Below are 135955 nucleotides of genomic sequence, written 5' to 3' on the forward strand. Positions count from 1 at the left end.
TCGCTCACTTTATGAAGGTAGCTTGGCCCATTAGGCCGAGTAGAAAAGGGCTTTGGGCCTCGTAAAGTAATAGAGAGAGAGAGAGAGAGAGAGAGAGAGAGAGAGAGAGAATCGTAGGTTGCTCCAAGAGGATTCCTAGTATACCTCCTTTATCTTATGCATTTCATCACTTACTATCCAAAACATGTTACATGTAGAACGAATTGGCGGTTACATATGTAGAAGGGGCAATGTTCTTGTGACAATTATTGTGATGTGCATGTGAGTAAGCCGGTTCTACAAAACACATACATTTTACAAGCTGAAAATTTACCGTCACTTGTTGAAATATTACCTTTCTCCCCGATTTGGATCACGAATCCCTACAGCCCTTCATTACGATATGTTAAGAGACACGATAATAAAAAAGGATGCTGCATTGGGCAGTTTTGTTTGAAAGAAATATTCTATGTGATAGTCCAAGTCCACAAAAATATCTAAGATAGATCGACGCATGTCTTAACCACTCAAGCCTATAGATCGAATCCATTTGAGAAGCAAGAGAGAACTGGCCTCCCCAAATTTGATCTTTCTAAAACATCTCGACAAAATGAATAGGAACTAAAGATTTTCTGACCAATTCTAACTCAAATTTGTATGTACTTCAACTTGCAAGAACCTTTGAACTTAAGTCTCTACTAACGAGTAAGAGTTGTTCTTAATGACAAAAAAGGGTTACATGTTATGCAGTTGTCATGACTCATGACAAAGCGGGTTAGTGTTTGCATGTTGGACAAAAAAGGGAAAGAGACAACAAAGACAAGGTAGATTTGTCTCTAACATAGTTGTCATGACATTCTCACAGGTGAATCACCAAGGAAAACTAATTAATTATTATGCAAATACTTAGCGGGGAATATCCCAAGTTCATATCGATTGCAACTTTGGAATTTCAATTAAATCATTGAAACATGCAATTTAATTCATTTTAGAGTTGTCAATAATCTATTATGAGTCGGTTAGAAATCTAAGTAAAATATAAAGAACATTTTACTTCTGCAAACTAGAGATTTCATGAATATGAGAACTTAATTATGCTAGACAAATCTAATGTCTTTTCGGTACATTTTCTCTTTATTTCAAAAATATTTTACAAACAATTTTGATTAATTTTAATCATAAACCACTTACATGCAAAGAGTGATCATGCGGTTGTGCAAACAAATATTTAACATTAAATAAATGAAAGCGATATATAAATTTCTTAGCTAGATAGAAAAATCTTTATGCCAACAAATCAAAAGCAAAGCTTTTTTATTGCCCAGCACATCAAATGTTCTGCAAAACGTTAACTAGAAGCCAAACAATATAAGCACGACCTAAACATAATTTCTAAATCCAATGACGAGTAATTCTTTCTGGGTTTTTTTCTTTTATTCAAAATAAACATGAATTAATTTAAATACTTTGACTATGTGAATCTAATCTAACATTCAGTAATGGACTGTGTAAGCTTCTAAATGACATGTCAACTATATTAATAACTTTATACAACTATATGCAATTCCTATGACATGAGTTAAGACTAACCATAAATTAACCCTGTTATTTAAACTGGGTGAGAACATTTTTTATTGTCCTTTCTATAAAAAGAAAAGACTAAACTTTAGAACACTAACATGAACTAATGACTTTTATTAAAAGATGACCTAACATACAATGCTATTTATTTTGGTATTTTCTTTTTATGATGTAAAGCAAGAACTGCCTAAAATGACTTTTAAACAATCAGGAAATAATATATTAAATCCTAATTTGCACTTATGCTTTTCCTAAATTACTACATGCTTCCTAATGCATCTAAGAAATGAACTTTAAATTAGAAAACTTGCATAAATGCAATCTACACTAAATGCGATGCAGCTTTTTTTTTTTTTTTTTTTACATATATATTATATCATGCATATGCCTAATCTAATAACATATAAAATCTAACACCCTACATTATTGACATCAATATTATCATGCACAAAAAGGGTCCAAATGTTCAGTCTCAAACATCATATCTCCAATTATCAAACATATCTATGAAACGACTCAAACAAGTTAACTGTATCTTCAGTAATTCTTAACAAATCAAATCAAATCGGGTTGGTTTGTGACAAGGTTCATTGGTGCAGTTCAATCGGTACAAGAAAGCTTTGCTTACTATTAACTAGAGACTCACTATTGTCCACAAAAGCAGTAGAAGAGTCAAAATTCCTCTCTTTGTGATTTACGTTGAAGTTTCATGAATGTGGTAAGAGAGTCAAAACAATACGCTTTTCAAAATCGCAAAGGTGAATGATGATGTTTTCTTTATTTTCCTAGATTTGACATTCACTAGCTGATCTATCTCATTAATGTTACTATAGCCAATTACATTCTTATCATAGTCAAACTTGTGGCTTTAGAATGCTTTAATGAGCTCATTTGCTATTTAAAACTTTAATTGCACAATAGTCATAAGTTGATTGATGGAGCTTATTTCTATTTATGTATTTGTAGTTTTTTTAGTAGTGAATCATAAGAGATTCTTATACATCTTTAGATTTTTTTTTTACACTAATATGTCCTTCATAACAAACAAATGACAAAATAGAGTTTGAAGATTCACCAAATAGTGGATGTGATATATGAAAGTCTTTAGATTCATATCTTATCCTATTCAATCATCTTCTAACTAAAAATTCAGACGACCAAATGTAATCTCATTATCTCCCTATATTTAAAATTCCCAAAGATAATAACTTTATTTCTTCCAATTTTGATGAGATATTGCAATTTTTCCTAAATTGGCGCTTCCTATGTACAATGCATGTGACTTTCATCCAACAAATATATTCAAGATGCGTTTGGTTCAGCTTTTTTAAGGGACTTTCAGCCTCCAAAATCCCTTGAGGGAATGGTGAGGGTGTTTGGCAACTCTTTTGAAGTAGTTTTCGAGTCAAATGTTAGCCTTGGGAATGCTGAAAGCCCAAAGCAAGTGAGGACCAACCTTCCAAAATAGTATTTGCGAGATGCTAAAACTAGTGTTAAATGTTATTCTTCCAAAACTACCTTCACAAATTCTTTAGTTTTTCGATTTTACCCCTCCTTGTTACTATACATATTCTTTGCACGAGAGCAACCGACAAAGGTCGAGGAGGCCAGCGTTGGTTGGTGAGGGTTGCGCGACCCTAGGCGATAATTGTTTGAAGTCATGAGACTAGAGGAGTAGAACCAAATCGGTCTTACCTGAGAACTAAACGAACCGCCCGAAAAATAGGCCTAGGAATCGATTCCCGTTTAGGAACAGGTTCCAAATTTTCGAAATTGGTCCAAGAATAGGTTCTGAGTGAATATCAACTCGGGAACTAGACCGACGATTTCGGCCACCGAACGACTAGTTTTGGAACTAATTTTATAACCTAAAAAGGCCAAAACCCTAATTTCTTTTTCCCCAAAATTCTAATTTCGGGACTCTTTTATCCTTGGTCCTTCCTTGAAACTCCTTGCCAATCTTTCCTCTTCCTCTAAATTTTTATGGATAAATGGGGAATGGAATTTTATAATTTATGGTTTATGTTATGTGTTTGAACTTTTTATCGTTTATAATTGTACATAACTATGTATTCATCTTATAAATTGTTGCTTTTGGCATATAAGAATCTATGTTGTTGATCTTTTACTTTGAATGGTTTTGTTATTTATAGCATCATATTTTTTTTCTGTAAAAATGATCCAAAACAAGGAACAAAAAAAGAAAACAAGTTCTCGTGTAGACCCTAGAATCGAACCGGAAAAACAAGGTAGGTTCCAAAATCGATTCCAAGCAAACATGGTAGGTTCAAAGACCCAAAAACTGGGAAGCAATTATAACAAAGTAGGTTCCAAGTTTCAATTCTAGTTTCCACCACCCTAAAACCAATCACCCATTCGCAAGACCCAAGCGACGGTTGCCTGAGGTCATGCGACCTCAGGCAGTAGTCACCTAGTCATGCAGCCCTTGTAGAGGGTCACTTGACTCAGCTGATGGCCGTGGGCTCCAGATTTGGCTCACCAATGGCCTAACCCCTTCTTTGGCTCTAGTGAAGTTTTTTTAAATAAAAATTATTAAAAAAATGGAATCAAAGTCTCTTGCAAAAGTTCTTTCACCAAACACTATTTAAACTCAAAGTTGTCTTGCAAAGAGTTTTAGCAATTTGCATTTCCCCGAAAAGTTTTAGCTTTTAACATTGTTATTACATCCAAAATTCGTTTCCAAAGTTGAATTAAACCCACCCTCAATGGGCTTTGCCAAATTTTATATTATCGCGGGCTCAGTTCAGATCATTTAATAAAGTTTAAAATTTCCCCGCTAAAACCCGTCAGCTCCCTTCTAATTAGAATGCATTTTATTTAGGCCCGTCATTATTAAGCTAATTTGCTTTTAATATGCAAATGGAAATTAATAATAATTTTGTTTCCCGATCGGGATATACTCCTCATTTTTATACAATAAAATAAAAGACTAAGTGAGGTCAACAAAATTAAGGTGTTAGCAGTAGTAATATCAAAAAATATCTATAGGAAATTTCTAACTCAAACACCTCTCAAGTGATATATGCAGATCAGATCAACCATTTGCTTGGAGACTCAAAAGTTAGCTCAAATTCAGTGCTTTGGTCCCAACAAGTTGGCTTGCAGCCTCATTAACAAGCATAGTCCATCAAGACAGGGTCGATTAAATTTATGGTGATGACTTAGTGCTCTCCCTTGCATTGCTCTGTCTATGCATCATAATTTATGATTAGTGCGTTCCACAAGGCTCATGATACCCTTGGCACGGTTCCGCGAAGACGACGTTTCCGCCTCACGGGAAGTCCTTAGCCCTGAAAAGAGATCGCACGTGAAGTAGAAAAACAAACATGAGATTGACTGTTTTGCCAGCTCTTCCGAAGCTGTCCCTTAATTATGGCTTGGGCCAATCAAGACCCCAACTTACTTTCCCGCAAGCTTCTGCCTATTCATGGATACATCACCCAGATTTGAATCCAAGACAATACCGCCAAGATCTCTTCATTAGTTGGGGGAAAGAACATGTGTAAATCGGTTTTTTTTGTCTGATTGGATTATTGTGAGTGGAGAATAGGGCTTGAAAATTAGAGACAAGACTTCTTCAGCCTTGTAGTTTCTTTGCATTTTAAGTTTAAGTAGACCTATGTCGGGTCGACAATAATCCAACTCAAATTAATACATTAACCCATTTTAACCATTTTTACATAACACAAATTTAATGACTTATACCCCAACCCGACCCATATTATTAAAATGCACCTATATTCACCCAATTTAAGAAAATTCATGCCGAAACTATAGCGAAAAAAACGGAGTGAAGGAGAGATGAACCCATTTAATACTTATATTAAATCCATTTATGACTCATATAATTGAGTTTAAATCCATTTTTGATTTTTTTACTGAATATAACTAACTAATATAATAACCAGAAACATCAAATACTGGACAAGGTAGATTTAAATAGGTTTTGGTTGGAAATGCTGGCCGTCGCATTCATAGCCTATCTTTTTCAAGCTGAGAATGTATTCAGGTCCCTCGGTGGACCAGTAATTGACAGATCAATACTAGAATCCATGACCTTAAAGCTTTGTGAGAAAAGGTTGTGAAAAGCTAAAAGCCTATCCTACGATGCTTCCCACTCACAGCCCGCCCTAACTGGCCAGGGAGGGGATGCTAATTACACTCCACGATTGAGAATAATCAGAGAAGAAAACAAAACTTGAGCAGATGCAACCACCCTTCATTTTCATTTCAGCGAAATGATGGACCAAGCATATCCCTCTGTATCTATCTAACATCTTGCTGATTCGTTTGTCAAAATTGCGTCATGAAAACATGACAGCAAACTATTTCACATCCATACAAGAAGTTCCTGTTTTGCACAATGACCCACGAGTGCCAGCGAGCAGTGAGTACCAGTTTATTCTCCAGGAACTCGTTTCAGAGTTTTAGCCTTGTACCGGGAATTTAACTATAGGAGTGATTGACCGTAAGAGAAGGATTAAAACTTCGGTTTCCTCGGACTAGTTCATATGCTGAAAGCACTCATCAATATCTACGCAAAAAACTCTATGCATCTTCCATTCTGCATCCTGAAATATGAATCAGGAGGACAACACCTGAACTGCTGCAGCAACTATGGCACTAGAGCAGGAGGCACAAAAACCTCGAAATCTCAGACACTAATTTCAAACTTGCCGGTTAACTTTGTTAGTAGAAGATTCAGGTAAATCTACATTTGCTGGGGAAGAGACAATACCAAAAGAAGATTCAGAAGCAGCGCTGGCTGCTTCCATGTTACCACCAGAAAAGCTACCAACTGCAGACATCCTAATACCAGAATGTTCCCTGAAACCTTGGAAAGATTCACCAGAAACGAGGGCTTGTATAAGCCTGGGCGGGGGCGGGACGGGTATTTCCACCACACCTTCCAGCATCTTCACCACCATTCCCATTGTTGGCCGCGCGTCCTCCTCGTCCTGTATGCACCACACAGCCACCATTGCCACCCGCTCTGCCTCTTCCATGTTGTACGCCCCACAAAGCCGGTTATCCATCACTCCCGCCACATTCCCCTCCACGATTTGGCGGCCTGCCCACGGTGGGAAGAACCATTTCTCGCCGGCCCCGCCCTCTCCACCTGCAGATGGCGGCACCTCCACATTGCGGCGGCCACCAATCAATTCCAACAGTGTCATCCCATAGCTGTAGACATCAGCCTTGGTCGTGATTCCCACGCCAGAGATCCACTCCGGCGCAACATAGCCCCATGTGCCTCTCATAGAAGCTAGGACTCGGCTGAAGTCCCGGCCAACCAGCTTAGCCAAGCCAAAATCTGACACCTTGGCTGAAAAATCGCCATCCAGTAGTATATTTTCTGGCTTGATATCGCAATGGAGGATACAGTCCCTACATTCTTCATGTAAATAAGCAATGCCTCTTGCAGTACCAATTGCCACACTATACCTAACCTCCCAGCTCAAATTTGGACCATCTCTGCGTAAATATGCACTCAAAGGACCATTTGGCATGTAATCATAGACCAGAAGCCTGTGAGAGTTTTCTGAACAGAAACCTCTAAGCCTTACCAGATTGACATGCTGAATGTTCCCTATGGTGCACACCTCAGCGCGGAATTCTTTCTCCCCACCACCTTGCCTTTCAAGGCGTTTGACTGCAACGGGAGTGGAATCGGGTAAAATTCCCTTAAAAACTCCACCAAAGCCACCATGTCCGAGTTTTTCGGAAAACCCTCTTGTGGCCATGTGAAGCTCTTTGTACGTAAAGACCCTCAAGTTCAATACCTGAAATTCTTCATCTCCTTCTTTCCCTTTTCCCTTCTCCCTCCTATTCCGAGCAATGGACAATATCAACACTGAGAAACCCAAAATCGCAATCGACCCAACAATGCTGGCCACCAAGACGATACTCTTTGATATGTTCTCCTTAACAATCCCTCCTCTCTGCACCCTCACATACAACAAGTCCTCGAAAGTGGCATCCGCACTCAAGTTCCTGAGATTCAGCAGAGACCCATAAATGTTCTTGCACAAATTGCTCTTTTCATTGTTAGACAAGCCAATGCAAGAACAATTGCCCAAACAAGACTTCTCACAGTCTCTCCGACTCCCAGAAATTGAAACCACAGCGCTTCCTTCAAAACCCATCAAACCTACCTCTTCAAAAACATCATCTTTCTCACATATGTGCTCACTCCCCCGGTGACAACCCGCAGAGTAATCCCCGGAGTCCCAACCCTCACCATCCACAGGCCTAAACCCAGAGAGACACTCACAGGACCTCAATGTCCTGCTACTACAGAACCCCAAATTGCCACACAGCCCGTAGACCCTGCACTGGTTCTCGGGCGCCGACCAGAATGTGTTCCAGCTCTCCGTCTGCGACGTCCATGTGTACTGCCGGAGCTGGCCGTTGATGTGCACCTGGAACCGGCTCAGTGGCGGACCGAGGGCGCCGTCCAGCGACCTCTCGGAGTACCCGAAAGAAGCTGTCGGCCTAAATGGGTCGGTGAAGTGGAACTGGTAAATGTACGGTATGGTCATCTCCGGCACGCCGGAGAATGCCTCGCCGGTCCAGTTCCCGGTGGACCAGTACACCTTGCCGAAGTCGTAGACCAGCTGGAACGCACCGTAATGATCTGGGTCGAGCCTCAGAGAGTAGTGACCCGGCGACGGATCCGACGAGCTCCTCCAAGAAACCAATACTCGGTCCTTGGTCAGGTTCATCCCCGGCAACCACGTGTCCGTCGGGTAATCGAAGCTCTGCCATGCGATCTTCCCTTCCCTCGACCACAGAATCAAGTTCCCACTGTCCGAAAACGTGACTTTCGACGACATTTCGGTGTTCCCGCTTTGCCACAAGACGAAATCGCCCGACTCTCTCACCGCCAATTGACCCGTGTCGGTGAGTTCCAGCGTCGACGACGTTAGATTCTTGGCGGGTCTGTCGCGATTCGCAACCCAAACGTAAGTCGGAGTTGGGGTTGAGGCGTACCAGATTCCCAAGTACCAAGCCGAATCCCCGTTCGTGCTGAAAAACCCGAGCCGGAACGTGCCGTTCTCGCTCTGCAGCGTCGAATTCCCCAGCAAAACGAATCGGGTCGTCTCTAATTTCTTCCCTCTGGGCAATGCATCTCGACTCGCTCCTGGTCCGACGGCGGCGATCTTCTTCATCTGATAACGGGCCTCCGCAGCCGAGCGGACTTCGAGAGTCCTCCGGAGAGCCGGTCCAGCCCGGAGCTCGGTTACCCAGTTCCCGCCGACGCTTGAGGTGGCGTTACCGGAGCTCGAAGGCGGCGGGCCATCTATGGCTAGGACCGGGAGCACCAGGAGGAGGGAGGCGAGAACGGCGACGGGAGCGATGGCGGGTGGCGACATTTCTCGCTCACTTGATTCCGCACATGCTTGGCCTGGGGCCGCGCGAGGACGGTTGCTTCTTCCGGGGCTGGCGAAAGGACCGACCGCGAGCGTGTCTCGATGGAGCCCTCTCTCGAGCGTGGGAAGTGATGCAGAAAGGAGCTCCGGAGAGGAAGAGGAAGAAGACGAAGTAGAGGAGCAGCTGGTCTCCCCCGAAAGCTCCCCCACTTCCGACCTCCACTGACGCTCACGGACAGCTCGAAGAAGACCTGCGAATTTTGTCCTGTCGTTTTCTGGCGAAAAGACGCGAATACCCTTGTTCGTTCCGGGAGCTAGCCGATCGACATGGATGTGAATTTTGAGCTCCTACTACTGAGCATAGATCAGAAAGAGGGAGCAATAGTTGAACGTATTTCGGGCTCACCAAAACCAACCATTTACTCTTACATCATGAAAGAGATTACAATGAAGAAGCTCAATGTATCTAATTGTAATTGTTAAAAATAAAAAGATGGTTCATGCCCTCAATGCTGTATAAATATTTCATAGAAAAAATGACACGAATAATCCGTGAACTTTAACTTAATATGTAACGTGGCAATTGGAATTTTAATTTATTTAATGTAATCTCTTAATTTAAGTTCAATGTGCCATGGACTTTTAATATATTTGATGTGATCTATGAACTTTTGCTTCGTATTCAATATAATCTCTAGGTTGTGTGAAAATGTATGTTTTCGTATAATTTAAGAACTATTTGAACATATTAAAAGTTTATGGATCACACTGCATATTAACCTTAAATTCAATGATTACGTTAAGCAAATTAAAATTTCGGAAATTACACTATATATCGAATTAAAGTTCGGAAATTATTTGTGTTGGTAACCTATCTCGTGCATTCATGAGACTATTATACGTGCACGTTGCATGACAATCCAGATTAATTTCACTTTTATATTAATCGCTTACCTAATAATTCTTCGTACACAGCATAAGCCCGTCGATATACCACATAACTTAGGTTATGAAATAATGGGTATGGGCTAATTATATGGTTCTAAGAGACAACGCAGGATACGGGACGATGGTAATGGTACGTATGGTCAAAGGTAGGACCGTCTAAGAATGAAAAAATTGCCCTGCTCAAAGTCCCATGAACATATGTGATCGCAATGGCGCCATTCGCGATTGTCATGCTTACTCCCATGCCGTCAACTGATGTCTCCTCTTTCCTATTGAAGCGCCTCCCTTGATGTTAATCTTATTTAATGTCATTATCACCCCTTCAATTTCTATTCTAGTCAATCAGCCGGCTCGTGTACTAATCAATCTAATGCATCGTGATTCATTAGTCAAGTGAATAGAAAAAAAAAATGGCTATATTTATAATGGGAGATGGTGATTATTAAGTAAAACATACCTAACCTTTGTTTTTTTCTCTCTCTTCTTTTGATGAGCATTCGTCAAAGGTATTAGGCAATCCAATGCAGAGTTGGGCAATATTTGTCAATTCAAAGCAATGACAAAAGAATAGGAATAAAGATAATACCATCGAGTTAAGTGCTTAATAGTGTTAACTTAACGTTGATAAAATCTTTTATTGAATTAATCAAAGACAACCGGTGACACTTTTTAAAAAGTAAAAGGATGATTTTTAACCGAAAAAAGGGAAGTGGAGGACAATTTTGAAATCCGAATAAAAGTAGAGGGACCATCAATAATGTTATTGCGGAAGAATAGACATTTATAAGAGTACGGGTGCTTGCTAATTATTAGACGCATTAACTTTACGCAATCTCATAAAGATAATATGTTTTCTCTGCTTGATCGAGATAAAATGGTGGAATCAGAGAATATTTTTGGATCTCTATTTGGGCTGCGCATGAAATTAGGCATGGTGAAAATTCGGATGAAAAATTCTGGCGCGAGGATGGAAAAAAATTCAGAAGTTTTGCACACTTCCCACCCACAATTTCTTTCACCCCCACAGCCATTTAGAAAAAGCTATGTTGGAGGCTTTTCAGATAGCGACGCGAGAGAGAGCGAGGGCATTTTCGTAAAATCCAGTGAGAATGGCCAGGACGGAAGGAGGGCGGGAGGGAGATTGAAAATGGCGGAAGTGGCAGACAACGGTGGTGAAGTCCAAAGTTGGCCACGAGGTCCATTTAACTTTCTGGGGAAGTTATCACAATATAAAAATATATACTTTCGAACGGAATTAAAAAAAAAGAAAAGGGAAATTAGATTTCCTCGCCTCGAAAGTCCAATTAATAATTAGAATATCTCCCCACGCACGAGATTTAAGATCATTTTTTCCGTCGCTTTTTTCTTTTCTTTTTTCCTTTCTTCTTGTCGGTTCATAACGTAACTGGGGCCCACGACGGACACCGATCGATGTGCATCAGATTTCAAAGACGCCGTCGTAGTCAAACCGCGGTCGGGACAGCGACCTCCGAGGCTCGGACAATTGGACCGCCCCTTGATCTTTGCTCTCCCCCCTCCGCCTCCATAAATAATTATAATTGATTAAAAAAATAGATCAGAAATGTTCATACAACTAGGGTTAAGCGGTTTCCGATTTCAAAATCTGAAACCTACTTTGGAATAGGTTCATTAATTTTTTATATTTGAAACTTAGTCATACATATCTAAGAACTTGAAATCTCTAAAGTCTACCTATATTCTACATCTATTTTTAATTGAACAATTTTAGTAAACCATCATTTCTAATGACTTATATTTGTCACAATTCACTGATCACGAGTCATAACAAAATATTAATATCAGTCATAAATATCACCAAAATAAAATTTTAGACTAGTGATTTTATATTACATACTTATCATTAAGCATCGTGGAATGCTACAATATCATGAACAAGAAAAACACAGCAAAACAAATTCTCAGTTCCCACGTTAAAAAACTTATCAATTGTTGTATAACCTAGAACTTGAAACCAATGAGAACTAGTCCGATTCTACTTTAAAACCATGTTCACCCCTATTAAATTATATAAATAGTTATTGTACTTTAACGCAATGCTTAATGTGGTTCCGTAAACCTTAAATTTGTTCAATACGCTATATATTTTCTAAATTTTTAATTTGTTAAATATGGTGTATATATTTTTTGTACATGTTCAATTTAGTCTCTAAATTATATAAAAATATTTTATGTTCAGGGATCGCAACAAAAAATTAATTTTAAAGATAATATCGCACATTAGGCTAAAATTTAAAGATTATATTAAAAATCATATTGCATGTTAAGTCAAAATTTATATATCATTCATGTCGTTATCTCATTTACCAGAGTCGATGCATCTTGTGATAATTTCCACTAGCTCTATTCGTTTTGGCTTCTAGAATTGAAGCATACCTAACCAACGGAAAACGACAATTTATTTATTTACATTATGAGCCTGGCGAATAAAAGACATGAAAAGATCGGGAAGCGGGGTCTCCCATACGGACGTTGACCCGATCACTACAGCCTTGGACTTTTCGCGCGCGATGAGAAGCATGATCTTTTCTTTAATCTAAATCACCTCCATCAAGTTTAATTAGTGATTTTGCATGCCGAGGAAGCAAAAATTATAATATACTTGGCTTGCGCTTGCCATGCTGTCTTGCGCAGCACAATGATTTGGATAGTTTAACAACTGCTTTGAAAATCACACTATGTATCTTTAATTATTGATTTAATCATACAAATAATTCATGAATTTTGACCCAATATATAATATTATCCATAAACTTTTAATTCATTTAATGTAGTCCTTGAATTTTAGCCTAATATGCAATATTGTTCATGACATTTTAATTTGTTCAATATAATTCATAAACTTCTGAAAAATATTTAATTTAATTCCTAAACTATATAAAAATATTTAACGTCATCCTTCCATTAATTGAAATTTAGGGACAACATTGGAAATTTTTGTGTAATTCATAGACTAAATTGAACATGTAAAAAAAAATTCAAAAGCCACATTAAACAAAAGTATTTTAAGAACAATATTGTACATTAAGTTAAAACTCAATATCTACTCGTGTCATTTTCCCTCAATTATTTAGTATAACAAGATTGGCCAGAATTACAAAGAACTTACTTAGCAAGAGATTATCAAATTGGTAAAATGAAATTTGCGATGAAGTAAAATTTGGGCCATTGGATTTGATAAGTCGATAAAGTCGTGGCAAAAAACTTGAGTTACGGAAAATAAATATATACACAGACGCAGAATTCGATTTGATGGAACTTGGTGTTAAATATAAAAAGGGTTCAGGTCCATAGTGCCTCCTCCAAAGCAAAACTCGGAGTTCTTTTACCGGTGCCTATTCAACAACAGCCGTCGGATGCTTGCCCGATGCCGCGCCCGCTCGATCCGCACCGTCCATTTCGAACGGCCGTTAGCCTTCGCGCCAACTAATTCGGCAGCCCCCTCCGAGCCTCAGACCCGCCGCGATGCCCCCGAAAACGGCGGCGCCGAGGCGGTCTCGTTTCCAGGCTCCCGGCTGACTCGCTCCGACGATTCTTGCTCCGACTCGACGCGCGCCTTTTGCTCCGGCGCCCTCAGGGTCTCGGCGAAGTCTCGGCGCCTTCGCGAGGGAAAGCAAGTGCATGCCCGGGTGGTGAAGTCCGGGCTGTGTGGCTTTCTGTCCTTGCAGAATCAGGTCTTGGATGTTTACGTCAAATGTGGGCAGCACTACGATGCCCGGACGTTGTTCGACGAAATCCCCACGAAGAATGTCGTCACGTGGAACACATTGATCTGCGGCTCCGCAGCTCGTGGCGCTGATGCTGGGCTGTTCTCTGACTTGGTTGTTTATTTCAGGAGGATGTTGATGGAGTTGGTGAATCCGGACTTCCTGACATTCAATGGTTTCCTTCGAGCTTGCATAGAGTCTGATGACATTCATCTTGGTAGGCAGTTGCATTGTTTTATAACGAAATATGGGGTCGGAATGAATTGTTTTGTCAGCAATGGTCTTATTAGTCTATACGGGAAATGTGGTCAAGTTGAAGAAGCGAGGTGGGCTTTTGATGAAGTAGCTTATAGGGATTTGGCTGTTTGGAACACGATGTTGTCTTGCTATGCTTCGACATTCTCAGCTGAAAAGGCTTTTGGGTTCTTCAATTTAATGCAGTTGGCTGGAGTGAAAGGCGATGAGTTTACGTTTTCTAGTTTGCTTTGCTGTTGTGCCACTTCAGGACGAGGGCGATTGGTTGAGCAGATTCATGGTCTTGTGATTAGACTTTCATTTGATGCAGATACTTTAGTGTCGAGTGCGCTTGTCGATGCATATGGAAAGAATGGGCGAATAGACAATGCTCGGAAGGCTTTTGACACGATGCCCTTTAAGAATGTCGTTTCTTGGACCACAATCATAGTAGGATATGGAAGGGTTGCAAATGGAACAATGGCCATGAAGCTTCTTCAAGAAATGCTCCAGAAAGACTTCTCCCCTGACGAATTGACTTTGGCTAGTGTTCTTAGCTCTTGCAGCAATACATCGTCCTCATCTGAAATAATGCAAATCCATGCTCATACTATTAAAAGGGGGTTTGAATCTTTCTTGTCGGTTTTAAATGCTCTGATAAATGCGTATTCCAGATGTGCACACATGGACAGTGCATCTAAATGTTTCAGCTCAGTAGATGAACCTGATCTTGTAACTTGGAGTACGATCATCCGTGGATATGGATTCCATGGTCTAGCTAAAGAAGCTACAGGGAATTTTGAGAAGATGTTATCTTGTGGCATACGGCCAGATAAAATCGCCTTTCTTGGGGTTATCTCTGCCTGTGCTCATGCCGGAATGGTAAGTGAGGGCCTTCGTTACTTTGATTTGATGATCAATACATATTGGCTTGTGCCAGATGTGGAGCAATACGCATCTCTAATCGATCTTGCTGCACGTGCTGGTCTTCTGGATGAGGCTTATGATTTGTTGACCAAACTGCCAGAGCTACGTGCAGATATGCTGGGGGCATTTGTAGGGGCATGCAAAGTACATGGCAATGAGAAGTTAGCGCATGAAGCTGCTGCAATGCTACTTTCCATGGAGCCGGATGAGACTGCCAATTACAGTCTTACATCGAATATCTATGCTTCAGAAGGAAGGTGGACAGACGTAGCAAGAATAAGGAAAAAGATGAGGGACAACAGTTGTGACAACAAAGTTGCTGGTTGTAGCTGGATTCATCTGTCGGGTCGCGTCCAGGCATTTGTTTCAAGTGACAAGTCCCTCCCACAAGCCTTTGAAGTATATGCTTTGCTCAGAACGTTGCTCAGGCAACTCAAGGAGGACAGTGACTTCCAATTCTGTTGTTGATTTGGATCAAAGAATGCACGCTTGATATATCAGATTGACCCATTTTTCAGAATGCGGTGGAGAATGAACTTGCAATCAGTGGTATCAACAGAGCTTTTGTAGAGCTTCACTGAACTATAGCTCAGAAGATGTGCACTTAAGGGGCCAATTGATGGAACTTTCCTCCTGGAGTGAGACCATAGCCACCACACTGGAAAAGCCGAGCGATTGCTTCTCTGGAGAAAAAGTGGGATGGTTATTGTGGACCACGATGGATGGCCAATAGCAAGGACCTAAAGTTTTGTCTCTCAAAAAGAAGTCAAGGTCATCCTAAAAGAAGGATGGTAAACGAAAAGAGCTCATTTCTTCCTCAATTGGATTTAATGGAACGCCTGTCCAATTGGAAATGGACAACGGAACGAATATGTCATTAAAAAGAATTCCTACAGGAAGTGATTATAGCAAAGCAATGTTTTCTCTTCCCCGAGAAGATAGATTACTTCATATAATATGAAACCAGATTGAGCCCGGGATTGGAGGCTAGATACAGAAGATAAGCGGGTGGAAGAGGAGTTAGGGGCGCAGAATGTGTAGTGTAGATATCGTGATTAAGAGAAGCATGTTGTTTCCCTTGAGAACATATTTCCCAGTAGCCTCGAGAGTAAAGTTGAGTGCTTTTCTCGTTTATTCTTCTAATACAGTCTGATTGACCATGATTGTGCAGTACAAAGTGAAAACCTTGGTTCCAGTTTCAAGGTGGCAAATGAAAATAATTTCATCAAGAAAGATAAGGTTTCCAGAGAAAGTAGTGACTATTGCTTGTGCGGAGAATCTTGTAGGCAAGTAAAATGTAGAACCCACATCAGAAAAAAATGGTCGAGTTTCTAGACAACGTAGATAAGTAGAAGATTGATCTGTACTATATTTGCATGATGACAACTCACAAGGCATACTCATGAACTATTTTTATCCCTTTATCATATAATTTTGTCTTCAGGAGATCTTACGCGCTCACCTTAATGCATGGTGAACCCTTTATTCATGTGGCTCACGGGTAAAGAAGGTACCGGCTAGACTTAAAAAGATCAAGATGACCATACTATATGATTAGGACGGCGGATCCACATGAAATCTCATAGATGGTAGCATGGACCACACAACTTTTTCCACATTCATACCATATTTGTCTTGCCACACCTACCAGCCACTGCACAACAAGCTTATCTTTGACTTTATGCCGAGAAAGAAGAAGAAAAGTCCATTCGTAATTTTTAGTTTGCGGGCAAGACACGATTACCCAAAAGGGTCATGGAGAACGATAAGAGAGAAGAAGTTTCCAACCTTGGAGGCTTGGCATGGTCTATGAAATGTCCAGCACATCTTCAGGTCTCCTTGTAGGCAGCCTAAGTTTCCGCGTCCGATTAGCATTGGGCTTAGCTTGTAATGGAACTGAAGATGTAACTGCCATGGGCAATAAAAGAAAATTTCAGCCTAAGCTTTCTAAATGACAGCTGCAGTTATCCCACGGGAAGTGCCTATATTTACACTGACAAGAACTGCACGTTCCCAACAACCCAGATTCGTCACTTGCCTTTTCCTCGTACCTCTGTCTCTTTCTCTGTCTCTGTCTCTCTCCATCCATTGTCCCTAAAACTGATAACCGGCCCTTGGCTCTGTACATAAAATTTTTGTTTCGGATTCGCTCTGCTCATCGCATCTGTACAGACAAAGGATGGCGCTTCAGATCCGCGCAGAGAAGATGGAGCTGCGTCAGCACTACAGGAATGTTTGGCACACGGATCTCACGGGCGCCATCAGCGCCGATTTCCCTTGTAATCATTCTTTTTTTCATCTTCTCCCCGTTTTGCTACCACTAGGTTCACTACTCAGAGATGTATCGATGTGTTGTAGCTTTTTCTGGATCATGAATTTTCTGTCATTGTTCGAAATGTTTTGATTTGATGAAATGAAATGACTGACCGGCTCCTTCTGTTTTATTGCGCAGATTGTTGCTTTGCAGGGTTGTGGTACGACTTCTCCATTATATCTTTTATTTTTTTGAAACTTAGATTTTTAATTGATATAATAGTGCTCATGTCACACTTTTTATCAAGTTCATGCATGTGACGTAATGTTTCAGGCTGTTTTTATGCGCCATTCTGCAATATAAGACCTGCAACAGGAGCCATTTCTGTTGATCAGCTGTGTCATAAATTTTTTTCATACGAAGAGCATGTGTATGCTCACATTGTACCTTTTGCATGATTATGATAGATAAACATGGATTAGTTGCATCTGATCAGTAAAGAGTCGTGATTAGGGAATGCGAAAATGGATCAATGTGATCTCAAAATCTCCACTTTGCAACTGGGGTGACGGTCATGATACCCTGGACAGTCAAATTGGAACTGAAATATAAAGGATGGTTCGAAAAGAAGATAATAAATTCACCAGCTTCTCATCATCAAGCAGCATAAGTCTGAAGTTAATTGTGAATGAGTAATGATAGGAGTACTAAGAAGGGTTACGATATTTAATATCCTGAATGATGCGCTACATATTTGAATGGAAAGCTTGTGGAGTGTGCGATGCAATTGTGGTACACAACTTGGTATGTCGAGTTAGGTTTGACAAATTAGGAAGTCATACGTGTTCTCTCAATTAAAACGCAATTGACTTCCTATTGATCTTATTGTCATGACAATGTTTTTACGACATTTATCGTGAATCGTCGATAGTATCTATCATGACCTACTCATCAAGAGATAGTTACGGTCAGAATTCTGTATAATCATCATTGCCACCATTTCTTCATTTCCCTGAGCAGTGGTCCGTGTGCTTCATATATGCTGCGCAAGCGAGCTCTTTACAATGATATGTCAAGGTAATTGATGGCACTAGAGCCTTTTTCTGGCAGAAAATCTTTTTTTATAGACACTGAGCTTCATTCCCAATTCAACTATATTACAGGTATACATGCTGTGCTGGCTTTATGCCATGCAGTGGTAGGTGTGGAGAAAGCCGGTGCCCTGAAATTTGTCTTTGCACTGAGGTATAAACTCGGTCTGATTTCAATCCACTCTTCCGGCTTCTTCCTTGATCTGTCTATGTACTTAGAAAGCTTCTGCTTGCTTTGTATATTACATGTCCGCTAAATTGTTTCTTAATTACTAATGCTATCAATGTCTTGTCTTTTTCACTTCTCGTGTTATTAAGGTTCTCTGTTGCTTTGCGAACTCAGTTGCCTCAACCCGGTTCCTTTTGCAAGATGAATTCAACATACAGACAACGCAGTGCGATAACTGCATTATTGTAATGCTTCATGCCCCCTCATCTTTCCATCACGCTGATTAAGCATGTCAACCTCCTCCATGACTGATCACCTTCTCATGCAGGCATTCATGTTCTGCCTCCAACAATTGGCGTGTATATGTTCCTTGGTTGCTTGTTTGACTGGAAGTGAGGAAATTGAAGATGCTTCGCAGTGCTTGTCTTGCTTATCTGACATGGTTTATTGCACGTAAGAGGCTTTCCCTTTACCCTTCTCACCAGCTTGAATGTGATGTATCCTGTATCGGGGTGTTGATTTTTTTATCTGCATCATCTTGCAGGGTGTGTGCTTGTATGCAGGTACAGTACTTATCTACCATCAATTACATACTAATGAATCAGGAAGTTATGCCATTCCCCTTCATATCTGTGTCGCTATAAATCAGATTATACTAAAGGAGGCTCTAGGAATGCTGTCTACCACCTCCTTTGTAATCTTTTTCCATTCCTATTCTGACAAACGGTAGCTGGATCATCGGAAAGCAGTCTAAACATCTTGGTTCCGAATGACTGTCATCTTTAGCGGCCATGTATTACCATTCAAGTACTTTAAACGTCAAGAACATTTCGCTAGAGAATTTGACTGCTTAGTTACTGACTTTTGGATTGTATCCAGACCCAACATAAGATTGAAATGGACAAGAGAGACGGTAAGTTTGGGCAACAAACTGGAATGGTTGTGCCTCCGGTGCAGCAGATGTCACGGATCAATCAGCCAGTTCCTCCTTCGGCTGGACACCCACCGCATCCAGCTTATGGGCCGCCACCTTATGGATATCCCCCTCCTCCACAAGTTCAAGGTCATCCACCTCCAGGACATCCACCTGCTGCTTATTATCCTCCTCCAGGACATCCACCTGCAGCTTATCCTGATCCAGGACATCCCAAATGAAGAACCAGTGCAACTTTCTGGTGAAATACTATTCAACATGTGCATCTCATTATTTCAAAGAAGTGATTGTACAACAACAGCATTAACCACACATTTCCTAACTTTTGGTGCTATAGATGGAAGACATTAGCCGATGGATAACTATATTACCCACGCGCGCACGTGTTTTCCCTGACATTAAGTGAATGCAGTAATAGACAAATAATCTTTTTATTATCTAGCTCATAATGACTTGAGTTTTCTTCTAGTTTTGCCTTGGTCAGGTGTTGTCATTACGTTATGTAAACTATGCATAATCAAAGTTGGGATGCATAATTTGGGTAGCTCCCAGGACACGCACAAGTTTTGCCAAGCTCAGCTGTTGGTCCAGTGTCCATGCTATGGAGACAATAATGCAACATACATCAAATGTCTAACAGTAAAGAAGACAGGATTAGTTTTTGACAACAAAGTTTCTCAATAACTTCCAGTGGGAGAACATTCCAATGGCAGGATGAGGGTTTTGGGTTAAAGATGTGAATCGTCATTGTGTGTGTCTTCTACAGAGATTTGATTGGGGTTGTCCTCTTCCAATACGCGGTGGTAAGGCGGCATGTCCGATAACTGCTGAGACTTCAGAGAAGTTCTTTGTCTTTTCATAACCCATTTCCGGGCATAAATAGCTAGTCCCAGTACAGCTCCTACAGAACATAGAACAAGAAAGAGCGGCACCAACCCCTGCTTGCAGAAACACAGAACAAAGCACATCATGACGTAATCGAAGTTAATGAAGAACATTGAACCAGAAAAATAAAACGAACAATACTCACACTCGTGTCATCATCCTTGCCCCACCGATCCGATCTGGTTGAAGATGTACTTTTAGAAGAACCTGCAATTTACGATATTTCGTTTGACCGCTGATCGTATGAAACTATTGAAGAGGAAATAATGGCAAATCTACACAATGAAATTGGGATAGACCTGTAGTGGAATTTGTTGGGTGTGAACAATCAGCACTTCCTCTCCAGCCAGAAGGACATTCGCAAGCCTCTCCCTCAACCAAGCATTCCGCCCCGTGGAAGCAGAAGATCCCGCCACAATGCACCCCGAATACTCGCAGCGCTCACCACTGTACCCTGGAGGGCACTTGCATCTATATTTTTCACCCTGCACAATCTCCTCGCATTTCCCCCCGTGCTCGCACCAAAAAGAGTTCGTTCCATCACACATCACCATCTCCTCATTGCAAAATTTTCCACTGTGATCCCGGCAGATAATGTCAAGAATGCTACTTCAGCAATTCAGCTAAGTACTATCAACATGGGAAACTGTGGCATGTCTTATTTGAAAAATCATTCCATTACATTGGAGATATGGTATGCGCAAATCTTATTGGCAGTGAAAAAGGGAACGGAACAACATTGAAGTGCAAAATGCAATGATAAATAATCACCCGAGAAAAAGCCGATCACCATCTAATATAGTTGAAGGATCAGGGAACTTGCAGATGCAATCTCCGTTGGTGTTGCAGGAACCTGTCCTGCACCGAGTGTCCTCGCACCAAAGAGAACTCGCATTGATTGATCCAAGAAACAGATAACATAGAACTATGCGCCACAGTATTCTTGGCCTTGCGGCCATCTTCAGTAATTCTCTTGAGTTATGCTGTGGAAAGAGGAGGAAGAGAGACATAGAAAGCAGTGAATTGTCTTTGCATCTACGGTGCACCCACAACTTTTCTTTTCCCAAGTTCGTGCATTTTACGAGTCTTGCCTTGAGATCAAACAAGAGTGTCTTAAGGCTAAAGCAAAGCTGTGAAAATGGCTGAAGCAAGCTCTTTGACTCTATTAAATTATTAAGCACCGAATACACATTAGATTTTGATTCTTCCCATCCATTTTCATGCAAGAATGCTCTTCTATTGGAGAACCAAATGATGGATTATTTAATCATGGAGTCTCGAAGTCCATGAAAGTCAACTCATGGAGTCCATGTAAAGGTTGATTTGCCTAGATTGTCCTAAATTTCTGAGAAAAAAAGGAAAACTCCCAAGACAAATCTCCATGTTCAGATCTGCCTACAAAAAGGCTGGTTTGCAAGACCAGCCCGGCCATGAAGGACCCAGCAACTCGAGTGCGTATCTTCAATAAACAAAAGCAGAAAAATCACTGAAGAAAAAGGCATGCGTGGTCCAAAGTTAGCAGCGCTTTATAGGACAGATACGATTTTATTCTTTGATGTGACCTATTTGAGTAGTCAGAACACACTATTGGAATTGGAAAGCGGAGAGTACTCAGGATATACTTCTCACGATAAATTCATTGTCGTGGAGAGGAAAGCGGATAGAAATCCATATTCCAACTAAAATTCCATTCATCTCTCTACAGATCAGTTAAAGGGAATGTCTTCTTTAGACTATAATAAATTCCATACCCAAATATCCAAATCAAATGGTTAATATCGGGTCGGGTAATTACTGTGTCAGGCTTGGGTGAAGGAAACTGCCTCAAGACGTTTGCTTCAGGCCAGTCTGGCATTGTGCCACAGCCGACCCAACCAGTTGACACCCCAAACTTTATGCTGTCTTGGCTGATTAAAGCATTGCAAATGCCATGGATTCAACATCAGCTGATGCGTGATACTCTTTTTCCCCCTTTTCTTGACAGTACTTCTGGCTAAATGAAGGTCATATATTAGGACCAACAAAGAACAATATGGGAAATTATTCTGTAAATCAAGTGCACACCTTCTAATGCATTACATGGGAAGGGATGCGGTGTCTGGACTTGTAATTCCATCAATTCCTCCTCATCCTACTTTTCCAGATTCTCAAATCATTCATGAGAGTGAGACCCGTTCTTTGGACAGACACTTGGGTCGGTGCAGGATAGATGGGATTAACTGCAGTTATTGATCATCTGAATTTCATATGAGTTCAACGAAATTTAAATAACGATCACATGTGATATATGGACCTTGGATTCAAGCAAGAAATTCTCAAATCTTTCGCAGCCTGGGAATGATGGTTCCCGCACGAAATTCTAGTTCAAATCCCAGGACACTGTCAATGTCTGTCAGCGTTTCTTTCTTAGTGTTCACAGGTACTAGTTTAGATGACTGCAATTGATTCGTTTAGCTAACGCGTGACGTTTACACAGACAGAGACAAAGGAGTCGGGACAGAATAGCAATTTTTCATACCCAATAAGAAAATTTGCAGCCCCCAGCGCCGAAGTCTTCTTTTTGTAGCCAAATGAGTGCTAACATTTCCCCAATTAAAGAAACAGAGAATCAATATTTAATGCTTGCGGGCCATCTCATATGGAAGCAGCAGAAGCTAAATTATTACAACATGGACGCCGGTCACGTATCGTTCGCATTACAATAGTTAAAGGAAACTCACGACTTTGTCGCCCTTCGGATCGATGACGACAAGATCCAAAAGACTAGTCTCGCTCTCCACATTGGCCGACGGTCTTTAACAACCCAACCCATTATCTTAAATCTAAGCTCATCGACTACTTTTTGGAATGTTCGGTTCTGAAAGAAAAGGAGGACCTTGAATAAAAGAGTTCAAGGGTGATATGGGATCCGTGGTAGGTAGGAATCGCTTGTCTGATCGAGCACTCTACCAAAAAAATTTCACCTCCGATTCTAGCGTGTGCTCCCGGAAGAGCTCGTTTGCAAGAAGGGAGCTTGAGCTCGACGCAAATAGCTAAAATATTCATCTGTTCATACCATTTTCAATCTCATAAAGATGAATGGTCATACCCATTTCTCCTCATATGTGAGAAGGCAGCGTGTGCTCGATGCAAATGGCTAAAATATTTGTTGCTTCACACTATTTTCTATCCGGTAAAGATGGAGGGTCAAACCCATTTCTCCTCATATGCAAGAGGGAAGCGTGTGCTTAATGTAAATGGTTAAAATATTTGTTCACTTCGACCGTTACGAGCAAATAACCCGTTCGTTTCCTATGCATTTGGGGCCTTTGGACCGGATCGGATTGGGGAGCTGATCACCCATTGTTTGGACATCTATTCATCAGATCGCTCGAGTATTTTATTTTTTTTTTTTTTTAGATTGCAATTGTAACACCTCCACACCTCCAAGGTTATTCATTTCCTCTGTGAATCAAAATCGATTCAGACATCCTCAATAACACAGACAAAGAAAGTGGAAGCCACGAAGGAAAGCGATTCTCTTGGAAACTCCAAAACCACGATTGATTCTGTATCAGATAATAGGCAACGAGCCATGACAGAAAGAGAGAAGATCTTCACACCGCAAAATCTCACAAAAAAAGAAGGGAGCCAAAAAGGCCTTATTGACATATCGAAACCAGTCATCGTTTTCGGTTCTTTGTGGGAGTAAACATCAAGAAAAAGCAGTCGCAAAAACCTTTCTTCTTCTTGTTTCGAGTCTTATTCTTGATTCCTGGATCTGAACTAACTTGCCCTTTATATATACAAGCTCGCGGAACCGCCACCCACAGCCTAAATCGAACTGTAATCGCCGTAGAGCTCAAGAACACCGCTCCCAGGATTAGCAGCAGCAGCGTCCCACAGCCACCCGTCATACTCTTCCTGCATTCCCTTGGGCAAGAACTGGGTCCTGCAAAGTGGACACGTCCGCTGGTCGCAGTCCATCCAGCGGTCCAGGCAGCCCCTGTGGAAGACGTGCTTGCAGTTCTTCAGCTCCCTGACCTCCTCCCCGGCCTCGAACTCGTACAAGCAGACCGTGCAGCTCTCGGGCGGGTCAGACGACTCCCGGTACTTCACCAGGGGCAGGAATTCTTGGATCAGGACGGCGGACACGGGCGGGCGGACGGGCGTTCGGCTCTCGGGGAGAGGAGGGTCGATCTCGAGGAAATCCGGGAAGCCCAGGAGGCGGAGGAGGGAGGAGACGAGGATCCTGATGAGGCGGAGGAAGGGGATGGTTTGGAACAGGAGCTTCGGTAAGGAAATCTCGGTGTAAGCAACTGGAAAGCCCATCGGTTCTTGTATCTAAAGCAAGATTGGAGTGTGCTTTCCTCTGCCTGTGCGTGTGCCACAGAGAGAGAGAGAGACAGAGAGAGACAGAGGAAGGCAGAGCAGGACCAGGAGGAGGTGATGGGCAGTTCGCAGATTGAGCGATGAACGAATGATGATATATAGTGGCGAAGTCGAGTGGGACGATGATATAATCCCAGGCTGTGAGCGAAAGATTCTGGATGGACCGATAGATGCCAGTGATCTGCAGCGAAGGAACTACCTGTGGATGCTTTTTTTTATTATTGCGTGGAAAAGTTGACCCTGAAGCTCCTGCGCATGTGCGCAGTTCCAAGATATGGAGAGCAAGGCAAGCAAGTGCCTCATCAATAATCCCCACATGACATGATTAAGCAATCTAATAGCATTTTTGCTCCAATGCATTAGCAGGCACGAGGCTAGGCTAGACCACTCAGCAACAGCCAAAACAATTAAGAACCAGACTATACAAAACTATGATTGGTCGTAGCCAAAAGGCGTAAGCTTGAGCTTTAAGGAAAAACCGAGATTTCGTGCATGGGGATTACCTCATCGGGTAGGTCGATGATGACCCGGTGGGCCGTGAAAATTGCTTGGACCGGCTGATTATTATCCGAATCTCATTCAGTCCTAGATGAGTCAGAATGCTGAAGGTGGGGACTAGGCATGGAGAAGGCTGAGTTCTGGTTGCAAGTTGCAGTGCCAAGATTGGATGTGCCATGGGAGGGCAGAGCACTCACGGCCCAAATGCGCCCCATGACCAATATCTCAACCCCATCAGCATCACTCTTCACTAGCTGATGTTGATCATATCGCCAAATGATAGTGCCTGTAGAATTGGTGGTAGAACAATCTAAAACAAATCTATCTCACTGGTGGGTGACTCACCCATCCATTTTGTGCTCGGCTGATCAAAGTAGTAGATTACATGGAATTGCGAAGTGTGTACGTTTCTACCCATGCAGCTATAGCTCTGTTTTACCACTTACAAAGAACAAAGTTCAAGTTGTGGTTTTCCTGTCTTGACTTGTAAAAGTGATGCAATTCGATGTATCAGAAGAACATAAAGCTAAAACAACTGAAACCAACCTATAAGAGGGCAATTTGTTCTAGCAGCAATTTGCTCCAAGCAAGTTCTACTTCTCATCCTGCTACGGTCAGAATGCTCGTGACCTCTTAATTCCTCGCTCCAAAGAAAATTGCATCACACAGATCACCAGACAAAACAACACATTTACAAACATTCGTCCACATTGGCAAAGCTAGCGAATTATCCTTTCTCGAGAGAAATTGACAATCAAGGACTTCTAAACGTTTGAATGAAGCAATCGCCTTTTTAGGTCAGCTGATGCTCATGATATGCTAACACACATGCGCAGAATTTCCCTTGCATAGGCTGCTAAAACTATCTGTAAGAAGAAGTAGCACTATAGATGCGTGCTATCAGTTCTTTCTTGCATCAATCATCAAGCATCTGCAAGTATACATTAAGACGCTATGTATCTGGACATAAACAAAACACAGGAAGACAGCTCCAACAATAGAGTTCATAAAGCTGACATAATAATAACAGAAAAACAGTATCAGAAAACTCCAAACTCCCAAGTTCCAACCGAATAAGAAGATTTTTCCCCCATCCCCTCCATTTCTCAGATAATTACCCCATACTTCTCCTCACTTCGAAAGACCCAAAACCCAGGTTGAGATTGTTTTCGTCTATGAACTAGGGGAATACGGTTATGGAATTCTGGAAACTAGTAATCGGACAGCCCTACTACAAACTTCCATAGGTTATGGACAAATAGAATAAAGTGCAGCAGGTTTAATCTTTTTGGCAAGTCCAGTATTCTCTGAGATCTAATCTAGATATTCTGGGAAGCAGAGACTAATCAATAAAGGCATACAGATAGGAACTCCTACAAAGAACCACCCAGCAAACATCTTTGGTGGTTGTCAGGATGAAGGAAACAACAGCAGCTTCCATTGATCGTTAAGTAACAGCATGTCATCAAAGAAAATAGAGAAAACTTGCTGGATAAGCAAGGTTTTAGCATACAGAAGCTAACATCTACAACATACAAGCACTTTCCACTCATAAACTTAACAAACTTCTATGTGATTAGTATTGCTTCATAGTGCTTCAAGATCAGATAAAATAATGACGATATTGTAATACCAACAGGAAACGGCATGTTATTTCTTTTTTCACATTGCAAGAAATACTACTGACAAAACTTACAGGATAATTACAACAAATACACTCCAAGCTTATAAACCCTCTCCCAGGCCCCAAACAACAACACAAAATAATATAAGCCATAGAAGCTGCTATGCGTCAACAGCACACTTTCACTAACTAGCAGCAACATTTTGATCCACCTGACCAATTCCAAGTACGTGTTACAAGTCATGATCTATCTGAACTGTTGCCTGGCTTGCTTCAGGCTTAATTCTGTCATGTCTGTTGGCAATTTGGTCCATGCCAAAGTTTGGCTTACCCCAGTTGTCCTCCAACGCATAACCACAGATATACTCAGCAGCAAACAAATTACAGCGGCCAAAGGAACCACAACACCCATGTTTCCTCTTGGCCAGCTCTTCAATATAAACCCACCACACACCTCTCCATCAAGGCTACCCATTGAGTTATTCAACTTCATGATCTCCACGCCATTAAGAATACCATCAATTGCATGCGCAAAGCTATAATTTGAAGGTCCAATGCTCACACTCAGAATCCCTGAATTATCTCCCTCGACTATGAAATCCGCATAAAATGGTGCTGCCAAAACCTCATTCGCAACACGTGAGAGATCGAAATCTTTAGACACCAAGAACCCATTGACGTACACGTTGAAGTATAACAACTCGAGAGAAATACTAGCAATGTCGCAGAAATGCAGCCGCACAAGATACTTATAATCTCCAGTCACTGGAAAAACCCACGTCATGTTAACATTAGGTACTGCTGCATTTGTGCTTTTAATCACTCTGGCAGAATTGTACATATTGTCAGGACCGACTTCACGGCTTGCACCTCCTTCTTGGTACTTAATCCTACCACCAAAGAGTACCCTTTCCGATCCATAAGTCGACTTCAGATAAGCATCATCAGGAACCCAAGTCCTCCACAGAGAATCATTAAAAGGAGTAACCTTCGGACCCCCGACACTAACCCTATATGACACTTCGAGCGCCTGCCGGTTCAATCCATTGAAATTCACTAGTTTGCCACCATCAACAAGCTGGGCAGTCTCCAAAATCAAATCTTTGGGCGCAGAAATCACTTCAATCGCATTGACAAATCCAAATTTCGACCTTCCAGCGGGCACAAACGTAAGAACAAGCTTTTCAGCATCGACCCAGATCAGATACTCCTTAATTACGGGCCTAGACGCGCTTTCGCCGCTAAAATTACTCAGCACCACATACCCATCCACCAAAACATGAAATCGAACGTCCCCCAACTCCACCCTCGAGGAATCGAACCTATGGAAATGAAGGCGTACCATGTGCGTCCCTCTCTCCCGGACTTCGAACACGTACTTGGAAGGCCTGGCGAAGGCCCTCGCCGTGTGGTAGATTTGGGGCGTGCCGAAGGCCGGGCTGGCGTCGTTGAGCGAGATCGTCCGGGTCGAGGCCAGGACCCGGGAGCCGCCGGAGCCGGGCGCGTCGCCGAGGAAGGCGCGGTTGTCGACGACGGCGTCGACGGAGGAGCCGCAGTTCAGGAGGTAATTGTCGAGGGGAGAGAAGGGAAAGGAGAGGGCAAGCGCGGGGAGAGCGCACGCGCAGAGCAGCAAGAAGGAGCGGGGATCGAGCTTCGGGAACGCCTCCATCTTCGCAGAGCAGGACGGGAGCAGAGACGATTTCACAACGACGTTCAAGCGGAGCGAGTTAAGATGGGGGAGTCGAGTCGAGTCAACGAGCGAGACGGCGGTGGATTGCCTTTCCTACGCGCTGTACAGCTGGTGCGAGTGGAGGAGGGCTTAAAGCGGTTTGTCCATCGATTCCCATTTCCCATCTCTCCTTCGTCCTTCGTTATCGTCTCGAGTCCCTTGACGGAGTCGGGCGGGGCTCGTTCGTCCGTTGTGCACGAAACGCGTCGTCGTCGTTGCCGGGGGCCCCACCCTCCACCGCCGAGATTTTTCGTTTTCTTTTGGGCCGCAGACTGGAGTTACTCATCTTTGGAAGGGTGGCCCGTAGAGGATGTGGGCCGTGATCTGAGCGCTCAGCGCTGACCCGGCCCGGAAGTGTCGCCTAGTTAGGTTGCAGATTAGGGGTAAGCAGTTCCGGAGTCGATCCGATGAAACTTGAAACTTACCATGTATATCTTAAACCTAGAACTTATCCTGACATGAATCTAAGATTGGTTCTAGAATTTATTCGAGTAGGGGTGAGCATCAGTCCGAAGTCCCTAGATCGACCCTGGACGAACGTGACCTGGCCGATCTTAAATCTATTTGTAAGGAGATTGGCCCGATCCTTAGTCCTGAGACTCCTAGACCTTACACTTTTGTTGGTCCTTGGTCTGGACTTTAGGGTTGGTTCAACCAAAACAGAACCCTTATAAGATATATAATGAATATAATGTATATATCAATATATCAATTCATTACATATAATATTATAATATCTTATATATTTTTGTTTACATTAAACTTTAGTGTCTCCACTTCTATTCTTTTTTATGCAGCTTTATTGTGCAAATTAGAAAGTAGAACCCAATCATGATTTGACCAAAAAAAGTAGAAGCCCTCTTCACTTGCATTGACCTTGCTTGCCGTTTGCCTCTCTTTGCTTGTCTCACTGCTTGACTCTAGTCCTCAAGTTTCTCCTCACTCGCCTCACAAGCACAACTCAATGAAATCACTTGCCTCTTTTGGCCCGCTTCACAAACGTAGCTCAATAATCACAAATTGAGATTTCTATTGTTACATTATCTTAGATTTATAGTTGATATGTATCGGTATTTGATAGTTTTGTTACTCATTTTCACATTATTGATGAATATGTGATTTGAAAGGATATGTTTATCTTTTCAAGAAATACAAAAAATGAAATAAAAAAAATCAGTTGGTCTTAGATTGACTTTGGAACCGGAGACCCATAGAGTCAATCCGGTCCTCAATCCTAAACTCAATTGGGTTGGTCACTGGTCCCCAGTCCCCAAAATTAGGGACCAATTTTGTCTAAGTTGGTTCCTAGTTAGGTATTGGATTGGCTAAACTCAGACTATGCTCACCCCTATATTTAAGAATCGGGCAATTTGTTTTTTTTTTCTCTATTTTGAATTAAACGAAATGAAAGTGAATGCAACAATAAAAACAAAAATTTCACATTTATCAATTACAACAATCCATAAAAAATGAACCTATAAAAAAAAATAATAATAACAAGTTCAAAACATGTAACATCCTAAATTATAGAATTTTAATCCTCAATCATCTATAAGAAATTGGCCGTTAACAAATCATTTACAATTCAAGAATAAATTCTTCAAATATACAAAGACGATCGAAGTCTTGGTAATCAAAGGAATTTGTACTTACAGTTTCTTTTCGTGGCAAAAAGCTCTCTCTACTTTTGCTTTTCACTATTACTGATTCTTTATAAGTATTTTTTTATTCAATTAAGTGAATGAGTTGCACTCCATAAATATATTTATTCAAATGTACTTTTAATGATTATCATTTATTTATGTGTTTTTAAAATTTAAATGAAATTGGAAATTATAGAGTCGTTTCCTTTTAATAAAGTGGTTAGAACTAGATGTGCACATGAAAATGAGTTGGGGGATTTGGTTTTTTGTTTGAATTACACAAGAAATTATTAGATGTGATTATATATACTTCTGCACGTGGAAATAAGCTTATAAATGAGAGCCAATCAATTGTCCTGTTCCTAGTTTGGTTCCTGATTTCCAATTTGTGGTCCAATTTTGCATAGTACAGGTTTCAAAAAATAGCGTACCGGAATATATTCCTTTAGAACCCATAATCAGATGTCTCACCGGTCAAATTTTCATTCTATTCTAAAATCATGTGGATCGACAACCCGGACATGCCTCTTCCTATTTCCTACGCTAACTAGAAGCTGCATGAGCAAGCGAGCTCGATGTTCTTTTTCTCATCGTGCGCTAAGCATGAAGCTTCGCATTAGCAGGGGACCCGTTGGATTGCCGAGAAACAGGCGGAGCAAGGAGCTGAAGATTCTGGCCATCGCGTAAAAGGTTCCGTCTCTTTACTTCCTCCGATTTTCGTCTGTCAAGGGACGCATCAGCGGTAGTAGAGTTTCTTCAATATCACTTTCGTCTCGTTCTTGGGAGTATGTTTTGATATGTCTGAGCGCTCTAGCTCTTCCCGCAGCTCATACAATCCCAGGTGCTGAAGATTTCAGACGATGGCTAAACTTGGCTTTCCCAGTTTAAAATCCATGCGCAAGTTCACCGTCCCTTGCTCAAAATGGCTGTCATGTACGTGTTTGAAGTATCCGACCCAAGTTCCCATAAGAGCGTCACCTCCTTCTCTTCTTGATGCCATCTACTGCTCCAAAGAGTCGAAGATCTCTTGACTCCGTGAAAACGAGTCAGAGAACGCTGGCTCCTGTATCATTCTCGGGTACTACCAGTTACCTGAGAAAACCCACCAACGGATTCTCTCCAAAACTACCCCGCACGCGCTGTGGAAGTAATTTCTCCCCCTTTTTAGCAAGCCCCCTATTGGATTCTCGGTCATTTGCATCATATTTCAGTGGCAAACGGAGTACACGTGAGGAATTGGAAGTATCGGGTGCTTCTGGGGCGGGCAAAGTGGGTGATGAGAATAATGCGGTTGTCTCGAGTGAGTGGCTCGATAAGATAAAGGATACTTGGCACGGCACCGTTGACGTGGCTGGTCACCCAGGGGAAAAGGTGAAGGAGGTATCCGATGAATTGGCTCCTTATGTGCAGCAGGTGCTCGATGGGCACCCTTATGTTAAGTACGTTTTTTTGCCAATTGGTCTTACTTTGACCGTTACTCTATTGGCATGGGTTGTGATGCCTAGAATATTAAGGAGATTTCACAAGTATGCAACACAAGGTCAGGCTGCTTTGCTCTCGGGAACCCCTTTGGGAGAAGAAACTCCTTATGACAAAAGCTTATGGGGGGCCCTGGAGGATCCTGTGAGATATCTCATCTCCTTCATGGCATTTTGGCAGATGTTAGTAAATGCAAGCTTGATCATCATCTCATGTGTACGTGTGTGTTTTGTTTTATGAACCTTAATGTGTACACTGTACGTCTTATTTGAATTTCAGCGCCACGATGGTTGCTCCTACAACTATAGCAACTCAATACATCGGGCAAGCATGGAGGGGTGCAGTTATTATTTCGTTTGTATGGTTCTCGCATCGCTGGAAAACAAATGTGTTCTCTCGTGCATTAGCAGTTGAGAGTTTGGCAGGACTTGATCGGGAAAAGATACCTGCACTAGACCGACTTTCGTCTATAGGGCTGTTTGTAACTGGGTTGATGGCTTTAGCAGAAGCATGTGGGGTGGCTGTGCAGTCTATCACTACAGTTGGTGCTATAGGAGGTACTTAAACTGTTCCTTTATCTGTTATGCCTTCTGTCTGAGAATTACCTACAATCTCAGGCATTATATAGCTACCGAATCATACGCAAAGTAAAATCTTTTGGAGTTTCTTTTGGTAAGTGTCATGTTGTTGCAGCATTCATTATTTGGAAAATTTGAAACTCCTCAGTTATACAAGAGCTCATTCATATGTTTATTGCACTGGCACATACTCTCTATGTACTGTCTCAAGATTTTCTGCAGGACATATCTTGCTACCGCCCATAATGCCAACAGCTATATGATGCCTACAACTCTTGCCCTGCTTTATCCTATTTGTCAACTAAATTTATGCAGGAATAGCAACTGCTATTGCTGCCAAAGATATACTTGGAAATGTGCTTAGTGGCTTGTCTATGCAGTTTTCAATGCCTTTCTCGCTTGGAGATAAAATAAAAGTATGGTTCAGCATCTCAACCCGGCTCCTTACTCCATCTTTGTCATTGCAATTTGTTTTCTTTTTCCCTTTCCTCCTGGATAGGAAATGGAGTTTTGTTCTTCCTAACCATTTACACTAAGCGGAAGCTTTTCATCTCCTAATGCATTTGTTGTGAGAAGTCATCTCATTGTTGTCCATAATTTGGATCTTCTATCAGTACACGATCATGTTGTTCCTAGTTCCTCTGGAAAACTCATGGGCTGTGAATATACTGGGGAACAAGTAGCATAGAGAAACAAGCCTTGACTTTTAAACTTAATAAACTATCTGTTTTTTAGGCTGGATCTATAAAAGGTGAAGTTGTGGAAATGGGGCTTACAACAACATCACTGCTTAATGCAAAGAAACTTCCAGTCATTGTTCCAAACTCACTGTTTTCTAAACAGGTGAGTACTCTCCTGAGGAGGTGGACTACTAGCAGTTTATCTTATGTATGTAGTTGTCTAAATTTTGTAGATCTTACTGTATCCTATTAGAAGGTCTCTCAACAATCTCTCAGAAAATTATAACTTTTACTATTCTTTGCAGGGTTGCGTATTACCCTTTATTTTACACCTGCTTCTGTGCTAGAATACAGTGTTACTTACTGAGTTTGGTAGATAGGTCTAACATTTCGGATATTATCATGTGCTTGGATATGCAAAATACTTATATACTACTATTCTAGCTTGAGCTAAAAAAAAAAACTGTTGTTTGATATTGATTGAGTTCGGTCTGACACTTTAAAATCTTCATTTGTATGCTTGACTGCTTAGTCCACTACGATATTTGATTTCACTGGCAATACCTCTTGCTGGTCGCCCCATTCAAAAAATGGAATAACAATCTAAACTGCAAAGAGTTAGCGAATATTCGATGCTTCATAATCAAAATCGGGCGTCTTGTTAGCTGGATATGCAAGTGTTTTTTATGTAGTTTGTTGTGAGGTAGGAGTAACTGCAATCTTGGTCAGAAAATCTCATTATCGGTCTTCAAAGTTCGCAGGTGATCGTAAATAAGTCACGTGCTGAGTGGCGTGCCATGGTCACCCAAATCCCTTTGCAAAGTGATGATTTGGAGAAGGTTCCGCCTATATCAAATGATATCAAGAATATGCTGAAATCACATCCTAAAGTTTTCTTGGACAGGGAAGGCCCCTACTGCTTCCTGTCGCGAGTGGAAAGTTCTTGCATCGAATTGACTCTCGGCTGCGATCTCAAACGCATGGTGAGCAGTTCTTCCTCTGGTGCACATCTCATGATAAAGCAGCTTTCTACTATCTATAAGAGAACAACCGAGTAAAAAACCTTCGTCTCATCATGCAAGTAGCAATAGCATCATCTGCATAGAAAAGCACATTTTAAAGAAGATGGATGTTTCTTGCTCAGTTGTTCTTTTCTATATGTTTTTCTTTTTCTTTTTAATTGCGTGTTGTACCAGAATAGGTGAGACAGCAAATACGCAAGATTTCGGTATTTTATCTGTCATTATGATATAGGAAGCAGTATTCTTACGCCGCATGCTTAGATTCTTGTGCCATCCAGTCTCCAATTTTTTTTCCTCCTTTCTGAAGCCATTTGACATGTTCTACCATGCTTTGTTGTCATATACTTTCTTGCACTTACGCAATGCTCTGTGGGGTTTTAGGGTGGAGATGAGTTGTACACCACAAAGCAAGATATCCTTCTTCAGGCAGTCCAGATAATTAAGCAGCATGGTGCTAGATTTGGCAGCAGAATGCAAGAAACCACCGGTCAGTGACAGTGAGGAAGAATTGCGAGTTTCCATTTGGATCCAAGACACCAGTTCTGTAGTTGCTTGAGTCATTCATCAATCAGCTCGAAAGAGCCAATAAAACGAATCAATAATCTGAGACCAAAATAATATTTGGAGGACCCTTCGGAGGACTCTTCCGACCAAACAAGAAATATGGAATTATCGGCAAAGTTGTTTCCTTTTTCTTTTCCAAAAATCCAAAGGATTCTACTTAATTTATACATTGTTCATTATATAGGTCATCAATTCAGCATTGACTAAGATAAAAAGGCAAGAAAGAAAAAAAGAAAAAAGAAGAGTGTGCTCTCTTCTCCAATAAAACTTTCAAATAATTTCATCAACATGAGTGGTCTCTATCAAATAAAAAAATTTCAAAACGGCCCGAATGAATATCTAATTTCTTGAAGCTTTGTCTTGTTGATAGTTCATGTAACTACTCAAATTTCCATAAAATTTAAACCTAGAATAAGTGTATAGTTTAACTTCACTTCAATACTATGATAAATAACTAATTTATCCCCCATCGTACAAATAATTTAAATTTAGTTAATATACATAAATAATTTCTATACTAAAACTCGTCTCCACTTTCACTACTCACTCTGGTTCAATCATTACAAGTAACTTTTCAAAAACATCAATCTTAAAGCTCTTGAACTCCTGAAATATGGATCGACGACCTTGCTCGTCGACAAGCCATCGCCGTCCGATGAGAACCTTTGAAGCCCCCACCTAACTCACTGCCGATGTTGAAGTACCAAGCGATAAATCGGTGGGAGCCCACCCTAGCAGCCTCACAATAGCCCATAAAATAAAACTACACTTAATATAGAATATCATTAAATCAGGTACTAACACATCTTGGTATTGTGGGGGGATGATTCATCTTACAAATCTGAAAGAATAAGGGGCTACTTAAAGTCTAGTAAATAAAATTTCATTAGGCCTAAGGTAGGAAATCATTTCATCGCTCAACTCAATATCCATAAACAACAATTTAAGAAAAGTACAAAAACAAAAGCACCATCTTTTTCTCTCCCTCTCTCTTTCTTTGTTCTCTCCAACCTCACTCAAACACTTCACAACTCTCTCTTTCTCTCTCTATATATATAGCAACTCACCCTTGAAAAAACAATAGGTTTCGCGTTTCAACTATTAGAAATTAGTTTTAACATGATAGTTTTAGGTTTCACATTCAAAAAGTTAAAAATTGGTTTTATCATGATAAGTTTTAGAATCCCACCTTAAATTTTCACTTTCTTTAGGCCGAAATTTTGGAAGAGAGGCCTTAAGTGATGTGGCCCATTCAGCTAAGCATCTGTGGCCGACCCGACCCGAAATACCGCCTAGTCAGGCTGCGGACCCGACAACCCGGATCTGCCTCTTCCTCTTCCCCATGCTGACCAGAAACCGCTGAAGCAAGCAAGCAAGCAAGCTCGATTTCCTTCTTCTCGCCGCGGTCGCATAGCATGCTAAAGGATCGAACTTGTCATTACAGCTCGGAACCCGTTGGATTGCCGAGGAACATGCGGAACGACGAGCCGAAGATTCCGACCATCGTCGAATAAAGGTTCCGCCTTTTCTTGACCTCCTCCGATTTTCGTCCGTCAACGGATGTCATCAGCGGCAGGAAAGTTTCCGCAGTATCACTTTCGTTCCGTTCTTGGGAGTATTTCTATGATGCCTGAGCTTTAGCTCTTCCCGCGGCTCCTGCAAATCCCGGGTGCTGGAAATTTCAGGCGATGGCTAAACTTGGCTTCCCCAGTTTGAAATCCGTTTGCAAATTCACCGTCCCTTGTTCGAAATGGCTGTCGTGTTATAGTTCGAAGTATCCTACTCGAGTATCACGTCCATCTCTCGATGCCATCCACTGCTCCAGAGAGTCAAGATCTCTTGACCATGTGAAAGCGTACCAGAGAATGCTGGCTCCTGTATCAGTCTATGGTGCTACCGGTTACCTGAGAAGACCCACCAACGGATTTTCTCCAAAACTACCCCGCACGGGCGGTGGAAGTACTTTCTCCCCCTTTTTGGCAAGCCCCATGTTGAATTCTCGGTCATTTGCATCGTATTTCGGCGGCAAACGAGATGCACCCGAGGAATCGGAAGTATCGGCTGTTTCTGGGGTAGGCAATGTGGGTAATGGGGACAGTGCGGTTGTATCGAGTGAGTGGCTTGATAAGATGAAGGAAGCTTGGCACGGCGCTGTTGATGTGGCTGGTCACACACGGGAGAAGGTTAAGGATGTATCTGATGAATGGACTCCTTATGTGCAGCAGGTGCTCGATTCGCACCCTTATGTTGAGAATGTTGTTATGCCAATTGGTCTTACTTTGACCGGTACTCTATTGGCATGGTTTGTGATGCCTAGAATATTGAGGAGATTTCACAAGTACGCAACGCAAGGTCAGGCTGCTTTGCTCTCGGGAACCCCTTTGGGAGAAGAAGTTCCTTATGACAAAAGCTTCTGGGGGGCCCTAGAGGATCCTGTCAGATATCTCATCACCTTCATGGCATTTTGGCAGATGTTAGTAAAAACAAGATTGATGATTGTCTCATGTGTACTTATGTGTGTTTTTGTTATACGAACCTTAATGCGTACCATGTATGTCTTATTTGAATTGCAGTGCCATGATGGTTGCTCCTACAACTATAGCATCTCAATACATTGGGCAAGCATGGAGGGGTGCAGTTATTCTTTCATTTGTGTGGTTCTTGCAACGCTGGAAAACAAATGTGTTCTCTCGTGCATTAGTACTCAAGGGTTTGGCAGGGCTTGATCGAGAAAAAATGCTTACACTAGACCGACTTTCATCTATAGGGCTGTTTGTAATTGGGTTGATGGCTTTAGCAGAAGCATGTGGGGTGGCTGTGCAATCAATCATTACAGTTGGTGGTATAGGAGGTACTTAAACTGTTTCTTTATCTGCATATGCCTTCTATCTGAGAGTTACCTGCAATCTATGGCATCATATAGCTACCAAGTCATTAACACAACATAAAATCTCGTGGAGTTACTTTTGGTAAATCTCATGATGTCGCAGTATTCATAATCTGGGAAATCCCAAGCTCCTCTCTTAGACAATAGAGCTCATTCATAAATTTATGGTTCTCAGACATAGTCTCTCTATCTGCTGTCTCCTTATCTTTTTAGGATATGTCTTGCTAGCGCCCATAATGCCAAGAGCTCATATGATGGCTACAAGTCTTGCCATGCTTTAACCTATTTGTCAACTAAATTTATGCAGGTGTAGCAACTGCTTTTGCCGCCAGAGATATACTTGGAAATGTGCTGAGTGGCTTGTCTATGCAGTTTTCAAAGCCCTTTTCGCTTGGAGATACAATAAAAGTATGGCTTAGCATCAACCTGGCTACTTACTACATCTTTGGCATTGTATTTTGTTTTTATTTTCCTTTCCTCCTGGATGTGGAATGAAGTTTCGTTATTCCTAACCATTTACTCTGACCAGGAGCTTTTTGTCTCTTAATGCATTTATTGTGATGTGTCATCTGATCATTATTTTGAACTAACTCTGCAGTTAATCACTTGATTTGGATCTTCAATTAATACATGATCATGTTGTTCCTATTTCCTCTGGCAATCTTATGGGCTGTGAATATAGTGGGGAACAAGCAGTAGCCTTGACTTCTGAACTTAATAAATTTTCTGTATTTTAGGCTGGATCTATAGAAGGTCAAGTTGTCGAAATGGGGCTTACGACCACATCACTGCTTAGTGCCGAGAAATTTCCTGTCATTGTTCCAAATTCGTTGTTTTCTAGCCAGGTGAGTATTCTTCTGAAGAGGTGGATTACTAGCAGTGTTATATTTTGCATGTAGTTACCTGAAATTTGTAGATCTTACTGTATCCCTGTCGGAAGGTCTTCACCAATCTCTTGGAATATTATAATTACTGTTCTTTGCAGGGGTGCTATATTACCCTCTATTTAGAGCTGCTTCCGCACTAGAGTGGGGTGTTACTTACAGAGTTTAGTAGATTAGTTTTAATATTGCTGATGTTACGTGCTCAGATTTGCAAAATACCTGAATACTCACTAGTCTTGCTTGAGCTAAAAATTACTGTTATTTGATAATGATTGAGTGGTTTGACTGTTGATAATCTTCATTTGTATGTTTGACTGTTTACTACTTTGGACCTTTTGCTGGATGAGGTAGTCCCTATGATATTGGATCTCACTGGCAATACCTCTTGCTGGTCGTCCCATAAAAAAAAAAAAAAGGAAAAACAAATAAAACTGCAAGGAGTTGTGAATTTTCTGGATCTTTAGGATTGCTGTATTCTTTTCAATCAAAATTGGGCAATTTTAGTTGGATATGATGTTGTTTTTATCTGCTTTGTTCTGTGGTAATAGTAACTGCAAATTTTAGTCAGAAAACCTCATTATCAGTTCACAAAGTTTGTAGGTGATTGTAAATAAGTCGCGTGCTGAATGGCGTGCCATAGTCACCAAAATCCCTTTGCAAAGTGATGATCTGGAGAAGATTCCACCAATATCAAATGACATCAAGAATATGCTGAAGTCACATCCAAAGGTTTTCTTGGGTAGAGAAGTCCCTTACTGTTTCCTGTCACAAGTGGAAGGTTCTTATGTCGAACTGACTCTTGGTTGTAATCTCAAACATATGGTGAGTAGTTCTTCCTGTTGTGCACATCTCATGATAAAGCAGTTTTCTACTATCTACTTTAGAATGTGTTTTTACGTAGATGATGGTGCTAATGCTACTTGTATGAGATGAATGTTTCTTACTCAGTTGTTCTTTTATATATAATTTTTGAATTGCGCGTTATACCAAAAAAAGTGAGACAACCAATACACAAAATTTCAGTTTTTATTTTCATTGTTATGATACTGGAGGCAAGTATTCTTGCATCACATGCTTTGATTCTTGTGCCACCCAGTCTCTAATTTTTTTTCCCTTTCTGAAGCCTCTTGCATGTTCTACCATACTTTGTTGTCATACTTTCTCTCATATATGTAATGCTGTGTGGGATTTTAGGGTAGAGAAGAGTTGTACACCACACAACAAGATATCCTTATTCAGTCTGTCAAGATAATCAAGCAGCATGGTGCTAGATTAGGCAGCAGAATGCAAGAAACAATTGGTCAATGACACTGGAAGAATGCGAGTTTCTATTTGGAGGTAAGACACAAGTTATGTAATTGCTTGAGTCATTCATCAAACTGCTCAAAAGAAGTTATCTAATTCGTATCTAATTTCTTTAAGCTTTTTTGGCTGACAGTTCAGCTTGCGGCAAGGACCATCTGCAGATCGGAAGCCTGATTTTTTGTTTTGTGCCCTTTTGCTGCTGGTTCAAGTCATCACCATCCAATATCACATTAATTCATGCCCCAGAAGCTCTACCTTCGCCTACCATTTCTAAGGATATGAGCCCTGGTTTCCCTTTCATGTCGATTTTGTTGAAAGCTTTGACAGGAAAGGGAACTTGACAACTGAGACCGTGGTTAAGTGCTCTTCGGGGAAGTTGTTCATGTGCATGTACAAAGAATGATTGACGGCATTGTGTGCTGATAGTGTCATCTCATGTGGCCTTTTCTGTTTCTTCTCATTTGAGAGGCCGTGCGGAAGTCCAAAATCCTCAGACTAGTGTGGTTTGAAATTGTCTTCTACCGGGAGTCAATTATTTTCATCAGTTACCACAGCAAATGGCAAAGGAGATGGTTTAATCCATTTACTATCTCATGAATTTGATCTTCCGTAGTTTATTCACGACCAAATTCCACAAATAGAACTGATCGCCAGTTTCCATGGCCAAAGCCAACGGAAGATATGATTCCATGAATGATCTCAATAACTTGTGCTTAATCTGGAGGGAATCGTCCCCCCCACCCTGGATTGGCTGGCTTCTTTGGAATTTCTCTTAAGAGAGTTGATATGCTCGCTTTGGATTGTTGCAGCTATGGACTGTGACGCGCATATGAATCTCTCGGCCATTTGTTTGGCATCGGTTTTTCAGGTGATACCGGAATCTTCCTTTGGCCATCACCCGTTAAATGACGATGGAGGCCATCATCCACAGAGTTCGATACAATTGCTGACTTAATCAACCTCGGTGCGTATGACTAAAGAAAAATAATCAATCCATTCGAATGCTGAGTATCTTCGCTTGTGAAATCTGAAGTGGTCAAACAGATCGCGCTGCACCTTTAATATTTTCAAGGGCTACCCGTGGATGTTCCAAAACGGCTGACTCGACCAAATAAAAGTAGTCGGAGGGACGCGGTTGGCAATGACCTAACGCAAGTTGCTTAAATTTTCGGTTTTGTCTTAACTTTCTCGTATTGGCGAATCGTCCAGGACGGCAAATGCTTGTCTGCCCACTCATATTATTATTTGTATTACCTTTTACTATACACTCCACGCAAAGAACAGAGATGGACAACAGATTTCTCTTACCTCCAAATTTTCTGTTCACACGTCTGCAAGCCGCCTTTTCTTGACCGGTTCAAAGGGGAGAAATGCAAAATTTCCGCTTCTTGGTCATACCCTCCACAGCACGATGATCAAGGCAATGCGGAAAGTCAAATCGAGCTTTTCAGGACTGGTTCAAGCGGATAAGTACAAAATTGGTCATACCCTCCACAGCACGATGATCAAGGCAAAGCGGAAACTCAAATCGACCACAGCAGCGCCGAGTAGACAGCACAACGACGCATCACAGCGCACACATTATTTAAAGCCTGGCGAAAAGTTAAAGCACCCAACATAAAGGGACTGACCAATTGAGTAATCAACACAAACAGAGATAAAGACGATATTCTTCAGCATCGCACTAATTTTTACATTAACATATATCCCTGACCTTAGATCAGTGCTAGTTCCAACAAACGACACAAACTGTTCTAGTAGCAGCATAGCACGCCTTACACTCACACCACAAGTAACATGTCCACGACATGGAGTCTTACATACTCTCACCATTAAAGATAACGCAATACATGGTTGATTTTTATAAGAAAGCACAAAGATATCTAGAGAACTATCGCTCCACAATGTTTTTTTGCATTTGCGTTGAAGCTGGACCATTGGCTCTAAGATTACACAGCAAAGCATCACGCCCGGTTAAAACAACCTGGAAGAAGCCATCCACTTCCTTCTCAAGAAGATCCAGCCCCTGCGAAAGATGATCAACGCTCCCACGTAAACTGGAAACAGAGCTACGGACAGATTCCTCTTCAACTGTGCCCTCCCTAGAGCGGATCAGTGGAGACAACTTCTTGACATTTGCTTCAACTGCTTCCTGCTCCTTGAAGATGGCCACACTACCACTAGAAGGTCGATTTCTAATGCTACTATTTACACTTGTCAGCAAGTTAGTGAAGGAAAGGCCCCACAGGTGTGTATCAGAAACACTCAACTCCAACAGTTTCTTGGCTGAGCCAGAGAAGGCAGCAACAAAGACGCTGCAAACAAATAACGTCTGCACCTTAACACCATACATGGCACGCATCAGAACCTTACCTTTGGCTGAGTTTTTAACCTTGGGCAAATCAAGAGATTCCCTCAGACCATCCAGTATACTGCCACAGTTCTCAAACCTGGGGTTCCTCGAGCTGATATGATGTCTCCAACGATCAAGGGAAGAACTAGCACGGATAAATTGTTCGGGACATGAGGATTCCAGATTGTGGAGAACGCATTGGAGCATTAGACGGCCTTGGTTCAGGCGTGAGATCTCAGAGCTGAAGGCATTGCATAAATCAAGCAGCTTCACACTGATGTCAAGGTATACATCAATCCACTTGTCATCCCAATCACAGACAGGAAGCTCAAGTGTAGTGATTAAATTTTTTATGTCGCCGTGGGTTTCACAAAGTGACTTCATAGCCTTTTCCATCCAAGTTAAGTTAAGCACATCACCCGTCTCTTTTGGGTCAAGTTTCCTAAATCTATCTGCTACTGTTTCCTCAAAATTGTTCAATACTGCAATAAGTTTTGAAGATAGATGAGAACCCTTTGGCGATATCATCCGAAAAGGATTCCCAAAAGGAAGAAGGGTCGCTGTGCATCATGAGGACGGCTCATTTTGTACGTAATCACTGCAAAAAAGACAAAAATAATCCCAATCAGATAATCATGCCAACCACTTGGAGCAAGGGATTCATGTTTCAGTTTTTCTCCCATGTCAAAGACAAGGTCAGTTTTACAAGCTCTATATAATAATTCACAGAAGCAAGAACACAAACAGAACCTCAAAACACTTGCACAGAAGCTCCAGTTTAGAGGATTCCAATCTCAACTTCCTTTTATGAGGAATTTCGCCAGAAGATGAGGGATACTTATCTTATTTGCACAGAAAGATACGTTCCACAGAAATCAAGAAAAACACAACAATCTCTTCACCACATGAACGCAAAAGCGGCGAAAACAGCAACGACATATCCCTTCAAAACACCGTAACCAACACAAAGAACGACTTTTAGAAACCTAAACAGTATACAAAACACAGGAACCCATCCAAAGAAGAGATGCGCCTACAAAAATAACAAGATAAGCAGATAAAAAGCAATTCAAACTTGTTAAAAGAGAGTATGTTCCTCAGACTAGGAGCAAACAATATCACGACCAATTCCCGACAGAAAATCCACGGATCGGCTTCTAAACGGCGCTAATCTACCACGTATCCACGGATCCGCTTCTAAACGGCGCTACTCTGCCACGGATAGACATGCAGCGGCGAGAATTCTTCGCCTCAGAATTCCAATCGACCACCGTCAGATCATCAACACCTCCGTATCAAGAGCAAATCCCAAGCAATCAGGCAGATCTAAAATAACGAGCACCAAAAAAGGCCATCGATGGAAAAGTCGGAGAAAACGAGCGGATCCGCCGCGTACTTACAGATCTATCGGATCGGCGAGCGAAAAAAGGTGCGGGTCGACCGAGATCGAGGCGGATTATGCAAGAAGAGACGGGGGAACAAGAAAAGGAAAACCGCAACGACCGCCGCGGTAAGGTGAAGGAAACCCTCGCCTTCTTCAAGACGCGGCAGCAGCAAGCGAAATCGAAAACGATTCTACCGAATCGAAGCTGAAACTTAGTAAGAGAGGACACGACGAGGAAGGAGGAAGGAGGAAGAGGAATCGATCATACCTCGGGAGATATGGCGGAGACGAAGTTGCGTAGACGAAGTTGCGGAGAAGGCTGCGGAGGGAGGAATGCGGACTTTGAACGCGGACGGATGGATGGATTGGTTGGTTGTAGGGTTCGTGGAAAATGTGGAGGAGGATGAGGAACGAGTCCGCCAAGGGGAGGGGGACGCGTGGGAGGACGTGATTGGAGGGCGAGGTAGCCGGTAGGGGGAGATTTTTTTTTCTTTTCTTTTCTTTTCTTTTCTTTGCTTTTTCTAATCTTTTTTTTTTTGGTCCCATCCTCCCACTTGGGTGAGCGTGAATTTCCGCTTTTGCCCCTCGGGGCGGCTCTTCTTATCGGTTTTGCTTGCGTGTGCGTTGCTTCGCTTTGCCATCTTCCTTTTTTGAGGTCTCTGGTTTAGCACACAGAGAAATAACGTGCGGTGGTGGGAAATTACCGAGGTGCCCATTGGATTGCCCTTTCGCAGCAGTAATCTTTTTCTCTCTCCTTTTCCTCCCCCTTAAGATTTTTCATCCATGAAGAAGCACCTCGAAGTTTCTGGGATCTTGCGAGTCCCTCCTAGATTAGCTTCCCCTTTTTATGACGTCATGCTTGTCGAAATTTAATGACTAAGTTTAATTACCAAAACGATCGAAACCTTACGTCTTAAGAAATTGTATGATTCAGGACACTTCGGTACAAAGTATTTTTACTCAGAATCATCCCTTTAATAGCAATTCACCTTGAAAATCGATCAGGCAAAAAAAAAAAAAAAAAAAAAGGAAGCATCTTTAGTTTCTAGTCTTTTGCAAGTCTCTTAATTAGTCATGCTTGTCAAATCAATTAACGGCTAAGTTCAATTATTAAAGCCAACGGAACTTTATGTCCTAAGAAACCGTAAAATTCAGGGATACGTCAATACGAGATACCTTTACTCATAATATCATTTCTCTTTGATAGCAAATCCAACATTAATATTCCGATGATTATTCTAAGTATTTTGTCAACTATCTAAGCCATGCCATGTATAAATAAAGCTCATATCTTGGCAAAAATAAAAAAATAAAACCGGGACAAATTGCCATGTTTAATACCCTAGATGGTATAATTGTAACATATAAAGTGCCATAACCTGGAAAGAGCACAATATAGTTGGCAAACTTAAAGCGTGTGCACAGAGAAGGGAAACAACGCGCCAATTGGTGGCAAATCATGCCCTCAGTCCTAAATTATTCACTGAACTTTCTTGTCTAGTACCTCTCATGGCCTTATAATGTTCGATGATTTTTAGCCCACTTCACGTGAAACAAAAGAAGTATTTCATCTGTCCATTTCAGGCCATAAGAAATAAACAAATAAAATAAAAAAGCTTTGAAAGTAACGGACATATTTATGGCGACCCTAATTGTTGTCGTTAACGCGAGGGTTTTGGCATTATATATTGAAAATAAAAAAAATAAAAAAAAAACCCCACATTTGACACGCACATTATACTCTAAGGAGATAATTCTAAAAGAGAGAACCAAGAAAAAGCCACGTCCAGTGATAATTAATAGGACCAAGTCAGAATAATTGCAGAAAGAGAGGATGATGGGACAGAAAAAGATTCTAAATTGAACAGGCTCTGTTGAGTGAAGAGGAGGGCATGTCTTGGCATGTTGATAGCGAGATGCAAGCTGCAAACCATGTGTGGCCAGCCAGCTTGCGCGCGAGCGTGCATGCGTCCAGGGATTACAAGGAAGAAGAACATATTGCGAACAACGACAAGGTGCGGTTGCTTCCACTGGTCAGGCTGGCCACTGGGTCCATCTCCCCCCACAACCCTCCAGTTCAGGAAACCAGCAGCGTCAATGGCGAACAAGAGTCGCTCGCCCATCAGGACAGCTGCCCGAGTAGGGCCACCGGGTGTATTCATCTCGACTCGGGGCGGGGTGACGATAGCGATGGAAGTTTTTAGAGCCATGTGAACAAGCTTTACACTCTCTATTGGACGAGGAATTGACAAAGAGATGGTATAAAAGAGGCCAATGGTAAGTTTTCCAACTATAGCAACAGATCTCTCTGCTCACAGCAGATCCAGTGGGGGAAAACAAATAAGAAGAGGAAAGGTGTAACTAATGCATAAATCAGATATAAATGACAATTTCCTGAGTAAAAATGGTATCTATATTTGCTTTGCAGGTGCATCTTGTGTTTGTTATCTCCATCTAGTAGGCTGCTGATAGTTCCTATCGCTATCATATCTACTCGAATCGGAAGTTCCTTCGCTAGTAGCTTTACTTCCTAACCTTGCATCAGCATGGTTATCCTGCTGGTTTTCCCGGTTTGAGAGTGAAGGCTCTCTCCCAATTTGACGATCCTGCATTCAGTTAGTAAGAAATTTATCAGAACAGATCGAAGAACAGGAATTTCCTCATTCTGCCCTTTTTGACAGTGTGAAGGAGTGACGTTTTGGAAAGACAAAAAGTCACATACATCACGGAACAGCAAGTCATCAGCCTCAAGCATGTGCATTACATGACCCATTTTGGGCCTCTTCGTTGCATCAGGGTCAACGCATCTAAGAGCAACCAGAAGAATCCGCTTGAGCGCTTTTGAAGCAGGCATCTCAGGCAGCTTTGGATCGACTACTTCCTCAGCTTTTCGATCTCCAACCATGGCCTTCAACCAGTCAACCAAATTCACCTGCAATTATTTTGCCATTTCAAAGTGAGTTCAAAGTGAAAGAGAAGACAGTGATGGAAGATGGAAATCTGCAAATTTCATGTTACATGCATCACACCAACCTCGCCCTTTGGTCGACTATAATCAACAGGACTTCTGCCCGTTATTATTTCCATGATCAGTATTCCAAAACTGTAGACATCACTCTTCTCATTCAGCATTCCGGTGCAAGCATATTCTGGTGCTACGTAACTGCAGAAATACTTGCCTTCAGTGACTTTCTACTTAAAAAAGAGCTAGCAGACATAACTAAGAAGAAACAAAAGAAGTTGGACTAACCCAAATGTTCCCATCACACGGGTTGTGACATAACTCATATCAGAACAAAGAAGCTTTGCAAGTCCAAAATCTGACACCTTCGAGTTCCATTGTCGATCCAGCAGTATGTTGCTGGACTTCACATCTCGGTGGACAACTTTAGGTTCAAGACCCTCATGAAGGTAGGCCAATCTGCCAGGTTGCAAAAGTAACACATCAGTTTGAAGAACATAAAGCACGAAAAGCAAATCTTGGAAATGAAGAACCACTTGGATGGACTCCAATATAAGTATCCAATCACTCACCCCTTTGCGGTTCCAAGTATAATATTTATACGAATATTCCACGTAAGAGGGCTGACCTCGCCTACATCCCCATGAAGCCACTGGTCTAGATTTCCATTGTCAACATACTCATACACAAGCATCCTAGCAAAAACAGGAGAAATCCAACCTATTAGCATATTCAACAGCATCCACAAGTTCAACCTCTGGTTGGAAGGCAAGTATTAGTACCTATAAGCACCCTCAACGCAATAACCAAGCAGCCTGACAAGATTTTTGTGTCTTACGCGCCCAATCACTTCAACCTCCACCTTGAACTCTTTTTCAGCTTGTCCCCTGATCATTGATAATTCTCGTGAACTCACATATTGTGCATGCTTGCGGTGAAGAAAAGAAAAGAAAAGAAGGATGCCATCCAAGTTCCAACAGTGTAAGGATCACATCACAGAAAAGTCAGTGGAGGAAACGTGAAAGGGAAGATAGTAGTACGAGAATATGCAGCGTAATTTGCATGAAAATACAGCTTTTTTTCCCTGAGTGACCAGCAAAATAAAAAATGAAACTTTTTCGCCCATGCGTAAAACTATTTTCTTTTTCATGTTCTTGGCTGATAAAACAGAGAATAACTTGCAAATTCTTTGAGATGCAGAAAAGGACCGTTGAACCAAATTTCAGATTCTTTAAAGAAAGGCCTAGAGACAAGACAATAGGATGTCAAATCCACCAAACACATGATAGGCGCTTCTGAGCAAAAGCGGGTCACTTTCTTTTATACAGCTTGACAAGTTTCTATTCCTTCAGCAGCAACCTCAAAAGAAAAAGTCAAAAGTGGAAAGCAACACGAAGGCTTAGATCAAAATTTCTCATCTCAACCAGCTCGCTTTTCACCAATCAAATTGCTAAGTATAAAAGCAAAATTCACCAAAACACATCCAAAATTAATCCTTCTACTATCGCTTCCACCCCAGCAACCAAACCCATGCCAACCCAACAGTACAAAACATAAGCAAATCTCCCTCACATAGCAATCACCTGCACATACATTCTATGACTGATAAATATACACAACAACAAATAGCAGCATCCATTCAGGAGGATGGCAATTCACGCCGATCAATTCGCGTTGCCACACTAAAAAAAAAAAACTGAAATATCAACTCTAATCATTCCAATGAAGCATAGAACAGCCAACTGGCACGGGGATGTTACCTGTTATTAAGGAGATTCTTCACAGCCACTCTCGTGCCATCGCCAAGCACGCCTCTGTACACAATCCCGTATCCACCTTCGCCGATCACATTCTCCTCGCACAACCCGCCCGTTGCCTCCTCGAGCTCCCTCAGCGTGTACCACCGCCCCCACCCCAAGTGCGACACCTCGGGCCCCACGTTCCCGCTCCCCAGCGACGCCGTCTCGGTCCTCTCTGTCCCCCTGCTCTCCCCGCTCGAGTAACGATCCGAGTACACCACCCGGTGCTCCACCTTCCCCATGTCGATCTGGATCTCCGGCACCGGCCCCGCGTGGGGCGCCTCCGACGGCACGATCTCCAGGATCTCCTTCGAGATGGGGGGCGTGGCGGCCGCCGCCGCTTCGGGTGGCCCGCCCCCGCCGCGGCGCCGCCCCCGCTTGGAGCCGCCCTTCCCTCCGCCGCCGCCGCCGCCGCCGCGCCGGCGGGAGGTGAGGCAGAGGGAGAGGAAGAAGAGCGCGACGACGATGAGGGAACCGAGGAAAATGCCGATGACGACCCAGAGGCGGAGGCCGAAGATGGAGGTCGGCTTGGAGAGCTCGGTGTTCACGAACGACGAGTTGTAGACCGACATCTTCGCGCCGACCCGCCGGACAAAATCGGGCCTTTCGGCGAACGGCGGCGTAAAGATGGCGACTTGAGAAGCGGGGCGGGGAGAACGACTTCGAATCTACCGCATGGGACAGTCCATCTAGAGAAAGAGAGAGAGAGAGAGAGAGAGAGAGTACTTCCTTTTTCTCTTAGCTTTTTTCTCTCACTAGAACGTTGCAGTACAGAGAGAGAGAGAGAGAGAGAGAGAGTGGAGCATAAATGAGGAGAGGAGGAGGCGATCTGTCTGTCGGGAGCTGGATGTCCAGCTGGCGAGGATGGAACAGGGCTAATATTTTTCTCGTTCTCGTTTTTGGTTTTGCGTTTGGGTTTTCGTTTTGGGAAGAGGCGGATGACGTGGACGGATTCCTCGTAACGCAGGGGGGCGACATGTGCGCTAATTCCGTTTAAAGCGATTTAAATTAACCTCGGCCCGGTCGGTCGGGTTACGCTCTCCTCGTCTTTTGTCCCCGGTCGGTCGCGTCGTTTCGATGAACGGTTCTTCTCTTTCCATCTTCGCCTGCGAAAAGCTAAGTAATGATGGCCCGATTACCGTCAAATTTCTGACCAAAAAGCCATATTACCGTCAAAATGCGATCGTTGGATTCGTCCCAACGCCCATTTCGGCTTAGCGTCCGACCACGGCGTCTTGTTCGAAAAACGAGACCAGTTCTCGCTTGAATGACAACTTGGGAGGCACCACTTGGTTGACGTATTCCGAGGGACGGAAGACCGGAAACCTAGTCAGTTTTTCAATTTTCAATGCGTTGATTACGAATTACATGAGAGAGAACAATGTGTTGAAAACTGTAAAAATAGATTCTGAGTTTTGCTTATCCTTTAACTCTAAAGTTAAAGATAACTTTGTATTTGTAGAACTCATTTGGTAATTGTTACAATAATTACATAGACTAATCCAAAAAAATTTAAATTTTAAATTAATCTATTATGTGGTAATAATTACATGAAATAAGAATGGACTAATTTAGATATTTTGAATTAATCCGTTACAATAATAATTACAGTAATAACTAAATGATGAAAGTATTAACTAATTTAAAATATTTTGAATTTGAATGAGTTATGCCATTAAGTTATATAATCATCTTATCTAGACCTTGACAATAATTGATTGCGTGGCATTTCCGTTCACAATCATCTAAAATTTCCATGTGGCACAAATTGATGATTCAAATTAGTTTTAGTTTCGCTTAACAAGCTTGGTAGATGTACAGTAGGATTGCCAACGTATTTCTTCATCGACGAATTCTCCCGGCGTCGATTTTATCCCGCACAGGAACGGACGTCCTTTCGTAAAAATTTTACTAAAATGGGTATCCTTCGAAGGTGCTGTCATCGCACTTCCCTCACTAAACGTACTCAAACTTGTGCAGATACCAATTACTTGCGCCGGTTACGTCACCATAACCAAAACGAGAAGCCAATCATGGCAGATTCCTAACTTGAAGTTTATTTTATTTTATTTTATTTTATTTTTGGGTCGCAACTTGTAGTCGAATCGACAAGGTCTATTGCAATCAAGAGAATTTCGTGCTCCCACTTGGGGCATTTCTTGTGGCCCGATACGAGAGCAGCTGGTCACGAGGGGAGAGCGACCTCTCGATTTCTTTTCCTTCCTTTTCTTGTAGGAGTTCATACGGCTCGATATCATTAAATGTAGGTAGCGTGCACATGATTAGATTCCGAGCGCATGCCCTGCTGTCGACGCAAGTTGCGAAACTCGCATGATCATCATGGTCCTTTCCGAATTATCTCCGGTCAATAATTGGATACTCCTGACAGAGCAACTACGCAGGAAGCCCATGTTCTTTCTAAAAAAGTTTCTTAAAACGCAAAGGCGCCGAGAATGAGTGGACAGCTCAACGACCGTTCAAGCAATATTGACCATTTTCAATCTCGTGAATCAGTCGGCGCTTACTTAACAAGAGAGAGGAGCATTTTTTGATAATTCATTGTCGCCTCCATGTTTAGCAGCTTCTATCAAACATACCGCAGAAAGTCACGAGAGCATATATGCCCGAGATTTGGTAAACACAAAGCACCGACGAACAGGTGGTACGCTAACTAGTATCAAAATCCCAAAACTGCAGTTTATAAGCCCAGGGGACTTGATCATTCCCGTCTCTCTTCACTTTCCCGGATTTAAACACCATCCTCCCCCTCACTACTTTCAGGCATCAAATTATGAAAAATTGGCTCCGCTTGTCATATCATAGGAGTAACATAACTATGACTCCATGACCCGATTTGTTGATCACGAGCAAGTCTTCCTCCATGTGCTATCCATAAATGTTACCTGAATCAGTCTTCTTTCTTGTCCGATTTATCAATGGCAGCCAATCTTTCAACCAGCGGAGGATGAGAATAGTGATAGGCTGAATACCAAGGATCTGTGTTCATCGCCGACAAATTCTCCTCCTGAAAACACAAAACAAAGCCATATGATTTGAACTTTCATTAGTTCAGGCAGAACGCTGTAGACATGTATCCTTTATGCTCTGTATACTGGAAAACTGTATGAAAGTAGTGTCATTGAACTATGCACTAGTCTACTTCCAATTTAAATATATCAAGACCGCAACAGTGCTTTTGGGTTATTGACTTAGAAGAGAGCCACTCTAGTTTTTAAGACGAGAGAGGCAGTATAAATCACCTGTAGTTTCACAAGTCCACTACGAAGTTCAGAAGCATAGCCCAACTTCTTAGCAAAAGCATCAGCCTAAATAAACACAGGACAGTCAAATGCACAAGTTAGTTTTCAGGAAGAGATACATATATACCGAGAAACTTCAGTAAAGACAAAGATGAATTACCTGAAATTCAAAGGACCGGCTCACCAAATTCAGAGCAAAACTTACTAGGTGCTGAAGAGGTATAACAGTGTGCTGCAACCAAAGTGCGAGAAAGTATGTCAACACTTTTTTCCCAGGACTCTCTTTCTTGCTCTTGCTCACATGGAGAGAGAAGCAGAAACAAAGAACATGGTATAATGTTTATATGACACAGACAAAATAGTTCATTGTTGGCTATAGCCATCAAAATGTATAATGTTGCCACCACATATTGATTCAAAAGTTTCCTACTCAATAGATTTAGGTTTGTTACCGCATTCCAACCAAAGGCAATGTGGGAACATGTGACAATTTATTCTGAAAAATAATCATTGATAGGCCAAAGTACACCCCACTCTAAACTACCGTGGTCATTCTTATCAGAGTGATACCTGGAAAATGATGAGTCCAATGAGCACTGGCTGTGTATCAAAACCAAAACTTTTAAACAGATCACTGGAGTTCCTCACAAGAGTATATCCTCCAAATTGCAGAAATGTGAGAATCTGCATCCAGATAGTAAGAGTGATGAGAGAAGAAAAATCTGATCACCTAAAAATTTCCAACTAGACACCTGAATGTTTCTTAACTTGTTGAAGTTCTAAATATCATCCTTTAGTGATTAGATGTATATGAAATTAGTTTGCACTATTACATCAAGCCAGGCCGTTGAGAGTTGGCACAATGCACACAGTAAGCAAATGCAGCAATTTCATTCAGTCGAATTCATCTATCAACATCTTCCCTTCAAAATAGAGGAACCTAATGTGAAATTGCTCCATTTACTAATCCATTCTTCCCGAAAATAACATTAAATTCCAGCCAGAAAAACTTATTATTCATCATCTCCTTTTCACAATCCCTGAATTCTGCATATTTTCAAAATCAGTCACCATAACACCAAACAAAATTAATTGTCGACTAAAACAAGCAAATGAATGTATATATATATTGTACAGGCATCACATGCACTTTATCAACCTTGTTGAGGTATAGGCATATCCAGAGAGTGAGGTTCCGCAATTTAGACTAATTACGACTAATTGGGAGCTTCTGCAACCATAACATTTATCTATGCAGCCTTATCTTTACCAACAACAATTGTAGGGATAACCAATTTATTAATGACAGTTGATGTCATAACTAAAGGGCAAATGGTTTATTTTCCAATATCTTAATCAAGAGGAAAAGGCAAGTCCCCAATTTCTTTTGTGGACAAGATTAAACGTAAGCCCCCTACTATGCTAATGAGTTGTTACATTAAGATGCTAAAAAGAACACATTGTCAAGCCCAATCCAAGAAATATATTCAAGGAAATCTGCAGATATCTTTTCTTTGTTAGAGTACTACGCCAGAGTATTCATAAACCAATTCCCTTCTATACACCAGAGAATTACGGTACATTGAATCAAAGTGAGGAATGAAAATTTAACCAACCACAGAACTGAAATAGTTTTACCAGGAATGAAAAAAAAGTTTACCTGTACAGCAATAAAAGAGTACATAGTGTGATTAAGCTTCCAATGTCCCAACTCATGAGCAATCACAGCCACAACCTCCTCAGTCTTGCACTGCAAAAAACAATTTTGGCCAATTAAGTTCTGTCTGCTTGAAAAAGAATGGAAAATTTTGATGGCCATATTCCAACAATTACACATTCTTAGCGTGAAAAGTAATTAAAATACTGATCACCAATTGGTTTAGTGCAAAAGGACGGGGTGGGACAGGAAGTCAGAAACCAATCCATCACCCAATGGAAAAAGGAAAGAAAATCAGCAGAAGAGAAAAAAATAAAAACAAGCGTGTGAAGAATGTGAACACATGCTCTGGGAAGAGAGGGAGAAAAGAAAGAGATAGAGAGCTTATTTACTACTCTTTGAACAGATTATCATGGAACTTCACATAAAATAGTCAAAAGAAATGCACCCTTTTCGACAAGTAAAAACTAGTTTCACATAAACTGCAAAGTTGAGAACAGCTATTCTCAAGACACTAAAAAAATCGGATCAATAAAAGGTCTTTAAGGCCAGTACTTAGAAAATTAAAAATGCTCCATACCTGCTGAATAAGGGTGTCATATAACACAATCCGTTTGTTTTTGAAGAATCCATACATATAGGCCTGCATGAGTATTCAAGTAGTCAGTCCACAGACCATGCAAGCTATGCATCTGTACCATCGTGAGCACCAGCAGACATGGAGGCAAAAATTAATAAGTTACACAATATGCAGGAACAAGAGAAGCAATGATTCATTCACTTCATCTTCCCTAAATTTTTCATAGGTATCTATCTACCTATCCACAATCCTCTTAACAATTAACCTGCCTTTATTAGTTCACATATATGCTCTTTAGACCTTTATTTGCACCCTGTACTACCCTCACTAGATACCTGGGCAGGACCATTATAAATTGCTAATAATGTCACATCTTTCTTTTAGTAATCGCCGCATGCAGTTGATATTATCAAGCAACAAGGTTGTAATGATTTGGGATAACAAAGGTGACCAAACTTGGCATACTCTTTCAGACTCCTATCTAGTTAGCCTCATTTTCTAGGAAACCACCGTCTACTCTCATATGCAAGCCTGTGTACTATTTCTGAAGTCCTATGGGTATTTTGAAAAGAAGAATAACACATTCTGAAATTTGAGAGTCAAACAGAAAGATATCAGAGAAACTAAGTGACCTAAAGTTAAAATCTGAAACCCCAAGGTCGTAGCATCATTGAAAATAACAAAACTTAATACACTGATATGATGAGACTATCACTAGCGCAATTTTATACTAAAGGAAGACATGGCAGGTCATACAAGAACCATAAAATGAAAACAGTGGATGGATAAAATGGATCTCACATTGCTATGGCTAGACCTGGTTGATCCATCGACCACGAACAACTTCTTGAGAGGAAACGTAAGAGAAGAAGCAAGTTTCTCAATTGACTCTCTGAGCTCACCCTCTGGAAGCTATTGCAACAGAGTAATATAGAAGATAATTATTTTTGAACAACCCAAACAATCATGGAAGATCAGAGTTCAAGAAACTTACTGGTGTGAACTTGTTAAAAAGTGGAGCAATTAGAATAGGGAAAAGTGTCATCATCACCAACGAGAGAACAAACATGAATCCCCAAAGATAAATAGCCAGATAAGGGCCCCCTTTCTGCAAGAATACAGATTAGTGGTCATCAGCAAAAATGACAAGGTAGTGGCAGAATGAAGAAGAGAATTGGACCAATTCATCCATGTAACCAACAAAAGTTTACCCAGTGGAAACAACATCAAAGGACATAAAGGATTCTATACAAAATATTTTTAGAGATAGTTACGTTGCTTTAATAGAGTTATTTTTTATTTTCTGGATTTTATTCTGTTTTACATACATAAGGGCACTATGGTCATTTATAATCTATATTCAATATAAACACAATAAGTGTAGGGCTTCTGTTACACAGAAACCCAAAGCCCCCTCTTTGGTTAAAATATTTTTGATATCATGTGGGATTTTGTGGGATTACTACCAATTATTCTAAAAGCTTAAGGTTTTGGGTTGGACTTTCTAACAGAGATAACATCATTTAAAGAGTACTAGTCAGCAGTAGAGGACTGTCGAACCTGTACAATTATGATGATTGCAGCCACTATGGGAGGACCAATTATAACAGAAAGGAAAATCCCTTTGATGATATCCCAAAAGAACAACCATACTGTTTGCTGCAAAACAACCGATAATAGTAAGTAGACATATGGAAGAAAATTACAACGCGTAGCTTTATGGAGCAGCATATCACCAAACTACAAGAGATAAACAGAAAGTGACGATAGAGTGAATACAAACTTTGTTGAAACCATGGCGAGCCTCAATCACAAAGGTTGAGTATAAAGAAAATGGCAAATCAGTTATCTGCAACAGAAATTTCAAAGCAAGTCAGTAAACAACAATCAAAGAGCACCTATATTCATATCAACTTTTTTTAACAGTGCAAATATATTCAGCTAAAATTATAAGTTCGACATCTACCACCATAACAAGTCCCTAGTTGCAAATGCAGGGATGCCGTGGAAAAGAGGCATCAAGAGCTCGTACTGTCTCCTTAATCATTATTCAAGATGTAGAAAGATCAAAAGACCCTTATATGTGACAACACTTGTATAAATATTAGAGGAACAGTTCCATATCAGTACCCAACATCTTGATTTTTGTATCGAAAAAAATAAATAAAAGTAAATGACGATGACATCAGAGCCTTTTTCACCCTAAACAGGGTTGGTTACACAGACAAATGCCTATTTGTATGTAGAATCATGACTTAAAAGTGAAGTAATAAGGACTAAACAGCTATATTAGAAGGTTCCATGTGATTTCAGTACCAGAAAGGTTCAAGATGCAGAAAACTCCAAAGTACTAGACAAAGTGATCTATTTCAAGCTCAGTCCGACACCAGAAGCATCAAACGAAAAAAATCAAGTTCAAGAATCACCATAGCCAATAGATTCATTTCCGAAGTCCCACAACCTTAATAATAGTTCAATTTTCCTTCCGATGATGCTGGCTACATTTGGCATGGAAGATATCGAAAGTATACTTTCACCCATTTATTAAACAGTTTGACAAGTGCAGAGCAAAAACTACACTGCAAAACAAGAAGCATCCCCCAAAAAATTGCAATCCCCAATCCTATTTTGCATTCACCGACAAATTACAATTTGGAGAAAAAAAAATCATTCAGCACGATCTACTCATGAGCCTTTTACAGAAAGATCTCAAAGCATGCCAATATGCAAGTGCAGACATTTGCAATACAAATAGTTACCATACAGTAACACAAATTTTGCTTGAAAAAGAAACCTGATATTAATATACCTGAGACCAAATCATAACACCAGCCAAAAAGGAAAGGGTGTGTAGTATCTCATTCTCTGCGTTGAGGCCAGCTAGAACTAGAAATTCTCCAGATTTCTGCATCACCACAAAAAGAAAAAAAAAAAGAAGATGATACGACAAACTTCAAATGGAAAGTAGCACAGCAGCAATGATTACCCACTTACCTTCCAAAACCAAGGCAGTATCCCAAACAACAATATTGCAGAATCCATCAGTATAGAGACGAACTCATGCAAGAAGTGGAAGCGGCTGAAACAAAGGAAAAGACATCCATCAGATGTGAATTAAGATTGCAAACTTGTAAGAAGTTCCAGTCACAGTATAGTCAAATGCTACAAGCAGCTCTTTCAGGAATCAGTGAAGGCCGGAGACCCCCAAGCACGCGAACCTTTTATCGAGACTGTAGGCCCGGGACTTCTGGAACTTCTCTTGGCCAATCACTCCTTCCAAAGGTTTCGGAAGCGTCGGGAGTTTGTAGGCGGCGTGTTGCCTCAAGTCCAGATAAGTCTCGAAGAAGTGCATCAATATCATGAAACCTGAAGAACATCAAGTAAGTGGAGAACTCGGGAGAATCCAACGACAGGAGCAGCACAAATTACCACACCAGAAGAAAAGAAAAAGAAAGAAACTTTGCCAAAATCGCGGCGCATTCAAGCACGTGCCGCATCACTAAAGCACAATCATATTAATTCATGACTAATAAACCGTTCCACTCTACATTTCAGCCTCCTTGCCCAACTCCGGAACTTGAACTAAGCACAGAATTCCAATCAAGCTCAGTGCTCGGATTCGCGCGAAATGCGACCGCCGCCAAGCGGCGGGACACGGCTCAAAAACACGAAATCCGTTCACGCGGAGAGCTGATCCGACCCGGCGCTAGAAGGCGGAAAGGGCGAATGCCGCGCCCCCATCGGCGGCCGAATAACGAAGAAAAAAACCACACGCGCATCGAAACCCGAATGAGACAACTCGACCGTCACTTCCGAACGGCGCGGCCACCGATCGCACGCGAGCAATCGCCCGCATCCGGACGGGAAGAGAAAGGACGCTACTAAACCTAAAAAATAAAAATAAAAACTCAGCTTGAAAAAACATGGACCCGCGAACGCACGAAGCGAAGGAGTCCGACCGAGCGAGCGAGCGCCGCCGGCGGGAGCGCACGGAGGCGCGGATGCGGGGGCGACGCGCGTCGTCGGGGGGAGGGCGAGACGTACCGACGACGGCTTCCATGTAAGGGAACGCCATGGCCGACTTCGGGGGTAGAGAGAGAGAGAGAGAGAGAGAGAGAGGTTTCGGTGCGGAGGAAGCGTAGGAGACGAAGATTTTCTTTTAACCAGCGTAGAGAAAATTAAAATTCGGGAGCAGTTCTCTGTCGACTTAAGAATATCTCATTTTCTTTGTTTATTTATTTGTTTATTTATTTATTTATTTATTTATTTATTTGTGCATATCTGGTTGTTGCAATTGCCTTAAGCCCGGCCCAAAAGGCGCTTGCTTCGGTCTAAAAATTTATTTGTGTTTGGAATACGTATACTCCTGAAAATGTTAAAATTTATCATGAAAGTGTATTTATATAAATTACAATCAAATCCTAAAATTTATTAAATTGGTACAATCGAGTTCTTTTGTTATATCGGTTCATTTAAATTAGAAATGCTTGGGTGCCTTTTTTTTTTTTAATATTCTATCTCCTCACGTGGCGAAGACGTGAATTAATTCTAATTTTTTAACTAAGATATTAATTAAATTAAATAAATAATAAAGAGTAATTGAAAAAACAAGAAAATGGGGAAAAAGCCAAAAACAAAGGCTGCGTTTGGTTTAGCTGTGTAATGCAAATATGGAAAGTCAAAGTTAGTTGGAGAAATACAAATTGTGTTTGGTTATAACCTCTTTACAAACGGACTTTGAATTGAATGTGTGTTTGGCAAAAAAACTTTAGTAATGGACTTTGCGTATATATATCTTTTTTGAAAAATGAACCAAACCTTTTGCTAGATCGACAAAAGGCTATGGTCGTCGATGAGCCAGATCTGGTTCATCGGTAGCCGTCGATTGAGGTCGCCTGACCCCAGGCAACTCTTGGCAAGGGTCACTCAACCTAGGTAGCGTGCAACCTAGATGATAGGTCTTGTGAGGGTCTCATAATGGCAACCATGACCCAGCCAACTAACGCCCTCGTCATCTCGTGACCATCACAAGACCCAGGCAAGGACCGTCTGAGGTTGCCCGACCAATGGTTGCCAGCGCTAGATCTAGCTCGCTGGCTAGAGCCCTTCACCGGTCTAGCGAAGGTTTAACTCTTCTTCTTTTTTAAAATAAAAATATTAACCAAGGACAAAATCGAAAATTTGAAAAATTGGTGAAGATAATTTTGGAAGGAAAAAATTAGTTTCAGCATTTGGCCAAATGTGAAAAACCTAATACTAGTTCCTATTAGCATTGGCTTTCAACCTTCCTAATGCTAGCATTTGGCCAAAAGCCCCTTGAGAACACCAAATTAAACACATCCAAAGACCTGCCGCCCTTGTCGCCACTGCCCGTAGCCGAAAAGGACCAACGAGAGTCGCTAGAGCATTAGCGAGGGCTAACAACCCTTGCCCAACTACCTAATACCAACTCTGGGTGGAGGGCCAGGACCCTCCCCCAAATTTGGGCGAGGGTCACCAGCCTCAAATAGGACCAATGATGGGGTGGCGAAAATAATGGCCTACCACCCTTGCCCTTGGCTCTTTTTTTTTTTTAAATGTTTTATTTGATTAAGATTTTGGTTAAAGAATTAGAATTGAATTTAAAATAATGTCATTTTAACCTTATGTTCCATATTTTAACCATTAGCCGCCATATAAATTAAAGAAAAAATCATAAAAAGTTGCATTCAATAATTTCTAATAGTCTAAATGAATGGAGTTAATAAAAATACTCAATCATACCAATTTAACAAGTTTTAGGACTCAATTATGTTTTTTATATTTTCAGATTCTCACTTCACATTATAATTTTATATTCAAAAGGTTATTTTTTTTTTCTATTGTGACTATTTGAAGATGAAGATGTTATGTTCTTCATCTCATTATGATAGGGAAGGAGGAAAAATGACGCTTCCCAAGCCGACCTCTTATTTTTTCACCTAGGGGCCCCTCGATAAGCTTTCGAAGGTACAAGTATATCATTGCTACATGCACATCTAAAAGCAGCCGGAGCTCCTTTGAGTTTACGGCCGTGGCAAGGTCTGACCAACTCGATCGTTGTGGTTGGGGCTTCTGGCCAGTCGAGATATTGCATCGACGGGGTTGTTCGATTTTTGCCGGTTTTGGCTTGAGTTTGGAAGGGTTCAAGTGGAAGAACAAAAGGATGATTTGCTCGGATAGAGATAGGGAGACAGAAAGGACCCAGGTGAACGAATTTCAAAAGGAGTTAGCTTACGTCAAAGAAACAGCTGTAATGCCACGCCAACAAATTACATCATCGGACCGACAAGGACCGACGAGGGATGGCCGGCGATAAATTATGAAAAGTAGAGACGGTTTCGAATGAAAAGAAAGCATGCGGACGATTTTGATCTTTGAACTAAAGTTTACAGACCGACAGCGACATTCCACCTAGCTTTTTCCTCCAAGGAATATTGAAGCTATGTACCATCAGAAAGGTCCAAACATATGTTCAAGTGAGTTTACATCTTTGGTAAAATGCAATCTGCAGTAGGAACTGCTGCGAATGTCCATACAAATATTCCAAATTACATTCGGCAAAAACACTTTTTTTTCCTCCTGATTTCTATGGAAGCATTTGAAAATTCGTAAGCATCGAACAACAGTTGTAATTGGGGAGGAGGGAGGTTCTTCTACATGCATGATTTCTGGTCAGAAAACAGTATCTACAAAAGGAGGATATGCCATTTCACTTGGGACTCTGAAAATGCCGACCAAAAAGCAACATCCTATCAAAAAATGCCGACCAAAAAGCAACATCCTATCAAAATTGTTCTTTATCTATATCAGATCATAACCATGTCTCTTTCCAGGCCATCTCTCTGACTCCATGCACAATGCTAGAGACTAATACAGGGGGAAGAAGATCGACAGCTAAGAGCTATGGCTTCGACCTGCTAGATGGACGCGTAAAATGCATCCGGCAAAAGCAGAGGAGACAGGCTTCGGCAATGAATTGATCCCTCTCTACAGAAAGCTCTGCCCTGGGCTTCCCCTGCGTTTATTTTGCATCTGCTGTTAATGGACCAAAAAAGGAGTTTCTCGGTGAAAAATTGTCACCCGTGTATGCAATCGAGCAAATTATTTGACCTGATTCAGTTTTGTAAAGACGCCACTTCAGCAAATCATCTCTATAGCAGAAGGTAAAACACGAAATTTCCGAGGTAGAAATCCCAAATGTTCCCCATCTGACTGGACAAATATGCTGCCAGTGCCTGATATTTCTTCTACTTCAATTGAGTGCACGCTGGATTTGCAACAGACAGAAGAAAAGAATGACGCCATCAAATTACAAAGTCTGAGAGTAGAAAATAATTCTAAAGAGAACTGCTGATGTCCCAAATCCAAATGCCTGAGAATATTATGACTGAACCTACTTGAGTATTCATTTCAAACTTCAAACAAATAAAAATCAAGAGCAGTTTCTTCTTTTCTTATACTGATGAATGAGGAACATGAGCAATAAACCAGTAGACATATCTTTACCTTCTCGAAGACACATTATTTACGGACAAATGTGTCCCATTGTAGAGCTTATGCAGTTTTAAGATGAAGTCATACCATCTAAAATCCTGAAGAATTACAACCTGCAAGAAAGATAAGGATCATGATGAGGTCGGCACAGGAGCCAAAAAAAATAATCAGATGATCATTAGGGTGCATAAGATCTTTAGAGACTTCACCTCGAAATTTCCACTGGAAGGATCAGCATTTGGTGTAATCTTCATGCCACCACCAAAGAATTTGGCATTACCTATGCAAAGCGCTGTTACTTGAGGAATGGTTTCCCATTCACCATCATTCACCTACATATACAGCCGACTAAGACATTGAGTTCCAAGATCAGCAAACTGGAAAGACATCAAATAAGATAAAGATGCCACATAAAATTGTGATTCCAGATGAAGAGTGGATTACGAGGTTCTTATAGATTTTCAGAGACAATGACCTTGATTCGAAAATCTTGGTTACGGTGCCCAATAAAGGCTTGCAATGCGCCAAAGACATAACATAAGTTTCCAAATCGCTTGTATCTGGAAGCATAGTAACCAGCTTTTGCACTCCTGTAAATTTTAAATTAGGTGTGGCAGTGAGTAAATTCGCAGTATAGCATGTACTGTCATCCTCCATACCAAAAGTTTTAAGTTAACCTTACAAATGAATGTCTGCAACATTTAAAAAGTAATGGCGGTGTTCATTTTCTCCCACAATGACACCAACATCTATTTGAGATCTTTGCCCTACAAAATGCATCAATCACACAGCAAGCAATGAGAAAGTGGATCCTAACAAATAAATCAACATTCAGAGGCAGGTACCAATTTTATATATGTCCCAAAACATTTTTAGCCAAAACAGCCATATGTAGGAATGACAGAAGAAATGGAAGCTTAATGAACCACCTTTGGCTATGCGTTCAATGGCATCATGAGGATCATTTTTCCTGAGAAAAACAAGAGCCAGCCAGAACTTTTACTTCAACTACTATTTGGAAATTAAAAAATCACTTACTTAATCTCAAGTACTAGCATGTATGATCAGGAAGAACTAACCAGCCAAATGTTCTGGCGAAATCAGAGCCTGTGCCCAAGGGAATTAGCTGCATGAATGGAAATGACCCTAGTAGCTTTCTCAGGAACAGTTCATACAATCGTGAAGAGCAAATCACATGTCTAAAGAAGTTTGAAGGAAACACTTACACCAAGAGCAGTGGAGCGAGAAGTTGCTGTATCTTGATTGGTGACAGGTTTTCCAGCCCAAAAGAAGCCATTGACTACCTTCTTGTACATGTAAGTTATAAGTATGAATGTATAGGAACCAATCACGTCGAAAGCTTTCTATGACCATATAATGGCATATCCAGCCATGACCATAATTTTTGTTTTTCTATCTCATGTTACAAAAGAAAGAACATTGATGGGTCTATGAAAAGTGTGTCGCATAATAAATTGATCATTTGGGCCTCAAAATCACATAGTAGCCTCTCCTAGTCCTCCACCCACCCACCAAAATAACACTAATTACAACACCAATAGATTAGAAAACAGGAAAAAAGTCTTCTAACCAAGCTACCCTGGCAGTTGTGCATCCGTACATCTGCATCACTACCTATATGTGAAATGTACAATATAACATAAGTTCATACATGACTACCCATTTCACCTACTTTACTCCACTGCAATTAGTCCTGTGTTACCAGGAGACTAGGCGAGAGGATATATATGTTATAATAAAGGGAATTGCAAATTATGGACATGGACAAGGCTAATGGCAACCCACCTCATGAAGAGTTCCATCACCTCCAACTGCAATTACAGCATCAGCACCCTCTCGAATAGACTGGACAATGTTCAGACAAATATCAAATCGACAGTTCACGAAGTAAATATGCATCCAAGTTGACCGGCTTTTTAGGGTCAAGATGCCTACCTCCCTCGTTATGTCAGTTGCATGACAAGGACCAGAGGTGAATGATTCACATATCTGCAAATTCAACAAAAAATAACCACACTTGACTTGTTTGAATTGTTTGAATTGAGATACAAAGCCCCAGCAGTGAATAAATCATGGAATCGACAACTTAAAGATAGGAGGGAGAGACCTTTCAATTTTTTAAGAAAAGTATCTAGATGCAACTACAACATCTAAAGGAGATCAAACGAGATAATTCATGAGGGGAAAGAATCGATAAGTCAAAGTAGTCTTTTGTAATTGAGTCCAAACATACATGATACTGCAGCTCAGACATGGCAAAGGGAAGCAACACAAAGCAAGAAATGAGTAAAATCTACACAATTGCTCTCTCTAGTATCAGTCTCAATACTTCAAACCCATCTCGCACCATCTTGGCAACAAGCGAATAGCACCCACCAACACAGGTGGGCTCAGACAAAATTGAACTGAACAAGGCCCCCCCTTTCAAGATCTTAATAAAAGCTATTCAACGACATTCCAAGGTGGTCAACGTTTCGAGAGAACTCACGTTACAATCTTCACCGAGGCGAGACCTGAGATACGGCAACAGTTTCTTCCACTCCTTCCAGGTCTTACCATTCGCACCTGTCCACAACACACGCCCAGTCATCCATCACCAGCACACTTCCGACGCTCATCAATCGACGCCGTCATAGAGAAGAAAGCGAATAAAAATCTCAACTTTCGCGAGCGCGCGCGCGAACGGAGAGAGACCAACCTCGAGGATTGACGACGAAGACGAGATCGCGGCGGCCGCGGGAGGCGGAGAGAGACCCGCCCCTCAAGAGGGTACGGTCGAAGGGGAGATCTGGAGGCGGAGCCATCGGGCGCTGCTCCGCCCTCGCCACGACCGAGGAATTCGCCATTAGAGACGGCGGTGCTCTTCCCAATGCTACCTGATAATAGCACCACCCCATGTTCGTTTCTTTCTCCTTCCGCCGCCTCGGGGTCGCGAAAAGAAAGATTCACTCGGTGGGCACTGTCTGGTCTGCCCCGTGTCCACGTCGCCGTCGCCGTCGCCGTCGGTGGTCGCGGAAGCGGGGCGCTTGAAGCAGAGACGGCGGGTGCCGTCTGTTAGTCAACTACGAATGAGAAGAGATGGGAGAGAAATGATGAATCGGCTGAGTTAACGAGAGCGAGTAATGCGAGCTCGATTAGACAAAGGTTTCGACGTTGGGGGATTGAGACAAGAAGCGGAGACAAATTAACCGATACGGTTTCTCCTCCTTCTTCGTGCCTTATGCATCGTTTTCCCCGACGACGACGGTGAAAATGAGGGTCTTCTCGGGCCGGTTCGGGTCTGTTGGGGGTCGGGTCGGGATGGGATTAGGACTGAGGAGGGAAGAGAGGAGCACATCTGGACAGAGGAAAAGTGATGGGACAGAATCAGAAGGGAATATGAAAGATAGCGTGTCTATTTTGCCAAGTAGCCTTGAAAAGCCAAACTAAACACCTTTAAATTTTTCCCCGGGAGCTTTGGGATATCAAAGCCCCTTGGGAAAACCGAACGAAACATCCTAGATCCAGCTAATATTATGCATCTTTCATCTTTTCAAATATGTTTCGACCAAAAAAAAAATATTTATTCTCAAATTTGGAGGGATTGGTACGTTACTTGACAGGTTTATTCTTATTTCTCACTTATATTATGATTTTGTATCTCTCTAAAAACATATAAAAGCATATTTATGTTATAATATATATTTTCATCTATTTTCTCTCGTTAGCATCCGATCAACAGTACAACTCAATCCTCTCAAATCCTCTCTCTATTTTCCTCTCATAACATACTAAATCTGTTCAATTCATATGTAAATTACTCAATCAAGATTGAGTGTAAATTTTAATACGTACTTATTATTATTGACTTAAATGAACGGAGCAAAAAGAGATTTTCCTAATGAGTATCATTCGTTGGCATGAATATTGCCTGGCGTCTCCCCAGAGGCTGCCTTCGTTGCCGGTTCTTTCAATCAAAAGAACCCGAGTTCTTGCATGAACAAGCTCGGCTCAATTTGCACTGTCGAACGGTTATTCCTCTTTGCGTTCTTAAATAATACTTTCGTTTTAGACCAAAAAAAAAAGCTCGGCTCAATTTTGAAATTGATAATGTTAACTTCAGGTGACGCAAGGGATCGCTAACATGGATCCGACTCATTTGGCGAAACACGAGCTAAAGACAAGAGGGTATCGACAGGACCCTTCTAAAATGGCCCAATCGAATTGATCCCGCACAAAAGCAGCCAAATTCCATAAATAGCCTAAATGCAGAGGGCATTGACATATTGTCAATCTGCTACTACGCGTGACCCTGCGAAGCTTAAACATGTTGTAGGGAGCAGGAGAACAAGAAAAGAAAACGATTAGTTCAAATAATCCGCCTTACAAACTGCAATATCTAATCACTTTTCAAAAGGATCACCAATTGCTCCAGCTGCCGATGGCACAAACTCGAAAAGACATCAATACAAATGACCGTTATACAAAATCCCAAGCCACTTAAGCCAAAGGATCCTATCTTCTGGACCTCCCTTTTGATTTTGAATCGAAGTGATGTTTCCTCAGTTTCTTCTTCCGGGGCAAAGCTGCCGAACCGCCGCCTTCTCTGAACGGCATTCCCATCAGAGCCAACAGCCTTTGAGCCTCCTGATCTGTTGTTGCGGTAGTTGTGATGCACACATCCATCCCCCTCGGTTTGCCTATTGCATCAAACCTGATCTCCGGGAAAACACTCTGATCTTGGATGCCAACACTGTAATTCCCATATCCATCAAAGCTATTTGGGTTTAATCCTTGGAAGTCTCTTGTCCGGGGAAACCCCAAGTTGATCAGCCGATCCAGGAATGAGTACATCACCTGTCATTAAAGAGATAGATGAAAACGTAGCAATGTCTCATAAAAAATATTCATGACTGCAGATAGCAACTGATTGAGAGCGACTGAAATAGAGCAGGACCCAGATTATTATAACAGTGCTTGATAAATCAAAAGAAGAGGATAAAGGGTGGAACCAGTGTAAACAGAAGTTGCAGGGCTTATACAGCTCAGGATGCCAAGCATAAGATAGTCAGTACAAATGAGCAGGCTACTTCTATAATGATCCTTCGCCACAGCATATGTATTCTCAGCAAATTCAACAAACACAGTCAAAACATATTATGGAGCAAGACGACGGTTATGACATGATCCGGATGAAATAAAAACCAACGAATCATAAACTACCAATGCTAGCATCTTGTGAAACGTAATAGAACGCGAAGTGTTGTTTTACAGCAAACAGTGAGTATAGGAGATATAGTGCAGCAGCAGACAAAACTTGTCAATGCAGCAAGCCTCAACATAGTGCAATTGCAATGGACATATAAACAAGAGCACTGCATTAACATGTAAATCTAATGTTCTAAATTGTGCTTCACATCTCTAGCATTATCATTTCCGCTATAAAAAAAAAAAAAGCCATTGCATACTGACAAATTTAGACAACCATCAGTACAGAGACAAGAATCAATAAGTTAAACCGTGAATATAAGCGAGCATTCAAAGTATTACAAACACTGCCAACATCAACTCCTTCACAAGAACATCTACATACCACTATGACGAACTTCTTGGCCTTAAGTAGGAAAGAAAATATAACTAAAAAAATCACTATTATTCTCACATTTCCCCGGAGAGTGACCGCGATACCGAGCGGTTGACCTTCTCTGATCTTGAATTGGGCGAGGGAGACCCTAGCCCGCGTCTTTATAGGCCTCTGCCCCGTAATAAGCGCCATATCGTTCATGGCCGCATCCAGCCCCTTCGCATTTTGAGCAGCCTCCCCAATACCGCAATTCACCACGACCTTTTCAATCTTCGGAACCTAGTCGAATTCCGAGTTCAAAAAGCTCAGAAACCGAGCTAATACATTGCCAATTGAACACCGAAAAGCCAAAAAGATCAACTCATCGCGACGCATAATACGCGAACATGCTAAAAAGACTGCGATTTGAAAACAAAGGAACGTATGCGGAAGTTTTTCGAAGACGGTGATCGATACTTCATTTTCTGATAAACCGCTGAATCACACGCCACCGCAGCTTCCACCTCTATCGGCTATCACGAAATGCGGGGCACCTCCGGCCAGAATTTCCGATACGATGAGCCTGCTGTAGACCGCGAGCCGGCCGATTCCTAATTTCCGACTCGACTATTACCGCGACGAAAGCGCCGACCAGAATCGAGACTATTCACCTACCTGTTGGATGTTAGCGTAAGAGAACTCGTCCTTGAGCAAGGGCACGATCTTCTCGAGGTAAGCCGCCTTGAGCCTCTGCGTCTTCTCCGCCGCCGACTTCTCCACCAGCACTACCGCGCCCGAAGCCCTCACCGACATGCCGCCGTTCGCGCTCCTCCGGCCCGCTCGCACGACGGACGGCGGCGGCGCCACGGGGCGGAGGAGCTGGCCGTGGAAAGACGACGACGCGGCGGGTAAAATCGAGGGACACGCCATGAAAAGGGGGGAGGAGGAGCTCTGTTCGAGCTCTGCGCTGCTGTTCGTTATCGAGTAGATAGAGGGAGCGTCGAGCGGGTGGCGATGGCGAGATGCCCGTGGGATTGGGTTTATTTACACGTGTGCCACTGAGGGGAAGAACGGCGGGCTTCGATGTAAATATTCGATGTTCTGAGGGGGGTTTTTCTCTTCGGTCGTGGTGTAAAATTGCGGAGCAGATAAGACTCGTCCATTTTGAAGAGGAGGACGTCACGACGTTCAATTTTCACGAGCAGAGTGCTACTATACCTTTGATACTTTTTTGTTTTGATAAGTGTTGAAAACCTATCACGAAAATATAATTAGAGAAAACTTTCACAAAGTATAATTCGATTGTAAAATTTGCTAAAAATATAATCGAATATTAAAACTTTTAAAAATGTAATTAATGAAAGGATCTGATTAAACCAATTTGATAAATTAATAACTTATTTGTATTTTCGAAAAATTTAAAACTAAATTACATTTTCGGGATAAGTTTAAAATCTAATTGCACATTTTGCAAAGTTTTAGAATCAAAACACACTTTGTTAATAAGTTCTATCAATAAGTTCTAGAGCTTTTAATGCACTTATCACTCTTATTTTTTTTTTTTTAAATTCGAAGATTCGAGATTGGTGTAACTACTCAATCGAGAATACTTGTAATAAGTATATCTCCCTATACGCTCGTGATGTGGCATGACAAAAATCTCAGCTGTCTATGCATCCTCCGATCCTCCCTCCTGCTCGCGTCTTTCATCACTGGTGCAAGAACTAATAAATGCGTTTTGTAACAAGAGTACAATTTCCCCACTAAGGCAAGAGGTAAAATTAGGTACAACCTGTTTGGTTCAGCTTTTGGAATGGGTTTTAGGATTCTAAAGTCACTTGATCAAATGCAAACACATTTAGTTCGATTTTTTAGGTGATTTTAACAAGATGCAATTGCATCTTCTAATGACTCTAAGGGCCTTTCACTCAAACTAGCTTCGGAAGTACTGTGAGAAGTTACATCTTCGAAATGCAAGTCCACGGCACTATTCATCTTCTCCAAAACCACTGCACGAAAAAGCCGATCGGAGGCTAATGACCGCCAACCAAGGGGTTGCTCACGCCGGCGACCACCGCCTGAGGGTCGCCCAACCTAGGTGATCGTCACCAGACCTCAAGTGACGCTTAGGTTGCGCGACCCAAGTGACTGATGGCCTGAATCACGCAACCCAGGCAACCACCTAAAATCGGGCAACCTCAAGCGATGATTGCCAGAGTCAGGCTACCGCAAGTGAAAGTTCTAAGGGCCAAATCTAGCCATCTAACCGCTAGATTCGACGGTCCAACCGCTAGATTCGGCGATCCAATAGCCAGACTTCAAAAAAAAAAAAAAAAAAAAACAAATATTTTTTTAATTTAATAAAAGTCATTTACAAATGCAAATTTTACCAATTAATTGTTTCTCAATACACTTTAGAATTACAATTCACTTATTTGCATTTCTGAAAACCCCCTTCTCCAAAGGTATTTGCAATTTTGCAAATACATTCCCCAAAAGCTAAACCAAACGGGGTGAATTCGATATAATAGTCCTTCGTTCAGGCCGAAAAAAGGCTGAGAAAGAGAGTGCCAAGGACCGATCATTTAACCGTGATATCATGGATGAAGTGCCTTACAGTTCATAAAATATAGAAAGAACGTTCGCCACTGATCCGATGTAAGTTCTTCGGGTTGCAATAAGCATGAGAAAACCGTACTTCTCATGAAACTATAGTGACATGAGCAAAAACGAAAGAAGAAGAAGAAGGGAGAGAAAGCAGCCAATGCAATATAGTCTACCAAAAACCACAACCTGATCAAACGTTCCTCACTACTTCCTCTTCTTCGATCTTACACGCGCACATATACATAAACACAACAGACCCGACGCCTAAGCTTTATTCTAGGTCGCACGACATCTCTGTATCTGGCAGCCATATACAAAGTCCGATAAGAACCTATACAAAGCCTAAACTTCCGATGATGTCTCTCAGCATTGTTCGCACAAACTGCCGTGTTCCCATTTCACAGGATATTTACAGACCTACAAAAACCACAAGCCCAGACCTCAGTTACGGACCAGTTTTGCGATCCCCACAGCTTGGCGATCCTTGTGCATCTTTATTCTCCACTACTAATCTTGATCTTCAAAGACAGTGCAGTTTTCCCCGACGATGCCCGACTTGAAGAGGTCGAGTTTGTTAAAGTCACAAGTTACGCAGACAGAATTAGGCTTCCAGATTTTTCGGGGAGCAACTTGAAGGAACCGCCAGATTTGGACTTCTCAGGACCACCCTCATATGGAGCAAACAAGCCTTGCTGCTACAATAAAGAGGGTCCATTATTTCTCCAATAAGTAACCCAGATATCTCGATCCAAGAAATCACAAGGAATAGCTACTAAGGTCAACAAGATAAAAAGCACTTACATATTTCTCGAATTCGGGGCTTGTCAAATTTGCGCTGAGATTTTTCATCAAGAGCACTACCTGAGGAAAAGAAAGAAAGAAGAAATGGATGAATCAGCTAGATAACGAATAAACAGCAATACAAGGGGCACAAGTACAAACACCATCCTCCAGAAATGTGGCACAATTTATTGAGTATATCACTACAGTAACATTTCCCAATCCCACATTTCCGAACCCTACTGCTGGTCCACCACCCACAGATAAAATGGATACTCAGTATGAATACAATCAAGAGAATCAGTCACTACTTATGCACGCTAATTCCAGGGTCCACGCAAGGCAGGACTCACTTTTTGCAAGAGTAATATTTCATTGGAAAATTGCACTGCCAGCCATCAACATTACTTACGTGCAATCAAGTCTTAAACCTTTTGACTAGTGTAGTCAAGCCCAAACACTCTTTTTAGAAAGTACAATCAAATATTTTCGCTATATCATACGGGAAATTGCCTAATGGCTCTAGAACTTGCCAAAATGGTAGCCTTAATTGCATTTTTTAGTGTAGTTTTAGAAGTCGAATACAAAAGTTCAAGAATTGATTATGCATCCCACTGAATTTGGTGTATAGTTAACGATCTACAGTTCATTCAAGTGAAATTGCAATCTTGAGGCCAGAAAAGCAGCTTCATCACTTCATACCAACCAAACCATAGCAAGATCCTAAAGGCCAACAAACATCCATAACAAACAGAACAAACATACAACCCAGCATTCACATGAGGGTTCTATAGACAAGACTGCTGCTTTTCCATTCCAAATTGCGGTATGTCTCACAGATGAAAGATCATGAAAAAACCTATAACCAATAGACTAGTCAACACAAAACACCTGGAAAAGCACTGCTGCAGTCAAAGTCATAGCAGAATATGCCACACAAGTATGAACTTGCTTTCATAGAACACTCCTAGAAACATCTCCTGAAGGACCAAATCCCAATACATAAGAAAATATGCTCCCAACATAATGATTTTCAGACTAGAGGCATACCGTTTCCAAATTTATAGGGTCCATCTGCTTCAATCTCTGTAGATGACCACCAGCATCCGGGTCAAAAACGCTGCCGATGAACCTATATACTTGCGCGAAATCTGGCATAACTGAATCAGAAAAGGCATATATCAGGAATAAGTATCAAAATCTGTCTAAACATGAGAAAGACAAGATGCAAGTCAATCTGAACATTTTTGCATGGGATTAATTTGCTTCATAGTCTAATCAGACCGTATCTCGTGATAATGAATTTGGCTTAGCAAACATTCCAAAGCATAACATGTGAAAGGATTGACTAAAAGAATAAGATTAATTATCTATGACAAGAAGTTACAACAACAGTCATTGACACTGACACTCTCCGAAAATGTGATAGCAAGATGAGAAAACATTTAAATATTAAACAATGTAAAAGTTAACCTAGCACCAATGAACCTCCTTCATAACTGCCCTTTTGACATGGGATTATGGTTATCGATGCATTTCGTTTATCAAAATTAGTCAGGCAACTTTATCTAATGCTTGGCCATCTAACGTTTAACATTTCAGAATGTCAGAGATAACGAAGCATGATGACTATGGATGTGCATAAAACCTACACACTTCTATTTAAGAAGAGGAAAGAAAAATTGTAATAGCTTTTGCATAGATTGCAAATGGCTACACAAGGTCCGATTTGTTAGCTTAACCCATAATTTACCACTTTCAGGACTTCATTTAATGACTATTGAGATAACAATAATCCAAAGGGAACTAACACGAGTCCCACTCATATTCATATAGCTTTATCTCTTTCTCAGTTTAGTTTTCCTTTTTTCATAGAGCAACCAAGTGGAGAACTCTTTTTTTTTTTTTTTTTGAAATATATACAAGAAAGAATATCCAACGAACCAGTGACGAATAACCATAAAGATACTAACCTCTAAGATGTTTCTGTTGATCCAAAGGTTCAATTGCTTGAGCATTTGGCCAGGACCTCGGTGTACTGTCATTACTACTGCTGTTGCAACAATTACTTGGAACTGGTGGGCCAGAAATTCCTACATCTACATCAAAAGGAGGGAAACCAAAAAGAATGCTGAGCATAAAGTGAAGTCTATATTTAGCAAGAGATAGTAATTGCAATAGCACCCACGTAAAATTACTGTGAAAGGTAATGAAAAAACCTTTTGTCCCCTGTGATGCACTCATTGCGGGTACAGAGTTATGACTCCATGAAGACAAGGCTACACTTGTACGGGAATTCCCAAGCAATGCTGATCCATCAGGTCTGACAATATGCCCGGGTTCCAAAAAAGCAGATGAAACTTGAAATGGCCCATTGACTTGGGAAACAACTGGAGCTGCAAGAATTGAATGTCAGTTCATCATTCATTATCATAGTAAGAGCAAGAGAAGAAAGGCTCAGCATCTGTAAAACCTTTAGGTGCTTTCTGTGGGTATGGATGGGCAGCTTTCCTTTTTGGCCGTGGTGGTGGTACATGTTCACTTGTCCCATTCTTTTGAACCTTTAGAAAGTACTTTTGTGCATGGCTACGAATCTGCAAAGGCAATAATAAGAAATTAACTGGGTCAAAAGTTTGCAGTCTTCAAGATGAATATCCAGATAAAAAAACAAAAATGTCAATAAAATAGAAAAAGAGACAACAGCTTTTGTGCTGATATGGAAGAAATTGCCACCAGCATATGCACACTACATGAGATGAAAAGCTACAAAGCAGCAACAGCTCAAGTGCCAACATGTACAACAGTCACCATGCTGAATGGATCTCGCACACCCCAGTAAAGAGGGATTATATGATCAATACAGTTCTTTTTAAGTTATTGCATTACCTGAATAACTGTTTTTGATCCAACAAAAGCTTCAATCTTCTTCCAATCACGATCAAACCTAACTCAGGCCAAAAGGTCAAAATGAGAAATGACAATCAAAAGGAACTCAGCTGTGTGCACAGACAATTCAATCTTATTTCTCAGGGATCACGAACAATGATCTGTTGTATGCCTATGAAAATCAGAAACTGAATGTGGATCAAGCAAAATAGACTCAGTTGCTGGTGGTCGTCAATTAATTAAAGGCAGGACGGAAAGCCATTCACAAATGAAATCTATGACAACACAATTGCAGATTCAAAGCAACCGCACCATGGCAGTTGCAGTCTGTCCACTCCCAGAACATGAATGTTGGGGACCAAGTAATATCAAACAGAAGCAGACTAAATGCAATCCAATCACATCTCCACAGTTACAAGTTTCACATCCCAAACTCAAGGGCCCTGGTTGCTCAATCACATATTAGGAGATGTAACACTAAAAAATAAGTTGAAGCAGGCACTAGACGGTCACGTCATTCATCTCAATAAAGATCCTCTGTTATTATGGCACATCGAGACAAACAGAGGGAGCGAAACATGACTTCAGCAATAGCAACTGCCCAAATTGTTAGCTTATCCATGAAAACTATCCTCGGCTCGCAATAAACCCGGACTCTGGCGTAGAATGGTCTCAACTCCTAAACAGCCACGATCTACTATTCGCCTATAGCCTGATCAAGCGATCTACCGGAGGACGATCCTTCGACTGACTGGACAGATGACCAGACATCTATAGCACCTCCACACGATGAGTCCAGGAAACAAATGTGATGACGTCCCAGCTAGAACAGCAAGGAAACTTCGACAACTCGCTCCGACACAGAGCAGACAACTAAGCTGCAGAAACCAACACCGTTCGACAACTAAATCGCAGAATCCACTCCATAGTTGAACAAAGAAGTCTCAATTCGAGTAAACCCGCAGAACGAAGAACCAACGAAGAGCCGTTCTCCCTCGGTCCCTCCCGGAAGCCGACGAGATCATTCCCCGAAATCACCACGCGAACTCGACCCCGACATCCTGACTCAGAACTCCCGACCAAACAACCTTAAAAGAGCTCGCCCCACATTACTTACAGGTGAAGCGCCTCCAGGAACTTGTCGTGCTCCTGCTCGGTCCAGCTCTCCCTGGACTTGGTGATGGTGTACGGCTTCCGCACCTTCTTGCTCGGGTCCTCCGCGTACGGCGGCGCGGCGCCGCCGCCCTCGGCCGCCGAGCCGGCGTTGACACCGTGGATCCTCGTGTTCGCGGGATCGAAGAAGTAAAACCCTTGCGCCGGGTTCGGGTTCACGGACACCATAAGGCTCCGATTCGTCGTCTTCCTCCTCTTCTCCCGGCCGATTCCCGAGCGTCGAATTCCTTCTCGAATTTTCCGCGACTGGTTCGCGTGCTGTGCCGTGTCGTCGATGGTGGTGGTGGTGGTGGTGGGGGTCGTCGTCGTCGCCGGCGTCGTTTTTTGAAGGGAGACGGGAGATGTGGTCTACAGATTTCTAGTTTTGTCTTTTGGGGGAGGGAGGGAAGAAATGACCCGACCACCGGCTTCGGGCCGTACACGTGGCGGGATTGGGTCGCGCGGATGGTTCTATTTTAGGTGATGCTCGTGGCGACAGGTGGCATTTTCATACGTCGGAATTTACGGATTTGGAAGTCCGCTCGCTGTAAAGGGTGGAGCTCTCGGTGCCTGCCTCCGTATTGACGCCGACATGTTCTTTTTCCTTTTTGGTTGGGGGGTCAGCCATTGACGCCGACATGATCCCTTTCCTATGAGGTTATCGCGTTTTTTCTGCTCTTTTTCTTTTTTTCCTTTGGATTAGCGGGTGTCTTTAGAAATATATTATTTAGATTTGACAATGTTAAAAAAATAAATTAGCTTACTTTGGAATTTTGTGTTAATCATACACTTCATTTTAGTCCCTTCAACATAGAACGCGTTGCATATAATTGGCTTAACAAGGAGGCCACCATAGATAATTTTTGCCTGCCCCTTACAAGCGTGCATGCATCCATTGCTCCTGTTGCGTTTTCTTGTTTACACTCACTAAAAATTGTCTTTTTCAAGTAACGGAGCATAGCCCTATCTGTAAATTAAATGGTAATAACGGATGTTTCAGGACATATCAAGGCAATGAATTTCTTTACGCGGAGATATTGTAAATTATAATTTCCCTACTCTCCGACTCTCATGAGAGTTCAAAATGAAGTCCCAAATCGTAGGAAGCTTACAATTTTCGCTGTACCGATATTCGAGTAGCCACAATTTCCAATATGTGGTGGTCATATCCCAAATTTCAAATGGAAGTCGATCTTGACTCACAACAGTGGTTAGCTGCTGCAACGCTCGGGTTTGGCGCTGATCCCGAGGCACGCGGTGCTCGTTGCGCACCCGTTTCCAGAAACTTGCCCGAGTGGGGAAGCAAGAATCGGCATAGGGAGAGAATTTGTCAACGGCCAGAGGCCACGCCACGTCGGCATTGGGATCACTCCTCCGTCGATTACCACCTGCATCTTTTAGCCAGAGGGTTGGGGAAAAGGAGCGAATGTTCTAGCGCGGTCGAGGGCGACCATCGCAACCGTCGCTTTTCCCGGTAAACGCCTAAAACGGTAGTTAACTACGGACAAAAAGGGCACCGTCCATGGATTGGGCCTACCGAGCCGATCGCAATTACAGGTACCATATTATCAAAAGAAATCTTCCCAGTTCGAATAAAATAGAACGAAAGAAAAAGGAAAGGGGGAAAAGGGGCGAAAGCAAGAGGTGAAGATGAAACACTTTCGTCCTTTTGTAAAAACGCACACTCATCTCATTTGGAAGCTGGAACAACACACCAAAACACAATGAGCAGAGAGATGCCGATATCCTTCCCGATACAGGGGAAGCAAATGCGAAGGGGGCAAAAGGGAAATCGAGGCAAAGGACGCTTTACAAATGATCTGGAGAGAATACAACCGCGAGGAAAAAGTATAAAAATGAAGAAAAGGAATAAAAATACGCCATGACCCGATTGAGGACTCGCTAGTCGATCCACCGGGTAATCCCGTCGTCATCTCCTACAACTGCCAAAATTTCGACGCGGACTTCCAGCACCGCCTGGAATGCAGCGTAAGAGCAATTGAGAAAGGGAAGGAGAATTCAACCGTATGTTGACCACTGGTATAGTAGAATTACTCTACTATAATTGCATAATGTTGACTACTGGCATATATCCGCAGGATCAGCATTGATAACAAAGAAATATCTAATAATGAAGATTTGCAAAATCTGCATTGCTTAAAACGTTGACAGAGGAGAAAAGTGGGGAGTGGTTTGTTCAATACCATATTGACTAAATGCCGTAAATAAAAAGCAACAAAAGGAACTTACCTGAGAATTCCGACAATTAACTAGCTTGCATTCGTCCAGAGAACCTTCCAACGTCCAACTTTCCCAAACATCAAAGCTGTGACTGGCAAATACGAATTCCATCCGTCTATTGATCTGTACATCAGAACGAAAACAAAGAACCCTCTTAAAAGTCAAGTAAAAACTATAAAAATTCTAGCAGAATACCTCGCTCTCACAACAATCAAAACTCTTAGCAAAGGAGAAAATATAAAAAAAAATGATCTAAAACAAGTTGGGGATCATAAGAAAAAAAAAAAAAAAAAAAACAGAAAATTAAATTAAATATCATACAATCACTTGCACAAGAAGCTCAAGTTTCTGTGTATACACTGCAAAAAGGGCCATGTTGCTGCCATTTTGAAGCTTCAGTCGGTTCATTCATTTACAACTACCCCTAATTAATTTCTTCTTTTCATTTGGTCAGAGAATGACTAACCCTAATTTTGACTAAAGGCTTGGTGACTCCTATCCAGACCCTTCAACGGAAAAACCATTTTATAAATGCTCATACAATCGCATGGCAGTCGGTTTGAACTAAAACACCATCATGTAAATGACAGTGGAGCTATAATATCTCACAAGCAGCATCAGACTGACTTCAAGAAACACAACAAGCATCCCCGCATAACTTCTGCATTTTATCAGCAAAGGTAGTAAAGATTTCCATTACCTGCAATAACTTTCCACCAGCAGCAAAAGATCGCAAACCAATTGTCTCCTGAATCAATAGTACCCATACTATCATGTCAGCACAAACTTAAGCACTGACAAAATATTGCTTCAAAAGAGCCAACGAGTTTGACTACACTCGCAGAAAAGTAAATAAGAATTATTTGGAGCAAGGGGTTCTTCTCGACAAACCTTGCCTCTTAAAACAACAAGAAACTGTGCTGCAGGATCTCTTTTGGTTACATTAGATATGGTATCTAGGAACCAGCCACCGCCTTTTACTCTTTGCCTGGAAACATGGAGTGCAGGATGATCTTTGGCATATAGAGCTACAACATACCCATCTTTCAGCAAATCCCCAGGCCTTCCAGAAAGATTCCTGATTGACTTATGAGGTTGGCTCGGAGTAGAATCTTGCATTGAATCGAGAGGCATCTTCCTACTTCTGGAGTCGTCAGGAGAAGCAAAACGTGAACTGGAACTTAAAACTTGATCTGTGCCACTCATAGCAGTGTCATCTTCTCGATTGGATGCGCTTTCTTTTCCTAAAGAAGAAGGGTCATCGAATTTTTGCCCCAACTTTTGACGACCGTGCCTCTTTTTCGCTTTCTTACCCGCTCGACCACGCCTTGCTTCAGGTCGTGCAACTGTGTTTTGAGATAAACCTGAACCCTGATTGTGGTCTGGAGACTCTACTAATTGACTAGTGCCCACTTTCTGTGTGCTTTCTCGACTTAGTTGGATGATATCTGTCACTTGTGCAACTGAAGAAACCTGGGGAACACTTTCTTTGTCTCGGGAATCAAACTTCTGATTTTCATCTGCTATTTCATTTTCTTCCTCTTCCTCATCAGATACAGTATCTTTTGGAACAATGCCATCAAAAAAGTATGTCTGCAACATTGAGATGGCTTTCTCCCGTATCTCCATCCACACTTCTTCACTATAATCAGCACTTCGTGGTAGTATCAACACATTGGGCATTTCCCTTACCTGAAGCAAAGGATAATTTTATGAGTAAATATTGCAATTACATCCAACTTACTAGTATAGGAATATCAAATTAAGCCATTCCAAAACACAAGGACAATAACTTTATGCTAGTGCGAACCTTGTTTTGATAGAAAAGTGATCATGCAAGTTACAAATGATGCAATATGAGAAACCGGATGCTACATTAGTCAGACTAAGATATTCCAGGGGAAAATGCTTCAAACAATCAATAATAAGACCAATAAATTATTAAACACCGTAGCTTTTTGACTGGAGCTCCAAAAGTTAACTTAGTAATCAGTCCTAGCTGCAAAACAGAATGGCTCTTTTTAAAGTTGTATTCAGACGGTTACTTATTTGAAGAAGACATGTAACCATATGCTAAAGGAAATTCAGACAGTAAAAAACTAGAATCCTGCATGAACAAGAGTAAAAATCATAACCCGGTAGGCTGTCAAGAAGATAACTACACACATGGTACCATACATTATACAAGGATAACAATCATACCCATGCTTCCATCCATTGTGGCCCTTCAGCGCCATCCAGAGCACACCCAGCCAAGCTACCATCAATGAGCATTTGCTTTACCACGCAATCATCCAGCAACTGACAGCTGCCCGTATTTACAAGAAATGCTCCTGCACATAGACAAAGGATATCAATCTACAAGACAAGGGAAGTCAAACTTCCTCAGAGAGACATTTCAGACAAAAGCGTACCAGGCTTTATATGCTGCAAGCATTCTGCATTAAGAATCTGGATAGTTTCGTTTGTTAGTGCACAGTGAAGAGAGACAATATCACTGGCTGCAAGCAAATCATTAAGAGTTTCCATTCTCCGGGCGGAGGGAGGAAAGGATATGGATGGCCTGATCACTTTCCCATTTGCCTGTGTTTTAGGGAGGAAATAAGATGGTAAAGAACTAATCTTTGAGACCATATGTAAGATTAAAATTTCAAGATAACACTGCGGATGAGGACTTCAGTGGGCTGCTCTTGTGATAACAAAAAGATTGCAATGACAATTTATACTTCTAGCACAAACCCAGCTTCAATTACTCAGAAAGAACAACTATCACATCCAAAGTTACAGTTTTAACTTCCAACATTAAGCCATGTTCCAAACTTTAACACAACTCTACTTGCATGAATCGCTGAGGCTCTCATATTTCAGCAAGTCACGGTGATTAATTTGACATATCATGAAGCAACAAGCTAATATTCTAAAGAAACAAATGAACAACCGGTAAGATCTCCCATAAATTGAATAGCTAATACAATGAAGCAACCATAGCTATAATAAGACAAATCAAGTAGCCACACCCAGTTCAACACGCATTCCATTCACTAAAATAACTACAAAAGACATCACATCTTACAGATAAGAGGACACGGAAACATCCCCTGTAGCCTGAGAACGAGGCGACCAGAAATAACATGAGGAGAAGATATCCAACTAACCGAACCACTAAACCATATAATCATTTTCGAGCAGTCTAAACAGAAATACAGAACCGGCCAGCTGAAGGAGATGGGGCAGCAACTGACCAGCTCAATCCAACAAGAAATCCCCAAACTTCAATTAATTTTAACATAGACATTGTCATGACTAGAGCCATTAGCTCACCGAATGTCACTCAAAATGCGCTTCATATTACAAGTTCACATTACACCCTAAGGACAGCGTAACGTTTCCCCTGAACGATCGATTGAAAGCAGAGGCACACACATTCAAGCCAAATGAAGTGCAAAAGATCGCGACATCACTTACATCGACGACATCGAAGTAGAGCACGCTCATCTTAAAAGCCAATCCACGCGTGGCTAGCGACTTGGCGGAGCTCGATCTACCGATGATCCCGAGCACCAAGCCGCGGCACCTCCTCATCCCCCTACACAGAGGCTGCACCGATCCGAGCCACCCCGAGGCCGAGAGCGCGTGCCGAGCCAGCAAATGCGTCCGCCGGAGCAAGCTCAGGACCAGGGCCATGACCGTGTCCGCGATCTCCTCGGCCCGGGAGGTGTCCACGTGGACGAGGCGGAGCCCGAGCTCGGCGGCGAGGGCGGAGTCGACGGAGCGGTCGGCGGAGCCGAGGCAGAGGACGAGCTGGTAGGGGCGGAGGCGGCGCTGGGCGGCGCGGGGGAGGAAGGCGAGGGAGTGGAGGAGGACGGCGGAGGCGGAGTCGATGGTGCGGTCGGAGGAGGCGAGGCGGCTGAGGGGGACGTGCTCGACGGAGGCGACGCCGGCGAGGGAGTCCTGCTCGAGGGAGCAGTCCTCGATGCAGTTGAGGGCGACGACGAGGGGGAGGGACGAGGGGTCGGCCTGGCGGGGCACCACCGCGAGGGAAGAGGATCCGGCCATTGTTCGCGGCGGCGGCGGACGGCGGGGGGCGGGGCGAGATTAGGGTTTTAGCGCCGGAGGATTTGGGGCATTTTCGAAGGTCGCTGAAGCTCTGCTGCTGCTGCCGCCGCTGGTGGCGGAGGTTGTTCGGATCTTGTTCGACGCAAAAGCGTTCAGGTAGCGAAGAGAGCGTGTGGGTTGGGACGCTGTTTTCGTTTCTCTCTTTCTCTCTCTCCTAAGGTTGAGGAAAAGCGTTTGGGACTCACGCGCTCCTCGAGATCAACGTGACCGGCCTGCTTCACCGTTCGTCGTTTTCATTTTTCTTTTGCTTTTTCCCTTTTTTTCTTCGGTCTTTTCTTTTTTCGTGGCTGGCTAACAAGTCATTAGTATCTGACCAAAAAATCACGAGTCATTAGTGATTGCGACCAAAATAAGAAAAGCCATTAGGAACGAGATATCACATCTCTTCCGCATCGTTGTCATTGTCAAACGCTGCCGGTCATGAGTTTTCAGTTACGTTTTTGAAATCGACGTGATGCCCAAAATAACCCTTTGTCCGCGGAATATTCTTCATTAGCATATACTTTATTTAGGTGTCCAGATTCGTCATCTTAGGTCAGAAAGTTCTCCCGCCCATCACCAGAAAATTGACGGACGGCAGGCAGCCCGTTGTTAGAAGGAAGAAATCACAAGAAATTAAATGCCCATGCGATCCCTCGATTCAACTTCGTAAAAAAGGCAGCTTTTTTATTGTATATATTTGCACACGGAACAAGCGAAATCGCACGAGTGAGGACACTGTTCACAAGCATATTAAAAGGATGGAGATGCCTAGACAAGAGTCTTCAAGAGTGGATAAATTGCAAAGGGCCAAAGCTAACCTGCCTGCAAATATCATAATAAGCTGAGGAATCTGCCTTTTCGAAGTACCATCCACACGCTCGAGCACAAAAGATGAGAAGAAACAATCCAAGACGACAACCCGGATAGCGTGAAAGCTATACAATAAGCGCACGCGCATTCGCACTCGCACTCGCACGTCGTTCCCTCCATACATTTTCACATCAGCATTCAAAAACATCTGCTACCGCACAATAAAGCTCACAACACAGGACCTTGACTACAGGAGTTGGATCACCACCAAAATTTGAGTAAGAGGACCAAAACTGAAGTATACGACGCACCAGCCGCACTGCACCAACAACTGCAGCAACCTCGTTATGTATGTTACAGGCTCGATTGAACAGCTGCTGGCAGTCCGGAAGTCAGGTATAGGAAGTTTAAAGGAAGTTTATTGGACAGACCTCTTCAGCTCGCTTCAAGCTTCACAAGAAATAAATTGCTATACAACTTCCTAAAGAATCGCCACGACTTGCTCTATAACTCTAGTTCACTGACCCACGTCATACATAACCAAAATCTTGGACAGTCCAGACTACTGACCAGAGTGAGAGATTCCTGAGCTTCAGCATCCATTTACGGAACCAGATGCAAATTTGCCCCTCATAAAGACCAGATTCAGAAAAACCTTCTCCTGAAGTTCCTGGTAGTTGTTTGGTATGAGCGCATGAGCAGTCCAACACCTATCCCGATCCCAAGGCACATACCCAGGCCAATCCCAACACCAACTCTTACACCAGCATTAAACCATGAAAGCTGTCCGTCCTCGCCAGTATACATGTCCTCCGAGTAATACGGGTGCCCAAATTTACTCTCTGGTCCATAGTCATCGAATTCGGGATCTACCATCTGCATAAGCCCCAAAATTGTGGGATATTAGAATCGTAACAGCAAAACTCGAGACATAAATATTCAGACATAAAGGGTACAATATTTAACATGCAATGCTGATTGAAAATGAAAGATGATAACCAGCCAAGTGCACCAGAATGACAGCTTACCAGGTGAGAAGTCCCTGTAAATCGAAACTACTGGTGTAAAAGCTAATTTTATGGGAACCTCTAGATATAAATCGAATCAATTCTATACAGAAACCATGGCACCACTCGCAAATTGAGCAAACAAGGAGAAAGAATGGACAGAAGCCGACGGTTAAAGAAAATGCGGGGTGCCGAATCCCCCTGCTCGAAAGGTAATAGCTTGAAAAGGAAAAGGAAAAAATTCCAAGGTCCAGCCCGCAGCAGGGTTCTCTAAAATCGTCTGAAAATCCTATGAATAAGCCGCATCTCAACTGTTCGCAAAGCACGCTCTTGCTACTACAAGTTCCAAAGCAGCTCCACAACCTCTGGACCTATCAACTACGCCACGAAAATCACCACCACCATGTACACGTTTTTCAATCGTTCGTAAATTCAATGAGAAATTCGCCTTCAAATCGACAATGTCATCACACGCGCATAACCGGACTGAATAAAAAGAACAACCTACAACAAAGTGTACACCAGCTGGGAATATTCGCATCCCAGAAACTTGCCATGTACCTGCAAATCCCGGTGTCGAACCAACCCGTTCCCGATGTTCTGCTCCTTCCCGATCTCTTCATCCTCCGGAATGGCATCCAACGTTCCGTGCCGCGGCCCCTTCTTTCTGGGGCTCACCTGTATCGTCCTCGTCAAAATCACCGGCACGCCTGAGCACCTGCCCGCAATATACACCTCGATGGACGGAGAAGACACCCCCATCTTCGGTTGAAAGAACGCGGAAGACGACGACGAACCGCCCAAATTCGCGACGTGGCAATCCAGGAACCACCCCTTGCTCGAATCGCCCTCCAGCCCCGTGCTCACGTTGCTCCAATTGTCGTCCACCCTCTCCAGCGACCCGCACAGGACCACGTCCTCGTTCTCCAGCACCTCGAACTCGACGCCGCCCGTGATCCGCACGCTGTCGGTGCTCAGGTACGTCACCTCGAGCGCGTCCTTGTCGACGCGGTCCCGCCGCAGCGCGACGGAGGCGGGGCTCAGCTCGGGGACGCGGGCGCCGTTGATCTCGAGGGCGGCGCCGAGGTCGCGGTGGACGTGGCGGAGGGTGAGGCGGTCGGGGACGAGGCCCGGGACGCAGGGGGAGATGCGGACGTAGAAGAGGCGGATCTCCAGGTGGACCGAGTAGCTCAGCGGCGCCGGGTAGGAGCCGGAGGTCTTGGGAATGGCCATGGTCGGCGAGCGGCGAGCGGCGATCGGCGCGGTTCAGGTCCGGTCGCCCGGCGACGGCGTCGGAGGGGATCGGGGGTCCGGCGGGGGAGCAAGCGTCGCGCGGCGGATTGCGGTTGCGGCGATCAGGGAGGAGAGAGAAGGCATGTGGTGGGAATTCGTGCTCCTGGTAGGGTTTAGAGAGAGAAAATGAGGGAAGGAGGAGAGAGAAAGGGGCGGAGGTTGAATGAAGGGGAAGATGAGGAGGAAGAAGAGGAATCGGATATTTTCTTCTCTTCTGTCGGGCGGGGGGAGAAGCGGGTCGGTTTCCGTCGGGCCGGGCTTGCGGGTTGCGGGTGACCCAGAATTGATGGACGAGCCTGAAATTTAGAGATCTATTTTCGGTAATTAAAGGTTACTAGGGCAAGTCTGGTTCGGATTGTACAGGTGCCATTTCGAACAATGCTAATCCCCAATTTTTGAAATTAGAAACCGACCCTATTAAGGGCGACATCGAGGACTGGACCAAATCCTATAGATTAGGTGTGGTTTCAAGGTTAACTTGGAATTAATCAATTTTTTCTTTTCATTCCTTTGCTTTCTTTTTAAAAATGCAGTATTTGAAGTTACTTATACATCAACAATATGATATGGAGCAACCAAAATAAATTAAACCGAAATTTAAAATAAGGTAATAATATAATTAACAATTGTCAAAAGCATAAAATCATAGAAACAAACATGTAAAGTAAATTAAATAATAATAAAAAGTAGAGAATTGCAAAGGAGAGGAAGATAATTGATTTTTTTTTTTTTTTTGGTCTGTAGAGGAAGATAATTGATTACTAAGTTCAAATAGATAGAGAAAAGGCGAAGAGAAGGAAATGGATGATTTTCAATGATAATTTGAGAGGATGGGTACTTATAACTATATATGTAGAGTTTGAACAAGAAAAAAATAATAACTATAGGATTGGACCAACCATAAACGCGATGATTGGGGACCAACTTACACAACACGGGTCCTAATGGCATAAATATATAATCTACACATTCGTAACTTCTAGAAGTGATTATTGATCTAGAATTGATCTTGAACTAGCCCTATATTAACAATACTAACTACTAAGATACTTTAAAAGAAAATTACCCTCTCGATTGAAATTCACTACTCATGGATTAAGCGTCCATTATCTGACTCGGAGATATATAGAGTTTCGCTTTTTTGTTTTTTTTCCCTCAGCAATGAATGCATTTATTTGGTAAAATAGGATAGCGATTTATTTTCATTAAGGAAAGAAGAAGAAGAAGAAGAAAAAACAAGATGAACGCTGCTGTCCCTCAACTGTCTAAAGCAGTTTTTTTATAAAAAAAAAAAAAAAAAGACTGGATAGATTAAATCAATCGGGTTTTTTTTTTTTTTATTGGTTTTGACTGGTCCAATTCTACCAAAATGCAGTTTAAGAATCCCACGTCCAATGCGATTTAAGCATTTAATAATCTCATCGATCTCTCTAGAATAAACAAGGTTTTTTAATATTTTGGTCAGAAAACAAATTCACCTATCAACATATCAAGTAATCTAGCAAGGCAAAAGACAAAAAGACCATCAACTTTTCTTTCCTCATTTCAACTTATCCCCACCTTTTCTAATCTAACGAAATAAATTCTGGCCTCTCGAACTCGTATCAAATATATCCCAAGACTGGAGAAACCTGTAAAAACTACATCTTGGTTACTCTTAGAAGTGGCATTACTATTCTCCGGTTTAAATAATAAAAGCAAAAAAAGCAGTGGGAAAAATGCCGCGGGAGAATAAAATAAAAGTAAAAGCAAAGTTGAAATTTGATAATGAATCTAATGGAGTATTTCCCTTCGACAAATGACGTTGAAGGACTAGGTAATGAATCTAATGGATTATTTTCCTTTGGCGAATGACGTTTAAGGACTAGGACATATTTGAAACGAATATGAAAGGTTGGGTATTTTCTTGATTGGACTGAAAGTTGCCGATAAAAACTGAAAATTTGTGAAAATATTGTGTTTCACTTTTCCTTCTGGGCTTCAGTAATTAACCTTTTTTTTCTTTATCATAATTCACAAGATCTCCATATTTGGAAAAGTTTGTAAATTTTGATTCAAATATGAGCGGCTAGTGTTCCTACCAGGCCATGATTTTCTACGGGAAAATTGTAACTTTCAGTATGTGAATAATGCGTGAATTTTTCATATGATAATGACTTCCCGTTCGGTAGTATCAACAATTTCTTTTGCTGGCCGAAGTGTCTCTAGAGCTAGCAAAAAGCAAGCTATGGCACTCCCAAACGGTAAATGCCGTACACCCTTATGAATCTGACTGCAGTGATAAAAACTTGGAATCAGTCCAAATTATACTGCGACGAAACGATCTAGTGTCTGCAGAAACGGACCATACCAGTGGCTCCTGCATTATCTTGTTAATCATGAATCACATTCCATAACTCATCAGATCACCAAGTCATTCACTTCTAAATCATGCAGAGCATGCGTATCTGAAGGCGCAAGCGCATCATCTTCTACTGCAAATCCTACCTATGATCTTCAAGAGATTACACCGGATCGTATCCCAATAGACAGCTTAAAAAAAAGGACGACAAAGCAATTGTCACAGCTGTGAAGCCTCATTAACATTGCTCTCCACTGCGCTGGGGAGACTGCTAACTCTAAATCTAGTTCTGGACTCACAGCCTCCAAGTAATCTTCTGATCTACAAGCACTCTTTGATGGGAGGCGACAAGGCAGATTGGTTTAGTTCTTTTGACAGTTGATGGCATGCCAAAACATGAGGCGGTGGAACAAAATGGGATTGCAGGAAAAATGAGTTGCTGATGTCAAGTCCTTATGACAGACAACTTTTCTTTGATCACCAGGGCACCTCATCCAAGTGTACAGGTGTGCATTTTGTCGCCATTCAGAGCACATTCAAATGGAATCGAGTTTTTACCCAGCATGCAACATTTTTTCCGACTGATCACTAGGGGCACTCACTGAGTGCACAATTGTGCAACTTAGTGCCATTTCAAGCCCAGTCAAAAAGAAATCAAGTTTTTGCCTTGCATGCTCGAGGTGAGGGAACTCATGAAAAGGTACCAGTGCATTAGTAAGGGAACTCATGAAAAGGTACCAGTGCATTAGTAAGCATACTTAGTGAGACATCTTTGCAAAGAAGTGTTCTATTTGCAAGCAATTTTTAGATTGAGAGAGATTCGTCTTGGATTCGGATTTGCATCTCTTCATTCGATTCTCCTTACCATCCTGCATAAAAAGACATGCCCACTTTGGCGTCATAAATAGCCTTTTTTTCACTTAAAGATAAGAAAAATGAAGCGCAAAAACATAATTCTAGCACTCTGTGGAAATTCATCAGCATTCCCTGGGGACTTGAAAAAGCAAGTGCAGCATAACATGAGGATTTCCTAATTGTGAAAAAGGGACCTTTAACATTAGGCAGATGAATATGGATGAAGGTAGGGAAAAAAAGTGTTCATTGCTCTCGTATACAGTCTGGCTATGCATTAGTAAATCTACCAAATATTTAACTGGCATCAGACCATTATCAGACAAATGGTTTTGAGCAACACCAGATTGCTACATAAAAGAATGGGTGTGCTAGCATACCACTGAAGTTTGAGTGGAAGACCTCAAGGCTTTGACTCTACCACCTCTTCCATCAGATCCGACAGCTATTAGACCACCATTACTGATGCTTGAGCTCTGCATGGCCTTCAATGTCTCGCTCTGTCCCCGCTTACACCATTTTCCCAAATACCTTGTTGTTCCATCTGGACCAAGCAATCCGCCAGAAAAACATATTTCTCCTAGTGGACTTTGTAAGTTAGATGCCAGCCAATTTGTTTTCAGGACATGCATGCGAAATTTTTAACAAATTGAGCAAGTATTGACATGATGGTACATGGTAGCACAAGCTCTGTCAACTCATAGACAAAACACACAGATCCCAATAAAGGCAGAACCTAATTACCTGGCCTGCCAAGCGGAAGCTGTGGAGTAGTCTCTTTTCTGATATTCAGCACTGGCTGGCCTGAGTTATGGTCATTCATAATTGCCACATCATCATCTATAGTGACAATATCCACTTTATTGGATGCACTGTTAGTTTTTGAACCTGAGATTTCAATAGGGATATTTGATGCTTTAGGCACCACTGCTTCCTGATTAAAGTAAGAAGAGTTCTCTGATTTGGATACTTCATTGTTGTGGACAACATTGTTTGCACCAGGCGGAGGAAGTTCTGAGGCATCCTCATTGATAAAAATGAATGTATCAACCTGTCTTGAGGTAATGGAACTCAGTCCATCGTTATTTGCACCCGAATTTCTCATGGTTTTGAAACCTTCGTTTGCCAAAGAAGCATCTGACTTTGTTACTTTACCAAATAAATTAGAGTCTGGCAATGGTACAGGGGGTGGTGCCAAGTGATCTTGAGGGGACAATTTTCCTACTGCTGAAGTTGTGTAACAGGTAGCTTCACTTTGATTAGTTGCATCAGATTTATGCTTCTTTCGCTTCAAAGACCTCAAGACTTCATTATCTTTTGCTTCAATAGATGCCTCTAATTCTTGGACCCTGATCTGACAACCAAACAACAGATTATCACTTTTTCAGCCTGAAAGCATATCATCGGACCAAGAAACACTTGCATATCATACATTGACTGACCTTCAATTTACTTATCTTTTCTTTAGCCTTCTCGAGCTTCCGCGTCGAACGAGCCTCTCCTCTCCCAAGAACATTGCACTTAGCCATCAATTCTTTATAACTCCTGTAAAGGTGCAACATTAAACAATTTGACAAGCCTAAACAAAAGGAACAAATTGAAGAAGGACTGGGTAAAAATTTCAAAACAAATAATGGTTGACCAATTTTGCCATGAACATGCCTAGAATTATTGACTTCAGAAGTAGTCAATCTATTTAAGGATTCAGATGGACATTACTCACTGATTTCGAATGACTAAGGACTTTCTAAGGATGTCTATGGTATCTCTGGTGTTGCCTTCATTACCCAGACTGGCGAGCTTTAGGACTTCACCTTCCTCCAAGTCCAAGTCAGACACCCTATCTCAACCATCATAATTTATGATATAAGTGTGCCAAATAGGAAATGTTCCAAAGTTAACAAAAAGATTGCCTCTTCCTGATTCTACTTACAGTTTAAGTGCAGCAAGCTCTTTAGCCAATGCCATGTTTCTTTCTTGCAACCTTAAGCATTCCAAAGTGGTTTTATCGAGCTCCTGTCAAATTTGACCAAGAAGTACCCAAAACATTATGGAAGGATATTTTTGGTAATTTGGTAGAGCAGAATAAAGCCAAGATTACTCTCTATAACCTTAGATTTCAAATGAAGCAACTGCTGTATGGAAGCTTTTTGCTTTAAAACATCATCCTTCAGTGCTGCCTCCTTTTTTGCCAATTCCCTGGAAATGCATAGCTGGGACAAAATCCACATAATGAAAGATTCACATGAGAGCCAAATAGGAGATATTTGAGACAAAGCTCTAGCTGATGGAACCTCAGTGAAATATCGAAAACTTCTTGGCCCTTGCATGGAGGTAAAAGGTGATTTACATAATGCTATCATATTTGTAGTGGGTATGTCCCAAAATTGCTGAGATAACCTGAGCAGAGTCAATCTGGTGGAAGAGAATGGCAGGCTCCATTTCTCTCCTCTCATAAGCAGCGAAAAGAGCCACCACAGTTCTATGCATTGTACAGTGAACATTTTACATTTAGGAAAGCCAAGCCAATATCTTAAATCTCTGCCAACCTATACCTGCGAGGTCCAGGCCTACTCTTGCAGTGGATATCACCTGATTTTGTTTCCACACTCGACGTTAAACACAATCTCAACTGTAGCTAACTTAGTTAACAGAGATGCAACACACACTCTATTGTCAAAACCATATCGCAACAGCATTATCCACCCATATAAGCTTCAATTGCCAAGAAGATCAACAATTTGCCCAAATGCATTGAGATGATTCTACTTGTGATAAGTATATCAGAATACGAGAAGTTCTCCTCCATCCTTCCCTTCGATCACACGATCAAACCAGTCGCGACCGGTTCGAGAACCTCATTACCTCCTCATTGAGCTGCTCGAGATCCTTGTTCCGATGCTCCAGAGCCGAAACGAGCCCCGACGCCTTCGCCTCCAATCTCCTCACCTCCGCGCGCAGCGCCTCGGGATCGACCTCGAGCCCGGGCGACCTCGGTGGAGGGGCGGCGTCGCTGGCGTCGCCGACGGACTGGAAGTAAAGCCGGCAGACCTTGTTCGCCTGGCAGGCCTGCTTGCAGATGGGGCAGCTCCGCTTCCTCGTGGCCGGGCAGTACTCGAACCACTGCTGCAAACTACAGATTTCGACATCGAAAAAGAAAAGCTCGATCATTTCAGCGATTCGCTCGATAGCGATTGCGAATCGGAGGGAGAAAGAGAGGGAGGGGGAAATGGACCAGAGCTCGTGGAAGACGTGGCCGCAGATGGGGATGGCTTGGAGGTCTTCGACGATGGGCTTCAGATCTTCGAAGCAGATGGAGCAGATCGTCTTGCTGCTCCTCGCGGCGTCGCCAGCCATCTCCGCCATCCTCCCTCCGCTCGCGCATCCCGGCGGCGCGTTGTGTTTTTTTCTTTATCTTCCTCGCTTTTCCCGGGAAAATGAATTTTTCGGGGGATTTCGAATTCCAGGAAAGGCGTCCAGCCGGAAAATACGAGCGCGCGAGGGGGAGATATTTCGGTCGGGAGTGGGCCTAGCGCTTGAGTTCCGTCTGGGCCTCTTCTTTGTTTTTTTTTTTTATAATTTCTGAAAAAACGTTTTTCGGATTTTTCAGCGTTCATTTCACAAAAAATAAAATTTTAAAAAAACGTTTTCCATAAAAAAAAATATTCTAAATTAGAAAAAAATATATTTTTGAAAAAAAATTTTTCTCACTTGATTTCTCTTATCTCACACCTCTATAAATCCTCACTTCTTTCCTATTTCTTTTCTTCTTTTCTTTTTCTATTTGAATTATTTTTAATTTTAATTTTCTTTTTAATTCAATTATTTTTAATTTCTTTTTCTTTTCTTTGTTTCCCATCTTTTTCTTTCTTGGCTAGTTGCCGTACTATCGCTGGCGAACCTAAGGTCGTCGATCTTAATTCGAATTATTTTTAATTTCTTGTTGGTGAGCTCGAGGCTTTTTGCGAAAATGGGCCAAGAAAGAAGGAAATAAAACAAAGAAAAAAAAAATAAATTAATAATTTTTAAAATTAAAAATAATTAAAAATCGATTTAAAAAAATAACATAAATGAAGAGATTATATGGAGGAAAATACTTTTCTAAAAAAAAAAATATTTTCCAACGCTTTCATTCGACATATTCATTTTCTAAAACGAAAATATTTTGAAATCCTTAGTTCCTCAATGAAGTTGGGATAAGTACAGCATAGTTTTTTTTTTTTTTTTGGGGTCTTAATACGATTTCTTATTTATATCATAAACTCCCAAACAAGGGGCATCATTACATAATAGGGCCCAATGGGCTTGAGGAGGAGACAATGTCCACTCGGACGGTAGGCATTTCTTTCTCTGGGCTTGCATGACCCAATTAGCCATAGTGTTTGCACATTCTGGACAAAAATTCGAGCCTATGCCTTTTACACTTGAAAGCAAAGAGAAACACTCATGGTACGTGTGATAAAATTTATGTTTTTCCATTTTTTATTTTCCTATTTTCCAGAATAGGTTTGAAACAAAAATCTGCTTGGTAACGCAATTTTATTTATTTATTTCTAGAACAAATTTCTTTTTCAAAAATAGATTTGGAGTAGAAAGTAGAAAGTAGAAATTTTTAATTTTTCTATTTCTAGAATAAAAGTAAGAAATAAAACCTATCACCCGTGGGATGCCGAATGGCCACCACTAACCATCGGCTGTTTGTTGCATGTCACTAGATGTCGGCTGCCCGCTGTTGGCCGCCCATCGCCTGTTGTTGGACGCTGCCGCCGAACGCCAAATGCTACCCTCCTACCTATCACCAGATGCTGGTCGACCACCACCTTATGCCGATTGCTTGCCCATTGCCAAACAGGCGCCGAACGTTGACTGCCGATATCCAATTGCCACCCTCCTAAAAATAGAAATTTTATTATATTATCAAACGAATTTTTATTCTAAAAATGGAAATTTTGAATCGTTATCAAACTTATTTCTTTGCTCAAAAACTCGCCTGAAGAATATAAATTGATTTCTATTCCAAAATTTTTGTCTTGCATGCCCTTAGTGATCAGCGCTCATACTTCCTAGGTAATCTGTTGTTCTTGCTTCATTGCACTTATCAGTTCTATTTAGTCCGACTTGAGCTCAACTCCTTGCATTTTGTTTTCTTCAACGTACCTGAGGGCAGCGAGAAAGGGTAGGGTTTCGGTTTGTGCTGGGGAGGATGCTCGAACGGATTGTACAAAGCCATCGAAAATGCAGCCGGAGTAGTCTCGACAGAAGAAAGCTATTGCACCGTCCATCGATTCTTCAACGAGAGACCCGTCAACGTTGATTTTCAATGCACCCTCGCAGGGGTAAGATCTCTCCTTGCTACGTTTTTTGTTCGAAGCCCCATTTTTTAACATTTTGTTGCATTATTCGGGCTGATTCCACTACTTCTGTTGCATTCGGCTTTACTCCTCCTTGTTGTTCATCAACCACACATCAATTTGAGTAACCCATTCTAAAAAAATTTAGATTTTGAGGCTAGGGTCGGACCATACAAATTCTGTCCAGGGGCAAAGCAAGAGGATGTGTTTGCCTGATTCTACTTCTTTCCGACATAGATCGCATATAGGGTCGAGTACAAGCTTCCTCTTCTATAGATTTTTCTTAGAAGGAATTGCGTTTTGACATATGGTCCAAAGGAAAATCTTTACTTTTGAACATGTTTGCAAGTTCCATATTGTGTTCAATACGATTTCTGGGATCCGGAAAGAGATGGATGGTTGTGTTTGCGGTACTTTATCTATTGATTCTTGTCTGATGGTATTGTATCCGTTCTTTATCGAGTGATTTCCACCGTGGGTGCCCATCCATACCAGTTCAACATTGGGATGCAGACGTTTGAGTGGAATTGTAAGGATTTTCTGTGGTCTGTTCATCAAACATATTATTAAAAAGTTGTTCATTCCAACATTCACTGTCAAAGTTCATCAACTCCGTAACAAATTTTGGGTCAATTTTGTTCCCTGGACCCCCAATTATACCCCTCTTTAACTACCTCTATGTTCTTATGTTAACCTTCTCTCCGTTTCCAATGACCCATACGACTAAGCTCAAGATCGCTTTACATCCTTTCAAGATACTTTGCTGACCCCAGGATGGTTTGTAACCTTTCTCGGTGTGTCAAAAGTCTTTATGATTAAAATACAAACCTTTCAACAGTTTACTTCAATAGTGCAAGAGGATTCTTCACTAATCTCTAGGCTTGTTTTCTCGGTAGTGCTTTGTTGACACTAATTAAATCCCCAAATCCCATTCCTCCATTATCTTTTCTGGTTTTCAAGATATCTCATCTTTTCCGGTGTAGACCAGTCTTTGATTCATTGTTTTTCCACCAAAAATTGGCTATCTCATGCTCAATGGCTTTACAAATTGATATGGGTATTTTAAAAATTGACATTGCATAATGCGGTAAAGCTTGAATCACTAATTTCAGCAAAATCTCCTTGCTTGCTTTAGAAATAATTTGTTATTTCCATCCTTCCAGCTTCGTATTGACTCTCCTTAAAATCCAGCCAGACATATGTCTCTTGGACTCTCCCCAGTTGGAGGGGATACCAAGATATTACTATGTATGACCCATTTCTTGTATTCTCAATGTTCTAGCCATACTGTCCCTTAGCAAATAAGGGCACCCATTGCTGAAAAAAATACTTGATTTATTCAAGTTTATAGCTTGTCTGGATTCATATCAATATTGGTTAAGCACAACTGAGACATTTTCACGCTCATGAATGGTTCCATTTAGAAGAAGAAGAAGAAGGAGAATCATCCGCAAATAACAAGTGTGACAAGGTTGGACTGAGCCTGTTCTGCTTGATTCCCCATATATGTTTGTTGGTCACCGTTATCTCCATCAAGGATGATAAGTAGTTCATTACCAAGATAAAGAGGTAAGGTGATAGGGGATCCCCTTGTCTAAAGCCTCTAGTTGAGTCAAAAAAGGGAAGGGGTTCCCCGTTCATTTTCACACTAAAAGATATCGAAGCTACACATTGCATTACCCAATCAACCCACTTTTCACTAAAATTCATTTTCAGTATACAATGCTTTTAAGAAGTCTCATTTCACTCTATCATATGCCTTTTGCATATCTAATTTTATAATAGCTTGAATTTTTCCATTCATTTCCCTCACTCTCAACTAAAAATGCACTTTGTTCCTTAGAAATCAATTCAGGCATCCAAGATTTAAGTCTATTTGTCATTATCTTCGAAATAATCTTATAGACAAAGTTGCATAGACTAATTGGGCAAAACTGCTCAAGTATTTATGGGTTGGGGATTTTAGGTACAAGGGTGAAGTGCGTTTTGTTTAAAGTTGGCTCCAAAATTCCTATTATGAAAAATCCATTTATTTCCATGAAAACATCATGTTTTATCACTTCCTAGTGGTATTGATAAACATTCCGTTTAAATCGTCTAGTTCAGTGGCCGTATTTGCACCTAATTGAAACATGGCATCTCTCACCTCTTTCATGGTTAGTTCTACCAGTAAAGAAACATTCTGTGACACCCCCAACACGTCACAGCTAATGTGAAACTACCGTTGCAGTTATGTTTTCCATTTCGTTTTTTCTTAAACATGCAAAAGCACAAGGGACTAAAGTAATTCTTGGGTACACACAGATTTCTATAAATGAAGCAATTTCATTTTTTGTTTATTTGTATATCCTTCAGGTGACAACTTGGGTACAATGGGGAATTTCCAAAAGGTCAATACTATTGGCTACACCCCGTTGCAACTCGTTTATCCCATCCCAACCTAACTGTACATGTGGTCGCTTAACCCTACCCCTAACTTCATCAAAAAGTCTTCCTAGCTCCAAAAATCTTGCTTCCCTCCCACCTGATTTTTAGTCAACATGTTGAAAAAAGTAAAAAATTAAGATTTGGGTTTTCGACTGAGGCAGAGTCCATTTCTTGACCAAAAAGTATCGTTTTTCATTTTTTTTCATTTGCATTGTTGCTTTTAAACAATTTCTAATTATTTTCAAAAATAAAAAGTCAAACAATCAAACAGTTAACTTTTGGATTGATCTTTTTGTCAATCCTTTAACCAAAAGTCAACTTGGCTCAAAAATTGGTTTTTCGGCTAAAAATATGCTAATTAATCTTATTTTCATTTTTCTCAATTCAAAAATCTAAAAATTTGACTCAAAAATCAACATTTAAAAAAAAAAAGTTAACTAATTGGTGATTTTTGACGAAAAAAAATAGAAAAATCAGAAAATATACAAAGCATTTTATTTCAGTGTCAATTTGATTTTTGCGTAGAAAATTTCATACAATTCGATTAAGAATGTTGTTTTATGAATTTTTCGGTTTTTAAGTTCTAAATCGACCAAAAATAAAATTACTTTTGTTTTGGCTATAATTAGGTATTTTTTCCTTTTACAACATTTGGTATAAGGACTATTCTAAATCCACTCATTCATTCAATTTCACGAATTGCTATATTGAAAGGTGAATTGTCATTTTAACCCCTAATTGGGGGATCAAAATCAAGTATTTATGATTTATGAGCGGATAATTATTTTTCACTTATTTTCTTAAAATAAGTCCAAATCCGGGGTCGATTTTGAAAAATTCATATTAGAACTTCTCGATTTAAGGGATTTCTCTCTCTCCAAGGTAAGAAAACCGAGCCATCAAGCTTCAATTGAAGAAATTTGAGTTGACCTAATCAAGATTATAGTCCAATTGCATGAATCTAGATCCAATTTTAATATTAGACCTTGATTCATTTTTAGCCTAAGTTTTGACACTTCAATTCAAAGTCAATTTGAATGCATTAAGTGATCCTACACATAGATAATTAGTTAAACAGGCCCATTACAAAATTGCTCATTTTATCCATGAAGGCTCAATCTCATGTGCCCATAGTTTTGGTCCATTATTTTTCGCGATAAGTACTCAATTAGGTCAATATAAAGTCTATAGATTATATTTACATAATTTAACTGACTTAATTGAATTGAAATCAAATAATTTCTCCTCAAATTGTGCAAATTTTCTCTTTAGGGACCAATTTGCATAAATTTTGAATCCATAAGGATCACGCAGGCATGAACCAACAAGAATTGGTCAGAATTGGTCAAACCGACGTGAACCGATTTGATCAATTCAACTAGCTGCCAGTGGGATAGGTTGGTTTGGTCTTTTACTAGTCGGTTCTGGATCTCTTACAACTAGTTCCGGGATCCTCGCTTTAACAATTTCATTTGCATGTGCTCACTTTCTCATAATTTTGTAGATTGACCCTTAAATTTCAAGAATTTACAATTTGACCCCTAATTAGGCCCTTAATTGCAATTCTCAGTTTAAACTCAAATTTCTGCAAATTGGACTCATCTGATTGGTTGCCCGATGCTTCTTGATGATGGTTAACCCTTTAAAAACCTACTTTTGCCATTAGATCAATATTTCGACCATCAGGTCAAACCGACACCTAAGATCGGTCCATTTAAGGCTAGTATAAATAGGTATTTTTCCCTCAAAACTCGGGAGGTTCATTTGTGAAGAAATCCAGATAAAAAATCATTGTATGCCGTGTGGAATAAGAAGTTCTTCGATGAAAATAAAATTAGGATTATGGAGAAACGGAAGAGGCAGTGAAGAGAGGAGTCAATGTTTTTACGGGGGGAAAGAAAGTCGGGCGGCCGCGCGAAGTATGTACAGCCATTTGGAGTGAGTTGCAGGGATATGGGTGATAGTTTCGAAGAGAAAAAACAAAAAGAAACAAGGGTTTTAGGGTTTAGATAGCCACCATGGAGGTAGAGGGAGCTCTCCGGACGAAATAGAAAAGGGCATTGAATTTTAAGATTTGAACAGTAGGAATTGCTAAGCTCTGGATATCACGTGATCTCGAAATTTACATTATAGGGATCTTTGTGTGCGTATGATAATCATCTTATTTTTCTAATTTTTTTCCAAAAATAAATTTAGAACAAAAATTCATCCATTAATGTAATTTTTTTTTCGGAACAAACTTTTAATCCAAAGATAGGTTTGGAACTAAAACGAGATGTATAATTTTTTATTTTATAAAAAAATGATAAATAAAAAACTCTGTTCTCATCACTCGCCTTTGGCCTTGTTATTAGCTACCCATCGCCACTCGCCGGTAGCTTGGGAAGGAAAAATTTTGTATGTTATCAAATGAATTTATATTTTAGAATATAAATTTTTTATCGTTATTAAATGCATATTTTTTCTTAAAAATTATTTTAGAGACTAGAAATAGAAAAATAAATTTATGGAATAGAATGGTCATCATTTACACTCTTATGACACTCACATGAAAATTGTGTCTTCTTTTTTCAATACTTGAGTGCCACATTTATTAAAACGCATTTACATAAGTGCCATCGGTAATTTGTCCTGTTGAAAAAGCTGAGGTGGCATTAATTTATAATATTATGTTTGACGTGACTGATTGACAAAATGAAGCCTACAAGTCAACCACTAAAGGATGTTGGGGAGGCCATTTGTTTGTCTCCAAATTGATGGGAAAATTATCTAAAATATCTTAAATCGATTGCACTTTTACCAATTCAATTTTAATTTTTAAATATTTCCATATTTTGTCAATTAAGTCTTTTCGGTCAATTTTAATTGGAGAAAACTGACTTGGATGCTGACAATGCCACGTCAAATGGCACAATTTTATCTATTTTAAAATGATATTTTTATAATTTTCTTTCTTTCTTTTTCTTTCTTTCTTTTCCGTTTTCCCTACCAAGCTCGGCGAGGGTTACCAGATTTCACGACTATCATGGGATTTAAAAAAAATTATCCATGTCAGCATTGATCATGGATCGTGTTCTCGTAGGACGACCAACATTCACGTCAGCAAATTTTGGTTAAAATAATCAAATGGACTCAATTGACAAAATCAGAAAAGATTTATAATTCAATTGGCGAAAAATACAATAGATTTAGGACATTTTGGACAATTTTCTGCCAAAATGACAAATTAGGGAAAAATTCAATATGTTCTTCACAAAACCCTAACCCCAATTTGAAAATCAAAACATCCAAACCCAAATCCCAATCTGAGGAGATACGAAGAGCAACTTCTTGGCCTTCCTTAGAGCCCTCTCTCCTCGACATTGGCTCTCTGAATCACCATTTTCCATAGCTACAAAGATGGCTATGGTGGCATATTGGAGTCCAATAGTTGTTTGTCACGAGTCGACAGTTCTTTGGCCAAGGAATAACCTATGCGGCACTAGTGCTGGTGAGTAGAACACACCGGGTCAACCTTCGTGCAATAGTTGTTCTATAGAACAATACAACAAATAGCTTTTCTACATGAGATCGTACCACAACTAGGCCAGTTTAAGCGTCTAGTCCATTGAGCAAGACATACAAATCTCTTTAGGTTCAATAACTTGTTTTGGCTTGCCATAACCTCACTAAGAGAGTAACATCAACTTCAGATCAATTTGTGCACGGGAGGCCAATCTCATATTCAAAGCTCCTAAATAATATAATCATATAGCACAAATCATCTTGACGTCACTCCCATCGACTAATTGTATTCATCCTCTCTGCATCTTCACTCAATAATCCAAAACTTCACTCTCAAGAGTTCACAAGTATGGGAGAATCATAGACCGTGACATATCTCTATAATGTCAACGCATTCTATAGAGAGTGTGTCTCCATCGTTGTCAAGAGTAAAGGACAAGGCCATCGAGAGTGAGAGACGAGGCATGAAGCATTCGCTTGAGTACTGCACAAATGTTGTGACACTCGTAGCGTCCTTATCTCTGTGAAGTTGAGCAATTTTTTATATTAAAAATTGGTGAAAGGGACACCCAATGAAACCGACTCATTTGTTCCGTCTTGTTTTGTCAAGACTCGAGAGAGCGTGAAATTTCCTCTATCTTACTTGACCCGTGGGCATTGTGGGGGAAAGAAATGAAAAAACCTAAGATAGGGAGAATAGCACATGAAAAAGTAAAGATTCATATCACGAAAAATCTCAAATTAATATACCCGTGGTAAATTTACCTCAAAAAAATATAAATTGATACACTTTTGATATAAACCAATATACCCGTAATAAATCTATTCCATGTTAGTTTCCGTTAAATTTTACAGTCAAATTACTGAATTGGGTGATACGTGACAGTTGACTGGTATATCGACTTTGGATTTTGCTATATTTTTGTCACAATCATACTAGTTTTGTAGTATTAATCTAATTTAATAAATGATATATTTGTTTATACCAGTTTAGAATTTTTGACAGTCAAAATATTAGTTTTGAATAATTTATTACAAGTATAGGAATTTTTGTGATCATTTGAGATAAATTTATCACAAATCTAAAAACTAGAAACTGGACAGGTTCTAGGTTTCAGATCTGAAACCTACCCGACCTAGTACCGATTACCCTTACTTATGGCTCGATCTAGATCTAGACAACCGCGTAGGCCGCGCCACACCACTAAAGTCGGTTTCCCTTTCATGGGCGGAGCTTTTCCTAGATCCGCAGCACAAGAGGGCCCCAACCCTCCCCTTTCTATCATCCCATTCCTTACGCACACTGTGCGGAAAGAATCTTGATGATGAGTGGCATCACAGCCATCGCAATTTACACAAAGACATGCGCACACACTTTTTACCCTAAAACTTAAATCTTTGGGGATTCTCTTAATTGTATGTTCGGTGGAACTATCCCAAGTTTCCATGGAAAAAGCGGGAATAAAATCAGGCTAAAGAAGATTTATGCAATCACAACTTTTCATCTCCATTGTCTGCTGGAACTTCACGTGACCGGAAGGAGCTGACCTCACTCCACCTTTAATGGAAGAAGGGAAGGGAAAGTGATGGTCGGAATCGCCAGCCCCCGCCAACCCAAAAGCTCCTTCCCTCTTCATCATCATTCACTCCCGACACACACCTGAAACGGGCAAATGTATGTAGTTTGAGACGCGCGAGCCGTTCATAAAATCGGCTCCCGATGGAAGGAAATTTGCTTTCGAGAGACCCTTTTTCGACTTTTCGGTGTTTGGATGAAGAGAAGTTAATGGATGTACAGAAAAGTTCTCCATGGACAACGAGCAACAAGATTAGTTTTTTTTTTTTTTTTGGGGGTGGACAACTTCCATTTCCGACAAAAAGGAAATTGATTTTTCTTAAATCACCAAACAAATAAAAAAGTAATATTTTCTTTTAGTGGTCTTTAATTTTTTTGAAGATTAATACAACGAAAAACACTAAATTAGCACATTCATGATAAATTTACCCTTGGCTAATTTTTTTTACCACTAAAAATCACATTGATATGCTTGTAATAAATTTATCATCCATTAATTTCCGTTAAATTATCAAATTGAATAATACGTGGCAGTTAATAAGTGTACTACCACTGGATAGATGTGTCGGTTTGTGATTTTTCGTTGAGTTAATCCAATTTAACGAAAAAAGAAATTGAAGGTAAATTTATTACAAATGAATCGATTTGAGAGTTTTGATGGTGGCGGCAGGTGACGGCGGGGATGCCCTCGGTTTAGTAGGGAGAAAAGTGGTGGGGACCAGCGGCGGGGTCCTTTTCTAGAGACTGCATCATCCCTTCTTTAGTCTGTTAAAATCACCATCATCATGGACCTGGCCTCCTCCACTCAATTACCAAAGACAACCAGAGAGAGAGAGAGAGAGAGAGAGAGAGAGAGAGCTTCACATTCTTATGCACGTTGCTCGCCCGAAGAGGAGAGAATCGGGATAAAAGGAGGGAGGAGGGAATCATCATCGCCTGCTCCTGTGTCAAATGATTCGGCGACACCGATCCGCCCCGGTGGGATCCGAGGAATGCGAAATGCGAACGGAAAAACAATCAGAACCGCAACCCCCGACCGTAGGTATATTCATGATGATGGACAATTATATGATGGGATTCGGTTCGTTTGAACTCGAGAGCCATTCGAAAGGGGAAGTCGATTGCGTCATTCTTTTTCAGGGAGGGAGAGAATAGTCAACTACTGAATTTGAAATGCCTGCAATGATTTTTTTTCCGGGCAGTTAATTTCGATAGTGCCTTTAGTCGTCCGGATTCAGATATGGTATTAGAGAGCATTTCAATTGTCGAAAATCTCAACATATGTTTGGTGCAATCTAAGATAAGATTGAAAATCTTTAAAAATTTTGTTTTACTAAGAGCGCATTTGGTAACGCTTCTCTTCCTGAAAATAATTTTTACTAAGAAATAATTTTTGAGCAAAAGAACGCATTTGGTAATTTTCCAAAATTTTTATTTTCGGGATAGAGATATGTTTGATAAAATTCTTAGGTTTTTTATTTATTTATTTTATTATTTTTCTTATTTTCTTTGGCCGTCACCGGCCATGGCGGTGGCCAAGCAATCGACTGGCAACGTTCGGCGAGCTCGCTGGAGCCTCACCGGGGCTAGGATGAGGGTTAGCAAGCTCACCGGAGCCTCGCCGATGGCCTGGCGAGCACTGCCTTAGGGCGAGGTCGACCTCGCCTAGCCATGGCGAGGCTCGAGCAGGCAACACTTTGGCGAGGTCATTGGCACTGACGACTAGCCAAAAGGAAGAAGAAGAAGAAGAATAAGAAAAGATAAGAAAAAAGAAGAGAGAGAAAAATAGATTCTATAAAAAAAAAAAATTGGGAATAAGAAGCTATTTTTTTTTCTTGTTTTTGTTTCAAATCTATTTCTGGGAAAAAAGTTTTACCAAACATATTTCTATTCTTTTTTCGTTTTCCAGAACAAAAGAACATAAAAAATTGTTCCGGAAATGGAAACAGATTTTAACAAAGAGGCCCTTAGTGTGTTTCCTCTTCTTCTCTTGGCTCTAAAGGGAAAATAAAATGAAGAAAAAAAATCAAGCGCAGACTTTTCAATGACAACAAGCAACTCTATTTCTAAAAAATAATGCTGTACCTTCGGGAAGAGAAGCCGCCGGCGAAGTTTTTTGGAGTTCGTCGGAAGTGCTTGTCACCGTCGCATGGAGTTGCAAGCTGGAAGTTGAAGAAAACCTGGCTATGGTGGAAAGAGAGCGAATTATGCTGGACCAAGGAGACGTATTTGTTGACTTCTGAGAAATACCCCTGTAGTTTTACGATTGAGAAATACCCCCTTAATATGGTTAATTTCGACCTCCACCCGCCACTTTTGACACTCATTATGGTGTCCTAAATTTGCCGTCCCATTCGTCGCCCTCTCGATCAATTTCATGAAGATCGGAATCTTCTCCCAATCCCAAATACCAAATCACTCAAGACATCGAAGAGGAGGTTAGAAGTTCCCTAAACTTCCCAAGAAACCTCTGGAACGGCAATGCCGAGGTCGTCCGTTGCTATTGGCCATGAATGAGATTATGACACCCACTAGAATAGTATTAGCGTGTTATGTAGAGAATGCTACTGGAACACGATTGATTATCCAACGATAACAATTGGAGACGATGACGCCCATGCAATGATCGAGAATGGTGGCTAGTGACTATCATAGTGATGGTCCTAATGTCGTGGCTGGCAAGAGAATATACGAATGCATATACTTATCACTCAATTGTCAAAAAATAGTAGAGTTCGTTGAGTTACTTTTTGTAAAGAAAATTATTTGAATATGATTTATCACACCCTTAATTTTATCTGGATTTTTTTGTTCAGATGATGTTATTAAATATCAAATGGGGTAATTATTAAATTAAGTAGAAATAGTAACGAGTATTACTTATGGAGCACGCTAGGAATTTTATTATCTCGTAATCATGATAAGGAAAAGTAACGGGAAAACCAAACGCCATGAAAGAGAAAATCCTGCACGATCATGACGTGGCATAGTGATCCTATGGTTTTTTTTTTTTTTTTGGTAAGATCCTATGGTTAAGCTAATTATCCTTTTTTGTTCATTTTTTCTTTTTGGCCATATAAAGTAGATGGATGCATGACTCAACATATAAATAAAACTAATTAATCTTTTGATTTAAAGCTCCTTTGATTTCATGAAAAATAAATTATTTAGAAGATATTTTTCAAAAAAATCGCTTGTCTTATTTGAATTAGTCAATAAAAAAATATATTGATCATCGATAACATTTTTTTTTATGGACGGTGAATATTTTTCTTATTCATTCATTTTTGTAAGTAACATGAGAGATCATTTTTGGGAAGATATATTCCAAATTATTCAGTTTTTGCAAAACAAACACACCCGAAGTAGATTTCCAAACAGGTCATAAGACCCATTTCTTAATCTATATTTAATTGGCCGAGTTGCAATACGAGCTAGTTATATTCAATAAATAGATCACAGATTACTACGAAATGCTAAAACCCAAAATAATATGGGTGTTAAATAGGTTCGCAACTTCCTTAAACATGACTCACATCTATAACTTTTTATTTACTCTCTTGTCCTTACTTGATTGTACACTTGTTTGCTTCACATTCTTACCTCAATTTGAATACAGGTTTTTCCTAAATCGAATAAAATACAAAAGTGTTTTAGCAATCTCGGTGGAGCGTGAGTTACCGGATTTGTATCATACGGAAAGTGATTATCTCAGTCGGATCATTTTTTGATATGAATTGATTTATCGTGACGCCTCAATTGATCATCGATGACGTCACAGCACACGTGTGCGGAAAATAGACGTCGAATTTCTTACCGAGGGAGGGGGGGGAGCACCGGTGCGTCCGTGTGAACTTGGCCTTTTCTTTAAACCACTTGGCAACATCGTGGAGAATTGGATACCGCGGGGGAACATCAAAAGGCGAGAAAGGGGTGCGGGTGACGACACGTTCCACGCCGCCCGCCCGCCCGCCCGCAGGAGTCGCCCGAATCCGATGACTCCATCACGTGCGTCGCACGCGCTGATCCCCCTCGCGTCCGCGTCCCTGCCCGTTGGTGCCTTTCCTTTTCGCAGCAGGCAAATCGGCGAGGACAGCTCGGCTCCGCGTGGGCAATAAAATAATCAAGACGGTTAATACCGTGAGAAAGTCTAAACTAGCTTACTGGTGTTGTAGCTGTTTTAATATGAACTCCGCGCCACAAAAAATCTTAAATTAATACATTTCTGACGTGACATTTAACTTGTTAAATATCGTGTTACAGAAAATCTTAGCAATATCTAATGAAAATAAGTTTTGAAAATTTGAGGTAGCTCTTACTCTCAGGACAAAATTAGCATATTTTAACAAATTTCGCGGTAGAAGGTTTTGATTATGGGAGATTTTTCAGGGTGCAAAAATTAGTTGAGGGTAAACACTTGTGTATTGACTTGAGATTTTCCGTAACATAAAAATTAATTTTAGAAAAATATGATGTGGGGTTACAGTTTTTCTTTTTATCGGACTTATCAGTTTAGTAACTCCCATGGCATGAAAATTAGTTTGGGTAACGGTGACACAGGTATACTGTTTCAAGATTTTTTGTGACGCAAAAAATGAATTTAAGGTAAATATGATATGGATGTACCAATTTTAGGTTTTTCTTTTTAATGGTATTAACCCATTATTCAATTCATTAAGCATGTATATTAATATCGGATGGTCCAGATTCTACTAAGTACATCACACTTGTCTAATAATTTCTTCGGCTTGCAAATCCTATATCGACAAGTCGTTAGGATTGTAGTTAGAAAAGCATGTATAAAAAATGTAAGAAGTCTAAAATCCGTGTATAAAATTTGGTTACCAATGGCACGACGATGTTTACATCATGGGGCATCACATCATTTAATAGATTGCATAGGTTAGGTCCTCATGGTTGTAGATGTTTATACACACATGTTTGTTGATTTTGGAGCCAAATTTGTTTAATGTAAATCATGCCGGGAATGACCCTCCCATATCAATGGTGGTCCCTTTTAAGTTTATTGATGATAAATTATTACGTGCAAGGTGTATGCATCCAAGTACCCGTATTATCTAGGTAGTGGGTCCACATGATTTCAATGTGCACACACGTAATAATTCCTCCAAATTTGACCACTTATTTATCATTTGAACGAGTAATACAGGATATGCTAAAAAATTAACTCATAAAGTTTAATATGGATTTAAGTTAAAGATTTATCTTATTCAAGACTCAAATTGTCACACGCAATGCTATTTAAAAACAACAATACGTAATTGTTTATAACATGTATCGATATGCACGCACATAGTTAAGTTACATGAGAATTCAAAAGTCAGGTCACGAGCTATTCAAATCAATTATTTTCGAACCCAAACCCGAAAGAATTCCCAGCTACTCGGGCTCTAAAAAAAACTGGAGCCGAGTTTAAATCATCTACTGGTCCAACTGGAGTGGCTCCTAAATTGATTAATTTCATCTACAACGTCTCTAACAAAAAGCCTATCAAGTCAATTATCATGTCAATCATTATTACGTTAATTTAATAAATTGGCTATTTTTATATTAATTATAATTAATGCGGCCTCGATATCTCTTCATATGACGCGGAAACCTTTTGATTTCTTTCCGGCTTTTCTTGTCGGCAAATTCACGGGTCCCCCCCTCCCGTCCGCCTCCTTCTACAATCTCCCCCACTCGCGAATGTGGGGCCCGGGCGTGCGTGGACCATTTCTCCCCGCCCTCCCCAAAACCCCTTTGACAAAACCCAAAGTCAAACCCAAAACCACCGAGCGGTTTTTCTCACGTCCTCTAGAGAGAGAAAGGCAGTGGGAAAGCAGAGGAGGCAGGCAGCAGCATCGAGATGCCAACCCCTCTCTCTCTCTCTCTCTCTACTCGATGGACGTGTCGTCTATATATGCAGGTGCAGATCCCCCCTCTCTCTCTCATCCCCTCCAAAAGTCAGCGCCTTCTTTTGTCTCTTCTCTCTCTCTCTCTCTCTCTCTGCGCCTCGCGATTCTTCTTCCGACAGGCGAAGCAGAGCGCCGTGGCTGCTTTCGCTGAAGATTTCTCAGAGCTTCGTCTCTACAACAGCCGAGCGAGAGAGGCCATGGAGGTCGACTGGGATCTGCATGCCGTGGTCAGAGGCTGCACAGCCTCCTCCTCCTCCTCCGCTGCCGCCGCCGCTGCAGCATCGTCGGTGGCGGAGCGTCGCCTCGAGCCCGCTGCTTCTCGTGCTCCGTTCTCTGCAGGGGAAGGACCGGATTCGGAGCCCTTCGAGACCAGGAAAGGCGCCTTCCTGGAGGAGCTCCACGAGCTCTACAAGCCCTTCCTGCCCGCGTATGGACCTCTGTTCTCGCACCGCAGCAGCCTTTCCGTCTCATCTCCGCTCGCCGTCGAGGGCGCGAAGAGCTCGTCGAGCGCTGGTTTGATGCAGAAGAGGCCGTTTCAAAGCGCTTCTGCGATTGCTCCCCTGGCTCCTTTCAAAACGAGCTCTTCAGCTCCCAGATCCAAGAAAAGGTAGCGTCTTTTTGCCCCTGTTTCTTCCAAAAGATCTCATGTTTCGTTACGCACTCGCGGTGACTAACTTCAGAAGACAAAACAGGAAGAGCCAGATGAAGGTGGTTCGCCAAGTTCCTGCAGAGAAAGTCTCTTCGGACGAGTGGGCTTGGCGGAAGTACGGTCAAAAACCCATCAAGGGTTCTCCATATCCAAGGTACTTAAGAAGATTAAATCTTTCCGTTTCCAGAATGCTCGTGAAAAATTCTCCCTGATTTTTTATGAAAATCCTGTTCTTGATGGACTTTTTTATGATTTCTGCAACAGGAGCTATTACAGATGCAGTAGCTCCAAGGGGTGCTTGGCCAGGAAGCAAGTAGAGCGGAACAGATCCGACCCAGGAATCTTCATAGTCACCTACACGTCGGAGCACAATCACGTTGCACCGACGCACCGGAGCTCGCTCGCCGGCTCCACGCGCCCCAAGACCTCGACGCCCGAAACCGAGGTTAGCGTTGACTCCGCTGCTACCGCAACCACAACCCCAGGAACTTCAGGGGAAGAGGAGGCGGCGCATGTTCCTCAGAGCACCAGCAGCGAAAGCGGAGAAGAGAAGGAATACAGTCAAAGTAGCAGTATGCTGGACAATGACGGGGAAGACGAGACTGGTGGGTCGTCCGGTGCGGCTCTGAGCGATGATTTCTTCGTGGGTCTGGAGGGATTATTAGGTTCTCATTACGAAGATCCATTTTCGGATCCGTCTCAGCCGTGGTTCGGCTTATCTTGGTCAGCCGGCGATGCGGTCACCGCCACCGGCGGTAGCTGAGTCGCCGGAATAATTAAAAAGCACTTCCATCAGGGAGTCTCTCGTTCTCTATTTTCCTCCTTTTGTGCCCTGTAGAGAAAAGCCGAGTGCTAAACCGTTGATGTAGGAAACGTGCTCTGTTTTGTAAAATGATTTCGATTAGGTTTGGAAAACTTTACTGAAAGATGAGGATATGGGTTGTTTTCAGTAATTGATTTTGCCGTTTCTGTTCCACAAGAACTGGCACGAATTATCAGTGCATATCATCCGTTCCAAGTTGCCCTGTTCTTCGAAACTCTGTGACTCCATCGGGTTTCCCCCCTTCAAGACTCATCTAAATTAGACGCTGAATATATATATTTCGCGGGCATCTAATCGGTCAACTTGCTGAAGTTTCAACATCTAATGAGCATACAGTAAAATGATATGGTCGTAAATGGGAACCAAGATTTCGATGCGCATTTCAGGACTATCATGTCCAAGCACGCTAGTTGAATGCCTCTCCCCCGACCAAAAAGTCAACGATCCACCCCACGGTCAACGCCACGAGGCTCGCGCGTGCGCTCACGCCCGCTTCCTCGCGGCTGTCGTTGCGTGCTCCCTCGGCGCATCGAGTGCCGACATGATGAAACAACGGCATTCCGATCCAACGGGCGAGACGAGCCGAGCAACTCCCCTCCTGGGCCGACGCGCGTCGGATCGGCCACGTCACATCGCCCCTCGGAGATAAAGCTCTCCACTCGACGCGCGCTTTATTCCGATCTGACCGCCCCGCCTCACTCGCGCCCCTCATGCCGATTCTCCACGCGCCACCTTCTTCGATAAATCCTCTCCGCTTCCTCTCTCTCCTTCCGCGCCCCACCGCATTGCCGACCCTCCGCTCTCCCCCGACGGTAATCAGATTGGCTCGAAGGTTCGCGTCCATGGCGAACTCCAGCGCCGCCAGCGGCGCCGCCTCGCCGGAGCACGTCGCCGGGGACTGGTACTCGGTGCCGGAGCTCCGGCTCCGGGACCATCGCTTCGCCGTTCCCCTCGATTATTCAGCGGATCGGAACGCCTCGCAGAGGATCTCCGTCTTCGCTCGTGAAGTCGTCGCCGGTACTCACGATTCCGAACTCAGCTTCTCATTTCAAATCGCTGTAAATTTTGTTCTTTTCCTGATTCCGAGGCTTAGATTGTTCAGAAATGGAACTCGACAGGCTTAGATTGTTCAGAAATGGAACTCGGTTTTCTCGAACGCTCGATTCTTATCCAGAAATCAAGCGGTAGTTGTCGATGCTGGAATTGATAAATTCAACTTAAATCGAAGTGTTCTCGGGCTTGGACCACAATGGATGAATTATGGGTTCTTAGTCTTAGCTCGGTTGATTCGATAAGCGAATCTTTATGACCCTTTACTGGGTTTCTTTCGGCAATTCGAAGCTTTTTCTCGTAGGCCGACACCTGTTGACCTAAACAACGTATAAAAGCCTGCTCTTGTCCGTACATTGTGGGGTGTCTCGTCGCTATGATTCGTGACTGTCGAAAGCATCCTATGCGTCGGTTGCACTAGTGTGTGACGAGGAGGACAACGACAGCGCGACAACCACGACATTTCTCGGAAAAGGAGGGGGAGAAAAAACAACCTTAACCACTAGTTCCGTTCGAACTGAGCAAGATCGATGCAAATGCATGGAAGTCCAATGGAAGTTCCACACCTTGTAGTAATGGATACTGTTCATGCATTCACTATGTTGGAAGTGCGGGATAATGATCAACTGTCTCCAAATCTATGACAAAGTATTCGAATATGTGGTGGAGCCACATCCAGTGGGATATGGTGATTCTTCATTTTCATGGGTTGTTCCTAGAAAGTAATTTGAACGGAATTCGGATCGATTGACTAGTGCACGTTTGTACTTTGACCTGCTGTACCAGTTTCTCAATCACGGAGCTGTCATGTGTATAAATTTTCAAAACGAGAATGTCTTGTGCCAACTTAAAGAAAACCCGTTTGTGTTAGAAAGATTTACTATCTTCCAGCAATTTCTGCTTTTGCAGTTCAGTACGCAATGTACATAAGTATTGGGTTTTTCTCTTTAATCTCCTTAGAAGCACACCCAATGCTAATGCTGCGTTTAAGAAATTCGATATTTTTTTTCACATCCGTGGACTTGTACGAAGAGAGAAGCACCCCATGAATGCAAAGTACAGTATATTTTCATTGTATTGATTGGCCTAAACAATCTTTAACGGTATCTATGTTGACTTGTTCCTAACATTTTGTTTGCTTCAGTTGGGAAAGAAGAGCAACAACTGCCATACCTGTTGTTTCTACAAGGTGGACCTGGTTTTGAGTCCCCAAGACCCACTGAATCCAGCGGATGGCTACTCAGAGCATGTGAAGAATTCCGTATAATCTTGATGGATCAGGCATGATGTTGCAAGCATTACCTAGAAAATTAATCAGTAAAATTTAATCTCAGATTCAATTTTTCCTTGCTAAATCTCATAAATGTCGTTAAACTGCAGCGTGGAACAGGCTTGTCTACTTCATTGACCGTTTCATCGATGTCGCAAATAAAATCTGCAGAGAACCTGGCTAATTATTTGATACATTTTCGAGCGGATAATATTGTAAATGATGCTGAGTTTATTCGAGTGCGTCTTGTTCCTGATGCTGGACCTTGGACAATTCTGGGTCAGGTATTTCAGTTTTTCATTCGACTGCTCAAGACTTTAGTGGACCAAGCATTCAGTAACAAGAATTTTGCATTATGAATTGCTGAAATGCTCATGCTTACTCTTGATAGTTACCAACAAGATGTAATCAGTTCTTCAATTTGTTTCCCTATGTTCTATGATTAATTTGAGTGACACTCTTTTCCCATTTTGCAGAGTTTTGGCGGTTTCTGTGCAGTCACTTATTTAAGTTTTGCTCCTCAAGGACTCAAACAAGTTCTTATAACTGGTGGAATTCCACCCATTGCAAATGGATGCACTGCAGATATTGTATATAAAGCAGGCATAGAGTCGGTAACTGTTCAAAGTGAGAAGTATTACAAGAGGTATCCTCAGGATGCAGAAGTTGTTCGTGAAGTTGTAAAGTATTTGGCAGAATCTGAAGGTGGTGGGGTGAGATATCAAGTAGATTTATGGAACCCCGGGTGCTGTCAATGTTTGTGCTAAATCTCTCTTGTTTCTAATGAATTGCAGGTGATTCTTCCTTCTGGTGGCATCTTAACGCCTAGGGGTTTCCAAACTCTTGGGCTTTCTGGCTTAGGATTCAGTGCTAGTTTTGAGCGATTGCACTACATGTAAGAAGACATATTTTCAAGTTCTAAAAAGGGATCCTATGCAAAAAGTAAAACTAATTATTGATCGTCCTTTCTCATGGACTTGAACACAGGCTTGAGAGGGTGTGGGATCCTGTTTTAGTACCTGGTGCGTCAAAGCAAATGAGCTACTTCTTCTTGAAAGCTGTAAGACCTAATGACTTGTGACTACATGATTTGTTGGTTGGTTACAATACACATCAAAGTCAACCTTAGTTGTTCGATGTGTGCAGTTTGAGAATTGGTTGGGCTTTGATACAAATCCTCTTTATGCTCTTCTACATGAGCCCATATACTGTCAGGTAAACATCTCACCCCATTCCGTATTGATTATGATTGAAGCTTGTCAGTTTCTTCTTGCCTGACCAATTTTTAATATTATTGCGGTAAAGTTAAGTTAGTCATTGAATCAGGTAATTCAGCACAATGAAGAATTGCCACAAGCATTTGATGCATTTTCCTGATTGCTTCATTTATGTATAGGGTGCGTCATCACAGTGGTCTGCTCATAGAGTGATAGGTGAAGATGAAAGCAAGTTTGATGCCGTAGAGGCAGCAAAAGAAGGTCGTCCCGTTCTTTTTACAGGAGAGGTAGGAGGAAGGTCTGTAGTATTGCAATTAATGAGTTAATATATCTATTTTTGCCTGTTCTGTTGATGTGCATGACTTTCCTTCCCACATTTTATTGTTAAGATGGCTTGTGTCTGTGCTCCAGATGATTTTCCCATGGATGTTTGACGAAATTCATGTCCTAAAGCCATTCAAAGAAGCTGCTCAGATATTGGCGGAGAAGAAGGATTGGCCTCCGCTATATGACGTCACTGCTCTCAACAATAACAAGGTGCTTGGAATTTCTCTCTTAAAGAAAGACTTAACCCCAGGCGTCCACTGCAATGAAAGCAGTTGGCTCCCCAATACAGATCGATTCTGGTTATCAGTCGACTCATTCATCTTTATTGACAGGTACCCGTTGCAGCTGCGGTCTATTATGAAGATATGTATGTTAATTTCAAGTTGTCGATGGAGACAGCTTCTCAATTAGCTGGTATCAGACTATGGATAACGAACGAATACATGCATTCTGGTCTACGCGATGCAGGCGGTCGGGTTCTGGAGCACCTGTTGGGCATGTTGAACGGAAAGAAGCCTTTGTTCTAATTTTCACCGTTGGTTTAGTTTTCTCGTCAAACTCTTCCATTCGAGTACATTCCTCTCTTGGAATAACAAGTTAAATCACCGAATAAAGAAAACTTCCCCTTTCGCATTACCGTACTAACGGCTTCTGTCGTGTTAACAAGTCAGATGATGTTGTTCTAAATGCTTTGAGGACTTGAATGCTGTATTAGGGTGATTGGTTTCCAGTCCGAGATCTGATCCCACTTTGGCGTCAGGACCGGATCAGGACCGGAAGAGAAAAATGGTCAAGGTGCTCGGGGAAAAAATCCTAAGAGAAATAGTAAGGCGGTGAGGGGTCGTTGCATAGGAATTGATGGCCGAGAGTGATGCATCGCTCCATTGGGGGGAGGGTGGTGAGGTGAGACCGTGAGAGGCAATCAGGGTTTGCCGAGAGGAAAGGGAAAAGAACGAATGCATGAGCATTGTTGAGCGAAAGGAAAAGACCAAAAGAGGAGATAATGCATTGTTGGGCATGAACATACATGCGTGAAGCATTTATAAATAAATAAATAAATAAATAATAGTTGGTCCAATTTTCCCCTTGGAACCTATGCTCTACCACCCTTTACCAGACTATCGACTTGTCGATACTTGAAACGTCATTGTTTGGTGAACAGCGTTTGATCTAGAACCGGATTTGGTACCTCTCAAGCAGGCTTGTGTCTTTGCCTCTTTGCGTGTTTCAGACACGGAAAAGTCAAACGGGTTTGGACCGACGTTTTACCTGGTGGAGGTATCGTGCTTCACATAATCTAATACATACATAAGAATACGTCAGTAGGCATGATAGAGAAAGGAGGAGTAGGCGGCGTGCGTAGACGGTGAACGATTCCTACATGTTTCGCCTTCCCGTCGCTTGCAAAGATTAGTTGAACAGAAACAGGTGGATGTTTTGGTGGCTCTTTTACCTCCCCATCTCTAGGGCATTCATTTCAGGGAGAGATTGCATACCTTTTTATCACGTTCTATTTATATTTTTCGGATAAGTTATGAAAACTTTATTGTATATATACATCTACATGCAGATGGATGGTAGGTATGCATTTGAATAAAAGGAGTTAATTCTGGCTCCGAAAAATTAATCTTTTAAGAGATATATGAAATGAACCTAGACAAACTTGTTTTAATTTAAATTGGCATGCAGATTGTGCAATAAAATAGGAAGGAAAAAAAGAAAGAAAAAGACTTATAAAGGAGTTCCAAATGTTCCGCCTCTATGTAGCCTTGCGTGTGCGTGGGTCAGTCCAACCTCTTCACCTTCCACGACCCTTTTGAGATCAATATCTTTTGGAAAGTCCTGCGCCTTGACACAATCTGAAATCTCCATAATGGAACGACAAGAAGCTCCTCCTCCTCCTCCTCCACCTCCACCTCCGCCTCCGCATGGAATCCCGTCGTTGCCGCCGCTGTTGCCTCAGAACCCTCCCTACGTTGTCGCTGATTCCTCGTCGCACCCGCCTCCCATAGACACCCACCAAGTCCTCGAAGAAATCAACAGTTTGGTCAGCCTCGCTTCTGGTAGTGCTAGTGCCTGGATCGATGGACGGGGTACCCTTGATGGGGACGCCGCGCGCCATGAGGCTTCTTTAGTGGCGTCCGAGTACCGAACAGCCATGGAAGAGATCAGGGCGAGGAGATTGGAGAAGCGATCTAAGGCTGCCGCGAGCAGCAGAGCTCGAAAGGCGGCGAGCCCGAGGTTCGAGTTCCAAACGAGGAGCGAGGACGACCTGCTCGACGATGGCTTTCGTTGGAGGAAATACGGGCAGAAAGCCGTCAAGAACAGCACGCACCCCAGGTCTGTATTCGCGTTGGCTGGACTACATACGTATGCGTATACAAACACATGCAGTTCATCATCTTTGCGCATGAAAGCATCATCACTTATATTTATGAAGATACATCGTCCATGTTGTAAAGGACAGATCGCATGATGTCACTGCTAGAAAATGGATCTATAGCGACCAATAGAAACGTGGTCTCGAAAAAGACTTCTGGCGACCCAATACGAATCGGTCGCCAAAAAGAACGTCTAGCGACCAAATAGATCATCCTACCTTAAGTTCTAGATATAGACTGTTATGGATTATATAGGGCTCGCCTCGTATAGGTCATACTAGGAGAGAAAATCAGGCAAATGTGCATGTCCTATTTGAAACGAACTTCATACAATTTCAATTGTCTTCTCTATGTTTTGTGCTCAAAATGACATATATAGAATATTAATTTCACTAATGATGTCAAATCATCATCACAATCACCGTCTCCGAGTATGCTTATATGTTCAAGATCAACAATGGGATTAAATCGATCGATGACGTAATGCACACATTGAGATTGGTGTCTTAAGGATGTACATAGTCATATGCATATAAATCCATCTCTAATCTAATGTTGTTGGTGTTGTGTGACATGATGCAATAGGAGCTACTATCGCTGTGCCCATATCGCGTGCAATGTGAAGAAACAAGTGCAGAGGCTGTCTGAGGACACTAGCATCGTTGTGACGACTTACGAAGGCATTCACAATCATCCCTCCGAGAAGATAATGGAAACCCTATCTCCTCTTCTGAGGCAGATTCAATTGCTCTCTAGATTTTCGCCCGACAAGTGATGACCCCTCTTCAATTCTTGGGCAATTCTTTAGTTAATAATCTGTACACATATATGCGCTTCTTAACTTTATTCCACTTCCCTTGGTACATGAACAACTCAATCTTAACATATGATAACAGTTCTTTTATGAGCCAAATTCTCTTAATTGTTGTTGGCACTCTCACATGTAGAAAAAAGGCACTATTTGATTGAGCACGAGGTGAAGCTCTCATGTTTCGACAAAAAAAATTGTATTTTTTTCCTAGTAACTACTTTGATTTGATAGAATAACACTAGGTGAGAAAATTGTTTAAAAAGTCATAAACCTATTCCTATTGTAATTTCATCAATTCAGTTATGAAATTTTCAATTTTATCGATTGTGCACAATTTTTAATAATAATTTTTTTTTTTTAAAATTAAATATTTTTATTTTTATTTTTTTTTTTTCCTTTGTCGGCCTAGGTCACCTTGCCGACCGCGCAGGCCTCGCCTAGACCAGGCGATAGATAAGTTTGCACAATGAAAAGAGTGAAGAGTGAACCACTCCTATTCATCTCTTTGACCCGAAAAATTGAAGCCCATCATGGATTAAGTCAAACCCAGGCCGAATCCATAAATCGTATTGCAAGTTGTCATAATCTTTTCCTTTTTTTTTTTTTAATTATTTATTGGCCTTTTATCTTTTGGTTTGTTTTATGAGCATTACTCGATCATATTCTCCATTTTGTCTTTTATACGATGCCACCATCTCTTTTCGCAACGGCAAAGAAGAATCCTTCGGTGGTCTGAGACATGATGGGCATCTCTGACGCAACGCTTGGAAAAGGATTCCAAATGATAACTTTTGTTTTTTTCTTTTCTTTTCGAAATAATGAAGTGTTGATTAAAATATCTTAGGCACCTATTTATAGGTATGTCATAATTTAGGAGATAATCAAACAACTTAAATCAAATAACATAATTAAGGAAAAAACATTGATAAAGGAAATTTTTTTTCAAAATGTTACAAGATTGACATCTCGAAAATCAAGAAAAACATGTAAATTTGAAATCAAATATAATTATCCATTTGTAACTTCAAATCTTGCAATCTTTTGACTTTATGGGACTATCCTGCTCTTTTGCCGCTTAAAGATTTTCATATAAGCATTTACCCATTGTTCTATATCAATCTTGCACCCTGCACACCAATACAAAAAAGACAAAAGAATTCGGTTTTATTAAATGCATGCTAAGATCTCATCTCACATTATAATATAGCCGTTCATGTATCTTTGGTTTTCACGCGAAAAATTAAAACACGATCCTATCAAAATCAATCAGATGCGCACCCAACTCCATTTGCGTGCAAAATAAGACTTAATGCTAACTTTTTGCCAAACAAAAACTCCCCCGCCAATCGTACCAACTTTTGCACCTCTCGAGTGAGCAAGCATCCATCCGAATTCGAAGCCTATCCATACCTATATAAAGGTGGTTGAGTGGAGTTTTGGGCTGAGATGAAAATGACTGGATATAAATTGATTTACTTGACCTATTTTGATCTATTTAACCTATTTTGAATATAGAGAGTGTGGGATCGAATAAGGGCGAGAGAGAATGGTGAGTTGTCTAACTAAGTTGTGAGTCCATTTAACGCCAACAATTTTAAATTAATTTATAACTCATTTACTGAATATAATTAAATCATATAACAATCCAACCCATATATATACCCAAATCAAGGAGAGTGCATGGAGTGAGTAAACGTGATATCAAATGAGAGCAAGAAAGAGTTATAAAGGCAAGTCAAGTCTAAATATGTTGTGTACCCATTTAACGCATATACTATTTTGAATCTTATCATTTCTAAATCCATTTGCTAAATATAAACAATCTATATAATAACACGATCCATTAAATATTGATTAAAAATTGGATTTACAATCCATTTTGAGAGGGGAAAAGTATTAAAAAAATCTTCAATCTATTGTATTAATATCAATTTAGTCATAAACTTTTCAATTGAACTAATTCATTCATAAACTTCTTCATATTGATACCAATTTAGTCCATCATGTCAATTTTAGTCTGTTGGCACTAATGTGGACCCTGATTGGTGGTTGGACACTAACATTGACGTCGGTTGGTGGCCAGACGCCAATGTGGCAATTTTTAATAATTTTTTTGAAATTTTTTTGAAATTTTTCTTCTCTTTTTGTTTTTTTATTTTTTCTTTTTAGATGGAAATTAGTATTAATATAAAAAAATTAGAATTTTTTTTTAAGAAATTAGTACTTTTTGCTAAATATAACAATCTTTAATTCCATTAAATATTGATTTTTGTTTTTTTTGAGAGGGGAAAAGTTTTCTTCTTTTCAATTTAGATGGATTGAAATTAGTATTAATATAAAAAATTAGAATTAAATTAGTCAAATTAAAAAAATTAAGATTGAATTAGTTTCTTTGAAATTTTTTTAAAATCTTTCTTCTCTTTTTTTTTTTTTTTTTTAGATGGATTGAATAAATTTTTAGAATTTTTTTTTAAGATTGAATTAGTACGCATTTTTCTCATTTTGAGAGGTATGGCATATCATTTTACAAGATCCGCATCGAGCGGCATCATCACCGACAAGGCGGAAATTAAACGCGCAAACTCCTCATGTCGATCCCTTAAACCAATCAAAGCAACACCATCCTTTGTCCCCTAAAAGACCCGTTTACACGGGATAACCACGACGCCCACAGGCGCGCCACGTCACCGCACTCCCACCCCGCGCGCCCGGCATCGGGCCGTTCAACACGACACGTGTCGCGGCCCGCGCTGGCTCTCGCGTATAAAACGCGAGAGGCCCGATCTCTTCGGGATCGCAATCCATATTCGGCCTCTTCGCAATCTCGTCGCGAAATTCCGATCCGATCCGATCGAGAGCTCGCACGGAGAAGCAGCAGCAGCAGAGAGAGAGAGAGAGAGAGAGAGAGAGAGAGATATGGGGGATTTGCTGGACAAGGCGAAGCACTTCCTGGCCGAGAAGGTGGCCCACATCCCGAAGCCGGAGGGCAGCGTGACGGACGTCGACCTGAAGGGCGTCACCCGCGAGTGCGTCGAGTACAACGCCAAGGTCGCCGTCAAGAACCCCTACGGCCACTCCCTCCCCATCTGCGAGATCACCTACTCCTTCAAAAGCGCCGGCAGGTATGATAAACCCCCCTTCTTCCAAAGTCTCGATTTTCTCGTACCTGGATTTCGATTGCGAACGAGACGTGGGGGAATGATTTGGTTTTTGAATGAATCAGGGAGATAGCGTCGGGGAAGGTGCCGGATCCGGGGTCGCTTAAGGCCAGCGACACGACGATGCTGGACGTGCTGGTGAAGACGCCGTACAGCATCCTGATGAGCCTGGCGAAGGACATCGGGACCGACTGGGACATCGACTACCAGCTCGACATCGGGCTCATCATCGACCTCCCCATCATCGGGAACTTCACCCTCCCCATCTCCACCAAGGGCGAGATCAAGCTCCCAACCCTCACCGACATGTTCTGATGCGATTGTATGATGACGCGATGAGCAGAATAAAAGTCGCACTTTCCTTGTGAATTCACACGATCTTGATCTTTCTCTTTCTCCTTTTCATAGTCCCACCGCGAAATTTCGTGGGTTTGCCGTCGCCTGTTTTGGATCGAAGCGGGCGCACTCGGATATTTCTATGTCTGACGATGTCACTCGTGTTCTGAATGATTCTCGAAACCGGGGGGACAACGCGCTTAATAAGTGAAGATATAATTATCTAAGATATTAAGAAATAAATTGATTTAATTTCAGATTCAAAGATTGCATTTCTTGAACGAGCAATTAGAGGGATTTTGAAGCATCCACGCGCGTTTACGCTCTAAATTACACGTAGCAAAACTATCATGTACGGTGGACGAATTGGGACCTCGAGGAAAAAAGAAGGAGATTTTATTTAGATAAGGATAATGACATAAAAATTCCCTTAACTTTAGTCTAATTTTTTATTCATTCAATATTGATCTCTGAATTTTAGCTTGGTTTATAAATCTTTTATTTGTTCAACTTTAGTCTTTTTTTTTTGTGATTCATTCAATATTGATCGTTGAACTTAGGTTGGTTCATAAATTTTTTATTTGTTCAATGTAGTCTTTGAAATTTTGATACGTATTTAATATAGTATTTGAATCATATGAAAATGTTTAATATGGTCATTCCATTAACTCAAGATCTGAATATTTTCATAAAATTTACAGACTAATTTAAACATGCACTAAAAGTTTAGGATTATATTGAACAATTTAAAATTTTATGGATCACATTGCACATAGAAATAACGTTAAGAGATTATTTTGAAAAGGAAAGCTTATATCGATGATGTGTTAGATTTTATTTCTTTCGAGAAAAGTGAATGATTTTGTAAAATATTTCTTTGTATTGCTTCAAATAATTTGTGAATATAAAATAAATTTATTATCAACAGAAATTTATATCTAATCATGATGAAAAATATCTTTCATTGATTCGTATGACAGAAAATAAATTTAAAATTATTATTTTTCCATCGATTCTAAATATGGCTCGATAAGGCTGAGTGGGCTTTGACATTGTTTTGGCCCATTAGGCTGGGTCTTTGGGGATTGGGCCTTGGCACCACATATTTTATTTTAATAATTTTATGTTTAGGCTTTGCATCATCAAGGGGATGTAGCTCAGATGGTAGAGCGCTCGCTTAGCATGCGAGAGGTACGGGGATCGATACCCCGCATCTCCACTCCTCTCTTACTCGTCTTGTCTTTTTTAACACCTAAGCTCTTATAATTACGGTATATCTTGTGGGTACTCGTATTTTTTTTTCCCTGAGAATGCTCTGTACGTACTTCTACTCCAAAAACCGAAAGATTTTTTCAAAATGCGTCAGCTCCTCCTCCTCCCCACTTTACCAACTCTTTCTCCAATTTTTACAAAAGCATTTACCCATCGAAGTCTTTACGCCCTCCGTCCCCTAGAAGGCTATGGCCGAGCAGAGCGATCGATCTCATCCCTCTAGGATCGATGAGGAAAGGGCCGCCATGCCGAGCTTATCGCCCAAGTCGCTCCCGAGGCGGCGGAGAATCAAGTGGCTCGGTATCTCGATTGCGTCCATCTTATTCGCAGTGGTTGTAATTGGCGTGCTTGCCCTCACTGCATTCCGCTTCCGAGACCCCGAGCTCAAGCTCGACTCAATAGCCATAACCAACATAAGCTTATCCTTTGCGGCTTCCGTCAACCTGACCCTCAGGGAAGAAATCAGGGTGAGGAACCAGAACTGGGGCACGTTCGAGATCAAGGACAGCGTCGCGGTCTTGACATTTCTGGGAGCCCGAATTGGGGAGAACGAGGTGGCGGACCGGGGAACCGGCGTGAAGAAGCGGAGCTCGAGAAGGGAGGCGGTGGCGATCGAAGCGGGGCCGATCGACGCCACGAGTGGCGACGGCGCTAACTCCACCTCGGATGCCGTGGAGATAGGGGCTTACGCCTACGTGTCCGGGGAGGTGAGCTTGCTGGGCGTGCTCAAGAGGCGGAGGTCCGGGAGCCTGAACTGCACGGCGAGCCTCAGCTTGACGACGCGGGCAGTTCGGAACTTGAGCTGTCGCTAGAGCCTCGCCGCCGACGCCGCCGCCGACGCCATGGATGATCCTCGGGACTGTTGTGGACTCGAGGGCCCTTCGACCGTGCCCTTGCGGAAAAGCCCACGATGGTTCGCGGCCTAGAAGAGCCCAAAAGCCTCGCGAGCGGCCACTTCATCACCATCATCATCGTCGTCATCGCCTTCGTCGTCCGCAATTCAATTCGACATCGCCAAGAAATAAATGCTCTCTGTTCCCAAACCTAAAACTATTAAATGCGCCAGCAGCTGCATCACCCACCCTACCCCCTCCTCCTTCTTCTCTCCTAACTCCTCCCGTATCCTTCTCCTCTTATGGATCCCCCTCTCTCCCCCTCCACCCCCTCCATGTCCTCCGCCCTATCCCCGCCGCCGCCGCCGCCGCCACCGCCGCCGCCCCCTCCCACGCCTCCGCCGCCGGCTACGTCACCAACCTCGGTCTCGGGTACGCCATCGCCATCGCCCTCGGCTTCCTCGTCCTCCTCTCCGCCGCACTCCTCGCCTCCTACATCTGCTGCCGCTCCTCCCGCCGCCGCCGCCTCCGCCGCCAGCTGCAGCAGCAGCAGCAGCTACGCCGCGCCTCCGGCGGCGGCGGCCCGGCCCCGCCCGGCGGCGCGGGCTCCGACGGCATCATCCTCCCCGCATCATCTTCGTGGCCGAGGACGACAACGAGGGAGCGAGGCGGAGCAGGGCGCGGCGGTGGGGCTCGACCCGAGCGTCATCAATTCGTACCCCAAGTTCGCTTTCTCTAGGGAGGCCGGCGGCGTCGGGGGCAGCACGACGTGCTCGATCTGCTTGTGCGAGTACAAGGATGCCGAGATGTTGAGGATGATGCCCGAGTGCCGCCACTTCTTCCACCTGCTCTGCCTCGACGCCTGGTTGAAGCTCAACGGGTCGTGCCCCGTCTGCCGGAACTCCCCCTCCCCACCCCGCTCTCCACGCCCCTCTCCGAAGTCGTGCCGCTCTCTCAGTACGGCGAGGACCGCCGTCGACGTCGATGATTATTCCTTTCTTCCTCCTTCCTTTTTTTTTCTTGGGTTGATTTGGATGGTGGGTTTTGGTTTTTCTGCGAGTGTTCTTGGTGGGAGTGTAAATTCTACAACAAACGAGGTGGAGGGATTGGTTTGGAGGGTTGCTTCTTCGTTCTCTTGTTTCACTGGGTTTGCCATTTCGATTGATGATAGTTCTTTAGAGTCAAGAAGGGATAGAAAAGCTGGAAATTTTGACATGTTTTCGCTGGTAGCACTTCACTGTTAGATTGAATTTTCGAATTTTTCATCCGCTGGGCTTGGAATTAAGCTGAGAAGGTGACGGCTTCTTCCATTTCTGGGTAAATTCGGAGCTCGCCTTGATCGGACCAAGCTGTTTCAGTCAACGGTCTTCGCAGTTCGCGCAATTCGGTCGCCGCCACCATCTCTGGCGACCCAGAAATTTGGGATCGCGCAAGATTTGTATATTCATGAGAAACCAATTGTTAAAGGGTTTGATTCGATTCGGAAGCTGGGAACTTTCCCAGTTTGCATCTGTACTGTACAGAAGACGGAAGAAAAAAAAAAGTCAAAAGTCGTCCAACACGTCTATAGTTGACCGACCACTTTTGGCTCCATCCCAAATGCTCGCATTCGCATTTTCTAATCCGACGACTTGTGGCCCTGAATTGCGAGATGGAATTCGCTTCAAACGCACTCTCCACCTTCCAGCTAGTGGGATTTGAATTGCTGTTGGCGACTACTAGACCTTGCTTAGGACGCTCGACCCCTACACGCAGTTAAGGAACAACTCATCCTGATCCGACAGTGCTTAAGATTTGATTGGCCGACTAATTAAAGTTGCCTAGATCAGCTCGTCTGCTCGGATCTAACTTGCCCACTTCCCGGTTCACCGTCCAGATCACGGTGGAAAAGGAAAAAAGAAAACTTGCATAGTGCAGATGCTTCCTCGTTTCCAAGGTCCTGTTCTGTCGCCCGAGCCTGATTTTGTGCTTTCGATGCTTCTATGCCGGCCCTGGAATCCCGCAACTGCAGTCAAAAGTGACCAGATTGACGTATGCGCACCCTTTATTTTTATTAAAGGCCGTAATAAATTATGCACGCTGGTGGGACTAGAAGTGGATGGATTCGAGAACCCGAGGTTCTAAACTATTGGGGGCATTGACTCGCTGATCTCGAACTTCTCCAGGTCTCTGATCGCTGAATCTCGGAGGCCCTGATAAACCTTATCATAATGGCTCTGCAGATTAAAAAATGAATCTAGGAAGCAGAAAATCTCGGACTCCAATTGGAGAGTATTCAAATTCCTCCGGCTTCTCTAGCTTTCAGCTTCGTCTCTCTGTGACCATACGGGCGTTGACTCCAAGATCTACCCCTCTCTTCTCCTGGCCAGAGCTTCCATGTTCAAGATTCAGGTACTTTCTCTTCTCGGGGCCGTTTAGCAATACTTTAGTATTCGGAAAAAGTGAAGCATTGTCATCGTCCGCAGCGTAAGATGATTAGCTCTAGCTAGATCGTCGGTTCAGAAGGCGGTTGTTTCAAGCACAAGAGGTGAGAAATGCGGAAGCCGAATGTTCTTGTGAAGTTAGGGACCTGGAGGGCTATCCCTAAGTTTTTCTTTGTATTGGGCGGCTTCGGCGTTCTCATCTACGTCGCCACTTTGTTCAACTTCTACTCTCTTAGATCTCTTCATATTCCCGATACCTTTTGCAATAACATCAACCAAGACAGAGCTGGGACTGAGGTTAGAGCGACCATCGACACGGTTATTAACAAAATCCAGGATGAAATTAGCACAGTAGGGTATACGTCCGCCAACACATCAGTGTCAGAGTTCGCGTCGCGATACAGCCGCTTTCTTGTGGATATCCTCGGGCTCATTGAGTCTATGGAAGCCTCATTACCGTCAGATCAGGGGACTGGTGAAATCAGGATTGTCCATCCTCTGGCAAAGCCAAAGGAGCGATCCGATGAGCCAGTCGATTACTTCCTCATCGAAGAGATACGCAAGTACGTGAAGATTAAGCCCAACAGGTTGAAGAAACAGAACTTCATGGGAGCAAATGGGACTTTCACGAGCATAGGCCATGCTTGCTTTGCCATGAAGAAGGATTTGGAGGAGTACATGGACTATGATGTCGGCGAGATCTGCAACGACGATTGGAAACTAGCTCAGAGGCTCATGGTTCATGGGTGTGACCCGCTCCCCAGGAGGAGGTGCTTCTCGAGGGCACCACAGCTATACCACAAGCCATTTCCCATCAATGAGTCCATATGGAAGCTTCCAGACGACCGCAATGTTCGTTGGGGCGGGTACCGGTGCAAGAACTTCACATGCTTGGCAAGAAATTCTACTGGCAAAGGATTCTTCAAATGCGCGGACTGCTTCAATCTCACCAGTCATGAAATGCCCAGATGGATTAAACCCATCTATATCGATCCGAATAAAAATCTCACAACGGATTTCGTCATACCTGAAGTGCTTGCTATCAAGCCTGGAGAGATCAGAATTGGATTGGATTTCAGTGTTGGGACTGGGACTTTTGCAGCTAGGATGAGGGAGTTCAATATAACTATCATCACAGCGACAATAAATCTTGGCGCACCTTTCAACGAGATGATCGCTCTGCGTGGTTTCGTGCCTCTTTACTTGACTGTAAATCAGCGGCTGCCGTTCTTCGACAATACCCTCGATCTGATCCACACGACGAGGTTCTTGGACGGGTGGATAGACTTTATTCTTCTAGACTTTGTGCTGTATGATTGGGATCGAGTGTTGAGGCCTGGCGGCCTTCTGTGGGTAGATAGCTTCTTCTGCATGAAGGAAGATCTGGATGACTACTTGGAATCCTTCAAGATGCTGAGGTATAAGAGGCATAAATGGGTTGTGATACCAAAGTTGGACAAAGATAACAAGGAGGTTTTCTTCTCCGCTGTGCTCGAAAAGCCACCGAGACCCTTCCGATGAAGGCGTTTTCCAGACTGTTCCCCGATTCATGTATGTTCGCATTGATCGCTTTGTTTTGTAAGTGCCGATGTGTTTGATTTTGCAATGTTGATTATAGATAGGCCTTTGCACTTCAGGGAAAACTTTTGTTCTTCCACATAATGAAGCAATTAGCTGATCAAAAAGTTGGTTTAGCGAGAGAGTGTGGAGTTCTCTTGGGGGGTGAAGCTCTTGAGTCTTGAGCCGGCTCGATAGTGACTGACTGGAATTAGAATACTCATCCAACAATCAATAAAATTGTAACTCCTTGCCAAGATTTTGTTTTTTGAACCGTTTATTTCCTGAGAAATATTTTTCGAAAAAACACCGTGCTTCAATGTGCAATAGGGCATTTTCCTTATTTTCCAGCATTATGATCTAGGCTTCGTCTGTCTTATTATATAGTAATGGAGCCGGGCATGCCACGCTACAATGTCAACAACGATTCAACCATGCCTTCACCCACACTAATCTGACGGTCTCCTTCTTAGCTTTGATATCATGTTGATATATAGAGTTAGGAAAAATAAAATAATGACAAAGTGTTTATAGTGGTTCAACTTCAATTAGAGTTGTATGATATGTATTTATAGGAGTGACTAATTACAGTAAAAGTACGAATAAAAACATAATTATAGAAAGATCCCATATTACATACAAAGCCACTTGCCTACGCGACCTTCAAAGAAATGGTGGCTGACCACAATGAGTGAACACCACCACCAGTCAGATTGCGTCCCTTTTGCCCTCAATCACTGTCGTCACTTCCCTTCTCCCCGCCACCGCCGCAACTTGTCTCCACCACCAGTCGGGCAGGCTCGGCATTGTTCGGCTCCGATCAATGGGAAATGTGCAAAAAGATGGTGATCGAAGCGGTTACGCAGATCAGCTCGAGAGACGTTTCCCTAGGGCCAGATTATACGGTGGTGATGGCAGATCCAAACTGAAAGCAAAGGAGAAGCAAAATCGAAAATACGTTTTTGGGGGGGAGATGGAGGAGCGATCAGGCACGGTTACCAACTGTTGAGGGCCTTCAGGCCTCGGATGAACATTCCGATTTATGATATAAGTAAAGCCATTATATCTAAAAAGAAAATTTGATTCTCGATAGTTTTTAAAATTTCTTTCAAGGTCTATTCAATAGTTAGTAAAAGGCCTTAATTGTCGGCGCAATCACTTATTTATTATACACACGAATTAATATATGGTGCATTCTTCCACAAATACAATTTAAGAATATTTGATTACATAAGTTATAAATTTAATATTTCTATATAGCAGTATTCATAATGCCGCTTTGAAAAAGGAAAGTTACTTTGGAGATTAACTTTCTTCTTTTTATGTGACTAATAATATTTTTAGTATGACAGATTTTTAAATTAAAATAAGTTAGTTGTTGTAAACCAAAAATCAACTTAACAAAGAAAAATGTAAATAAAAACTCTAGGGACCATTTGTGCCAAACCCAGAAAGGAACTCGAGACTTTAATGAAATACAAATGTGGGGCCTTTTCCCTTTACTCTTGGAATTGAAATTGAAAGTTAAAAGGTAGGTTGAGAGTGTTTGGTGAAATAGTGGAGTGGGACCTCATCTAGGGAATTCTCTCTCTTCAATTTTATACACTGTCATAACAGAGAATGAAAGAGGAAATGGGTGAACCATGGTTAGATAATTTAATGCTCATAGGGTGAAATCATCAAATCAAAAAATATATAGGGTAAATGTTCCAATAGAATTTCTTCATGTGGCCTCTAGGTGGGTAGCTTACGTATGTGCCACATTCCCATAAACTAAGAGGTGAGAAATTTACAAGGAATTCATATTCTTTGACCAAGTAAAGAAGTGAGTCACTCCTTACATTAATGAACTAAAAGTTAATAAAGGTGAAATAGGCATGATATCAACAAGACTAAGTTCAATTTATCACTTTACTGATGGAGGAAAGTTAGAAAAATAAAGTTCAAAGTTTCATTTGTTGATGGGAGAGAAAGCCAAAAGAACAACTTTCCAAAGTAGCTTTTTGGTTGAATTACTAATTAAGGGAATTGGTACGTAAATTAGAAAACCAATGTCCATTTTAAATATTGATAAATCCAAAAAATATTTTGAGCATGTCAAACATTTGGCAAAACTTTCTGAACATAAGTAAATAATTAATTTCTTAAATTTTTAACCCATCGCTCAAACATAAGAGTTATATTAATCGATAGTGTAAATTTCTCACATGTAACATTGATCGCAATCAAGTTCCTACATATTAATAAATGTAGGAATTCTTTGGAGGTCACAACATTGATGCCTTCTATGCTGGGCATTGCTTGATTAGATAGAGGAGAATTTTATGTTCCAAGGAGATGACATGTCCAAGAGGGTTTATGAACGAAGGATCATGATTGATTTGTGATTGAGTGACCCTCAAATTATCCCCCAAAGTCCTAGAGTTTTCTCTAGTATTCTCAAATGCTTTTGGGGTGGGTAATATGATAATTATATATGATTTGTGATAAATAAGGGTAGATAATAGTTAGAGAGATTAATCTCCACCATCAGATCAAGATGAGATGTACGTTTTTGTTAGCTTTGTACTTATATATAAAGGCAGCTCCTTCATTTGTATCCATTTACAAGTGAAATATAATCTAAAGTTTTTTTTTATTGTTTCTTAGGTTCTTGTAAGTTGAGTGAGCAAAGTTGTGAAGGAATTCCTAAGGCAAAATGACCTCAATCCAACAAGAGGCTAGCCCATCACTTTTTCTTAATACCTATTCTAAACATCACCAAGTTCTTGAAAATTCAAGATTTCAGCCGGTTCATGACCATGAAATGGAATGCTTGGACAAAAATTGAAAAATATGCCTTTTTGGTTCTAGTTCTTAAAACTAAAATGAAAGGAAATTCACCTGGTTCTAGTTTTTAGAAGAAGATCCTTCCCCCCCTTCTTCGCCCTCATCTTTACACGACACTGATTGACGTGCTGGATGAACTGACTCAGAATCTTGAATTCATGACCACATTGGGACGTGTGAAATTGTTTAATGCAAATCCCTTTGAATGCCTTTTTGGTTCTTGGAATTCGGAACAAAGCTCCCTTTTTTTTTGAACCAAAGCTCCCTTTGGCCCAGCTCTTTTTGCCTGTCTTCTTCTTGTAACCTCCCATCTTCTCCTCTTTTTTGGGTTGCGTGCGTTTTTCTCTTCTGCTTTTCCTGCTTGTCTCTCCTTATTATTTTCATTTAAAAAATGATTGGTGGCAATTTTTAATCAAATGTGAGAAAAATAGGACGTATGATATATTAATTTCCCATTGGACATTTTTTCTTTCCGTTTGACCAATTAACATTTTGTTCCCCGATGCTCGCAGCTAGCCAACTCGTGGATACTTTGTTAGCAAGAAAAATTTCCTCCCGACCATCATGGCACGACTGAACTGAAGATCGACCTTGTCCTTTTTATTTATTTATTTATTTATAGAGTTTTAGTTTGCATATATCTTTATTAAGTTGCTTTTTGATTTATAAAAGTTTGCTTTACTTAATTTAATCTCTTAACGTGAAATTTTATCATATCCACATAATACGATAGTGTTTAAAGATGAAAAAATTAATCCCACAAGTCACTTATCTTAGAAGGCTCAATTTTATAAGCATGTAAGCATTGAGTTGTGATAAACTAATTAAGTTAAAATAAATGAAAGAAATTCACCTCGAAGTAATTTTCTCTTCCAAGTTACTCATCCTTCATTTATATTTCATGGGAAATGAATAATTTAGAATATACTAGCTTAAAAATGATCGTTTTTGTCGCATATAAAAATGAACGAAGAAAAAATATTGTCATCATCCACAAAAACATTAAGACGTAAATTGTTCCGAGTAATAAAAATATTTCTTGTTGACTGAATATTCCAATTGATATTAACAATCATTTTTTGAGAAAATATTTTTCAGATCATTTATATTACATGAAATAAATAGAGCCTTGGTATCGAAATAAATACCGATAAAAAAATCATTTTTAGGAAAGTATCTCGGTTTTGTACTAAACTGATAGAGTAGAGTCATTGTATCGTTCTGATGGACTCACTTCCTAATTCACCTCCTGTTCGCCTTTGGCTGCTCGCAAGAATCTCGGGCAGATTTGTGATTATCTTTGCTTTCATAGTAAATAGATTGTTACTGTTAGGTTGGTATGATGATGATGTAGCATCCTTGATGAAGACGAGAGAGAGAGAGAGAGAGAGAGAGGCTAGAGGCGGCGCGGCGAGCTTGGGGCGAGCCTGGGGCTGGGGGTAGTGAAGGCGAGGATGGTCTTGCAGTCGTCAATCTGTTGGGGAATCTTGGAGATGGTGTTAAAGGGGTTGGTGGTGGTGGTGATGATGGCGTCGAGGGACATGACAGTGAGGCAGTTGACAAGAAAGGAGACAGTTATGGGAGAGGAGGGGGAGGATGTCGCACTTCCGGATGTCCATGGCGGAGAGACAGGAGGTGATGGAGCGCTAGAGCTCGGGGAAAGGGACGTGGAGGCAAAACAAGGCGTTAATGAATGCGGTGGAGCTATGGTGGGAACAAGAGAAGATGAAGGTGGTGATGTCGAGGAAGGCGTCAAGGGGAAGGGATGGGCTTGCGCTTGCTATTGAAGGTAGAGTTGGAGTTGTAAAAACCTCTTCTAAGATATTTGGAGTGGGTTGGTCGCCATTTGAGATGAATGGTGATTTCCTATACCTTAAACTTTAGAAAAGATAGTGGATGCTAGAGTTGTGTCGAGTAGGATTTATATTAGTCAATTAGTTAGGGGCTGTTTGTTTAAATTTGTTTCTGTTCCTTGGAATACAAATTTTTGTTCTTTTGTTTTAAGAAACAAAAAAGAACAAATGCGTTTGTTTACACTTTTGTTCCGAGAAATAAATTTGGAACAAAAACAAAAAGTAGAAAAAACTTATTTCTTATTCCCGGAAATACTTCCGAGAAATACTCTCTCTTTTTTCTCTTTCTTTTCTTCTTCTTCTTCTTCTTCCTTTTGCCGGTCACCGGCTTTGGCCATGGCTGGTGCCGGCAATCAACTAGACGACCCCGGCGACCTCGCTAGATCGTCACGGCCTGGAGAGGCCGAGCCACGGTGAGGCTCGTCAACCCGAGCCTTGCCGTGGCTCGTTGTGGCCGCGTGAGGCTCGGCCTCGCCGAGCCACCTCTAGGATGGTGTCGCTTAGCGGTGGCTTGGCAAGGTCGAGCCTCACCGGTGGTTGGGCGAGCTCGGTCTCGCCGATCTAGGCAAGGCGGACCTCGCCCAGCCCGGGCGAGGCCGAGCCTTGCGCGGCCATGGCGAGGCTCGGCCTTCCTAGCCGGCGTGAGGTTGGCCTCGTGTCGCCCGGCGAGGCCAAGCCTCGCCGGGCCTTGCCCCGGCTTGGCGAGGTTTCGGTGAGCTCACTAAAGTAGAAATTTTACCAAACGCATCCTTAGTTACCAACTTACCATGTATGTACAGTGGGCCTATTCTAGAGGGAGAGAGAGATTTCCTTTTCATTGGCGGGGTTGCTTGGCCTTTAAACTCTAGTGGTGAATTTCATCTAACCCAATCTTTTATCCTTAATTGGTAACATGTTTTTTACGCTTTGGTGGTGATCATCATCTATTCCAAGCTTAATATTTTCACTCAAATATGTTCCCCACTTCGTACACGCATCAGTCTTGATATTACTTTCTGAAATTTCCACGTTGCATCTCGTGTAAGAAATCCACTTAAAGATAAATATGAGAAAGTAATTTTATCAAAAATATTTAATGAGAAAAGAATTAGTTCTAGACAATTAAATTAGAGAACAAACATGCACAACAACATGATTTTGCTTGAATACACACGGGCGTTGTTTGATTACATACAAGTGACTTATCCATGATATTCCTTGGACTTTGAAAACACTAAATAGCGAATCGATACCAACTTCCATAATCTCTTCCTTATGAAGGACTGATGCGTATAGTAAAGAAAAAATAACAGGCTTCTTCCAAGAAGAAGGGAGAAGAAGAAATAAGATGAAAATCAATGTATACCCTATTACACCCCGAATCCCATGGGGATGGGGATGACACCCAAAGTCCAGCTTTCAAAAGTCTCCACAATGACGTTCTCACGCTAACGGCTACTAAATGAGGGACCTGAAGAATATGACAAAAAGAAAGGAATGAGCTACTATTGCTTAGTGAGAAATACATTTCTTCTAAGCGAATCGAGTAATCATTATGCACAATTAAAATACAAATATAATTCAATTTTGCCAAATCTAGAAATTTAACAACCTTCAAGACCAAAATGCAATATTTCTTACTTTAACATAATATGTTCAAATAAAAAATATTCAAGATAATAACAAGCAAACATCAATAATCTAGCCTATTGGTTATCTCATAAAAATACACGTCAATAGTCCATTCTATTTACCAATCTCATAAAAACACACGTTAATGGTCCTTTCTATTGGTTAATTTTATGCAACACATTAATGGTCTATCTCATCAATCCATCTCATATAAAACCACATGCTTATGGTCCATTCATTGATCATTTTTTTGCTTAATATCTAACTATGATCATGATACAATGCTTAGTGATAAGACGATCAAGGTTCTCTCTTAGTTAGATCTTCACTTATTATTAGCCGATGGCTTACTCCACAAAGATATTGTAGACTAGTATGCGTAAACCCACGAGCCTTTCACTAAACTCATAGCGATATTGAGCACAAATACCAAATCATAACAATCTCCACAATCTGCAAAGCCAAACCAAAATATAAGTTTCACAAATCAAAGCATATAGTCTTTCCACAACCCAACTCATTCACCATAGATACTTTTCGTAAAACATTTCTCAAATCATTTCAAAACTTAATCTAGAATAAATTTCATATACATTTTTACAACATATTTCATAAACCATGTTCACAAATTAACATATATATACATATAACTTTTCCCAATAACTTTTTAAAACCATTTGGCAAACCATTCACAAATACCAAATTATAATAAAAGCTCAATCCAGAATTTATGCAACAAAACATGTATTCAATAACTTATGATACATCAAATCTTCATACCTTTCAAGACATGAGTTTACAAACTCATAGAAGAAATAGTACTTGCCTAAGAAAGCCCAGACCAACCTACTATAGTTACGCGAGCCCACATATTCAAATTCTTAATAAATAACCAAACAAAAATACCAAAAGAACGAGTAAAACGATATTCTTATGAATGACTCGACTATACTATACATATTCGTCGATAAAATGGCATCCATGCACCAACTAATACTTGCCCATAGCAGAAATCTACTGTTGTCTCATATGTGCAGCTCACGCTCTAAATTTATTCGGGCCATAATTTCCTCCGTATATGTCCATTTCAGACAAAATACAATTCATAGAAAGCCATTTCGATGTACTATACTAATCCCAACTCAACCGCCCCAAAAACTCACGGAAAATGGTTGAAAGTCAGGCTTGAAAGTTATTGTTTGGAACCCAACCATTGTGCGACGAATTCCGAAATTTTGTTTTAGGCAAACTGTAAGCCCAAATTGAGATCTGTAAAATTATCATTTCTATAAAAATATGTAACTTAATGGCTCAAAAATTGGATTTCGCTGCATGAATCTCTAATAATTCCAAATTTCAAGCCTTAAATTTAAAACTACTCGATTGAAGGAACAAGGGGTGCAAACGTTTACCAAGCATTGCGTTACATAATCAAGTCAGCTTGGCGAGTCATACGGATCATGAGTGCGGTAAAATTTTTCCTTTCCTCTTTTGTTCTTTTTCCTTTATCTTCTTTTGTTCTTTTTCCTTTATCTTCTTTTCTTATCTCTTCTTTCCCCTTTCCTTTTGCCCGTGTTCTCTCTCTCTCTCTCACAAAGCTGAAGTCCACTCTTCTTTTTCTTTCTTTCTTTTCTTTCTTTTTCTCTTCTTTCTCTCTCCCAAGCTCTCCTCTTTTTTTGACCGTTCACCCATGGGCCCACCAGCTAGATCTTACATTATAACCTTCTTAAAAAAATTTCATCATCGAAGTTTATATTTATCTCAACCATCAAACAAACGGGGTATTTACGCCCTGCCTCCCTCTTGAGTTCCTAGGTGGCCTTAGTCAATCTATTAATAATCACACATACACCATTCTTTTTACTTCGTGTTCTCAACAAGCCAATTATAAAATCCATGGTTACAAACTCCCACTTCCAACTTAGATATTTCAAGAGCTTGCAACTGCCTAGCAGGTTTATGATTTTCAATTTTTGCTTATTAACCAATTAGATATTGGTCAAGAAAAAAAATGTACAATATCATTATTCATTCGAATCCTACCAAAAATACTCTTTCAACTCCTTATAAATTCTAAGGGTGTGCATGACAAAATTTCTATTTCTCGATTTCTCTGTTTCTCTGTTCCCCGGAACAGGTTTGGAACAAAAATCCGTTAGGTAACGCAATTTGATTTCTCTATTTCTGAAACAGATTTCTATTCCATAAATAAATTTGAAGAAGAAATCATAAACTAAAATTTTTAACTTAATTTCTGAAACAGAAATTGAGAGATCAATTTGCGCATGACAAAATTTTCAAACAGAAATTGGTCAAGAATTTTTTATTTTATTTATGGAATAGAAATTTGTTCCGAAATAGAAAAATCAAATTGCGTTACCAAACGGAATTCTATTTTAAACCTGTTCCAAGAAATAGAAAAACAGAGAAAATAGAGAAGTATAAATTTTATCATGCGCGCCCTAAAGTATCCCCAGATGAGTTGAGAAGTTGAAAGACCACATCAAGAGTTGTTGTGTGCCAAACACAAATCCCTTGAAGTTTGCAATTGCTTGCCTTGTTCACTTCGACCACCATCTATTACTGTAAATAAATTTCAATCGGTTCTAACATGTCTTGTGCCTCCTTGATAGATTTGATTATCACCAAACTTAATGACCGAAAATAGACTAAAATTGATTGCAACAGCATCTAAGAATATAAAAGCCATGTGCGGATTTATATCTATTGCATCTCTCTCCACGGAGTGTAAATGATGCTCCTAATTATTTTATCTTTGATCCGCCTATGTGCTTTTCTTAGTAGAATTGCCACCATGGAGTAAGCAATTTAAACTCGCGAAGAAAATTTCAAAATTCAACAATAGAAGTTCAAAATCCTCAAGCATTTTTAGTTCCACCACACCCTCAGATGCACCGATGCGTAATTGTACCATTCTTTGTATGGGAGGCTTTAAAGGATTTGTTTCTTTCACTAATAATCTCCACATGAATAGACCTATTCCCTAAATTGATGAAAGCGATCTGAATCCCTTGGAACTATATGGCAGCTAAACACTTATGATATAAATCTCATGGCCACGAGATAGTCACCACATACCCTAAGGTTCCTATAAATTTGAATCGGTCCTCCTTGGGACACAGCTAGCAATCCAAAGGCAGCGACCATTCCCTCACTGTGATAACAAGACCAAGCTCTTTGCCCTCTTCATCAACAACATGTAGTGCAAAACATATGTTTGGAACATAACCAGCTCCCTTGCTTAATCGCATTACTTCGTCAATCTTTGAATGAGTATCAGACATTCTTGGATGCCCTCTCTCATCAGATACAAAGATGTGAATTTGGCCATTGATCCCAACCCATCTACTACAACCAAGCTCTTTATTGATTCCTCTTGATTTCATCAAAGCCCAAATTTCTTTTGCTTTGCAATGACGTGCATAACCCATAATAAGAGCCGTCCAGGTGATTACATCCTGTACTTGCATTGAGTTGAACACTCGTGTAGCATCTTCTATGCATCCACATCTTGCATATATTGAGATGAGAGAATCGCCAATCGATGTTTGAAAAAAAAAAAAAAAAAAACATAACCTGATTTCATAAATATTCCATTAACCCGTTGCCCAAATTCTAGAGATATCAATTTCACAGGAGCGCTTAAAATATTAGTAAGATCCATTTCATCAAAATAAATCCCCTTGACTGTCATTTCATAGAACACTTGGCAGCTTCTTCAAAGAAGCCATTGGGCGCGTATCCTGTGACCAGAGAAGTCCATGAAATGATTTCCTTGTCCAGACAAGCACTTCGAATACTGGTCCTTAGCAATTGATCTCTTTATTTAGCATACGTGTCGATGAAAGCATTGCTTACTAGTCGATAAGCCTTAAATCTCATCTTTAAGATCAGACAGTGCACAAACTTTGCAAGTTCAAATCCATCGAAGGAGCAAGAGACTTTAGAACAGATATTTAAGTAAAATCATTAATCTTCATATCCTCTATCACCAACTTAGCACTATTCAGATGTCCACATTTAGAATACGTGTCAACCAGCAAACTCTGAACAAACGTACTAACTCCATATCCTTTCCTGATAATGCAACAATGCACCTTTGCCCCAGAAGCATTAGTTGAAACTACTGTACAAGTTGCCAATATACTAAGTAAACTATACATGTCGAATTCAATTCTTTACTTTCTTATTTCCTTAAAACACTCCATTGCTCTATCCAAGCGCATGTTTACTCCTTTCCAAAACCATCGCAAAGAGATAATCTACCTCAAAGATGCTTCTCTTTGTGGAAAACCTGACACAGCACACGCTCTAAGCAGCCGCTCAAGCTAAACCGTGCGGCTTCTGACTGTCAAAGAGGAATTTAAAAGCCTCTCTAATAATTGTAATATGACACCATCCACAGAAGTTGCTCCGATATTGAATGGCCACTTGGTGGATGGAGGCACTTTGCCCCACCACCCACCAACAAGGAATATCGAGAACCCAACAACAAATTTGATTCCTCAAGAAGCATAACCACCGACTTCAAGACAATCATTGGTAAACTATATCTGCTTGATGTAAGGCTTTCACTTCCGCAAAAATAAGCAACACGTGAAGAATGCTAAGGACCAATAAAGGATTAGATCAATTTTTATGATAAATCTTGTAGGAAGCTTCACATGAAAAACCAATCTTACCATCCACCACACATATTGATGCAAAAATAAAACAATACTGCTAGCCACAAATAGATCCCTTGATGAAATTCCTGATGAAACTAGATCATCAACATTGTTCAAATTCATTTCCACTATTCTTTCTGTTGAGATAGAAGATTTAGAAGGTACACCATTAAAGAAAATAATCTTTCCATGAACTAGGAAATCCTCAAGGAGACAAAGAAGTCCATCAACTTGACATAATTCCATAAATAATCATCTTGTCTCCGCATTTAACATCATGGACTTTATATGCCCCAGAAAATGAATCTACCAAATTGAAAAAAAAAAAAAATTTGTCAAATGAGTACTCAAATGTTCCCGATGCCACTACAGAGTAGTTGACCAACAATAATGAAAATAGCACATAGATCCTTTCCTTCTGCAAGAGATTTTATTCCTTCCTCAGTTCCATCAGAAATTTTCTTTTTGTGGCATCCAGCATGGGTGAAATAGCAAAGAACTCCAAACCACACAACTGTCGATTGCAAGAATTATCCTATATATGCTTTCAATTTCCATTACATCAAAAGAGGTAACATAATATTTAGGAAGAGCATCATATGCAGACCCATGTTGGCTCTCAAATAAATATATATCTCCATCTCCTGAAATAATATATTTTAACTTGTTTGGAGCGACTCTCCCTTCTCCAAAACCAAGACAGTAGGAAGTTGCTGTACTCTTTTTTTCACGCTTTACCCCATGGATCAAGTCTTTCTCTTTCTTAACAGAAGATTCACTGATCTCGAAGTCCCATCTCAAGAAGCGCTAGAGAAATGAGCCTGCAAATCGCTCTCTTGTAGTGTTGCTCATCAGTCGGATCTTCCAACTCCAGCAATTTCATATAAGATATAACTGCTATCCAAGGTATCAAAGATTTCAACTCTATCATTGTTACAATCAAAAGAACCACCATCATCTTCCTTGAATTGGTATTGGTGGCGACCATTGTATTCCAAACATACTCATCTCCGTTGAACATTCCATCGAACAGCTTTTGAGCCTCATCAATTCAGCTTCTTTAGACAAGTTTTTTTCAGCACCCAGTTGGGTTCAAAAGTGCTACAGGGTGAATTGATGATGTGCACAAAATTTGTAGCTTTAGCCCAACTGGTATGATAATATGCTTCTTGAGTGAAGTGGTTAAAGCCCTACCAATGTAGTCTTAGATTCGACATCAGGACATTGTCACCTTTCTAAATTGAACGGATGTGCATTCTCCATCATTCTCTAAATCGGCAGTGCCACTTCTACTTAATTTCTTCATTGGAGGATGCCGATCAATCACCAGTTAAAAAGCTTCAACTAATTCAATTTAAGTGATAGGCTAGGAGCTCTTCCTTTACTCCCTGTAAATCACAACTTGGATCATTATGCTTATATTATCTCCTTGTCGAAATCGCACTTTGAAAAACACAACATGCTTTCTTGATATCAAAGGCAATAACTCAACTGTCTTTGAATTGGGATTGACGGTCACTTGCACTCCAAAAGAGACACATATCC

At 41.4% G+C, this 135955-nt stretch overlaps 23 protein-coding genes and 1 non-coding gene across 32 annotated transcripts; 12 read left to right on the forward strand and 12 right to left on the reverse strand.

The window, feature by feature from the left end:
• Window positions 1-5870: 5870 nt before the first annotated feature.
• On the reverse strand, window positions 5871-9246 carry LOC104442117 (G-type lectin S-receptor-like serine/threonine-protein kinase SD2-2). Its single transcript, XM_010055430.3, has one exon. It carries the CDS (start codon window positions 8955-8957, stop codon window positions 6249-6251), a length of 2709 nt encoding a protein of 902 aa, XP_010053732.2. The 5' UTR covers window positions 8958-9246; the 3' UTR covers window positions 5871-6248.
• Window positions 9247-13296: 4050 nt separating this feature from the next.
• LOC104442118 (pentatricopeptide repeat-containing protein At2g46050, mitochondrial) lies at window positions 13297-15989 on the forward strand. The gene has a single exon (XM_039311316.1). The coding sequence runs from the start codon at window positions 13298-13300 to the stop codon at window positions 15275-15277; it is 1980 nt and encodes a 659-aa protein (XP_039167250.1). The 5' UTR covers window position 13297; the 3' UTR covers window positions 15278-15989.
• A 632-nt stretch (window positions 15990-16621) lies between these two features.
• Window positions 16622-19848, forward strand: LOC104442120 (hypothetical protein). 2 transcript variants are annotated; one of them, XM_039311175.1, is made up of 9 exons: window positions 16622-17088; window positions 17262-17283; window positions 18084-18140; window positions 18227-18308; window positions 18473-18568; window positions 18652-18776; window positions 18868-18886; window positions 19203-19498; window positions 19727-19848. In XM_039311175.1, exons 1-8 carry the CDS (start codon window positions 16989-16991, stop codon window positions 19476-19478), a joined length of 777 nt encoding a protein of 258 aa, XP_039167109.1. In that variant the 5' UTR covers window positions 16622-16988; the 3' UTR covers window positions 19479-19498; window positions 19727-19848. The 2 variants fall into 2 exon arrangements, with proteins under 2 accessions (XP_039167109.1, XP_010053737.1); XM_010055435.3 differs by lacking the exon at window positions 19727-19848 and having other exon boundaries at window positions 16625-17088; window positions 19203-19698.
• A 39-nt stretch (window positions 19849-19887) lies between these two features.
• LOC104442119 (neurogenic locus notch homolog protein 2-like) lies at window positions 19888-21288 on the reverse strand. Its single transcript, XM_010055434.3, has 4 exons — window positions 20914-21288; window positions 20442-20718; window positions 20288-20349; window positions 19888-20195 (listed from the first exon to the last, which is right to left on the reverse strand). The coding sequence occupies exons 1-4, from the start codon at window positions 21150-21152 to the stop codon at window positions 20159-20161; spliced, it is 615 nt and encodes a 204-aa protein (XP_010053736.2). The 5' UTR covers window positions 21153-21288; the 3' UTR covers window positions 19888-20158.
• A 2370-nt stretch (window positions 21289-23658) lies between these two features.
• On the reverse strand, window positions 23659-26443 carry LOC104442121 (E3 ubiquitin-protein ligase RHA1B). Its single transcript, XM_010055436.3, has one exon. The coding sequence runs from the start codon at window positions 24451-24453 to the stop codon at window positions 23956-23958; it is 498 nt and encodes a 165-aa protein (XP_010053738.1). The 5' UTR covers window positions 24454-26443; the 3' UTR covers window positions 23659-23955.
• A 176-nt stretch (window positions 26444-26619) lies between these two features.
• On the reverse strand, window positions 26620-28511 carry LOC104442122 (probable receptor-like protein kinase At5g24010). Its single transcript, XM_010055437.3, has one exon. It carries the CDS (start codon window positions 28302-28304, stop codon window positions 26883-26885), a length of 1422 nt encoding a protein of 473 aa, XP_010053739.2. The 5' UTR covers window positions 28305-28511; the 3' UTR covers window positions 26620-26882.
• Window positions 28512-30514: 2003 nt separating this feature from the next.
• Window positions 30515-34437, forward strand: LOC104442123 (mechanosensitive ion channel protein 1, mitochondrial-like). Of its 2 annotated transcripts, XM_018872374.2 has the most exons (7): window positions 30515-30697; window positions 30834-31668; window positions 31766-32043; window positions 32380-32480; window positions 32800-32907; window positions 33506-33727; window positions 34148-34437. In XM_018872374.2, exons 2-7 carry the CDS (start codon window positions 31001-31003, stop codon window positions 34259-34261), a joined length of 1491 nt encoding a protein of 496 aa, XP_018727919.2. In that variant the 5' UTR covers window positions 30515-30697; window positions 30834-31000; the 3' UTR covers window positions 34262-34437. The 2 variants fall into 2 exon arrangements, with proteins under 2 accessions (XP_018727919.2, XP_010053740.3); XM_010055438.3 differs by lacking the exon at window positions 30515-30697 and having other exon boundaries at window positions 30718-31668.
• A 1225-nt stretch (window positions 34438-35662) lies between these two features.
• On the forward strand, window positions 35663-40000 carry LOC104442124 (mechanosensitive ion channel protein 1, mitochondrial). 4 transcript variants are annotated; one of them, XM_010055443.3, is made up of 7 exons: window positions 35666-36803; window positions 36904-37181; window positions 37525-37625; window positions 37955-38062; window positions 38702-38923; window positions 39296-39439; window positions 39524-40000. In XM_010055443.3, the coding sequence occupies exons 1-6, from the start codon at window positions 36019-36021 to the stop codon at window positions 39407-39409; spliced, it is 1608 nt and encodes a 535-aa protein (XP_010053745.2). In that variant the 5' UTR covers window positions 35666-36018; the 3' UTR covers window positions 39410-39439; window positions 39524-40000. The 4 variants fall into 4 exon arrangements, with proteins under 4 accessions (XP_039167641.1, XP_010053745.2, XP_010053744.2 ...); XM_010055442.3 differs by having other exon boundaries at window positions 39545-40000; XM_010055441.3 differs by having other exon boundaries at window positions 35667-36803; window positions 39540-40000.
• Window positions 40001-41060: 1060 nt separating this feature from the next.
• LOC104442125 (protein BPS1, chloroplastic) lies at window positions 41061-42357 on the reverse strand. The gene is given in 2 exon segments (XM_010055444.3): window positions 41061-42310; window positions 42313-42357. Coding segments are annotated over 2 exon segments (1044 nt in total). The 5' UTR covers window positions 42344-42357; the 3' UTR covers window positions 41061-41297.
• Window positions 42358-44915: 2558 nt separating this feature from the next.
• LOC104442127 (probable serine/threonine-protein kinase At1g01540) lies at window positions 44916-48733 on the reverse strand. Its single transcript, XM_010055450.3, has 7 exons — window positions 47866-48733; window positions 46888-46992; window positions 46678-46800; window positions 46394-46564; window positions 46177-46306; window positions 45866-46075; window positions 44916-45749 (listed from the first exon to the last, which is right to left on the reverse strand). Exons 1-7 carry the CDS (start codon window positions 48474-48476, stop codon window positions 45588-45590), a joined length of 1512 nt encoding a protein of 503 aa, XP_010053752.1. The 5' UTR covers window positions 48477-48733; the 3' UTR covers window positions 44916-45587.
• Window positions 48734-50407: 1674 nt separating this feature from the next.
• On the reverse strand, window positions 50408-57596 carry LOC104442128 (CAAX prenyl protease 1 homolog). Its single transcript, XM_010055451.3, has 14 exons — window positions 57446-57596; window positions 56620-56767; window positions 56396-56480; window positions 56211-56306; window positions 55185-55250; window positions 54962-55060; window positions 54396-54509; window positions 54203-54313; window positions 53402-53464; window positions 52825-52914; window positions 51735-51848; window positions 51325-51396; window positions 51165-51230; window positions 50408-50929 (listed from the first exon to the last, which is right to left on the reverse strand). The coding sequence occupies exons 1-14, from the start codon at window positions 57474-57476 to the stop codon at window positions 50813-50815; spliced, it is 1272 nt and encodes a 423-aa protein (XP_010053753.1). The 5' UTR covers window positions 57477-57596; the 3' UTR covers window positions 50408-50812.
• A 2295-nt stretch (window positions 57597-59891) lies between these two features.
• Window positions 59892-64251, reverse strand: LOC104442129 (sphingoid long-chain bases kinase 2, mitochondrial). Of its 2 annotated transcripts, XM_010055453.3 has the most exons (13): window positions 63636-64251; window positions 63426-63502; window positions 62873-62926; window positions 62723-62782; window positions 62143-62220; window positions 61996-62042; window positions 61846-61886; window positions 61599-61683; window positions 61392-61506; window positions 61126-61248; window positions 60929-61029; window positions 60533-60689; window positions 59892-60437 (listed from the first exon to the last, which is right to left on the reverse strand). In XM_010055453.3, exons 1-12 carry the CDS (start codon window positions 63832-63834, stop codon window positions 60560-60562), a joined length of 1110 nt encoding a protein of 369 aa, XP_010053755.2. In that variant the 5' UTR covers window positions 63835-64251; the 3' UTR covers window positions 59892-60437; window positions 60533-60559. The 2 variants fall into 2 exon arrangements, with proteins under 2 accessions (XP_010053755.2, XP_010053754.2); XM_010055452.3 differs by having other exon boundaries at window positions 59892-60689; window positions 63636-64250.
• A 1061-nt stretch (window positions 64252-65312) lies between these two features.
• LOC104442130 (50S ribosomal protein L5, chloroplastic) lies at window positions 65313-67457 on the reverse strand. The gene is made up of 3 exons (XM_010055454.3): window positions 67155-67457; window positions 66579-66779; window positions 65313-65773 (listed from the first exon to the last, which is right to left on the reverse strand). Exons 1-3 carry the CDS (start codon window positions 67407-67409, stop codon window positions 65432-65434), a joined length of 798 nt encoding a protein of 265 aa, XP_010053756.2. The 5' UTR covers window positions 67410-67457; the 3' UTR covers window positions 65313-65431.
• A 1770-nt stretch (window positions 67458-69227) lies between these two features.
• Window positions 69228-74299, reverse strand: LOC104442131 (protein REVEILLE 5). 2 transcript variants are annotated; one of them, XM_010055456.3, is made up of 8 exons: window positions 73870-74299; window positions 72753-72810; window positions 72340-72460; window positions 72086-72262; window positions 71840-71965; window positions 70917-71026; window positions 69888-69947; window positions 69228-69778 (listed from the first exon to the last, which is right to left on the reverse strand). In XM_010055456.3, the coding sequence occupies exons 1-8, from the start codon at window positions 74091-74093 to the stop codon at window positions 69674-69676; spliced, it is 981 nt and encodes a 326-aa protein (XP_010053758.2). In that variant the 5' UTR covers window positions 74094-74299; the 3' UTR covers window positions 69228-69673. The 2 variants fall into 2 exon arrangements, with proteins under 2 accessions (XP_010053758.2, XP_010053757.2); XM_010055455.3 differs by having other exon boundaries at window positions 69228-69781.
• A 1250-nt stretch (window positions 74300-75549) lies between these two features.
• On the reverse strand, window positions 75550-83523 carry LOC104443216 (C-terminal binding protein AN). The gene is made up of 11 exons (XM_039310926.1): window positions 82622-83523; window positions 81705-81929; window positions 81365-81430; window positions 81062-81261; window positions 79611-80241; window positions 78560-78728; window positions 78348-78478; window positions 77037-77837; window positions 76846-76893; window positions 76155-76268; window positions 75550-75881 (listed from the first exon to the last, which is right to left on the reverse strand). Exons 1-11 carry the CDS (start codon window positions 83291-83293, stop codon window positions 75807-75809), a joined length of 3132 nt encoding a protein of 1043 aa, XP_039166860.1. The 5' UTR covers window positions 83294-83523; the 3' UTR covers window positions 75550-75806.
• Window positions 83524-85720: 2197 nt separating this feature from the next.
• On the reverse strand, window positions 85721-90015 carry LOC104442132. Of its 2 annotated transcripts, XM_039311046.1 has the most exons (10): window positions 89782-90015; window positions 89412-89679; window positions 88658-88759; window positions 88480-88562; window positions 88270-88386; window positions 87989-88091; window positions 87291-87900; window positions 86927-87126; window positions 86433-86563; window positions 85721-86398 (listed from the first exon to the last, which is right to left on the reverse strand). In XM_039311046.1, exons 1-9 carry the CDS (start codon window positions 89910-89912, stop codon window positions 86453-86455), a joined length of 1725 nt encoding a protein of 574 aa, XP_039166980.1. In that variant the 5' UTR covers window positions 89913-90015; the 3' UTR covers window positions 85721-86398; window positions 86433-86452. The 2 variants fall into 2 exon arrangements, with proteins under 2 accessions (XP_039166980.1, XP_010053761.2); XM_010055459.2 differs by having other exon boundaries at window positions 85721-86563.
• A 15291-nt stretch (window positions 90016-105306) lies between these two features.
• On the forward strand, window positions 105307-106947 carry LOC104442133 (WRKY transcription factor 22). The gene is made up of 3 exons (XM_010055460.3): window positions 105307-105929; window positions 106015-106125; window positions 106236-106947. Exons 1-3 carry the CDS (start codon window positions 105328-105330, stop codon window positions 106732-106734), a joined length of 1212 nt encoding a protein of 403 aa, XP_010053762.2. The 5' UTR covers window positions 105307-105327; the 3' UTR covers window positions 106735-106947.
• A 520-nt stretch (window positions 106948-107467) lies between these two features.
• On the forward strand, window positions 107468-111299 carry LOC104442134 (proline iminopeptidase). The gene is made up of 10 exons (XM_010055461.3): window positions 107468-107811; window positions 108989-109125; window positions 109225-109398; window positions 109591-109827; window positions 109909-110009; window positions 110102-110174; window positions 110261-110329; window positions 110511-110618; window positions 110743-110868; window positions 110991-111299. The coding sequence occupies exons 1-10, from the start codon at window positions 107505-107507 to the stop codon at window positions 111183-111185; spliced, it is 1527 nt and encodes a 508-aa protein (XP_010053763.2). The 5' UTR covers window positions 107468-107504; the 3' UTR covers window positions 111186-111299.
• Window positions 111300-112441: 1142 nt separating this feature from the next.
• On the forward strand, window positions 112442-113952 carry LOC104442135 (probable WRKY transcription factor 75). Its single transcript, XM_010055462.3, has 2 exons — window positions 112442-112998; window positions 113625-113952. The coding sequence occupies exons 1-2, from the start codon at window positions 112532-112534 to the stop codon at window positions 113812-113814; spliced, it is 657 nt and encodes a 218-aa protein (XP_010053764.2). The 5' UTR covers window positions 112442-112531; the 3' UTR covers window positions 113815-113952.
• A 2535-nt stretch (window positions 113953-116487) lies between these two features.
• LOC104442136 (desiccation protectant protein Lea14 homolog) lies at window positions 116488-117381 on the forward strand. The gene is made up of 2 exons (XM_010055463.2): window positions 116488-116972; window positions 117074-117381. Exons 1-2 carry the CDS (start codon window positions 116767-116769, stop codon window positions 117321-117323), a joined length of 456 nt encoding a protein of 151 aa, XP_010053765.2. The 5' UTR covers window positions 116488-116766; the 3' UTR covers window positions 117324-117381.
• A 1109-nt stretch (window positions 117382-118490) lies between these two features.
• On the forward strand, window positions 118491-118563 carry TRNAA-AGC. Its single transcript has one exon. It is a non-coding gene; the product is annotated as a tRNA-Ala (tRNA).
• A 241-nt stretch (window positions 118564-118804) lies between these two features.
• LOC104443217 (late embryogenesis abundant protein At1g64065-like) lies at window positions 118805-119428 on the forward strand. The gene has a single exon (XM_010056554.2). The coding sequence runs from the start codon at window positions 118805-118807 to the stop codon at window positions 119426-119428; it is 624 nt and encodes a 207-aa protein (XP_010054856.2).
• LOC108959117 (RING-H2 finger protein ATL67) lies at window positions 119424-120664 on the forward strand. Its single transcript, XM_018872382.2, is given in 4 exon segments — window positions 119424-120069; window positions 120072-120103; window positions 120106-120361; window positions 120364-120664. Coding segments are annotated over 4 exon segments (969 nt in total). The 5' UTR covers window positions 119424-119462; the 3' UTR covers window positions 120438-120664.
• Window positions 120665-121950: 1286 nt separating this feature from the next.
• Window positions 121951-123508, forward strand: LOC104443218. The gene has a single exon (XM_039311065.1). It carries the CDS (start codon window positions 121984-121986, stop codon window positions 123391-123393), a length of 1410 nt encoding a protein of 469 aa, XP_039166999.1. The 5' UTR covers window positions 121951-121983; the 3' UTR covers window positions 123394-123508.
• The last annotated feature ends 12447 nt before the right edge of the window (window positions 123509-135955 follow it).

This window comes from Eucalyptus grandis, chromosome 4 (assembly GCF_016545825.1).
Source record: "Eucalyptus grandis isolate ANBG69807.140 chromosome 4, ASM1654582v1, whole genome shotgun sequence".
Taxonomy (NCBI): domain Eukaryota; kingdom Viridiplantae; phylum Streptophyta; class Magnoliopsida; order Myrtales; family Myrtaceae; genus Eucalyptus; species Eucalyptus grandis.

Coding starts and splice junctions, on each gene's coding strand:
- LOC104442117 (XM_010055430.3), bottom strand. CDS start 8,957: ATGTCGCCACCCGCCATCGCTCCCGTCGCCGTTCTCGCCTCCCTCCTC.
- LOC104442118 (XM_039311316.1), top strand. CDS start 13,298: ATGCTTGCCCGATGCCGCGCCCGCTCGATCCGCACCGTCCATTTCGAA.
- LOC104442120 (XM_039311175.1), top strand. CDS start 16,989: ATGGCGCTTCAGATCCGCGCAGAGAAGATGGAGCTGCGTCAGCACTAC. Junction 17,284..18,083: donor TGTTGCTTTGCAGGGTTGTG/GTACGACTTCTC, acceptor TTCCCTGAGCAG/TGGTCCGTGTGCTTCATATA. Junction 18,141..18,226: donor CTTTACAATGATATGTCAAG/GTAATTGATGGC, acceptor ACTATATTACAG/GTATACATGCTGTGCTGGCT.
- LOC104442119 (XM_010055434.3), bottom strand. CDS start 21,152: ATGTCTCTCTTCCTCCTCTTTCCACAGCATAACTCAAGAGAATTACTG. Junction 20,350..20,441: donor CCCAACAAATTCCACTACAG/GTCTATCCCAAT, acceptor CGTAAATTGCAG/GTTCTTCTAAAAGTACATCT. Junction 20,196..20,287: donor GCAAGGATGATGACACGAGT/GTGAGTATTGTT, acceptor TTCTGCAAGCAG/GGGTTGGTGCCGCTCTTTCT.
- LOC104442121 (XM_010055436.3), bottom strand. CDS start 24,453: ATGGGCTTTCCAGTTGCTTACACCGAGATTTCCTTACCGAAGCTCCTG.
- LOC104442122 (XM_010055437.3), bottom strand. CDS start 28,304: ATGGAGGCGTTCCCGAAGCTCGATCCCCGCTCCTTCTTGCTGCTCTGC.
- LOC104442123 (XM_018872374.2), top strand. CDS start 31,001: ATGCCATCTACTGCTCCAAAGAGTCGAAGATCTCTTGACTCCGTGAAA. Junction 32,044..32,379: donor TACAGTTGGTGCTATAGGAG/GTACTTAAACTG, acceptor AAATTTATGCAG/GAATAGCAACTGCTATTGCT. Junction 32,908..33,505: donor ACTCACTGTTTTCTAAACAG/GTGAGTACTCTC, acceptor CAAAGTTCGCAG/GTGATCGTAAATAAGTCACG.
- LOC104442124 (XM_010055443.3), top strand. CDS start 36,019: ATGGCTAAACTTGGCTTCCCCAGTTTGAAATCCGTTTGCAAATTCACC. Junction 37,182..37,524: donor TACAGTTGGTGGTATAGGAG/GTACTTAAACTG, acceptor AAATTTATGCAG/GTGTAGCAACTGCTTTTGCC. Junction 38,063..38,701: donor ATTCGTTGTTTTCTAGCCAG/GTGAGTATTCTT, acceptor CAAAGTTTGTAG/GTGATTGTAAATAAGTCGCG.
- LOC104442127 (XM_010055450.3), bottom strand. CDS start 48,476: ATGTCGGTCTACAACTCGTCGTTCGTGAACACCGAGCTCTCCAAGCCG. Junction 46,801..46,887: donor TGCGTTGAGGGTGCTTATAG/GTACTAATACTT, acceptor TGTTTTTGCTAG/GATGCTTGTGTATGAGTATG. Junction 46,307..46,393: donor CGTGTGATGGGAACATTTGG/GTTAGTCCAACT, acceptor GTATTTCTGCAG/TTACGTAGCACCAGAATATG.
- LOC104442128 (XM_010055451.3), bottom strand. CDS start 57,476: ATGGCGTTCCCTTACATGGAAGCCGTCGTCG. Junction 55,251..56,210: donor GTGTTATGATTTGGTCTCAG/GTATATTAATAT, acceptor TTTCTGTTGCAG/ATAACTGATTTGCCATTTTC. Junction 51,231..51,324: donor GCCGGTCCTTTGAATTTCAG/GTAATTCATCTT, acceptor GTGTTTATTTAG/GCTGATGCTTTTGCTAAGAA.
- LOC104442129 (XM_010055453.3), bottom strand. CDS start 63,834: ATGGGGTGGTGCTATTATCAGGTAGCATTGGGAAGAGCACCGCCGTCT. Junction 61,684..61,845: donor CATTGAACGCATAGCCAAAG/GTGGTTCATTAA, acceptor TGCATTTTGTAG/GGCAAAGATCTCAAATAGAT. Junction 61,507..61,598: donor AATGTTGCAGACATTCATTT/GTAAGGTTAACT, acceptor TAAAATTTACAG/GAGTGCAAAAGCTGGTTACT.
- LOC104442130 (XM_010055454.3), bottom strand. CDS start 67,409: ATGGCGTGTCCCTCGATTTTACCCGCCGCGTCGTCGTCTTTCCACGGC. Junction 66,780..67,154: donor CTTACGCTAACATCCAACAG/GTAGGTGAATAG, acceptor GAATTCGACTAG/GTTCCGAAGATTGAAAAGGT. Junction 65,774..66,578: donor CGGTCACTCTCCGGGGAAAT/GTGAGAATAATA, acceptor CTTTAATGACAG/GTGATGTACTCATTCCTGGA.
- LOC104442131 (XM_010055455.3), bottom strand. CDS start 74,093: ATGGTGTCCGTGAACCCGAACCCGGCGCAAGGGTTTTACTTCTTCGAT. Junction 72,461..72,752: donor GATCAAAAACAGTTATTCAG/GTAATGCAATAA, acceptor TTGCCTTTGCAG/ATTCGTAGCCATGCACAAAA. Junction 69,948..70,916: donor ACCCTATAAATTTGGAAACG/GTATGCCTCTAG, acceptor TCTTTTCCTCAG/GTAGTGCTCTTGATGAAAAA.
- LOC104443216 (XM_039310926.1), bottom strand. CDS start 83,293: ATGGCCATTCCCAAGACCTCCGGCTCCTACCCGGCGCCGCTGAGCTAC. Junction 81,262..81,364: donor TTGTTGGTGCAGTGCGGCTG/GTGCGTCGTATA, acceptor GTGCGGTAGCAG/ATGTTTTTGAATGCTGATGT. Junction 77,838..78,347: donor CACAATGGATGGAAGCATGG/GTATGATTGTTA, acceptor CCTTTGCTTCAG/GTAAGGGAAATGCCCAATGT.
- LOC104442132 (XM_039311046.1), bottom strand. CDS start 89,912: ATGGCGGAGATGGCTGGCGACGCCGCGAGGAGCAGCAAGACGATCTGC. Junction 88,563..88,657: donor TGCTTCATTTGAAATCTAAG/GTTATAGAGAGT, acceptor CAAATTTGACAG/GAGCTCGATAAAACCACTTT. Junction 87,127..87,290: donor GCTTCCGCTTGGCAGGCCAG/GTAATTAGGTTC, acceptor AAAGTCCACTAG/GAGAAATATGTTTTTCTGGC.
- LOC104442133 (XM_010055460.3), top strand. CDS start 105,328: ATGCAGGTGCAGATCCCCCCTCTCTCTCTCATCCCCTCCAAAAGTCAG. Junction 105,930..106,014: donor GCTCCCAGATCCAAGAAAAG/GTAGCGTCTTTT, acceptor AAGACAAAACAG/GAAGAGCCAGATGAAGGTGG. Junction 106,126..106,235: donor AAGGGTTCTCCATATCCAAG/GTACTTAAGAAG, acceptor TTTCTGCAACAG/GAGCTATTACAGATGCAGTA.
- LOC104442134 (XM_010055461.3), top strand. CDS start 107,505: ATGCCGATTCTCCACGCGCCACCTTCTTCGATAAATCCTCTCCGCTTC. Junction 109,399..109,590: donor CTTGGACAATTCTGGGTCAG/GTATTTCAGTTT, acceptor CCCATTTTGCAG/AGTTTTGGCGGTTTCTGTGC. Junction 110,330..110,510: donor ATGAGCCCATATACTGTCAG/GTAAACATCTCA, acceptor ATTTATGTATAG/GGTGCGTCATCACAGTGGTC.
- LOC104442135 (XM_010055462.3), top strand. CDS start 112,532: ATGGAACGACAAGAAGCTCCTCCTCCTCCTCCTCCACCTCCACCTCCG. Junction 112,999..113,624: donor AAGAACAGCACGCACCCCAG/GTCTGTATTCGC, acceptor ATGATGCAATAG/GAGCTACTATCGCTGTGCCC.
- LOC104442136 (XM_010055463.2), top strand. CDS start 116,767: ATGGGGGATTTGCTGGACAAGGCGAAGCACTTCCTGGCCGAGAAGGTG. Junction 116,973..117,073: donor TCCTTCAAAAGCGCCGGCAG/GTATGATAAACC, acceptor TGAATGAATCAG/GGAGATAGCGTCGGGGAAGG.
- LOC104443217 (XM_010056554.2), top strand. CDS start 118,805: ATGGCCGAGCAGAGCGATCGATCTCATCCCTCTAGGATCGATGAGGAA.
- LOC104443218 (XM_039311065.1), top strand. CDS start 121,984: ATGCGGAAGCCGAATGTTCTTGTGAAGTTAGGGACCTGGAGGGCTATC.